The sequence below is a fragment of the Siphateles boraxobius genome, unplaced genomic scaffold, assembly GCF_051911475.1.
Source record: "Siphateles boraxobius isolate OS27281-9 unplaced genomic scaffold, OSU_SipBor_1 8, whole genome shotgun sequence".
Lineage (NCBI taxonomy): Eukaryota > Metazoa > Chordata > Actinopteri > Cypriniformes > Leuciscidae > Siphateles > Siphateles boraxobius.
In genome coordinates this window covers 19,050,252-19,194,430 of record NW_027509208.1, presented here as the reverse complement: position 1 = coordinate 19,194,430, position 144,179 = coordinate 19,050,252, and the positions used below count along the sequence as shown (strand labels likewise).

At 39.8% G+C, this 144,179-nt stretch overlaps 7 protein-coding genes across 12 annotated transcripts in view; 4 read left to right on the top strand and 3 right to left on the bottom strand.

Annotated features, from left to right (window-relative positions):
- Nucleotides 1–43,760: 43,760 nt before the first annotated feature.
- Nucleotides 43,761–65,753, bottom strand: c20h2orf81 (chromosome 20 C2orf81 homolog). Of its 3 annotated transcripts, XR_013199974.1 has the most exons (5): nt 65,492–65,753; nt 56,299–56,560; nt 48,977–49,179; nt 48,089–48,351; nt 43,761–45,079 (listed from the first exon to the last, which is right to left on the bottom strand). XR_013199974.1 is itself a non-coding variant. In XM_077220508.1 (4 exons), the coding sequence occupies exons 2-3, from the start codon at nt 56,545–56,547 to the stop codon at nt 48,988–48,990; spliced, it is 441 nt and encodes a 146-aa protein (XP_077076623.1). In that variant the 5' UTR covers nt 56,548–56,560; nt 65,492–65,753; the 3' UTR covers nt 43,761–48,351; nt 48,977–48,987. The 3 variants fall into 3 exon arrangements, 2 of the variants coding, with proteins under 2 accessions (XP_077076623.1, XP_077076622.1); XM_077220508.1 differs by having other exon boundaries at nt 43,761–48,351; XM_077220507.1 differs by lacking the exon at nt 65,492–65,753 and having other exon boundaries at nt 43,761–48,351; nt 56,299–56,645.
- Nucleotides 65,523–75,134, top strand: LOC143729292 (uncharacterized). Of its 2 annotated transcripts, none has more exons than XM_077220473.1 (11): nt 65,523–65,675; nt 66,482–66,653; nt 67,931–69,442; nt 69,521–69,660; nt 71,767–71,971; nt 72,075–72,179; nt 72,266–72,459; nt 72,541–72,682; nt 73,479–74,102; nt 74,206–74,283; nt 74,567–75,134. In XM_077220473.1, the coding sequence occupies exons 1-11, from the start codon at nt 65,661–65,663 to the stop codon at nt 74,569–74,571; spliced, it is 3,192 nt and encodes a 1,063-aa protein (XP_077076588.1). In that variant the 5' UTR covers nt 65,523–65,660; the 3' UTR covers nt 74,572–75,134. The 2 variants fall into 2 exon arrangements, 1 of the variants encoding a protein (XP_077076588.1); XR_013199973.1 differs by having other exon boundaries at nt 65,571–65,675; nt 73,479–74,114.
- Nucleotides 75,135–75,932: 798 nt separating this feature from the next.
- LOC143729313 (protein FAM177A1) lies at nt 75,933–78,840 on the top strand. Its single transcript, XM_077220506.1, has 5 exons — nt 75,933–76,124; nt 76,633–76,815; nt 77,081–77,147; nt 77,953–78,050; nt 78,137–78,840. Exons 1-5 carry the CDS (start codon nt 76,056–76,058, stop codon nt 78,338–78,340), a joined length of 621 nt encoding a protein of 206 aa, XP_077076621.1. The 5' UTR covers nt 75,933–76,055; the 3' UTR covers nt 78,341–78,840.
- A 16,177-nt stretch (nt 78,841–95,017) lies between these two features.
- On the top strand, nt 95,018–102,348 carry psma6b (proteasome 20S subunit alpha 6b). Its single transcript, XM_077220503.1, has 7 exons — nt 95,018–95,224; nt 95,846–95,940; nt 96,151–96,232; nt 96,314–96,469; nt 99,177–99,355; nt 101,890–101,984; nt 102,185–102,348. Exons 1-7 carry the CDS (start codon nt 95,149–95,151, stop codon nt 102,240–102,242), a joined length of 741 nt encoding a protein of 246 aa, XP_077076618.1. The 5' UTR covers nt 95,018–95,148; the 3' UTR covers nt 102,243–102,348.
- A 1,467-nt stretch (nt 102,349–103,815) lies between these two features.
- On the bottom strand, nt 103,816–106,221 carry nfkbiaa (nuclear factor of kappa light polypeptide gene enhancer in B-cells inhibitor, alpha a). Its single transcript, XM_077220497.1, has 6 exons — nt 105,930–106,221; nt 105,206–105,311; nt 104,905–105,112; nt 104,730–104,818; nt 104,357–104,614; nt 103,816–104,246 (listed from the first exon to the last, which is right to left on the bottom strand). Exons 1-6 carry the CDS (start codon nt 106,169–106,171, stop codon nt 104,214–104,216), a joined length of 936 nt encoding a protein of 311 aa, XP_077076612.1. The 5' UTR covers nt 106,172–106,221; the 3' UTR covers nt 103,816–104,213.
- Nucleotides 106,222–135,334: 29,113 nt separating this feature from the next.
- Nucleotides 135,335–136,431, bottom strand: LOC143729551 (uncharacterized). Of its 2 annotated transcripts, none has more exons than XM_077220857.1 (4): nt 136,298–136,431; nt 135,821–135,961; nt 135,641–135,719; nt 135,335–135,537 (listed from the first exon to the last, which is right to left on the bottom strand). In XM_077220857.1, the coding sequence occupies exons 1-4, from the start codon at nt 136,323–136,325 to the stop codon at nt 135,444–135,446; spliced, it is 342 nt and encodes a 113-aa protein (XP_077076972.1). In that variant the 5' UTR covers nt 136,326–136,431; the 3' UTR covers nt 135,335–135,443. The 2 variants fall into 2 exon arrangements, with proteins under 2 accessions (XP_077076972.1, XP_077076973.1); XM_077220858.1 differs by having other exon boundaries at nt 135,335–135,534.
- Nucleotides 136,432–138,646: 2,215 nt separating this feature from the next.
- The window catches only part of brms1lb (BRMS1 like transcriptional repressor b), a 6,834-nt gene continuing 1,301 nt past the window's right edge, over nt 138,647–144,179 (top strand). Inside the window, exons 1-11 of one of the 2 annotated variants that reach the window (XM_077220495.1) lie at nt 138,647–138,887; nt 138,983–139,073; nt 139,157–139,284; nt 140,560–140,639; nt 141,543–141,639; nt 141,726–141,824; nt 141,899–141,904; nt 141,951–141,988; nt 142,078–142,117; nt 142,274–142,400; nt 143,855–144,006. In XM_077220495.1, coding sequence (XP_077076610.1) covers nt 138,752–138,887; nt 138,983–139,073; nt 139,157–139,284; nt 140,560–140,639; nt 141,543–141,639; nt 141,726–141,824; nt 141,899–141,904; nt 141,951–141,988; nt 142,078–142,117; nt 142,274–142,400; nt 143,855–143,972 — 960 coding nt within the window. In that variant the 5' untranslated portion in view covers nt 138,647–138,751 and the 3' untranslated portion in view covers nt 143,973–144,006. The other variant, XM_077220494.1, reaches the window with a different exon arrangement.

The window sequence follows — 144,179 nt, the reverse complement described above, 5'->3', positions numbered from 1 at the left end:
TTCTTTCTCAGGGACGGGGCACCCTATGGCACCCTCGTCCCGATCTTTGGAACCTCCACGTGTGGCTCCTGGATGGGACGAGGCAGGTTTGAGTACCCTACCACCAGCGGTGGTGGCTACCATCACTTCCGCTAGAGCGTCGTCCACGAGACACGTCTATGCGTTGAAGTGGAACCTCTTCGTCAACTGGTGCTCTTCTCTCCGAGAAGACCCCCGGAGATGCTCGATCAGTGTTTTGCTTTCCTTCCTTCAACAGGGGCTGGAGCGAAGGCTGTCTCCCTCCACCCTGAAGGTCTATGTTGCCGCCATTGCCGCACATCATGACCTCATCGAAGGTAAGTCGGTGGGGAAGCACGACCTGATCATCAGGTTCCTGAGAGGAGCGAGGAGACTGAATCCTCCTCGTCCTCCTCTCGTTCCCTCTTGGGACCTCTCAGTGGTTCTAACTGCCCTGAAGAGTGCTCCCTTTGAGCCCCTGCAATCAGTTGAGCTTAAGTTCCTGTCTATGAAGACAGCGCTCCTGGTTGCACTGGCCTCCATCAAGAGGGTTGGGGACCTGCACGCATTCTCCGTTGACGAAGCGTGCCTGGAATTTGGGCCGGCTTACTCTCACGTGATCCTGAGACCCCGGCCTGGATATGTGCCCAAGGTTCCTACCACTCCCTTCCGGGACCAGGTGGTGAACCTGCAAGCGCTGCCCTCGGAGGAGGCAGACCCAGCCTTGGCACTGCTCTGTCCAGTACGCGCTCTTCGCGCCTATGTAGACAGAACGCAGTGTTTCAGGACCTCAGACCAGCTCTTTGTCTGTTATGGTGGGAAGCTGAAGGGAAAGGCTCTCTCCAAGCAAAGGTTGTCTCACTGGATAGTGGACACCATTGCCTTGGCTTACCAGCAGCAAGGTCGACCGTGCCCCCTTGGTGTGACTGCCCACTCCACCCGGAGTGTGGCGTCCTCTTGGGCTCTAGCGCATGGCGCCTCGCTAACAGACATCTGCAGAGCTGCAGGCTGGGCGACACCTAACACATTCGCCAGATTCTATAATCTCCGAGTGGAGCCTGTGTCCTCTCGTGTACTCGCTTCAACCAGCTAGTACCGGACCCGCTCAGGTGTCTTCGCTTGCTCGCCATTCCACTCCACGGACTGGTTACGTGCGATATTTTTCTCAGGTGAGCTTCTCCGAAAGCCCTGAGCTCCTCCAGCACTCCTGACGTCGGCGCCAGTGTCTATTGCCTGTGCGTCGGCTAGGTGCCTCCCGTGTGCATGGTCCCTCCTCTGAGCGACCCCCACATGTGTATTTCCACTGTAAGCCTCTCTGAGCGTGTGTCTTTCCCTTGGCAAGCCACCTTGCCACCCCTGGGGTTGAAATATTCCACCTGCGGCTGGACACCCCAGTGTTTCCCATATGCTTCCTTCGGGTCATATGTGTATTCTCTAAGTCCCCCCCCTCCGGGCTGGCATTAATTGCATACTTCCCCTAGCTTGGGATATGCTTCCCAGTGTACCTTGGTATTCCTGTGTTATATGGAGTCCTTTGTCCAGGCTGACAGGGATCTCGATTTACGCAGGGCACTGGAAGACAGCTGAGAAGGTGGCGTGATTAGACTGGTAACCCCATTCGTCGTCATCCGACGTAACTCGGAGTGACAACGAAAGGGAACGTCTACGGTTACGTATGTAACCCTCGTTCCCTGAGTAGGGAACGGAGACGTTACGTCTGCCTGCCACTTTCCGCTGTACCGCGGGGATCGCCTGAGCTCAGTCTTGGCTCCTCAGCGAAGAAACATATCTGCTTGCTGCCGGCTTCCTCCTTTTATACCCACGAGGTGGGGCGGAGTTACGCCATGCAAATTCCGCAGACCCATGGCATTTCTTTGCCATTGGCTCGTTTTGTAATACTCGAAGTTGATAGGCTTTCTAAGCGAAACCCCATTCGTCGTCATCCGACGTAACGTCTCCGTTCCCTACTCAGGGAACGAGGGTTACATACGTAACCGTAGACGTTTAATTTTAATAAATAAAGTATATAGAAAATTAAACTTAATATATAAAAAAAATTGATAGTCCTGCTGCACGGGTTTTCGTAATTATTCCATATAATATAACAAACAAATAATTATTGATAGGCCTACTTATTAACGGCTAAAGTAGTTTCAGGCAGGTTTGACCGCATTACAGTTCCATATCACTGCGCGTAGTTAACTGTAATAACGGAAAATAGGATCCAATTCATAACAAGAAAAAAAATGCAGCCCCATGCACTTGATCGGCAATTTTCGATGTTTAACTTCACAATCAAATGACACATGCAGTTTAATTTTAATAAATAAAGTATATAGAAAATTAAACTGAATATATATAATAAATTGATAGTCCTGCTGCACGGGTTTTCGTAATTATTCCAGATAATATAACAAACAAATAATTATTGATAGGCCTACTTATTAACGGCTAAAGTAGTTTCAGGCAGGTTTGACCGCATTACAGTTCCATATCACTGCGCGTAGTTAACTGTAATAACGGAAAATAGGATCCAATTCATAACAAGAAAAAAAATGCAGCCCCATGCACTTGATCGGCAATTTTCGATGTTTAACTTCACAATCAAATGACACATGCAGTTTAATTTTAATAAATAAAGTATATAGAAAATTAAACTGAATATATAAAATAAATTGATAGTCCTGCTGCACGGGTTTTCGTAATTATTCCAGATAATATAACAAACTAATAATTATTGATAGGCCTACTTATTAAAGGGCTTTGTGTGTTTAATTTATTAGGTTATCTACTGTCAATTACAGAAAACAAGAACAAATTAATTAAAACTAATTTAATTATTTAATTAATAAATAGCCTATAATAATTTGACGCGCATGCTTTTGTCTCATTATTGCAACCTCTCTCTCTCTCTCTCGCTCTCGCTCTCTCTCTCATAACTGCATTAATAACTGCATAAAGCCGGGACACACTTGCTAAGGCCAGTTATGAATGTAATTTAATACTTATGTTATGACTGATCACGCCTAAACGCGTGTTCAGCGCGTTCAGTCTGTGTTCACAGTCGGTGTTTAAGAACTGCTACAGTCGATGGAAACAGTCAGTCTTCGAATGTTTCAGCAAGTCGTAAGTGTGTCCCCATCATTGGTCTGCTATCAGTGGCTCAAACCTCTGTTACTAACTCTAATATGACGTTTTGGAATTGGCAACGGAGGCATGGGATTAGATGCGTAAGAAATTAGTCCTACATACAAGAGCGTTTTAATGGCAAAAGCTTGACAAACGTCTTGAAATGCATCATCTGAACAATGTTTTGAGGTGTGGTAACTGTAGTATAAGTGGAATAATTGACTTCAGGCCGTTGAATTACTAGAAAAATAATGCACACCCGAGGTGTAACGCCCACTCCGCTTCGCGTCGTGACCGCATTACCATCTTGGGTGTGCATTATTTTTCTAATAATTAAATGGCCTGTCGTCAATTATTCCTTACATATATATATATATATATATATATATATATATATATATATATATATATATATATATATATTAGTGGTGGGCTGTTATCGGCGTTAACGTGATGCGTTAACGTGAGACTCTTATCGGGCGATAAAAAAAATATCGCCGTTAATCTATTATCAAAGTTGGGTTGGGAGCTGAGCTGGGTCTATACTACGCAAGCTATGATGACTTTCACATTGGTATTTTAGCGCTGATGTAACTTATACCTAGCCGAATTGCACTGTAGGGGGCAGGGATGGGAATTGAAAACCGGTTCCACTCGAAAACCGGTTCTAAGTTTTACGAACCATCGATATTGTATGCCCTCGACGTTAACGATTCCTCTTATCCATGCCCTTGCTCCAAGTCCCAGCCATAATATACAGACCGCGAACTCAACTTTCCCTTTTGTCCTTTATCGGGCACCATAGCGTGACGTCTTATTCGCATCTGTGCGTCATTCGTGATGTCAAAGCGATTTGAGCAGAGGAGGTAAACATGGAGGGGAAAAGACGATCTAAAGCTTGGCTTTATTTTACTAAACGAGACAAATTATGCTGTTTCCTGTTTGCATAAACAGGGGTTCCCTTGCGAGGGAACTCCCACTGCGTAGTTGAAAACGACTCTTTGTTTGACGCTCCCTTAGCATTCATTCTCTGAAGTATGAATGAAACTATTCCAATCCTGATTGGTGTTGCGTCATGACATAGCTTGTGATGGCATAACCGGATGCATAAAAGCGACGCCAGCACACACACACACTAGCTTTTCGCTCTTCAGCAACCGCTCTATGTTACGACTGTCTGTCTTATTTGGTGTTGTTTGTCTGATTCCTCAATTATATTATGGCCAGCCAACAGTTCAGAATGTGTGTGCACCCCTGTCCTCGTTTCATTACGGATGGGGACACGCATGTTTTGTGTGTGAACTGTTTGGGAGCGCAGCACGCCCAGGCAGCTCTCGCGGGAGCTGCCTGCGTACACTGTGAAGCACTACCCATGAGGGTGCTGCGCTCCCGTCTGGCGTGCTTTGATGAGCTCGGTCAGGCTCGCGTTCCCCGCGGTTCTGGTCCCGCGTCTGTTGAGGCGGCGCGGCGACTCAGATCGTGGGGTTCGGAGCGGGATCTTGCAGACGAGAATGAGACTGCTGCGGCACTTTCTCATTCTTCATCTGAGGATCCCGAAGCCCCTGTGAGTGGTGCAGAAGCCCGCGCTGCGGCTTCTTCTGCCCACGACCAGGTCCCGGTGCTTGAGCTCCTGCTTCCGAGGAGGTAGAGGTGATCAGCATCGAGGATGACCGTGAGTCAAGCACGCCAGTTCACGGCCAAGCTTATGAGGAGCTGGTGGAGGTTGTGACTCATGCCGTGGCCGGACTTAACATCAGCTGGCCACAAGATGAGCAGGGAACGCAAGTCAGAAGCAAGTTAGACGAGCGTTTCCTGCGGCACAGGTCACAGCCTCAGCGCCGGGGTTTGCCGTTTGTTACGTTCCACGCGTGTGTGTTATGTTTTTATTATTCTGTGCACGTTGGTGTGTTTATCACGTGTTGGTCGTTATGCTCATTATCCTCTCTCTGTCTCTATCTCCCTATCTCTGCTTATAGGTTGCTGTGATTGGCCGAGTCGGACGTCATTCATCTTTAAGGCAGGGCTTGATGATTAATTGGAGGCCGTCCTAGCTGGTTAAAAGAATGTTGTGTTCATTGATGCACTCTCTCTCTGTAGCTTTTGGTAGCAAACTCTGTGCTCTTTGTAGTGATCTGTGCTCTTAGTAGCGGAATGAGTTTGTGTATGCTTTTGCCTGAATGAGTGTTGTGCTATGTGCTTTGTACTGGACATGTTTTCCTTTTGGATGGGTGAGATTCATTTGTGTTGTCTACCTTTTGTTTGCTTTTCTGGGGAAAGAACATAGGCAAGTATATCGCGATATACATTGTACCCGTAGCAGATAATTGTTAGACACACCAGGTAAGAAGTGAGCGCCACTCTTTGTATTTCTGTTTTATTAGATAGTTTAGTTAGGGTGCCGGATGCACCGAAGATTTCGGTTTATTTTCTACATTTTACTTTGGATAGGATTAGTTTAGATTAAGGAGTGTTTTGTTATCTTGCGTTCGTTCTTTTGGCGCCACTTTTGTTCTTTTCCTATTTATTTTCCCTTTATTTCCTATTTTGTTTGTTTAATCACCCTATCATTTATTGTATATAGCACACATTATTATTTGACTGGATTCAGTGGCTTCGGCTAATGGAAATAAATTCCAGTTTTTCTCTTCAAAATGAGTCTGACATGTGTTTTTTTCACCACGCACCACTTCCAGCAGTATACTCAATATATAAATGTTGCGGTACCAGCCCTAGACCTACAACGGTTCGTAACACCGTTTTTCCCTGATCTCCACAAAGAGATCTCAAGATCGTGGGATAAACCGCATTTGTCCCATGTCTCCTATCCATCTGTCGTTGGTTATAGCAATGTTGTGGGGGCACGGGATAGGGAAGATGCCTAGAGTAGAAGAGGCGTTAGCCGGATACCTCTCTCCTGAGGCAGCATCTTCCCTTAAAACCCCGGCGCTGCCTAGTAAGCCCTGCAGAGATACATCTGCTTTAATAGGCAGGGCTTACATGGTGGCAGGTCGGGCTGGTTCATGTCTGCACTCTATGGCCATCTTGCAGGCATACCAGGCCGACCTCCTGAAAGATTTGGATGAGGGGGAGGGGCCAACTCCTGAAGATATAGCGGAGTTGCGTAAGGCCACAGATTTGTCTCTCCGGGCCACTAAAGAGACGGCCCGCGCCATTGGCCGGTCAATGGCAGCTATGGATGCCACGGAGAGGCATCTGTGGCTGAATTTATCAGGTCTAAAAGAAAAGGATAAATCTGTTTTGCTGGATGCGCCGCATCGACTACAGCCTGCCGGTCTTCCACTTCAGGGGGTCGAGAAGGGTGCTCGAAAAACACCAGAGGCCAGTCTTGAGAGGCTGGTTCCCTTAGTAGATTTTGTAGAGGCATGGTATCATCTTCCCAACATATCTGCATGGGTCCTGCATATAATAAAGTCAGGGTACAGACTGCAGTTCGTGCAGTCTGTCCCCCCCCCCCCCCGCCCCCCCCCCCCCTAAAGACTACAGTGGTTCCAGAGCAGGCTCATGTGATGGAACAAGAAGTGCAATGTCTGCTGCTAAAGGAGGCCATAGAACGTGTTCCTCATTCAGACAGGGAGTCCGGATTTTACAGCCGGTACTTTATAGTTCCAAAGAAGGATGGGGGGTTGAGGCCAATTCTAGATCTCAGGGTTTTGAACCGGTCTCTGAGGAAGTTCAGGTTCAAATGCTCACTATTCCTGTCATCGTGAGTCAAATCAGACCCGAGGACTGGTTTGTCACGATAGATCTAAAAGACGCCTATTTTCAAGTATCCATCCTTCCATGTCTCGGGAGTTCCCCTCCAGGACATCTGTGAGGCAGCCGGTTGGGCTACCCCGCACACTTTCTTTAGGTTCTATAGTCTACACCTCCCTAGTACGCCTGGCGCACATGTGCTCTCCTCCTAGCTGAGTGCCTGAATCAGTTTTCACTCCAGGGCAGGCCTGTTTCGGTGCATGGCCTAGTGGGAATTCGTTCCCCAAAGAGTCGTTTTCAACGACGCAGTGCGAGTTCCCTCGAAAGGGAACGTCTCAGGTTATGACTCTAACCCTTGTTCCCTGAGAAGGGAACGAGACACTGCGTCGTCCTGCCACGCCCCTTAGGACCTGAGAGGGTCTTGCTTCATCGCTAGGCTAGTGTGTGTGTGTGCCGGCGTCGCTTTTATGCATCCGGTTATGCCGTCACATGTTACGTCATGACGCAACACCAATCAGGATTGGAATAGTTTCATTCATACTTCAGAGACGCACGCTAAGGGAGCGTCCCCCATATGGCGCTTTTCCATTACCAGTACCAGCTCGACTCGACTCGACTCGCCTTGGCTCGCCTCGACTCGGCTCGCTTTTCGTTCCGTTTTCCATTGCAGAAAGTATCGCCACAAATAGTACCCGGTCGTCATAGCGACGACTTTCGTTCCTCGTTGCCCCATCAAGCTCTCGCTGGATCCTCTCTTCGCAACCAAACAAAGGAATGTCTGCACCTCCTCGTTTCACCACGGCGTATTCTTCCGAGTTACCATAATAATAGTAGTAAGTTTAGTAACTATCTCTGGCTAAACTATTTAAAAAAGGCGGGGTTATTCTGGATACTCCATCTGGCGCGTGCAATGATGACGCAGTGAATAGTGACGATTCTCTCTGACCAATCAGCAGTCGGCATTGTTTTCACGTCACATTTTAGTATCGCCTTAGCTCGCTTAGAACCTCGCCGGAGGTGGTACGAAAAAAAGTACCCGAAAGCAGGTACAGGTACAACTTTTACACAGTGGAAAACCAAACAAAGGCGAGTCGAGTCGAGCCGAGCCGAGCTGGTACTGTGTAGTGGAAAAGCGCCAATAGAGTCGTTTTCAATGACGCAGTGTCTCGTTCCCTTCTCAGGGAACAAGGGTTATATTCATAACCCGAGACGTTTTCCTGCATTAAGTTCGGTAAGTAATGTAGATGAACTGCTGCGCTTGTGACAGGTCACATGTTTAACTGAAAGAACGAGAGAGAGAGAGAGAGAGAGAGAGAGAGAGAGAGAGAGAGAGAGAGAGAGAGAGAGCGTGCGCGCACTCTCTCACTTCGGAGCCAGGCGAAAGTGTACAAGACTTCACCATCTCCACATTAAGCATTGTCTTGCTCTCTCTCCCTAACACATATTAACCAAAATAAATCGACACGATGTTAAAAAGGTCAGAAGACCAAAGTTTCATGTGGAGCATTCAGAGATTTTGTTTTCCTGAATTACCGCTGGGTGTGAATTGTGCTAAAATAAGTTACCTTATTTTCTGTGAAAAGCGTTCCACACATTCAGCTGACAGTCTCAAGTACCACCTAAACGCAAAGCATCCCTTAGCTAATGCGGTAGATGCTGGGCAAAGCACTGATGTAATGTTAAACTACTATGTTTGAGTGCAACCGAGGAAAGCCCGTCAGCACAGCCTTATCAGTTAGATGTAAAGATGTATCCAATAGTAAACACAAGTACATCTGTTTGAACTTGAATTATTTTCATCACCAATTATCATAGTAGAACAGCTTTCTCAAGCAGTTTGTGATGCATTTTGGAAACAGGAGATGAGCCACTGGTCTAATGCGCCACCTGGCTTGAGAAACCCATTCTCAAAGACTTAGGCCTACTTTTAATCATAATTTGGATAGCACACATATTCTGAATGCCTTCGACAGAATTTAAAGGAGCTGTATATAAGAAATTTATTTCAATTAATCATAAAATGGCCCTGATATGTAACTAGACTTTAAGAAATCATGTTCATTTCAAATACTTATATCACTGACAACAGTAGTCTGGCCAGGATATTGTTATTTAAAAAGTGAAGTTGCAGCCCTCAACTGATGTTGATGTTGTCATGTTGTGTTTTGGTCTGATGCGCCACCCTCCACCTATCTACCAATCACGAAGTCGTAGTGTTGCGGCATCCGGGTTGCCAGCTCTGCTCTCGTTACCACAGCTGCAGCTACAAACATGTCGGAATCGGATAAAAAAAATGTCTAACGCTGCGAAACCAAAAAAAAAACTCTTTATGAATCCGAAATACTTTGTGACAAAGTCCGAAATAAAACAAGGATCTGACTGTATAGGAGATGCCTTTGAAAGATGGAGACGGCTGAAAACGGAGAAGAATTTGAAGACAGACGCCAACGTTGCTAATTTTCTCCTAGACAGGTAAGATTCATCTATGTTTTGCTAACTTATACTTGATGTAAATGGAAATTTCAAATATTCATGACAGTCGAACAAAGTTATGCATGTTCGTGCAAAGTAACGTTACGTTAGCTCATATGTAGGAGGTAGGTCATCGAATTGAAAATGTAAGGAATTGTTTGGGTAATAAAAACAGCGAGTCTCATTACTAACATTAGCTAATGCATTATCTAAGGCCCTATGAAATCCATTTTATTTTTTCTCAAATTCCGTTTTATTTTATTTTCAAATTTCCGTTTTTTTGGATTTATTTTTAGCCATTTCGGATTTTTCGGATTTGCTTGTTTTCTTTTCACTTCTAAGCAGTATTGACCATTGAATTCAGTTACACAAACTCACAATTCAGCTTTTTTATTTAAACTCTTAATATATTCAGCAAAGTACATTCAAAATTCTCCAAAATTCAGCCAATCCTTCAAAAAATCTCTGGCCAAAAATAACAGTAACATGAAGGTAACAGTTACAAGGTAGGATTGATGAATATTAAATTAAAGATTAAATGCAGACATGCTGCAGGGAGACTGAAACATTGAAACAATTATATGTGCCTGACAGAAATACAACACAATGACATTAAAACCACTTTTCCTAAAGTAAAAAATTCTTTATAACTACTTGCATACATCATTTATTCTTTCAAGCAGACATATTTATTTGTATGAATTAAATATAATTAATCCTTAAAGCTATTAACAAACAGTGAATGCTTTTCTCTTTTTCTTTTGTTGCTTGACACGGACCGCATTAGGTTTATTACCCACTGTCACTTTAAGACGTAGGATCATGTCCAATGGCATGCGGATCCAATTGCACTGATGCACATCCGATACACTCACAACTGTTTAAGACATAGCCGACATAGTTTACGTGAATACTCTCCAAAACGGACAATTAGACATAATGTTGTCTGTATTTGACTATTTAGACACGAAAGAGAGCTCAATTCAGTAGCCTACTCGCGCACTGTATAGGTGTCTATTGTGCATGGCTGCACGCTTTGGGTTGGGTGTGTGCGCACAGAAAACCGTACCGAATAGAGCACTTTTTTGCATCATCACTCTTATTCAGATCGCCTGCTCTACTCATTCCCCAGACGTTTACATTTTTTTAACGTTTTATGAGACCGCTGGTTAGATCAGCACGTTACAGTATACAAATTGACGCATCTACCACAAACGCAGGCACATTTTTTTCGAAATTTTTTTGGTTACTAGGCAACATGTTTAACAATTCCATTTGGCCACGGTTTAGGTAGAGACCTTTCTACGTTTGTTGTTTTAAACTGAAAAATGAGAAGGAAGTAAAAAAAAATAGTTTATTTAATGTGTCAACAAAATATTTGCAAATTCCACGTGTTTAAGAGAATTCCGTTTTCATGTGTAAATTCCGTGATTCCGTCCGCGTTTTCCGCATCACGGAAATCATAGGGCCCTAATTATCAGAGCCCGTTTCTCTTTTATTATGCTGAGACGCTGAGGAAAACAACATAGCACGCCCATTATTGTTTATCATGCAAGTTCTACAGCCAAAAATAATAGAATGACACGTAATCTTTCACATCACATATTTTAGCGTTATGGACGTGTACAGTACTGCAGGGTAAGATAAAAAATACAGCTGGTCGCTTTCACTTATTGTCACGGAACACACACTGGAGGCAGAAAATCCAAAAGCAGTAGTTTAATGTAAAAGGGCAATCCAAACTCTTAGTCATCCAGGCAGGGGTCAAAAGTCCAATAAGGCAATCCAAAACATAAAATACAAACGAGAACCAGTATGATACAAATAACGGAAGTGTGGGGACATAATACAAGGACTCCGTGACACATACTGAAACAGACAGGGTTATATACACAGGGAATCGACAATGATAATGGGGAATTGGCTGAGTGCAATGATCAGTGATAAGAAACAGCTGAGTGCAATGATGAGACAAAGGATCGTGGGAAATGTAGTTCATAAGTGAAGGACACCGTGGGAAAGGAGGACATCTAGTGGACATCAGGGGAACACAAACCCAACACTGTGACATAACCCCCCCTCTACGGAGCGGCTACCAGACGCTCCATGACAACAACAAGAAACACAGAAAACACAACACAATATAATACAAGAGGTTCAGGAGGGAGGTGGAACGGTGGAGGATCAGGGGGAGGGAAGGTGGGCCAGGTCCATGAAGGGAGACAGGAACAAGGAGTGAGGGTTTAACCGGGGACCGGGGCAAAACAAAAAATCTATCGGGCATCCAGGGGTAAACACAAAGTCTATCGGGATGCCAGGGCGAAACGCACAGTTCATCGGGAGGCCAGGGCGAGACGCAAAGTCCATCGGGCGGCCAGGGCGAGACGTAAAGTCCATCGGGCGGCCAGGGCGAAGAAGACCTCTCGGGCGGCCAGGGCGGCAAAGACCCCTCGGGCGGCCAGGGCGGCGAAGACCCCTCGGGCGGCCAGGGCGGCCCCTCGGGCGGCCAGGGCGGCGAAGACCCCTCGGGCGGCCAGGGCGGCGAAGACCCCTCGGGCGGCCAGGGCGGCGAAGACCCCTCGGGCGGCCAGGGCGGCGAAGACCCCTCGGGCGGCCAGGGCGGCGAAGACCCCTCGGGCGGCCAGGGCGGCGAAGACCCCTCGGGCGGCCAGGGCGGCGAAGACCCCTCGGGCGGCCAGGGCGGCGAAGACCCCTCGGGCGGCCAGGGCGGCCCCTCGGGCGGCCAGGGCGGCGAAGACCCCTCGGGCGGCCAGGGCGGCCCCTCGGGCGGCCAGGGCGGCGAAGACCCCTCGGGCGGCCAGGGCGGCGAAGACCCCTCGGGCGGCCAGGGCGGCGAAGACCCCTCGGGCGGCCAGGGCGGCGAAGACCCCTCGGGCGGCCAGGGCGGCGAAGACCCCTCGGGCGGCCAGGGCGGCGAAGACCCCTCGGGCGGCCAGGGCGGCGAAGACCCCTCGGGCGGCCAGGGCGGCGAAGACCCCTCGGGCGGCCAGGGCGGCGAAGACCCCTCGGGCGGCCAGGGCGGCGAAGACCCCTCGGGCGGCCAGGGCGGCGAAGACCCCTCGGGCGGCCAGGGCGGCGAAGACCCCTCGGGCGGCCAGGGCGGCGAAGACCCCTCGGGCGGCCAGGGCGGCGAAGACCCCTCGGGCGGCCAGGGCGGCGAAGACCCCTCGGGCGGCCAGGGCGGAGCAGACACCGGCTCAGGAACAGCAGACACCGGCTCAGGAACAGCAGACACCGGCTCAGGAACAGCAGACACCGGCTCAGGAACAGCAGACACCGGCTCAGGAACAGCAGACACCGGCTCAGGAACAGCAGACACCGGCTCAGGAACAGCAGACACCGGCTCAGGAACAGCAGACACCGGCTCAGGAACAGCAGACACCGGCTCAGGAACAGCAGACACCGGCTCAGGAACAGCAGACACCGGCTCAGGAACAGCAGACACCGGCTCAGGAACAGCAGACACCGGCTCAGGAACAGCAGACACCGGCTCAGGAACAGCAGACACCGGCTCAGGAACAGCAGACACCGGCTCAGGAACAGCAGACACCGGCTCAGGAACAGCAGACACCGGCTCAGGAACAGCAGACACCGGCTCAGGAACAGCAGACACCGGCTCAGGAACAGCAGACACCGGCTCAGGAACAGCAGACACCGGCTCAGGAACAGCAGACACCGGCTCAGGAACAGCAGACACCGGCTCAGGAACAGCAGACACCGGCTCAGGAACAGCAGACACCGGCTCAGGAACAGCAGACACCGGCTCAGGAACAGCAGACACCGGCTCAGGAACAGCAGACACCGGCTCAGGAACAGCCACAAGAACTGTAATAGTCACAAAAACAGACACAAACACTGGAACAGACACTGGCTCTGGAACAGACACTGGCTCTGGAACAGACACTGGCTCTGGAACAGACACTGGCTCTGGAACAGACACTGGCTCTGGAACAGACACTGGCTCTGGAACAGACACTGGCTCTGGAACAGACACTGGCTCTGGAACAGACACTGGCTCTGGAACAGACACTGGCTCTGGAACAGACACTGGCTCTGGAACAGACACTGGCTCTGGAACAGACACTGGCTCTGGAACAGACACTGGCTCTGGAACAGACACTGGCTCTGGAACAGACACTGGCTCTGGAACAGGCATTGGCTCAGCCTCCGGCTCTGGAACAGGCATTGGCTCAGCCTCCGGCTCTGGAACAGGCATTGGCTCAGCCTTCGGCTCTGGAACAGGCATTGGCTCAGTCTCCGGCTCTGGAACAGGCATAGGCTCTGGAACAGGCATTGGCTCTGCCTCCGGCTCTGGAACAGGCATAGGCTCTGGAACAAGCATTGGCTCTGCCTCCGGATCTGGAACGGGCAATGGCTCTGCCTCCAGCTCTGGAACAGCAGACACTAGCTCCGGCTCTGGAACAGCAGACATGGGCATGTCCAGGATCCGAACCAGACGCTCCAGATAGTCCAGATCCAAGAAGGCAGACGGCACTGGCTCTGCCTCCGGCGCTGGAACGGATACTGGCTCTGCCTCCGGCTCTGGAACAGGCATTGGCTCTGCCTCCGGCTCTGGAACCGGCAATGGCTCTGCCTCCGGCTCTGGAACCGGCAATGGCTCTGCCTCCGGCTCTGGAATGGGCACTGGCTCTGCCTCCGGCTCTGGAACGGCCATTGGCTCTGCCTCCGGCTCCGGCTCTGGAACAGCAGACACTGGTTCCGGCTCTGGAACAGCAGACACGGGCATGTCCAGGATCCGAGCCAGACGCTCCAGATAGTCCCGGCCCAGGAAGGCGGACGGAACGTGAACAGTCTCTCGCTGGGCAGACGTGACGTGAACAGTCTCTCGCTGGGCAGACGTGACGTGAACAGTCTCTCGCTGGGCAGACGTGACGTGAACAGTCTCTCGCTGGGCAGACGTGACGTGAACAGTCTCTCGCTGGGCAGACGTGACGTGAACAGTCTCTCGCTGGGCAGACGTGACGTGAACAGTCTCTCGCTGGGCAGACGTGACGTGAACAGTCTCTCGCTGGGCAGACGTGACGTGAACAGTCTCTCGCTGGGCAGACGTGACGTGAACAGTCTCTCGCTGGGCAGACGGAACGTGAACAGTCTCTCGCTGGGCAGACGGAACGTGAAGATTCTCTGACTGGGCAGACGGGACGTGAACAGTCTCTGACTGGGTAGACGGGACGTGAACAGTCTCTGACTGGGCAGACGGGACGTGAACAGGCTCTCGACCACCTCCTCCACTGCGACCTCCACGGGTTCCACGAAACTTAACTAATCGGGTCCCCTTAAAAAACTCCCTTCTCTCCCGCTCGGTGGCTGGGGAAGAGATATTGAGAAACATACCGCTGGATCTTGTGTGACGGAGTCCTTCTGTCACGGAACACACACTGGAGGCAGAAAATCCAAAAGCAGTAGTTTAATGTAAAAGGGCAATCCAAACTCTTAGTCATCCAGGCAGGGGTCAAAAGTCCAATAAGGCAATCCAAAACATAAAATACAAACGAGAACCAGTATGATACAAATAACGGAAGTGTGGGGACATAATACAAGGACTCCGTGACACATACTGAAACAGACAGGGTTATATACACAGGGAATCGACAATGATAATGGGGAATTGGCTGAGTGCAATGATCAGTGATAAGAAACAGCTGAGTGCAATGATGAGACAAAGGATCGTGGGAAATGTAGTTCATAAGTGAAGGACACCGTGGGAAAGGAGGACATCTAGTGGACATCAGGGGAACACAAACCCAACACTGTGACACTTATAGCGTCAGCTAAATGAATAGCTGTATCTTTGATATCGGTTACACACAGTGACAGAGGCTTGTGCTTGTACGTACGTTAATGACAGATACCTACCGTTACAAGTTAGACTAACAGCTACTGTTCTAACAATGTACTGTCACATTCGAGCGTACATCTTTATGATTATATTTGGCTAATCGCCATTAGTACATTTTTGCGATATACAACCCCAAATCAGAAAAAGTTGGGACATTTTGTAAAATGCAATAAAATCAAGAATCTGGGATTTGTTCATATCCATTTAACCTTTTATTAACTGACAAAAGTACAAAGAAACGTTTTTCAATGTTTTCACTGACCAACACAATTGTGTTTTGTAAATATGAACAACTTTTGATTTTGATGGCTGCAGCACACCCAAAAAAAGTTTGGACAGAGACCAAATAAAAGTGAAAAGATTATCCAAATTAGATTATCCAGCTCTTTTGAAACAGTCCACAATGAGCAGGTGAAATGGTAATAGTTGAGGGTATCATGTTTGGGTGTAAAATTGCATCTCAGTCTTTTTAAGCAAAGATGGGTCATGGCTCATCACTGTGTGCCAAATATCATGGGAGAATTGTCAAATTATTAAAAAGAGTCCATGAGTCCATGTTTCAGCTTGTTTTTGGGAGAAAATGGACATCGAGTTCTCAGTCCCAAAGACGAAAGGGACCAACCAGACTTTCACCAGCGACAGGTGCAAAAGCAAACATCTGTCCTGGTATTTAGGTGCATCATTGCAAACGGTATGGGTAACTTGCATTGTTGTGAAGGTACCATTGACATGGAGGCATGTATTTGGATTGTACAGAGACATAAACTGCCTGCAAGATGACATCTTTCCTGGGAAGCAAGACAATGCCAGGGCTCATTTTGCACATGCTAAAACTGAGTGGTTTCTAGACACTCTGCACCATAGAAGGGATGTGCCTGCCTGTTTTTCTGCAGTCCAGATCTGTCTCTTATGGAAAATGTATGACCCATCATGAAAAGGAGAATCAATGATGACCACACACTGTTGAGCGGCTGTCTTGTATCAGACAAGATTTGGCAAATATCCCACTAGCAAAACTCCAACAATTAGTATCCTCAACTCCCAAATGATTAAAAAGTGCAATTAAAAGGAAAGGTGATGTGACACAGTGGTAAACATGTCTCTGTCCCAACTTTTTTGGGGTGTGTTGCAGCCATCAAAATCAAAATGTGTTCATATTTACAAAATACAATTATGTTGGTCAGTGAAAACATTGGAACACATTTCTTTGTACTTTTGTCAGTTAATAAAAGGTTCAATAGAATGAACAAATCACAGATTCTTGATTTTATTGCATTTTACAAAATGTCCAAACTTTTTCTGATTTGGGGTTGTATAATTACTTTGCAAAACATCTCTCATTTGAAGCATAAACATAATTAACAGAAAAAGCTTCTTGTAGCAGCCTCCTGCTGTATCCTGCAGCCAATCTAGAAACCTCGAGTCAGGGAGGAGAGAGAGGGGATACACCGCTCTACAGTAATTTTAAAGTGATTGCAGTACCAGTTTAAAATGAGCCATTTTAATCTAGATTAATCTAGATTAATTCCAAGATTACAGTGAGATTAATCTAGATTAAAAAATTAATCTATGCCCACCACTAATATATATATATATATATATATATATATATATATATATATATATATATATATATATATATATATTATTATTATATATTTTTTTACCCTTATTTAACCAGGTTAATCGGTTGAGAACAAGTTCTCATTTGCAACCGTATATATACAGGTGAAACTCAAAAAATTAGAATATCGTGCAAAAGTTCATGTATTTCAGTAATTCAAATTAAAAGGTTAAACTAATATATTTCGTATATATAACTATATACATATGCATGATTATACTTTTCAGAGGGCTGACATTTCTGTATTTAAAATCCTTTTTTTTACTGATTTCATGTAATATTCTAATTTTCTGAGATTTTGAATTTTGAAAGGGTTTTCATAAGCCGTAAGCCATAATCATCAAAATTATAACTTTTTCACGATATTCTAATTTTTCGAGTTTCACCTGTATATAGAGGGACACAATTTATATATATATATATATATATATATATATATATATATATATATATATATATATATATATATATATATATATATATATATAAATTGTGTCCCTTTGTGTAAAGTTTTTTTGAAGGCCCTTTGTGGGAATCCAGCCGTTGTCTAATCTGATTGGACACTGGAAAATTGGGCTAGTTTTCATTCCATTTTGGCGGGATTTGAGTTGTCATTGGGCTTGAAATATTTCTGGGACCTGGCAACCCTGCACACACACACACACACACACACACACACACACACACACACACACACACACACACACACACACACACACACACACACACACAAGCAAAGAGTGCCCCTTCTAGACCTGGTTTGTCAGTGTGTCAGAGCTGTCTTCAGTACTGCAACCCATAAACCACCAGTGCTGTGTTATGCAGTATGCAAAATCGATATCACTATGCAGTAAGCTAGTGATAATGTTCATTGTTTGTGATACTGTTGTAGTCTACTACTGTTTGTAGTGATACTGTTCACTTTACATTGTACATATTATTGATTTTTTTTCTTCTAGTTTTTCTTGCCTACCTAGAGTGTATTATGGGGCATGAGCTTGCAATGTTATTAAATGTGTTCTATTTAGACATACTATCTGCTCTTGATATTTATTTGTGATGTAATGTTTTTTTCTTCTCTGTCTCTCTTTTTAAATATAATATATTATCACAAATAAATTGAATATTGCACTTAAAATGCTATGGTTTACCTAAATAAATTATCGCCTAAAATGACAATTCATATTGTGTCCGTCTGTCATTTGCACTAAAAACATCCCCGTCTCATGTTAAGGTCCCTAACTCCTCACATAATCATGACACATGGCACTTGCACATTATCTAACACTCATCCCAATAACATGGATTATCAATAAGACATTATTAGTGTCCATAAGGAAGTTCAATCCATTGTTTATGGTCTGACGAGCCGCGGGAAAACCGCTACTCTGAGTGACGCGGTGTGAGTTTTAAAATAGTAGTCTTTGACAATCAAGTGCCACCCCAAATAAAAGACTGGCCCAAGCTGGCCCCCCCAGAAATAATGTCCTGGCTACGCCCTGCCAGGTCACCACGACCATGCCTTGCTTATCCTGCGTATGTGATTTTTTTTATTTTTTTTATTCTTGTTTAAGCGACCAATTAAATGTGTATGTATCTCAAACAATATGTAATGCATTAAAAAAGTAAGACATGTAGTGCTGAACCAGCCAGAGGCAAGAAATCCAGGCCCCAGGCCCCAGGCCCCAGGCCCCAGGGCCCACACTCACCCAGAACTAATGCCAACTGCATAGGACAAGGACTGGGATGCCACGGCCAACCTGGGTCCAGAAACAGTATACATGCATATATACATACATGCAGAGCATACATGCATACATACGTGTGCAGCATACACGCATATACGCAAACATGCACACCACACATGCATACATACATACAGAGAGAGAGAGAGAGAGAGGGAGAGAGAGAGAGAGAGGGAGAGCGAGAGAGAGAGAGCGAGAGAGAGAGAGAGAGAGAGAGAGAGAGAGTTACCTTATCCTTTCCTCCCCTTACCCCCAACAATCAATCTTTTAAAAGTATTTAATTAGGTTTGATATTAGCTAGTGTTGTTACCTCTTCCTTATTACACCCAACCCCAAATAGCGTGAACATAGGTATCTGGGGTATTTTGTGTACAATGTGAGCAGGTTTCAGAAGTAAATCCCATTTTAAATAATTTTTGTCCCGTTAGGTGACATCTATGAAGTACTTTATATTGTAAAAGTTGTAGGTTGGCATTTTTTGTCATGAAGAAGATATTTTTGCAGATTTATGTCCAGAAAGCGGCATCGGGAGTAATGGATAGGTCTGATTCCCATTTAGCAGTTGGTAGGCTTAATGTGTTGTCTGATTTTAATATCATTCTGTATATTTTGGAGAGTAGTTTTTCTTTAAGAGGAAAAATTAATCAACTCTGAAATTGAGGGCAGAAGGTCAAGGTTATTGTCTGAGTGTCGATCCTTGATTGAATAGATTATATGATTTGTACGTATTCCAAAAAACAATTACTCCCAATGCCATATTTCTGGACCATGTGGGGAAATGGTGCTAATGGTGCGGTCTCAAATGTTATTATTATGAAAGATATGTTAAAGGTGTGTGATACCCTTTTCTGCCCATGTGCGTAAGTTGAGTGGCTTCTTGTTAACTATAAAATCTGGATTATTCCAGATGGGGGTGTGTTTAGATGGTGCAAGACGAGTATTTGTGATTTGATGGAATTTCCACCAGGCTGTCAGAGTCGTTGCTATAGTTGGCGTTTTGAAACAGTGGTGTTTTTTTTTTATTGCCTGACCATAGAATGGTAAATCTGAAATTGTAATGTCCTTACAAATAGTTTGTTCAACATCTAGCCAAGTGTTTATTAATGGGTTAGGGTGGGTCCATTTGTATAGATTTTGGAGTTGATTGGCCAGAAAGTAGTGGTAGAAATGTGGTGCTTCCAGTCCTCCTAGTGTTTTGGGTTTCTGTAGGGTAGTCAATTTAATTCTTGGGGTCTTATTTTTCCAGTAGAATTTGATAATGATTGAATCTAGCGATTTAAACCAGGTGAGGGTGGGTTGTGAAAGTATCATTGTAAATAAATAGTTTAATTTAGGAAGTATAGTCATCTTAATTATTGATATTCTGCCCGTAAGTTCATCCAGCGTTGAAGATCATTATCTATTGTTTTAAGTAATGGGGTAAAGTTGAGTCCAAACAGCTCTGACAACCTGGGGTAAATGTTAATTATTAACACCTAAATATGTGATGTAATTGGTGCACAGAGGTATAGGTAGTGTCCGGGATGTCACATCCAAGTTGTTTGAATGTAACGAAAGGATAGCAGATTTACGCCAGTTGATTGAGTATTCAAAGATATTTGAGAATGAATTCATGAGTTTGATTGTTTCTTGTAATGACGATGAGGGGTCATGCAAATATAGTAGTATATCATCAGCGTAAAGACTAATTTTATGGTGTATATTTGGTGTTTGAATGCCTTTAATGTGTCTGTTTTGACGAATAGCTCCTGCTAACAGTTCAATGAAAATGGTGAATAGTGAAGGGGAGAGTGGGCATCCTTGTCTAGTCACCCGATGCAGTGTGAAGCTAGGTGATGTAAGTCCATTTGTGATGACAGTGGCTGAAGGTGAAGAATACAGAATTTTGATCAAGTTAATTAATGACTCCCCAAAACCAAACCTCTCCAATGTCCAATGTGTTGACTCTATTAAAGGCTTTTTCTGCATCGAGAGTAGCTATGATGGTTTTGGCTTTTGAATTGCTGAGTAATACATTAAGTTAAAAGGTCTGCATCTATTAAGCGAGTCTACCTTTAATGAAACCGGTTTGATCTGGATGGATTATAGATGGTGTGACTTTTTCTATTCTATGGGCTAGTGCTTTGGCAATGATTTTAATGTCTACATTGATTAGGGATACCGGACGATAGCTTGACGGCAATGTTGGGTCTTTATTGGGTTTGAGAAGGAGTGAGATTGTGGCAGTGTTCATGTTATCTGGTAGTTTTGATTTCTGTTTTGATTAATTTATCATTCGGATGAAGAGTGGTGATAAAATGGACCAAAATTGTCTGTAGAACTCAGGGAAGCAGGGAATCCATCAGGACCTGTTGCTTTATTGTTTGGCATGAGTTTTAGGGCATTAAAAAATACTGTTCTGTTATGGGAGTTTCAAGAGTATTTATCTGAAGTTTACTGAGTTGAGGCAGATTAATACTGGTGAGAAATCAATTGATGTAAAATCAATGTTACTGTAAAATCTTTGAAAGATTTGGTTTATTTCTTCCGGTGAATTCCCTGCTGTGTACTGGTATTAACTGATTAACTAATCAATAACTGGTATTGTTGTTTTTTCCTTATTTTGTTTGATTTGCCAAATATTTATCAGATTTGTTACAGTGGTGGAAGTGTTCTTGTCTAAGTATTAGGAATTGGGTATGTTTATTGATTAATTCATTTAATTTAAATTTAAATGTTCTTAATTGATCCTGTGTTTCTTGTGTTGGGTTATTTATGTTAATGTCTTCTAGTTGTTTGATTTTTTTGTTCCAGATCTATTAAATAAATGGCTTTTGCACATAATGGCTCCATAACCAGTCATCATTTAAAACGTTTTACAACAAACTGTCAACTTTTACCTAGATTTCATACTGTAACGAAGTGCTCCGAGACACAGGTTGAGGATCCAAATGCTGTTTTAATGAAAGGGTAATCCACAATCGTAGTAAAAGAATGGCAACAGATCAGAGCACAGTAAATCAGTCCAATCAAACAAAGAAATCCAGAGGGTGCGACAGGAAAAGGAAAACCAGGAACATGGAAAACAGTGGAAACACTCAGAAATGCAGTGTTACACATACAAGACTTTGCAGGAAATTAATGAGTGTACATGGTTTAAATAGGCTGTGACTGACAAGGTAATGAGACACAGGTGGATGCAATCAGGGATGATGAGTCCGGGCAGTGAGTTATAGGAAATGTAGTTTCACGAGGGAATGACAATAGTCCGGGGTGGAGAGCCCTCTGGTGGTAATGACGGGCAATCTCACTGGTGATCGTGACACATGCAACCGTAAATACCTTAAATAAATTTAGACTGTCGTAAAACACATTCGATTGGACTCCATATACGTCAGTTCTCATTTTAGCGAATCACAAAATGAAAAATGCTGAGAGTTTTGGCTGGACCAGTGGAATTCCCAAAGTGTACAATGTTCGCTTTTGGCTAGTGAAGGCCAAATGAACATCTGGGAAATCATATATTTGTATTTTTTGGAAGAGCTCTGCCGAGGGAAATTTTGAGAGCACTTTAAAATGATCCTTTGAGTTAACTCTATGAAAGGTTAAAGCAATAGTGCATTCATTAATAAAAGTTAAGTCATCATCATCATCATCTTCCGCTTATCTGGGGCTGGGTCGCGGGGGCAGCAGTCTAAGCAGTCTAAGCCCAGACTTCCCTCTCCCCAGACACTTCCTCCAGCTCTTCCGGGGGGACAGAGGCGTTCCCAGGCCAGCCAGGAGACATAATCCCTCCAGCGTGTCCTAGGTCTTCTCCGGGGTCTCCTTCCGGTGGGACGAGGCCTAAGAAGGCATCCAGGAGGCATCCGGAACAGATGCCCGAGCCACCTCAGCTGGCCTCTCTCGATGTGGAGGAGCAGCGGCTCTGAGCTCCTTCCGATTGACTGAGCTCCTCACCCTATCTTTAAGGGATCGCCCAGCCACCCTGCGGAGAAAGCTAATTTCATCCACCTGTTTCCAGGACCTTGTCCTTTGACCCACAGCTCATGACAATAGGTGAGAGTAGGAACGTAGATTGACCGGTAAATCGAGAGCTTCGCCTTGCAGCTCAGCTCCTTCTTCACCTAACACATAACATTTTGAAGAATATCCTGGCCACTCTTTTCCATATTATATATGAGGACTGACATTGTCAAGTTCTAAAATGCTAAAAAGGTGAAGAAGAAAAAGTGCCCCTACCAATGATTAAACCAACCAATGTCTTTGATTTATCTTGTTTTTTATTTTATTTATTACTGCTGTATGGTAATATGGATCCATGCACTGCTCAAGACGTACACAAAGCATGTTAGACAACCAAGCTGCTTTGTTGAAGCTTTTGAAATTTGACATGGTCTGCATGGCTCATTGTAAGACACATTTTAATTATGCCATGTTATTAGTCTATTTGAAGAGGACTGTCAGCAGCAGGTGTGCAGAGTGAGGAGAACATGATCAAACAGATGACGGCAGTAGGTCTACATGCCCACGAGATCAGGCAGGCAGATTGTGAATTGTGATTGTACTCTGTTTAAAAGCTTTGGAATTGCTGTGAGCATGTGCACTTTTGAATCATGCCATTATTTCAGTTGGCAGCGCCTTCTCACTCTCACACCTCGGACACGTTAGGGGCAAAAAGACCCAGTCAGCTGTGCATGTTCAGCTAATGCATCTTTAAAATCAACTGAATCCATAACCGGTTAGGATCTTGTTGAACTGTAATGCGTTTCATTTAAGCTACTCATCCTCATGTCATTCCAAACCTGTATATTTTTATTTTTGTTTTATTTAACAATGTTTAAACTGTTTGTTTGTTTTTCCATATACAGTGATAATCAATTGGGTCTAAAACAACTTTGGACCCCAATGACTTTCATTGTATGAAAAAAAGGACTAGAAATGTTTTTTAAATATTTACAAAGGTTGGTTAAAGTTCCCCTGTAGTCAATAATTATATCCCTTAAAACTCATCTTTGATCACCAAAATGAAGTTTTTTTCCTGTGAAAAAAAATGATTCATGCCTTAAAATAGCTTGAATGTAACTCTAAAGGCTGATTTATACTTCCACGTCGAACCTACGTAGCTGTGGTGTAGCCTGACGCGCACCTCTCCAAAAATGTAACGTAATGTAAAAATGTCAATTCTATGCGAATCTCAAGCGCTGTGATTGGTCTGCTATAACCCCTCCCTCGGGTTTCACATGCTCCCTCTGCATGTGTAATTGCACATTGACGCGGACAATGGACGCAGAAGTTTTGTAATCTCCATGGACCAATGGTAGTACAAAGCTGTTTAGCAGTCGGAACGAACTTTTCCGAAAAGTTCGCTTTGGCAAGCTGTTTTGAACGCCCAACAAACTTCGTTTCAGGCTAGTTTCAGTTCAAAATGATTTAACATCAGTTTATTTTTCAATGTCGCTTGAAGTATATTGTGGCCTTAATTCAGCCTTAAACCCTTGCTTCATTTAGTATACGGGGATCCATGAATATGCAAATAAGGCCCGCCTCCACTCACTCATACAGCGTCGTCTACAAGTCGATGTATCAAAATGGTTATGCGTTTTATGTATCGTTCTCTACAACGTTGGACATATAACATAATTAATATGATTAGCCTTTGGCTATACTATGTTATAAAACAGCTAATAATGGTTGGTAATGTTACACAAACCATGTTCCCATTGCTATCTTAGAATCAGACAGCTGCTTTCAAAAAATCAGCATCAGTGACGAGAGAAACCCCGACGCACAACCTGTAACTTGACATAAATTCGCATCACATGATAACGCAGCGGTCGAGTTACTCATACTGCACTTATTCGCAATCACAAAAGTTTTTTATTTGCATTTGCTTTAAAACGTTGCCAGTTAAACATTTAATTCGTGTGCTGTTCTGATGTGTTTTTTTTTCTGTGCGCGTACACACTGAGCGTACGCACACTAAAAACCTGTCAAACAGCGCCCGATTACTGTACTTTATCTTAATTGCAACTGATTGTAAAAAAACTGTCAAATACACAAAGGGTTTACATAAACACAGTTGGTTATGTCTAAAGTGACAGTAATCAGTTGCTTCTGTCACTTTGTTAGAAGCGGGACAGCAGACTATAGTATACATGGATAGTTAAAGGGATAGTTCACCCAAACTTGATATTATTTACTGACTCTCCATGTATCAATTTCTTTCTTCTGCTGTACACAAAGTAGGATATTTTGAAGAATGTTGGTAACCAAACTGTTGCAGGTCCCCATTGACTGGAACTGGAACATGGGGGCCTGCAACTGTTTGGTGACCCACATTCGTCAAAATATCTTCTTTTGTGAAATTGATACATAGAGAGTAAATAATGACAGAATTGTCATGGGTGAACTACCCCTTTAATGTTAATTTATTATTGTATCTTGTTACAGGTCCATCTGATTCTGATCTGTTCATTTTATGTCTTAAGTATTTAATTTAATATTGTCCGTTTTGTAATTAAATTATGTTTTTTTTATATAAGAAGATACTGTTTATCTAAAATTATTTAGTTAATTGTTCTGCATATTTGCACGCATTTTTTTTTTTTTTTTTATTACCAAAAGCAGGTTTGCTGGTTTATTTAGTACACCACATTGAGTATACCACTTAGTACTGTAAGACTTTGAATATTAAAGTGCAAAATAAGACCTGGCCACTCTTGAGGATTTGCTACTGTTACAATTTGAAACAGTATAAGGTTAAAAACATGCCAGGCAGACATTGATGTTAGCAACACAGCTACAATTAATAAAATTAATAATGGGAGTGTTTTGCAGTCTGCGAATAATCAAGCATTGACAATAGTCAATCATAACAAGGCCCTGCTCCTTGTTAAAGCCCACCATGATCTCATGAAAGTGTGTATCTTTAGCACAAATTTTATTTCTCGTGCCATTTACGCCAAAAATAGTTTTAACGTGCACATGAGAGGTGTGGAGTGCATGCGTATTATACGCCATTAAGTGCATATGATATGCACGCGAAAATGGCGTATAATACGCATGCACTCCACACCTCTAATCCTACCCAAGGGGTTTACAGTGCGTATCAAATGTACGCAAAAAATAAAATTAGTGGTGTAGATAGCACTTTCATGAGAACATGTTGTATGTTCCCACCGGTCCTGAGATCTCTCTCGCACACAATAACTGAAGCACACACGCACACTGCAATGATGGCCTTTTTCGTCCTCCTCCACCTCAAAATCATGGTGGTGTTTGGTGAACTTCGCATATATCGCAGAGTTGGCATCAAGCATATTACACGTTTGTCCATCTGTGCAAGAACCCCCTTTAAGCATGCGCGATGTTTCAGATAGTATGGCAAGTGTAAACACATGAATCATATATATGAGTCAAAATTGAAAGAACGTATAAACGGACGGTCAAAAATCATCGGATATAGGCAACAAATCAGAATTGGGCATCAAGACCTGCAGTGTAAATATGGCCTCAGTATCCGAAGTACCGTAATAAAATGTCAATAGTAAAGTGTTGCAGAGCTAGACAAAGGACAGCTGGCTGTTAAGCAGTCTGATGTCTTGAAGATAAAAGCTGTTCTTCAGTCTGGTGGTCTGTGATCAGGTGGAACTTACGCGGGGGGATGGTGATGATGGTCTGCTTAAAACAAGTGGGGATCACAAATGCGGCAAATTATGTGTGATTAAGCACAGTGACTAACTACTAGTGTGATACATTCATATTATAGACTACCATTGAAACTTTTGTGATCGGTAAGATGTTTTTGAAACATTATGCTGTTTTTGAAACATCATTGCATTTAATAAATACAATAAAATTGTAATACTGTGAAATATTATTGCATTATATATTTAAATAACTTTTCTATTTAAATTTATTTTAAAATGCAATTGATTTATGTGATGGCAAAGCTGAATTGTATTATTATGTATTAATTATGTATTATTTTGTCCAGTGTTCAGTGTCACATGATCCTAAGGAAATCATTGTAATATGTTGATTTGCTGCTCAAGAAACATTTCTTATTATTATCAATGTTAAAGCAGTCGTGCTGCTTAATATTTTTGTGGAAACCTTGATACATTTTTTTCTTCATGATTCTTTGATGAATAGAAAGTTTAGAAACAATTTATTTCAAATAGAAATCTATTTGTAACATTATAAAAGTATATACTGTCCCTTTTGATCAATTTAATGCATCATTGCTGAATAGCTTTCTTTATTATTATTATTATTTTTAACTTTTAAACAGTAATGCACTGTATATGGGTATGGAACATGTAAAGTTTAGCTATGGTGGCTTGTTTATTCAGATAAGTGTGTAGTTCAAATGGCATATGTCAAAAAATATTGCCTATGTACGTCCCATGTGATAAATGGCTTTATTCAGATAGTGTGGGCTGTAATAAGTGAATTTGTGTGGTGGGTGTATCGTCTGACAGTCTTTCCCTGACTGGAGGAACTGTATTGTAGCACTTCTGATCTGTGTAGGAGGGACAACGAGAAAGAAAAAGACAGAGCATTTCAACTTCATTTTGATATAATACTTGTGTGTGGGCACTGTTAACTCTGTCAGTCAGAATGAAAATATTTCTCATCAAATCACCTGCTCCCACTCTCACCGCTTTAGAAACTTGTGCCTTAAAAGAGAGAATGGAGGAGAGAGAGGAGGAAACTGGTCTGTCAATAAGGACCAGTGGGATGCTTTATAGGGATCTTCAAGGTAAACTTATTTCACTGCATTTGCGTTCTGCTGCATCTGACACCTAAAATAATCAAATAGAGTCCTTTATGCTTCTTGCCTGTCAGAAAACAAAAAATGTCTGGGGTCTGTGGATGGGCAGATAAACCAAGGCTGCTTATTCTTCAGAGCTACTCAAGATAATTGGTATTCAATAGTATGATCATAATGTGAAGGAAATATAGTTAGTAAAGGATAAGTTCACAGATTTTCCGCCAGCTTTGAAAATCAGCGTCAGTATTATATGTCTGCCGGAAAACACATAATTTTGTGTATCTGGACTTTTGACATAACCAAGCTTTTTGTTGAAACTACAGATCAAACTTCCGCATTTTTGTATTCCTTCCAATGGACAGTCAGATCAACAGTGCAGGATTTGTTCAACAGGATTTGAACAGCGCCAAAATCAAAATGCATTATGGGAATTGAAGTGTTTGCCAAAAGGGAATAGCACAGGTCTTTTTCTCTGTTCTCTCTAGTAACTTAGCACCGATTTAGGTTGCATTGTATAATCAACCATATTCATTTTTAGGCTACATATACTAATATAAATGTTAAACATTCCAATATATAAACATAAGTTATTTTGAACAAAATATTTTTTTTATGAATGTCCTTCAAAAAAAAAAAAATCTTCAAAAGCCTTCATGCTAGTAACTGTCACAGCTAGTGTCGATTATTCTGTTTAGGAACTCTGATTTTGATTTTCCGGTTCCTATGTTCTTAATTCCTGTTTACTTGGTTGTCGTGGTTTCAAAGTATGCTCTTGATTGTTCCCCTGTTTCCTGGTTATGTTCCTCACCTTTGTTTAGCTTGATCATTATCCTATGCATTCACTGGCCTGGCATGATAATACAACATTTTTAATAGTTTTTGTGGATCTGTTTGAAAGGGAACGTTTTGACAACATTGTTGTCTGTGCGCGGAAAAACACAAAGGAAAACTGTTTCCGTTTTTAGCACAAATATAGACCCGAGTTTCTCATGTTCATGGTCGGTCATTGCCTGACAAATTTGTCACGTTAGTTTTTTTCACAATTTGGATCATCTTTTTGTTTATTTGAATAAATAGATGAGCAGACCTATATGTGAAGTGCCACAATTTTAGCAAATTAAATATGTGATTGCTTAAATGCGCTATTCAGAATCAATCCATTTAGAAGCACATACCACAGAACTGTGTAATAAGTCATCAACAAATTACATTAAATATTAAAGCTTAAATTGAACAACCATTGTTGGAGACTAATTATCCTTCAATGTAATGAAAATAAAAGCAAGAGAAGAGTAATGATTCTTTTCCTAGTAATTCTGCAAAAGAGCTAAAACAAGCCCAGAATAATTTCCATTGGACAATGGAAGAGGATTTTCTGATACCAGAAGGCTTCTATGCCATTTTGCATCACAAGGCTGCTGAAGGCAAACAAAACTGAAGTAGTTTCATGTGTAATGAATAAAAAAAGAGAGGAGATGAAAGCCAAGATCTTTTATCTATGGTGATATTGAGGTATAAAAGAGGAGCTTGAGACCTGGCCAACCCATCCTGGCTTTCACAGAGGTTTCTCAATCACACTTTCACATTTTAAGAAGAGGGATCTGAGCTGAACAGATAGTTCAAGATAAGACAGCTGTTTCTTTGGCTTTGAAAAGCCAGTGGATGTTTATGCATTTATTATTCACACTCATCATTTCATATCCATCCTCTCAGACATTTACATCTATCATAGATAAGGCACAAACTTTATGAAACCCATCATTTGACTTTTTAGTCAATTCACTTCATAATGCTCATCGTAAATGTTTCCTCTCATGTATGATTGGTAAATTTTTTGGTCTGGAAGAGTACCAGCATGAGACATAATTCAACCCAGTGACAGATGACAAAAGGGGGGAAATAGGAATCATTTCTAGGAACAGATAATCATGTTATGGATTGACTCTTCCAGGAAAGTCCCTTAAACCTGGCCGATTTTTTTTTTCAACTGGTAAAAGCAACTAACAAAGTTGCTTGAGAATCAGAAGGAGTGAGGCTTATGAATGCAGAATCTACTTATTAAAATATCTAAGCCTAGGAATAATCAAAGGAGAAACAATGAACAAAAAGTTTACATGAGATAGCAACAAGAACTCAAACATAAAAGCTGTACATGAATGAGAACAGAAAGCACACGAGAAAAATAGTCATAACAATTGCCATTCCAATAAGTTGTCAAATATGTTGGAAAATGTTCTTCATTTTTTAAATTACATATTAATTACATATTAATCTCATTAATCTCATTTTAACATTTCAACGTACAGAGGTTACGTTGCAGTTGTTTTAGCATATAATAGTTTGTAGAATTATTGTGTCACGTATATGTTCTGTTTCTGTTTCATTATCATGGACTTTTAAAAGAAAAGTTTCTAAAGGAATATTAAAGCTCCTAACTCTTCACTCTTAATACAGTGAAATCTGCTTCTCAGATTTTCCACCGAAGAAGCCCCCCTCTACAGCGAGAGGAGCTTGGCTGTGAATGCAACGTCTTGTTCCCTATTTAGAGAACATGGGTAACACAGGGAATCCCAGACATTCTCTTTCATAGGTTCACTCAATGCTGCGTAGCGATGACGCAATGGGAACGATATACCACACACGCCAAGCTAAGCGCTGCCAGATCTGGCCCAAGAGCTTTTTTCTCTCTCTTTTCTTCCTTTTTTTCTTTTTTAGGCCAGACCAAATTTAACCGGGACAAAAGTGACCAGTTAATGTGGAAAGAACCCAGGAACCAAGGGCCACATCCAAATCCAGGTTATAAAGCTTCATAAAAGTGTGCGGAGAGGACCAACCTGATGCCACACACATATCCTCCAAAGAAACTCCTCTAAAAAAAGCTGACTCCAAAGGTTCGAAAGGTGGTTCCAATAACTCCTCAAAAGAGCCGATAAATCCCAGGTGGGGACACTATAGTACGTGCAGGCCTCAAGTGTCTAACTCCATGCATAAACAAAGAGACCAGACGATCTCTACCTGAGGGGACCTCGTCTGACTCCCAACGGGCAGCAATAGCTGCGACGCAAACCCCTAAAGTAGTCTCAGCCACTCCGGCCACAAATTTATCCTGCAGGAATTCCAGGACTGAACCAACCTGGCAACTGACTGTATCCACTGCACAAGTCGGACACCAAGACTCAAAGACCTTCCACTTAGAAAAATGCAGCCGTCAAGTAGAAGGCCCACAAGTTATCAATGGTCTCCCAAACATTAGCGGGAAGACCAGAAGCCATTAGCGACCGCCCCTGATTGGCCACACCCACAGCCTCCATATCTCGGGGCGAGGAATGTCAAATCCTGCCCTGGAGCTGAGACAACAGATCTCCCCTTATTAGAATTTCCCACGGGGACCCCTCCACCAGGGAGCTCTTCTCCGAAAACCACATCTGGGAAGGTGAGCGGCCAGCGTGTTCTCAACTGCTGGAATGCTTGTATAGCCCTGCTCCACAGAACCAACCAGGTTGGTGAAGTCAGAGGCCTCTGCATTAGTCAGATGAGCAGTAAAAGGCTGCTTCCAGGGCCTTGAGATCCCGCAATGAAGATCAATGAAAATTGGCAGCTTCGTTCTAATGGGGTGCGAATTAGAATGGGCCACTCAGAAAGAGCTCCTCGAGCTTGGAGGACTGTCAATTGCGAGGCTCGTCAGGCCACTCAATGTTTAGCTTCTCAGTAGCAGGAGTTAGCACGTCCACAAGCTCAGTGTAGGCCACAGAAGGCTACGCTTCCTGGCCTCTAGATGGGAGAGCGTCGGCTGCGGGCCCAAAATCCTCTGAATCAGACGCTGCTGTGAATAAAACATTCTCCATTCAAAAGGAAACAGCCTTGTGTGCCTCCTGACTGGGGCATACATAATCATGGAGAAATACCACAGGAAAATCAATGCGGCGCGAACGCTCGGGCGAGAGAAGGAGAGAGAGAGAGAGAGGGAGAGAGAGAGAGAGAGAGAGAGAAACCGGCCTGCTCACTCTCCATAGCATCGAGCTCAACATCCGATCCCCAGGATTCGGATTCAGGAAGGGCCTCAGCCGCTTCATTGGCCACAGAGCGACGGGGGAGAACGTACAAATCCTTTTCAAAGCAAGCAAGCCTCACGCAGAAAGTTTTAAGCTTAAAATTCTCGCAAAACTTGCAGCTAGACGCGTCATTAATAGACATGTGTGCATGTGACAGGCCGAGGCATTTCACACACTTTCCGTATGGGTTGTAGCTTGCAATGACACTGAAGAGCACGGCGGCTGGCAACGACGCAGATCCATTACGCTTCACAGAAAGGATAACTATATCCACTATATGCAGTTGCTAAAGAACAAAAAGAGAATATCCAATCGAAAAACTCTTAACTCTTAGCACGGGCCAGATAAATCGCTTCGTCTAAAGAAGAAAATCTGAGGAGCAGATCACTGTATTAGGAGTGAATGACGTAGTGCCGCTGAGGAGGCGCCCGCGCCCTCAGCCAATGAATTTGTGTGATTCTATACGGGTTCAGACAATCAGCATTGCCCAAGGCCGTTTCCCATTGCGTCATCGCTAGGCAGCGTTGAGTGAAACTATGAAAGGGAACAGACATTCAGCAAAATGTAAAGTCTTGCCATGTTCTCAATAAATGTATAACAGAGTGTGATGTAAAGCTACTGAAAGATTAATGGCACTGCTGTTAATAACAACTGCATTGATAAGAACAAATCTGAAGATTATTCAAAGAAAAAATGGATGAGGCTGAGATGGTTGTGAATAAAATAGTCAGTCATTTATTATTAAAAAGCCGCTCTGCGGTGGCACAGAACCTCATAAAAAGCCAGTGAGTGTGATCCAAAAATACATCTTCACAAATCATCTATCTCTCACATCAAAATTTCATGGGTGAATTGCGCAATTCTATACATATAATAAATCTTAGCGTTTTCTCATTGTTATTCAGCAGTGCTTCCCTCAAGCATTTGACATTTATTATTGTGAGATGAAGGGAAGGGGTGAAGCCCCTGCAGATGACAGAGAACAGATGGTTTAGCACACAGGACTCTCTTGAGGACACCAGCACTTACTGACATATGTACATCCACACAGTCAACGTTAATCTCTGAGAGAAGATGTAGAGGATAAAAGAACACACTGCTCGCTGCATCTGTAGCCATACATAAAATTTAAAGAGATTTATATGCAGGGGTGTATGATCTGAAGAGTGTGGGGACACATTATAAACCTTATAAGCCGGCTTATGAATTTTAATTAGTTGATGTAAGGTATTGCAGGATTGCAGCTGAGCAAAACAAAGTTAAAATAGACCAAAATAAAATGTTTTTGTACACAAATGTGAACCAGAAATGAAAAATCTAAGTGGCTGTATGTCAATTTCTCGATAGCGAGGTTTACAGCAGATAAAGTGCTCTAAAAGTGTATGAACTTCAAAGTTCTGTCGAAAAACAGATAATGTTGCACCAATAGTATTTCTGTTACGTTTATGGACATTCCCAACATTCACACTTCAAAATACAGGTAAATAATAAAAATGAAAATATTAAAATACTGGTAAGATATTACCACACTACACTGGGCCCTATTTTTACAGACTTTTATAAGAACTTTTATTCTGTCATCTTTGCCCTAGCATTTCTTAATTAAAGGGGACCTTTTATGCAAAATTCACTTTTATAAGGTGTTTGAACACAGATGTGCGTCCACAGTGTGTGTAAACAACCAGCCTATAAATGGTAAAAATCCAACCAATACTTTTTTTTATAATCCCCATATATCATTATCAATCTCTCAGAACAAGCTATTTCCGTAAGAGTAGGGAAGCCCACCCACAACTGATGACGATCTGCCCTATTTGCATAGATCCCGTCCTGAGTGAGAAGCAGCAGTGCGTTGCAGTCCGTCGCCATTGCTATTTACTTTCTGTATCAGTTATTACAATGTATGCGCCTAAAAAACATTATAAATGTATGTTCCTGGCTGTACCAACGAACATACGAGTCTCCATATACTCCCGGCATCCGAGCCATTGAGGACACCATGGTTGAATTTAATGTTTGACGGAATATTTGCCGAAGAACGTCGGAACGTCTAGAATGCTGTACGGCTAATGTGACAAAACTTATCATCGTCTCTGACTTTTTCTCATTTTTAAACATTTTTATTTATTTCATTAAAGAGTAGAATAAAAATATAGGTATTATTATAGGCACAACCTCTCCCCTTTAGTGAAATACAATACACAACGCAATGCCACAGCATGTCATAAAAGGCAGATACTATGTATATTATAACCATATTTAAACGAAACGATATCTGCTCTATCTTCATGCAGCATATATTTTCTGGCTCTATGGGTATCCTAATTAACATGACGGTACAGGCAAGTCAATGAGATGAATCAATGTAACTCCACAACAACTACATAAATCTATCCACTAACCATTCAGAAACGTCCATGAACAGTCTAACAGTTGCAGCCTCTTCCTGAGTCTCTCCATTAGTGTCTGAATCCGGTTCAAACATGCAAGGCTGCACTTCGCTACTGGGTATTATTGACATTTTGCCTGAGAGAAATTCAGCTGTTATGTTGTTCCAGTAGTATCCGAAGCACATGTAATGGATCCACCCTCTTCTGAAAGAGGAGGTGGGGAGCAGCAGATCATTTGCATTTAAAGGGACAAACAAAAACGGTGCATTTTCGCTCACACCCAAATACGGGCAAATTTGGCAAGCTATAATAAATCTGGGGAGTATTATGAGCTGAAACTTCACAGACACATTTTGAGGACACCAGAGATTTGTATTACATCATGTGAAAATGGGCATAATAGGTCACCTTTAAGTCATTGCTGGAGAGTTCAATTCCAGTCTGGCAGCAATGTAATATTCTTTAAGATAATATTTGGTAACACTTTTTTTACAGTGTCTTTAGTTACTACATGTAATGTGTGTAACAAAGTAATTACTATAAATTACTAACCCTAAACCACACCTCAATCCTAACCCTAAACCTATAGACCTTGTGCGCCAGAAGAACAAGCGCGCACCCATCTTTAGAATATTGTCTTTGAACTTCCGTTTTTGCAGTCGCTCTGTATATTTCTATGACATCGCTGTCGAGGAGTAATTAGCTTTCGAAGTGGATTTTCTTAAAGTAAAGTTAACGAAGTTATCATGAGGGTTGTAATGTTTAAAGCAGATGTCTTAATAAATGTCAGTTGACCGGAAAGATTTTAAAACGATCTGTTCATTTATAAATATGCAAAATCGCTGTGAAAATACAGGCCGGAAGACAAAAGACAACGAGCGAAGCGCTGAAAAGGGGCGGGGCAACATAAGGTCTATAGTAAGTACATGTAATTAATAATGATTACTCAGCACGTAAATGTATAATTACACTGTAACATGGACACCTTAAAATAAAGGGAAACGCTTCATTTTACAGTACAGTACTTACAGTGTACTTACCTAGAAAGTACTGGGTAATATAAGGTAAGTACATGGGTTTAGGGTAGGTTTAGGGGTAGGTTCAGGGTTAGTACCTAGTTATTACCCAGTTATTACCCAGTTATTGTAATTACTATAATAAGTACATAGTATGTACATGGGAAACATGACTGTAAAATGAAGCGTTACCAAAAAAACTTTTATTTCACTTTATTTTATAGTTTGTGCACTTACTTACGTGTGTACTTACAGTGTACTTAACTACTGGGTAATATAAGGTAACTAAGTAGGTTAAGGCTGGGTTAGGGTTAGAACCTAGATAATACCTAGTTATTGTAATTACAAGGTATGTAAATAGGGAACAGGACTGATAACAGGAGGGAAAATAAAGTGCTCCCTTTTTCCATTTACATGTATATTTAGCAGATGTTTTTATCCAAACACATCTGGTTGAATTAGTATATGCTATTTCTGTTTACGATAGATATTATAATATGATATAATATAATATAATATGTCTAGCTTTAGGCAATGTAATTGTGTAATACTGTAGTCCATTTTTTGTTGGTATCCTTTTCAGATTCCATTTTGTTTTGTGGCTTTGAGTGAGTGTATTTACACCAGAAAACATTCAAAATCCATCAAGCACAGAGAATGAATGCTTTTAAAATACTTGTAAACATCACTTTACTGCAGTAAACATCACAGCGTGTCTCTAGCTGTCATAATTACACCAGAACCAATTGATTTGTGCTTCACCATTTGCTCTTTTTATTGTGTTTTATAAACATGTCTGAGTTAAAGTGTTTTAACAGAACCTCTTCTCTGTAATTGATTGGGTAGAACGTATTAAACTAATACCAGAGCTTTGTGGAGGATACAGAGGTAGAATGGAATTGAACTGAACAGAATTGTCCTTCATTTCAGCACAACAAATGATTTAATCCATTTTCTTTTCTGTCTGAAAGCTTCACAATGACAGCAGAGCAGCTTTTGGTGTGAAAGTGGATTAATGTCCACATTAAATAAATCTTGAGAGCTTAATGACATAGTTATGCAGATTGTGGAGCACTGAGACAGTCTGTAAGAGTGTTAAGTGGAATAATCTTGCCATGTGGCACCTTCAGAGGAAGCTGAGCTCCAGCCACTTCCTGTGTGAGGATTGTGGGCTAAATGACAGACAACACAAACAAAGAAGTTAACAACTAAAATCTCAGTCTGTTTCTCACGAAAAGCTATCATTTTGCTTCGGGACACTTGGAATATAGTTTTTAAAAAAATCAGATGAACCACTTTCCATGATGCTTTACAGTTGTTGTTTTTTTGTCATTTTTGGAGCTTGGCAGCCCCTAGTCCCCATCACAACACCACCTGTTGTGCTCCACAGAAGAAAGAAAATCAAACAGGTTCTAGAACAATGTGAGGCTGAACAGATGATGACAGAATTTTCATTTTTGGATGAACTATCCATTTGACAGGGTCACCAGGCAGCTGTAACCTGTTACCACCATTAACTTCCCACCTAATAAAAGAAATTCTTTAAAATTAAGATAATATATTAAGCCATTCTCAACTACAAATGCAGACCGACTAGGGGCTGCTGTCAGATTCACATGTTCTCAATTTCACTTCTCTCTCTCACTATCCCTCTCTTTTTTTTATGCGGCGAGATCTCGGATAAATCCACTTATGTGGAGATATGGCTTGACCGTGGAGCTACACTCCTGGTTAAATCATTAGGCTTCAATGTGTCAGTCATTCTCCATGAACTCTGTGGGCCCTGCAACCTGAGCTACTTCATACACAAATTCTTCAAGAGACACTTTAATACACCCCCACGATCAGGAAGACACATATACCACAGGGAGGGAGACGGAGACTTGTACATAAAACACAGTGGGAAACAGGCTGTAAAACCACCACTTTAATCTCAAGTCAATATTAGAAGCACAAGGCCTGCGGGTGATAATGTGTTATCGACCAAAAGTGATCTGCCCTTCAACCCAACCACAACTGGGTGTAAAAAGAGAGAAGAGTAAAAATCAATACACCCCCTCTTAAATTCCTTTATTATAAGAAACCGTTGAAGAAGGAAAGATACAGATGCCCCGAGGTATTTATAGCAGATTAGTGTTGCATTTAAATTTATATTTTTGAAGAAAAAATTTAATTCAATATACTTCACTTGTAAGTTTCTACACTGTAAAAAAATATATTGTTGGTTTAAATTAAAAAAGTTAGTTACCTGGTTGTCTGAAATATTTTTGTTAATACAAGGAGATTGGTTTAATCAACCGAAACTCAAAATATTGTGTTATCTGAACCACATGAATTATTAAGTTGATTTTACAAAAGAAAAAATGTTGTGATGATTTTTTTTATTTTTTTTTACAGTGTAGGGCTGCCCCCCCTAATAGTCAACTAAACTTCAGTCGACAAGAAGAGGCTTAATTGACCAAAATTGTATTAGTCGGTTAGTCGCAACAAAAAAAACAAAAAATCAAAAGGAACTGGTGAAGTCACGCAGTCCGTGATGCCTTGCGTTTTTCATACCATTGACGTCTGTCTTGCTTTTTTGACCTGTGTGAACCAGCCCTAACTCTTCAAATCACTTTTTCCAAGTAGAATTTACCCCAAACTAAGGAAACATTTAGTATAATGATTGTAATTTCACTAAAACTCTTCAGTTATTCAACTTAAACCCTTCATTTCATGGTTGATATAATGACATCCAAAAGGTAATAACATTTCTGATGGTTCAGTACATCTCTAATGGAACATTAGACACAAAGATTTGTGTTGTCCTCATCACATACTTGATGCTTGAAGTCACTTATTTTGAAACATACTTCTGTGGTGCATTACAATCCATCTTGTTTTCATTAAATGACTGATCTAAAAACCTGGTTTCAATGTAATGTTGCACATCGGAAAGGCTTTAAGAAAATTAAACCAGGTCATTTTCAAGGCCCATCTGTCAGTCTGGTCACTGGTAAAGAGCTAAGCATGGGAAAGGAATCATTTTGAGAGTCATTTCCCTTCTGGTGTCACATCACACCAAAGCAATCATATTTAAAGTGCTTTTAGAAGAACCTTTTTGGAAATCTCCCAAGGTATGTTCAATGTCAGAGAATAACTGACCCATCTCTGACTCATCTAGTTCCCATTAATCCATAATTCCAGAGGCCTGATCTGGAAAACCCAGACAGATGGAGAACTGAAGTTTATGAGGAGTGCATACTGTGTGTGGGAGGACAAACACTCGTCTTGTTTTAGCGAATGTTCAAGCAGAATGTCTTCATGGATCACCAATGACCCTTTGCTTTAGGCACATATGTTCTTTCTCTGTGATTCTACTGAACTATCAGCCTTGGAGACTTTAATACAATCACAGCACCATTATAATCTGCTGGTTCGCAGATGGTTGATTAAGAACCTAGTATGCGTCATTCTGCATTTTTTCCGAAAGGATGATTTTATCTGTGATCTTAATAACCAAGATTCCTTTCTTTTTCTCTCCCTTATTCTTCAGTTTCCTCCCAGACAGTGTCCTACTTCTTTCTGGAGGATGCTCAAAAATCTTTAAAGCTGGCTCTTTTTCTCCAATCTTTAAAAGAGAAGAGATGGCAATTATCTTTGCTCTGTTCAAAGATAAAAAAAAATGAAATGAACTATCTTCAGTGGTATTTCAAACAAAACTCAATTCTATTAAGCTGTTTTTAATCTCTCAAACAGCAAAAAGTCCTGCCTGAGGGTTAAAATCATGTCCAGCTGCCTTTTACTTCAATGTCAGAGAAGGAAGTCAGAGATGAAACAGTGTTAGCAGACAAAGAGAATAAAAAACCTTGCATTTAGATTGGGGCATTCTCTAGGTTTCATCGTTTAGTCCAGAGTGATCTCAGTATCTGTGCTAGGTAGGTTTTGTATGTTGTGTACATTTTCAATGTATTTACAGCATCTAAAACATTAAGGTGTTGCGGCCACATTTACTGAAATTCTGCAGTCATTTTATAGTGCTCTTCTCTCAGTGCTCAGTTGAGGTGTTTTTTTCAAAACGCATCCAATATCATCATATAAATTAACATGATTGCAGTGAATGACACAAACTTTGTTTCCTAGTGCCCAAAGTAAAGAAAAAGTGTAATAACTTTTGTAAACAATCAGTCTTTTCATGATAAAATCATCCAAACTGCATTTTTTATTTTAAATATATATTTAGTCTACATAATACAACTACAAAGAGTCTTATGTGTAAATTATATAACTTATGCTTGACATTTGCAATAAGTTGAGCATTTCTTATCTTTTGGATCCTCTGTGTTTAACTCATTTAGACATGTGTTGAAGTGTGTTCAAGTGGACAAGGGAAGTTTATTTGGAGCGAGTCTACTCATATGTACACTTCAGGCAGATCCATAGAGCACAATCCAACATGATTGTGACGTCAGAACAGCAAAATGCAGTGCTCACACAAAAGGGTCAAGGGTTTATGGCATTACATTTAAACCCATTGCAAATGTTCCCACTGTAGTGGGCACTCATGCAACGCAAGCAATGATGTACATCCGAGTGAACAAGACAGAGGGAAATTAGCTAGGTAAGAGCATAAAAAAGTGGACTTCAATGCAGCCTCAGCCTCAAGGCTTTCTCCAACCTCATGTTCCCACAATTCACTGTGCGAGTGTGAAACTCAATAGGAATGAATTAAAAATGCCCACTCTACTCTAATCGCTCTATGGCAGTGGAAACACACCATTAACAGGAATCCGTACGATCAGGAGTTTTGCATGAGGACGAAAAAGTTCACCACGCTGGTTTTGCTTGTGTTAAAGTTGCTCATGCAAATTCACTGCAGTGACCAACGGAATATAGCTTGATTTGCAAGTGACTTCTGTGTGAGCTTTGCTTCATGCATCTCTACACTATTGACAAAGGACCCCTTTTTGGGGGGGGGGGGGGGGGATTTCTCAATATTTTAATAATGCAAATGCACCTTTAGAAATGTACACATTTTATTAATCCAAATCCCCAAAAAATGGAAGAAAATTTTGTTGATTTTTTTCAGAGGATACCGCTACAGGTTAAATACTAAGCAGCACTTTTAATTATTAATAAATGATGGATAAAATTTGTTCTTTTTAGATGGCAAATTTATTTAGAGATGTGTCAATAATTTAAAAAGTGCAATATCAATAACAGCGTTGATATGCCTAGTGAAGAAGTAATTCAAACAACAAGATACAATGGTTCATTCCATTTGTCCTCGGATGTGGGAAATTCCTGCGCACCATTAGGAACGTTTAAATGGAAAGTCGCCTCAGGTAGGATTGAAGGGGCGAAAATGCAACAACCTCGACTTCAGAATCCAAAATGGCTGTTCAGCACATCAACCATATTATCAAGCATATCAACCACCTTATCACATTATATAGTAATACAAGTCTTTAAAGGGATTCAGACTTTATTTATTTAATGGGTTGATTCATTAAACCTCTTTCCTTAAGTGAAAAAAAAAACTTAACATTTATTTTGCAAGTCTCTTTTACATGGCAATAAAGTCATTCAGAGCTGCTTGCCAGTGGCATTATAAAAGGGACGCATTAGCCCTATATATTTTCATGATTATGGGCATTAAACCTGAAGAGTCAAAAATTACTTTCATTATCATGAAAGAAACCCTTCATGCTACCAGCATTACAATGTGAGGAAAATCACCTCTAAATTTCTCAGTGATACTAGTGCCTTGGATGCCAATGTTAACTTTTGATGAGCTACGATACAAAATTGTGTAGCCGTCCCCATGCAGACTGTGTGTTGATTGTGAAGGATGTTTGTTTTTATACTGGCTGCCATTTTGTCTTACTTTGATGTACTTTGAAATTGCACATCCTTCAAAAGGGTTGAAAGGGCATTTTTCTTATGAATATTTAAGTGTTGATTTGCATATTCTGTACTCTTCCTGAATATGCCAAGACATGCCCTGACCAAGAATGCTATGTTATTACATACAATTTATAATTATTAACCAGTATCACAAATGATATTATGATGATATTGTACCAAAAAATATATATATTTTATGTGATTGGTTACACAACAAACAGTCCTACAAATAAAATAATACAAGCATTTTTCCCATTGCTCACTCTTGCCAAGTTTAAATGGATGGTTTATCCGTTTAATCGTGCATATGTAACATTCAAAACAAACATCACGGCAGATTTATTTTCCAGTGTCGCAGTATAATAAAAGAGACAATTCTAATCCTTCAGCATTAAAGGCTGCGTATCTGACTGATTCTTCAAGATTAGCTGAGACGTTCTGTTCAGCCCATTATTTTAATATATTGCTGATGTATATTTTTGGTCCACCAAAGTGTGTCTAGTGCACACTTTGTATATCTGTCTTTACAACCACAAATTACCGTCCTGTAACATTTTATGATCCAATAAATATGGGTTATTGGGAGATGAAAGAAGCAGTGTTCCATAAAACAGCTTCACCGTAAGGATGTGCAGATGCTGTTGAAAACTGCAATAAAATGTATCCCAGCAGCCCAAAGCTATAGTGCAGCTCCGGACACATGAAACATTCTCCACCTGCTCATGATTAAGAGGGACTTTGGAGGGCACCATCTGCTCTCTTGATTTCTGACCAGAGCAAGAACAAAGGGAATGGAAAGATAACAACTGGAGAAGACCTTGAGGGAGCTGTGAAATCCAGTAAGTCTAGTCTGTCTCCCAGTCACTTTAGGGCATTTACACATCCCTGTGCTACCTTGAATCCTTGTCAAGCAGAATATACTGTCAAGCTAGTATTGAGTTTTTGAGCGAAACTGCAGTTTAATGCACTTCTCTCTGACATCTAGAACTTAAGACCGCAGTATCATCTCATCAATCTGACTCAAAGAAAAAGTGGAACTATTGCGCAGCTTTAAATGTCTTGGTGACCCTAAACTTTCCTTCTTATAAGTCTAACTACATGCTAAAACATGATTGCAACCCTAACAAGATGCTATACAACATGCTAGAAATGTCAAGTAACATGCTAACTACACCAAGCAACATGTTAAAACATGCTATCAATACCCGGCAACATGCTAACATGTACGGATTACTGTTAAGAACACTTGATTTGGTTGTTATGGAAGCTTGTTTCGCCAGAGAACAAAAAATAAAGAAAAGGTAATTGTGACTTGTATCTCACAATTCTGACTTTTATCTAAAGTCGCAATTGTAAATCATAAAGTAAGAATTATGCGATATAAACTCGCAATTGCAAGAAAAAAGTCAGAATTGCGGGGGGAAAAAGTCAGAATTGCGTGATATAAACTTGCAATTGCGTGAAATAAACTCAATTGTGAGAAAAATACAGAACTGTTGGATGTAAACTCGTAATTGCAAGAAAAAAAAAGTCCGAATTGTGAGATCCCTTTTTTACTTTTTATTCAGTGGCGGAAAACAAGCTTCAAGCATCAAGAAAGAAAGAAAGAAAGAAAGAAAGAAAGAAAGAAAGAAAGAAAGAAAGAAAGAAAGAAAGAAAGAAAGAAAGAAAGAAAGAATGGGACAGCATGAGAGTGAGTAAATGAGAGAAATTACATTTTATTGGGGATTTATCACTTCCATTTAGTCAAGAGCTCAAGGATGATGGATACAATTAGAACCTTTTCACTAATGCACTAATGCTGAAATAACAAGACGGTTCTATGCATGTGCACATACACAGCTGCGATAGCATGAGTAGCTTGATAGTGTGGCGTTTTGAAACAATTCCTCTGTACTGCTGTCTTGTACCAGCAGATTAATGTTGCTGCTGACAAGAATGTTAATGTGTTTTCTGTAAATATAATGTAGTTTTACACCTTAACATGTCTTACATTAGCCAGCATCACAACACAAACAAACATGAAAGGGCTATTCTTAAAAGGACTATAATGACATTTCAGTGCAAAGAATTGGTTATATTGTGCCATAACTGTATTTCTTGAGACAGTTAACTAAATTGGATGGCTAAAGGAACATTAAAAGGCAATTATAAATTAATATAATAACTATTCTTTGACAAGAGAATATAAAGGTGATTATTAAATACTTTCTTTTTTCTTATCTCAGCTCCAAAGACAACAATATTTTAAGTTAACCGTTGGTTGGGTGTGTTTCTATTTGATCGCTGTTCTGTTTCTTTGAGCATCCCAACCATTTTGGCTCAATGTTATTTTAATATTATTTATAGTTTTTATTAATATTTAATTAATACATTTAATTAGTAAATTTGCTTTTATTTTTATATTTTCTGTTTTGATTTTAGATTTAGTAATTTTGTTATGTACTTTTATCATTTTTATTAGTTTTTGTTTTTTAATAATTCTATTTAGATTTCATGTATATCTATTGCATTTTTAGTTTGAGTAATTTTAGTACTTCGACTTATTGTATTTCAGTTAACATTTCACATTTATTAAAGTTAACATTAACAATTTTTGTTCAAGTTTAAATTCTAATTTTTTGTTTTATTTTATTTTATAAATTGAAAAACAATAAACAAAAAAGTATTTTACTGACACAATGGCTTTGGCCCAAGCAATAGACTGAAGTTAGGGAATGTTTGTAAAAAAAAAAAAAAAGTCAGTCGGGCACGCACGCACATGCACACACACACACACACACACACACACACACACACACACACACACACACACACACACACACACACACACACACACACACACACACACACACACACACACACACACACACACACTTTGACAACCTTCACATAAAGGAAATGTTTTGCTACAGTCTGAGGTGAATGATGAAAGAAAACTCTAAACAATAAAGGTTCTTTATAGTGGAAAAATGTTCTTTACATTATTCAAATATTATTCAAATATAAAACTGCAGCAATAACAAAAATAATTGCTATATTCACTGCACAGATAAGAGCAAATATCCAAAGATTGTACAAAAAAGACAAAAGTCAAGATAAAAGGGGGAAAGCTTCAATAACTCAATATATTTTGATTTTCAACAAATACATTCTCTAAGAGTAACATACTATTTTATGTATGAATTTATATAATGTAAATCATATAAAAAAGTAAGAATTTTTTTTTTTTTTTTTTTAAAGTAAGCATGAAGGTCCACCCCCACCTATCAATGGGACGTAAGCCAGGGGTATTCCAGAAAGCAGGTTATGTGACTCGGAGTAAGCTGATAACATCAACTAAGTTTCAGGTAGCCACAGATATTGCAACTTATTCTCTGAACATGATATAAAGTAATAATGATTAAAGATTAAGATATAAGATATAAGACAAATGTAGGAGGCGATATGCACTAAGAATGTAAATTGCCATTAAACACCCTGGATTAGGTGCTCAGTTGAGAATTCCTTTGTGTAGTCACTGTTAACTCTGAGTTTCAAACTCCGGGGTTGACTGAACTAACTCCAGACTGTGGTTTTGGAACCTGCATACCTCGAGTAAGCAAGGTCTGGGTAAATCAACCGAGAGTTCAGGGTATATGTGACGGTTAAGTTAACCTTGCTTTCTGGAATAACCCTGATTGTACGAAAACATACGAACGAGATTGCACAAATTCATACAAAATTCCAAGATAACATATGTTCTGTGTAGAAACTCCAGCATGCCCCCTGTGTGTGTCCAAGAAAGGCTCTTTGAAAACATATTGAGCAGCTGCACCCGGGCCCTGGGCGATGTCCGTTATCACTAGAGACAGAACCTCAAGACCATAGCTGAGGCAATCAGCAAGAGGATCAGTGAGAGCAGAAGCGCCAACACTACAGCCAGGATGATCACATTTGTCAAGAAGGGAGAGCAGCCCAAGAGGAAAAACAACCCTGTTGGCTTGCTCTACACTGCATGATACTGGGTGATGACAGTTCACCACAGGCAGCTGGAAATTCCAGATCACGCTTAGACCCGGACATCATCCTCGTCTCGGAGTCTACAAAACACCTTAAGAGCTAACTGTGCCTTGGAAGAGGCTCAGGAGAGAAAGAGGGAGAAGTATGAGGGACTGCTGGAGGCCTGCTGTTGGAATGGGTGGAAAAACAGGTGCACATGCCAGTGGAGGAGGGTTGCCGAAGATTTGCTGGTCATTCCCTCAGCAAGGCTTATGGAATGCTGGGAGTAACTGGTGCAAGCCAGAGAAGAGCCATCAGCAACAGCATGGAGGCTGCAGAGCGGGCATCAAGCGATGGTCGAAGGGGGGGCATACAATGCCACTTGGACAAAGGCAGAGGCTGGATCAACCTCGGTCGGGTCGCCTGGAAGAGGGTGTCTGTTGAAAGACACGAAACACCCAATGACGCCGGGAAACAACATTGATGATGTGTCCAAGTTTGACCTTCAGAGGCTGTATGAATAACCGAATAAAAATATTTTGCTAATTCATTATTAAGTCATGACGTTATTTCTGAATTTTCTCTGAACGTTCAAAATGTCCAGTTTTTTATATGTCCACTTTTTTTCTCGGTTGTGCGAACGTTAAGGAAACTTTTCATTTTATCATTCTTCAGACATTTTGGGAAAGTTACTTTTGAATGTTCTCTGAAACAAGTAGCAGGAATTAAAAAAAAAATGTTATATGAACATCCAACTAAAGCATTTCAGGGAAAAAAAATCCAAGATATGAAAGATGTATAAATAATGATGATACAAAAAACATTAATGAAGATCGTTGAACGAACGTTACTGGAAGAGCGTTGGTTCATGACTTTGAGAGAATCTTGCAAGAGTGTTAGCTGAAGTTCTGAGATTGTCCCAAGTTAGCCGGGTAGCCACCAATTCACCAAAACATAAAAAAAGTAACGAATTGCAATGAGATTATGTTGTTTTCAACCAACAAATATGAAATATAGTTAGCAGCTGAAGTGTAAAGTATTTTTATTAGAAGGCTTATTCGTTTGTGTGTCAGATGCTTTTAACACTTTTCTAATATTTCACTTTTTTTCACTTTCTTTCAGACAGTGAGATACCTTGAAAATTTTACTGGAGCAAAGACTATTTTTCTTGTTGGATGTTGGGCTTTCTAAAAAGTTACATTAGACAGAAAGTAATTTTTTAATGGCTCAAAAAAAAATTTTAATCTTTTCATAAATTTTTTATATATATATGCTAATAAAATGGGCAAAAAATGGGCCTACAGTGCTTGTCAGAGCGGGAGAAGTGAAGGTCAGGTTGTCTAGACAGGGTGGTACAGCCGCACATGAATCTCGACAGAGTCAGCTGAGAGACATGATACTGTATTTATGGTATCAGTGACAAGACACAATAAGCATTGCGTTCGCCTCAACACGCACTACCAGCAGGACTCTTCGTATCCACCTGCACCTGTCATTCGCCTCAACAAGAGTTGATGATAAAGTTGAGCAGAGATGGACCATCACTTGGAAATCACCTCCCGAAAGTCTCCTCTGTAACATAAATGTGACCAAAAAGCGATAGTATCATAATGTGACCATAAGTGACGTGTAGCCAATATCACAATATCAAATCAAAATGAGATTGTTATCGTTTGGCATTTACACATCCAAAGCTGAGCTGTGATCTAAAAACGTTTTTGATGCCCTTTGAAGCTCCAGCTGAGAGACTAAAAAATGAAACGGATTAAAAACCGTTAGTAAACTCGGATGTCTGAGAGTGTGATGGGGTAAAACAAGGAAAAGTTTTTTTTTTTTTTTCATAAAAATTCCCTGCAGTGCAGTAGAAAAAAAAACGTTTCCGACCGATTTCGGTGCCGCTGAGGACTGAGAGTTGAAACGAGAGTTGAAACCAGCTATAAAATAGGTCATGAGAGAGTGTAATGATTGGAACAGTGCAGGTATGGCTGAACACAGAAAGGCCTTTAAATAGTCATCAGTATTCCACGCTTGTTCTTTAGACTGTTTGGAACTTCTCTTTTATTCTTCGGGAACAGAATAAAACAGCGGGAGGTCTCATTGACGTCTTTTTGCAAACTCACCGTAATAAGCCCTCTGGGCTCTAATTTTACTCTCACAGCAGGAATAAAGCATTTTACATTTGTACCTCATTCTTATTTTTGGCAGCCGAAGGACAAGGAAGACATCAGCCTGTGGACCAGAGTCTCAATGCTGAGATCACAGTCTATATCTTTTATGATTTTACCCTGAATTCATCTAGTATCGTATCATCCTTCCCCTTGCAGTGGAACCAGCATCTGTGAGTCTGCGACTCTCACAGATTTTGGTTTGTTTATTTTGGCTGAAACTTTTCTAGCATTTAATTTTAGGCCTGAGTGATAATATAGAATCAAGATGAATATTTTTATCATTTTATGCGTCTATCAGCTGCATAAAGAGGAGCTTCAGTAAGGCTATGGTTGTCTTTTCCTACACACCACTTTATTTAGTTCACAATTCACATGAATGTCTTTAATCGCTGTGAAGAAAAAGCGGGTTATGTTTTCCCAACCCAATGTTTCCATTTCCAAGAATGCTCAGTCCCCACAGGCCTTCACTTGCATGAATATTCATGAGCTTACGGCATAGCCTATTGATTTGCTTGTTTTGAACAATGTTATAACAAACTGGCTCCATCTAGAACCAGTCAGTCTGTGTCATTCAGTCATAAAAGATATATAAAAAGATCATGAGGTTGTTTTTCACGGCTAAACAAATGTACAGTTTTAAATTTAGAAGTTTCCAAGCTGTCCATTTAAAAACGCATGTCGTCGTATTGCCATGTGTGGACTGTTTATGGTTTTGCAGCGACATCTTGTGGTTAAAATGGTGAATAAATGTGGATAAAGCTGAGTAAAAGGTGAGCTTGGTGTGGTTAAGATTTCTTTACGACCTTGTTACTGCTAATGTGTCCAAAACTAAAAATTATCTTTTATATTATTGTTATATTATTGTATAAAAAACAACGTGAAGGGGGGAGACTGGGGGTAAGTGTAACATTATTCTTGATAACATCTAATGAAATAATAAATATATGTGGCAACAATGTTTACGCTGAAAAAAGAAACCTTAATAGCACTGATTTAATTTAACAAGTCAGAATGTTAAATCCAATGAGAAAACAAATTTCTTAAATGATTATTAATATTACTGTATAGTTTTCATCCTTAATTTTGTAACTGTGAATACACTACTATTAAAAAATATTATCAAAGTCTCTTGGTTGTTTGGTAACAAATCTTTGTGTTTATTTTTGTGTGTGTGTGTGTGTGTGTGTGTATATATATATATACACACACACTGTGTTAATCATATGATACTATGTTCAAGGGATAGTTCACCCCAAAGAATAAATTGTTCACCCTCACCTCAGGCCCAAACTGTGTTCGATGAGTCAGTTTTTTGATGCTGAGAGATCCAAATGTTTTTGTTTTTGTCCAGCTCTTAAGTAAATCGGGACTAAATATTGCAGGCAATGGAGGCAATTGTACCCTTAGAGGAGGAGAGATTTGCTTCTTCTGAGTTTCTTTGCTTATGTGTGTGGTTTTGATGAAGTCAGACCTTCTTGTGAATAATTTGGTATCATCACTCAGTTGGTCTTGAGCCATAGCAGGTTGAAGGTGGTGTAGTTCTGTTGAGACATTATGTACAGTCAATATCTAATACTAGAACCTTTTTAAGTTAGCTTTTTAATTACGCTCTCACTCCCATACAAATCAAAAGTTTGGAATCATGAAGATTTTTATTTTATTTTATGTATGGTCACAAAGGCTAGATTTATTTGATCAAAAATACAGTAAAAGAAATGTCAGCATCATTACTTCAGTCTTCAATGTCACATGAACATATTAAAATATAAATATATATAAAAAAATGTTATTTTAAATTGTAAAAATATTTCACCATATTACTGTTTTTACTGTATTTTAGATCAAATAACTGCAGCGTTGGAGAGCAAAAGAGACTTCTGTCAAAACATTAAAAAAATCTTAATGATTCCAAACTGTTGCATGGTAGTGTGTATGTATATATAAAATATTAAATGAATTATTGCATATTATTATACATAGCCTTAATGTCTAGGTTTACAAAGGGGAATTTGTAAGTAGGATCTTGTGTCCAATGCAACAGACATCTGTCTGTTCAATTAGTCCTTTCAATTCAGGCTGTTTTGGGTGGCATATATACCTAATAGATTATTTTCAATACCCCAACCCCCAAAAGCCCAAACTTTTCTTACCTGCAGTACTGCTTACCTAACACTGTGCTATTGCTGAGCAGAATGCAACACAGGCACACATCCCTCAGCCCAAGCATCAATAGCACAAGGCTGAGGTTCTGGGTCCTCTTGCCAAAAGGGTTCATGTTCTGGATCATCCCCCTCATCTCTCATCAGGAGAAGACATTCTATCGTCTCAACCAGGTTATTTTGTGCCCACCAAACCGAGAAGGGTATCAACTGGAGGGTAGGAAGTTTGTGTATAAGTTAAATCCATGCATCACACAACTTTTTCATTGCAAGTAAGCTACTCATATACAGTAAGCACACAGACTTTAATCATGTTAGCTGACATATTGAACTTTACGCAGATGAAAACGAGGATGTGAGGGATAGACTTTCAATCTTTAAAATGGCATGCACTGTATAAAGGTCCTAGATCACATGTCAGTTTCAAAACTCACAGCTTTCAAAGCTATTTTATGGAATTATGTTTATTGGAAGAAATATGTTCCCTTTCAGTCGATAACGTCAGACGTAGTCGACGGTCGACTGAATGGGGATCGCGCTAGAGAGCCTATCATCTTCGATTACTATTGAACGAGCCAATGGAATTTGGCGTGCGTGATTTGCATCACACACTCCGCCCCCGCGGCGCGGGTATAAATACGGAAGTGGATGCACGCACTAGTTGCCTTTCGCTTCGGAGCCATTCGTCTTTGATGTCTCTGAAGAGTGCTGTTGTATTCAACGAGCGAGTGTGTCGGTGTTCTTGCGGGAAGACCTCTCCAGTGTTGGTGTTCTACAGCGTGGTGCAGCGGTGATCGCGAGCTTCTCAGCTCCCAACTGCTGTTTTAACAGCATCAAATTTCTATTGTTTGTTTGTGTGTTGACGGTTGGTTAGAGGGCGAGAAGTGAGTGCTTCACTGTTGGTTGAAAGACTATTCAGTGTTTGCCGCGGTCATTCCCTGTGTGCTCCGGCACTGGTGACGGTCCCATTTCCTAAAAGAGCAACACGGGTGTGAGTGCATCTTTTTCAAGATGCCATTCCATCCGTGCGTTTCTGGGTGCGGTCTGGCGCTATCCCCCTCTGACGGTCACGAAAGTTGTGTCGCATGTTTGGGCTTACAGCATGCCGAGGCAGCTTTCGTGGATGAGTCATGTTCTCACTGCAGGAACATGGCCATCTCGGTGTTGAGATCTAGACTCGCCTTCGTCAAAAGCGTTGGTGCAGTCCCCACCTCTGGGCCCCGCCCTTGTTCTTCCTCTGGGTTACCTTCCCAGAGAAAGACTGGGGTGCCGTCCAAGCTGGGTGATCTGAGGATCACAGTGAGGGGTAATCCGCCCGGCCAGGCCCCGTGGGTCCCTCACTCCTCCTTCGCACCGCAACCGGTGGAGCTCCCCATTGATCCCGCTGGTCCCTCTGTAATGGACAGGCCAGCCGTGTCATATGGGGCCCCTCCAGGGGATACCATGTGTATCGCAGCATCGGAGTGGGAGCTGAACTCTGGAGATGACGACTCGGCTGCACTGCCTCCCTCCGGGAGACCAGTGTTACCCGAGCCAGATCCAGAAATGTCAGCTATGCTGAAAAAGGCCGCCGAGGCGGTAGGGCTCGTGTGGAACCCTCCACCGTGTCCCGAGCCGTCTCGGTTGGATGATTGGTATATCGGGGCGGCCCGTACTGGTTCTAAGTCCGCCGCCCCGGTTCCTTTCTTTCCTGAAGTGCATGAGGAGCTTACGAGGGCATGGATGGCACCTTTCTCTGCCAGAAACCGACTGAGTGGCTCCTCCCCCCTCACTACCCTTGATGGGGGAGCGGTGAAGGGTTACGAGGCTATGTTATGCAGATGCAGTTATGCCCAACGGCGGCCGCTTCCTGGAGAGGTGATCCTCGTCACCCCTCTAAATGCTGTAAGTTCTCGTCCGCTCTTACGGGCAAGGCTCACAAAGCTTGTGGGCAAGCCGCTTCCTCTCTGCATGCCATGGCGTTGCTCCAGGTCCACCAGGCCCAGGCACTCATGAACATGCACGAGGGTAGTCCGGACCGTGAGCTCATGGGTGAGCTCCGCACTGCAACTGACCTCGCCCTTCGGGCAACGAAGGTTGCATCTCGCGCGGTCGGTTCGGCGATGTCCACACTTGTCCACCGATGTCTGGCTCAACCTGGCCGATATGAGAGAAGCGGACAAGGTTCGGTTCCTGGATTCTCCCATTTCCCAGGTTGGGTTATTCGGCGACGCTGTGGAGAACTTTGCCCAACAGCTCAGAAACAGACGGAGGCCATCCGGCACATCCTGCCTCGGAGGGACGCTGCTGCCTTCACCCGCCCGCCGAGGTCAGATCCTCCGCCTGTTCGTCGCCGAGGGCATCCGCCCACAGCCGCCTCAGCTCCCGCCGGACCACCGCAGCAGCCTTCACCCAGGTTCCGGCGTGGAGCCGGCCGCGGAAGGGGCGCCCAGCCTGCTGCAGGCGCTGCCAAGCCAGGTGGTAGGCATCAGCGCAAAAGAAAACGCTGAACCTGGACGGGCTCTCAGGGATGGAGGAGTTGCTCGTGGAGTGGTCGCCGATCCACTCCCTCTGGCTGGTTGGAGGGCCGGCTGGAGTTTTTTGTTATGTGTGTGCCTGTTCCGCCGCTGGCCCCTATAAAAACGGGGTCAGCGGTACCCACATATTCAGAAAAAGAGCAAATTTTCTATTCCTGAGTCCCAAGTGACCAGTCTGGCGGGTGTGACCCTGTATTAGCCTTACATCCCCCAGCTTCCCTTGGTCGCCAGCAGGCAGCTTGGGGCGTCCGAGGACCCGGTCATCCGCCTTCTCACGTCCCCCTGCCGCTAGTGGAGACAGGTAAGTGTTGCACTGCACACTAACACCACTATCTCTACTTTGCTGCCCCACCTCAGGCTCGGCTACCCCACTCAAGTCAGTGATAATCATCACACAGGTGTTGAGCAGACGTGCTCCTGAAAATTCAGTGATATTCATCACACCGAGTGTGGAGCAGTGCTCCTGACTTTTGCGTGCTTATCTTATCCTGCTGGCGAAGGATTTGATATAGCCGCTCCTCCAGCCGGTACGAAGGCCAGTTGTAAACTCGTTCTTCGTGCTACTAGGTGGTGGGTCGTGACCATCTTGGCCCAAGATTGGTCTGCAGCTCCGACCTGAAAGACATGTGCTTCAGATCTCTACCTTCCGCACCGCAGGCCATCCTGTGTGTTGCGTGTAAGGGTGGAGTATCAGTACAGTGTCCTTCCCCTCGAGTGCTCCAGAGCCCGTTGGGTCTTCAGGTCAACTGGAAGAGAGTAATCTCGCCCACGGGCTGAGTATCTCTTTTTCAGTTTTGGAGATGGACTCGGTCTAATACGTCTCTCCAATGAGAATGTGTTCAGCTGGTGTTGAAGTGAGAAAGGGTCCCACTGAAAGAACTTTCAGAGGCTCCTGGGGTATATGGTAGTTGCAGGATACAATTTTAATGGAAAAAAATAAATATGGTGCTTCCCTGGGGCCCGTTTCAATAAGGAGGTTCAACCAACTCTGAGTTAAAACTTGAACTCTGAGTTGACTTACCCTGAGACTCAGGTTGCCCTTCCTGTTTTCGGTTTCAGAACAGCTGAAATGAGTAAGTTCAATCAACTCTAAGTTGACTGACTCGGAGTTAAGCGCGTGCACCACAACTATAAAAAGCCATTATCAATGGAGCACAGATATTATGAGTCACCATGGTAACAGCACCAGACAAAAAGAGGTCTGCATATTTCTCATCAGCAGTACGCAAACATTTTCTTTTTAAGCAACAGGGCAGCAGCGGCGATCGAGAGAGTTGGTTTGGGAGAAAATAGTTGCTCGAGTCAATGCGTAAGTTAACATTTTAATTAGGCTACTGTTATACAGTGTTGGGTGTAATTACCAAGTAATCTAAATACTGTAATTTAAATAAAGGGATTACTCTTAATTCTTCTGTAATATAAAGTAAAATATGATGTCATTGCATTAAATACTGCATAGACTATAGAACAATTCTGTATAAAACAACAATGGATTTAACATAACATTTTTTAAAGGTATATTTTTAATGTAACCTTCTCTCTCTACACACTTTGGTCAATTCAAGAATAATTGATGCAATTGTATATTGTTAATTTGAAAGCATTAAAAGTGCAGTTTATTGTCTCTTTTTGTATTGTTCAAGTGGTTGAGGTTGATATGGGATTTATAAAGTAATTAGTAATAAGTAGACCAATACTTTCTAGAGATAGTAATTATTACATTAATCTAATTACACTGTTGAAGATGTCATTTGTAGTTAGTAATTAATAACTATTTTAGAGTAACTTACCCAACTGTTATAATATCAGAGGTGAAACTGGAAGAACAGTATGTTATTCAACCTAATTTTAATTTTCATGTAGGTGCAATCCTTCAGGCATTAAAAGAAAATAGCAGCTGAAAAAATGAAATATAAAAACATAATTCAGTCAGGTATGGCTTGAGAATATCATGGATGTAGGCTACCTGACTTTACAAACATTTGACATATTAAATAACTAAATAGCATCCAGTGTCTTGCAGTGCAGCAGCATTTTTGACATAGGTCTAATTAACACAATTAAATGTTCATTCTCATTTGACTTCTACTCAGCCAACAAAAAGAAGGAAGAGGCTCGCAAAGATGGAGATGGAGATGAAGATGCAGAGGAGATGGAGATGCAGAGGAGATGGAGATGCAGAGGAGATGCAGAGGAGATGGAGATGCAGAGGAGATGGAGATGCAGAGGAGATGGAGATGGAGATGCAGAGGAGATGGAGATGCAGATGCAGATGAGTTGGAGATGCAGATGCAGAAGAGATGGAGATGGAGATGCAGAGGAGATGGAGATGCAGAGGAGATGGAGATGGAGATGCAGATGAGTTGGAGATGGAGATGCAGAGGAGATGGAGATGGAGATGCAGAGGAGATGGAGATGGAGATGGAGATGCAGAGGAGATAGAGATGCAGATGCAGAGGAGATGGAGATGCAGATGCAGAGGAGATGCAGAGGAGATGGAGATGGAGATGCAGAGGAGATGGAGATGCAGAGGAGATGGAGATGCAGATGCAGAGGAGATGGAGATGGAGATGCAGAGGAGATGGAGAAGGAGATGCAGAGGAGATGGAGATGCAGAGGAATGGAGATGGAGATGGAGATGGAGATGCAGAGGAGATGGAGATGGAGATGGAGATGCAGAGGAGATGGAGATGGAGATGGAGATGCAGAGGAGATGGAGATGGAGATGGAGAGTGAGATGCAGAGGAGATGGAGATGGAGATGGAGAGGAGATGCAGAGGAGATGGAGATGGAGATGCAGAGGAGATGGAGATGGAGATGCAGAGGAGATGGAGATGCAGAGGAGATGGAGATGGAGATGCAGAGGAGATGGAGATGGAGATGGAGATGGAGATGCAGAGGAGATGGAGATGGAGATGGAGATGCAGAGGAGATGGAGATGGAGATGCAGAGGAGATGGAGATGCAGAGGAGATGGAGATGGAGATGGAGATGCAGAGGGAGATGGAGATGGAGATGCAGAGGAGATGGAGATGCAGAGGAGATGGAGATGCAGATGCAGAAGAGATGGAGATGGAGATGCAGAGGAGATGGAGATGGAGATGGAGATGGAGAGGAGATGGAGATGCAGAGGAGATGGAGATGGAGATGCAGAGGAGATAGAGATGCAGAGGAGATGGAGATGGAGATGCAGAGGAGATGGAGATGCAGAGGAGATGCAGAGGAGATGGAGATGGAGATGCAGAGGAGATGGAGATGGAGATGCAGAGGAGATGGAGATGGAGATGCAGAGGAGATGGAGATGGCCCTGAGCCTGAATGCTGGAAAGCCAATGGCTGAGGGAATTCCTGGAGGGACTTCATCAGAGCCAGTCACTCCCGAAGATTCAAGTGCCTTCATAAAATGTAAGAGGTGTATGTGATTGTGATAACAATATGTGTTATTTTTTATATAGGGCGTTTTTGATATTTCCATATATTTTACTTTGGGTTGAGTTTTTTGTTGCTCCCAACAGATTCTGATGGTAATATCTGTCTTTTGGAGCCTCCTGTCCCAACAGAACCCCAGACAGTTGTAAGTAGCCTACTCAATACACCAGAAATTATGACAAATAGTATTATAAAATGTGCTCAACCAAATGCTCATCTTCACAGGACGATGGGGGATTAAGAAACAGTTTCTGCTGCCACAGAGAGGCCTACAGAGGAAATGTTAATATTATGTGTCTACACATCAAACAATCTACACATTCACATTTCTTCACATTATTTATCTGGAGTAGCCTATAGAAACTAAGTTTATATCTAAGTATAAACGGATATTCTTATCTCTACCCCGTCCCCAGAGTGTGGAAGAACAGTTGGAGGAAGGTCCATCAACTTCTGGTGCACAGATGAACACAGTTCAGCGATTTTCAGTGAATGACACAGTTTAATTCTGTAGAATTTGTTTAGAGCTACATGATGTAACTCTAATCTACTGTATTTTCAGTTGCCAGTTAAGAAGTTATATAGACTTCATCTTATTAAAAAAATTTGGGGGAAAAACAGCAATGAATAAATGTACCGAAAAAATGAATGAGGTGTTTAAACACCGCTTCCTCTTTAAAAAAGGGGAGGAGACCGAAATAAACTCTGGGTTTACGGAAGTAAACCTGCTCCCGACCAGGTTAGGTTCACAGAGTAAGTTACCATGGTAACTGACTCTGAGTATAAGTTACCTCTCTTTCAGAAACGGGCTTGACTTACCCTGCTTTCTCAGGTTTGACTTACCTCGCATTCTGAAACAGAAAACCCAGAGTTTCCCTCATTTCAGGGTTAACATACTCAGAGTTTTCACTTAACCTCCTTTCTGAAACAGGCCCGTGGTCTATTGCAGGGTTATTATAAAAACAATTTTTTTAAATAATATAATTTTAAAAAAACTAAATAAAAAAAAACTTTTACTGATTTAATTTTAGCTTGCCAAGAAAAAAAGTATTTTATTTGGTTTAACTTGATTTACTAAAATAACTAAAACTAAAATGAAAACTAGCCTATAGACATATTTAAAATAATAATAATAATAATAATAATAATAATAATAAAAAATAATAAAAACAATTTAAAATATGAATAAAAACGGCAATATATCTCATTGATACTAAAACAGAAAACTTGACTGAATGATCACATATTGCACACTATAACGTGTGTTTAACATGGCATAACATATCCTAAAACAGCCAAAACTACAGCATAGAAGTATATAAAATGAATGTAGCAGATCAGATCCTATAGACATATTAAAAATAATTCCATGAAATTTCAGCTCACCTGTCTTTTTAAATACACCTGAAAACATCGGTCCATCAGTCTGTCCATTATTTCCGCTATGATGTCCACCACCACCTCCTCCCCCTCCTCTTTGGTGAGCATGCTGGTCCAGGTGGACTCGGTTAGGAGGCCCGGCACAATGTCCACGGTCTCGACGGGCTGGACCGAGTGTGGTGGAGGAGCAGCATTAACTGAGCCAGAATCAGTGCGGCTTTTATCGCCCCGAGATTTGGCAGCAGAGCGACGCATGGTCTTCACTTCTCTGTTAAAAATAAAATAAAAATAACTGGGGGCAGAAGGAGAACAACAGGACTCCAAAAATGCAGTATTTTGTCACATGGAGTTGTCAAAATCAGGGACGTGCACAGGGGGGTTGCTCAGGTTGCCCGGGCAACTGCCCATATGCCCTTCTCGACTCAGGTTGCCCTTCCGAGAAAAAAATTATAAAATCGTACAATGGCTGCAGAATTTCACATAGGCCTAGACATTTTTTTTATTTATCTTTTTTAAATCGCAAAGCCTCATTCACTTCCATTCGTGCACCGAAAGTGAAAGTCAGTAAGGGAAGGGCAAACTGTTTACGTGGCTGCAGCGCTGCACGCGACCGGTGCGTAAGACCCCACAAATTACTTAAGGCCCCGCCTCCATCTCGTGTCATAGCGTGTCAATTAATGTGTACAACATCCATGACAAAATGAAGCGAAACTATCCTTCTGGTCACGAAAAGATGAAGAAGAAAAAACCAATGAGAGTGAATTGCGGGAATAACAATCAGGTAAACTTGTGTTCTCTCCTCTCTAAGTTTGATGTCAGCAAAGTTTGATGTTTTTCGGTCTTGCTAACCTAGCTGGGCAGGCAGTGCATCTCTTGCATCACTTTGTGCCTGACAAAAGTGAGAGTAAAATAAAAAAATTTATTACGTTTGTTTTTGATAAACGACAAAGTGCAACGGTGTGTGTTTACCTACTGCAGCTCGGAAAACATAACCGCGTCGCGTGTGTTATCGTGCGTTCATATGCGCCTGCACGAAATGAAACTCGCATTTTTCAAGCAGAAATATGTGGAGACCAGACATACTGTACAATACATGCACGTGAATGATGGCACTCCCAATCAAAGTCACATTTATAAAACAAGAAACTGATTATCTAGTCTCAGTGTAGTTAAAAACTCTAAACAACTGCACTAATTATGCAAGATAGAAAGCAATGTATTGACAATTTGACATTGATTGACTATTGATTTATAGGCTATATTGAATTTAAAATGTTGATTAGCTGGACATACTGGTCAATATGGATGCACATCCCTCAGTAAATAATAACCATAAATCAAGAATTGCTTCAACATGCATAATAATAAATAAATAAAAATCATACTGATGCCGAAAATACCCAGGCTGTAGAGAGAACCAAAGTTAATCCCAAAAGCCAAAGCTCAGGGTTATAATTTATTATTTTCTTCTTATTTATGTTTACGTTAATATTCACTTGTTATGTCAACATTCTATAGAAAATACTCTATTCAAAAAATATTGTTTGTTTGAACCTCATTCTGTTCTATATTGTTGTACTTATTCTTTGACTGTTTTGTTTCAAGGAGGGAGGATTGTATTGGGAGCACTGAAGTGTCAGGTGTGATTGTGTGGCAATGGCAAATGGTTTACATAGCTCACGGCGTCACAGGTCAGGTAGAGGGCCCCTTTTGCTTAGGGCCCCAGGGGGAGTTCAGGATCGGCCCTGGGTTTAGCAGTCGATTCTGTTCCCTACCGGAATTCCTGTTCCCTTTACGCAATCATACCTCAAATCATGCGTAGTTGCCCGTAGCCTACCATCAGAACTGAATACGAGCAAGAAGCACAACTGAATGTACAGGAAGCCCTTTTTTCAGGTCAGAGCAACTGCCCCTCATAATTCCTGTGCACGTCCCTGGTCAAAATGGTTGTCACGATCACCAACTGGAGTAAAGGAATCAAACAAGGTTGTCCCATTTCTCCTCTGCTCTTTATTGCTGCAGCGGAAATGCTTTCTATTCTTATAAAAAATTCTGATTTTGAAAAATTGACAGTGTTTGGCAAACAGTTAGTCACTAGCCAATTGGCTGATGACACGACTATATGAAAAACATTAACCAAATTCCAAAAATTCTCTAAACTATAGAGCTTTTCTCCAGGGCTTCCGGTTTAAATTTAAATCTGAAAAAATGTTAATTATTACCAATTCATAACTTCACTCTTTCGACTTTTTGCAATATTCCTGTTAAAGATACTGTTAAATACCTAGGTATACACATTACAAAGGATAATGTCTCACTTAATAATCTCAACATTTGGAATAATATAGATAAATGTAAATCTTTTTTGAATCTGTGGTCTCGAAGAGACATCTCTATTATTGGCCGAATTTTTCTTACAAAAATGGAATGCATTTCTAGACTTATTTACCCAGCTTACTCAATCTCATTTCCTAAGAATGCAATAAAAGCTATAAATCAAGCCAACTTCAATTTTATCTGGAAAAGAAAAACACACTACATTAGAAAAGGAATCTTGGTTAAGGAGTATGAAGAAGGAAGGCTAAAAGCAATCGACATTGAATGTATTAATGGTACTGTTAAAATGAATTGGCTAAGATCCTTTTTAAAAAATGAAAGTAGTTTTTGGTTTCATATCTCCAGTCAAATCTTTATGAAATTATGAGGTGTCAATCTTCTCCTTAGATGTGATTATGACCTTAAAAAACTCCCTGTTAAGTTATCAGTGTTTCATCAACAGGTTTTACTTTATTGGAAAATGATCTACAAGCATAATTTCAGTCCTCACAACATCCCTTTGTGGAACTGTAGGTATGTGGTATTTAGGAATAAGTCTTTATTTTACAAAAGTTGGTGGGAGAAAGGAATATGGTCTGTAATGCATATTTTAGATAATACTGGAGTCATTATGTCTTTTGACACTTTCTGTTAAAAATTCAATTTATTTGACAGAAAACAGTATGATAACATTATCAAAGCGATCCCACAATCTATAATTCAGGTGTCTTTCAACATATCTCAAAGTAATGTAACCCCCTGTCTTCCTAAGCTTTTGGTGAATGGAGTTCCCTTTCAAGGGAACTCGAGCTGCGTTGAGACGCAGTGGGAACGCTCTGCGTGATTGCGTCGTGAAGCACGTGTATAATCAGTCCAATGGAAGAGCGAGACGTCATAGGCGGATCCTCCGAGGAGGGTCATTGGAACTAAGTTATTTAAAGGGAGGCAAGATCTGAGGACTGTCATCTCTAATAAAGCTTCTGAGGGCTCCTCCGGGGCAGGGACGGTTTTGAGAAATCGTTTCTCTTCGGCGCCCTCTGGGGTGCGACTCTCTGAGGAGGGTCGCAGCGCTGCCAGTTCGGTTGTTCCCTGCCGGTTCGCCGTTCAGGGCACCGAGGTGTCAGCGTCCCCATACGATCCTCCGAGGAGGGTCGTAGAACGGTCAGTTCGGTTGTTCCCTGCCGGTTCGCCGCTTCAGGGCACCGTACTGACTGTTCAACCAAATCCAGAGGCCAGTCTTGAGAGACTGGTTCCCCTAGTAGAATTTCTGGCAGCGTGGAAACTACTGCCACATTGTTCTCGGTGGGTCCTGCACACTATAGAAAAGGGTTCAGAATTCGGTTCTTGTCCGCCCAGATTTCTAGGGGTCCTCCCCACTGTGGTGGACCCCGAGCAGGCTTTGGTTATGGAGCAGGAAGTACTGACACTTCTGCAAAAGGAGCTGTAGAAGGGGTTCCTCCTCCCGGCAGACAGTCAGGGTTTTACTGCCATTACTTCATTGTTCCGAAAGAGGATGAGGGGTTGCGTCCTACTCTAGACCTGCGTCAATTAAACAGCATATTATGCTTACGCTAAATATGATTGTGTCACAGATTCAGTCCGAGGACTGGTTTGTCACAATAGAGTTAAAGGACGCTTACTTATCTATCCATCCTCATCACAGGAGGTTCCTGAGGTTTGCTTTCAGGGGCGAAGCATACCAGTATCGGGTTCTTCCATTCGGCCTAGGTTATCACCCCACACCTTTTACAATATGCGTGGATGCAGCTCTGGCTCCTCTGAGATTCCAGGGCATTCGCGTATTAAATTATATCGACGATTGGTTGATTTTTAGCTCAGTCCGAGCTTTTGGCAGTTCAACATCGAGATGTCGTTCTGTCCCACATAAGGAGGTTGGGGTTGCGGCTCAACACCAAAAAGAGTGTACTCCTCCCAGCTTGAGGACCACTTTCTAGGTGTATTATGGGATTCGACAACAATGCAAGCACGTCTGTCTCCTGCACGTATTTCTGCGATTCTCACAGCCGTAAAGAATGTAAAACTAGGTCAGTCACTCACTGCAAACAGTCTCTGAGACTGTTGGGGCTCATGGTAGTTGCGTCTAACGTAGTTACTTTTGGCCTTCTGTACATGAGACCCCTGCAGTGGTGGCTGGGGACCAAGGGGTTTTCTCCGAGGGGAAATCCGTTTTTCGCATGATCAAGGTCACGCGGCTATGCCTTCGTGCCTCGGTCATGTGGAAGAAACCTTGGTTCCTCGCCCAGGGCCCAGTGCTGGGTGCTTCTTGTCGACGCGTCACGCTATCGACGGATGCTTCCCTCACAGGATGGGGGGCGGTCATGAGTGGCCGCTCGGTGAACGGTCTTTGGCTGGGGCTCATGGCAGTTGCGTCCAACGTAGTTACTTTTGGCCTTCTGTACATGAGACCCCGGCAGTGGTGGCTCGGGACCAAGGGGTTTTCTCCGAGGGGAAATCCGTTTTCGCATGATCAAGGTCACGCGGCTATGCCTTCGTGCCTCGGTCATGTGGAAGAACCTTGGTTCCTCGCCCAGGCCCAGTGTTGGGGGCTTCTTGTCGACGCATAATGCTATCGACGGATGTTTCCCTCACAAGTCGGGGGCAATCATGAGTGGTTGGTCGGCGAAGGGTCCGGACAACACACTGATGGTCTCGTATATCAGAGCAGATATCCTGTTGAGGCAGGGGCTGTGGCCCGGGGAATGGAGACTTCACCCCGAGGTGGTGGAGCTTCTTAGGGAGAACTTCGGTCAAACTACAAGTCGACCTTTCGCATCGCTTGTACAATGCATTGCCCTTGTGTTTCTCCCTCACGCATCCAGCTCCGCTTGGACTGGATGTAATGTAATAGGTGTGGTTGCCACTACACCTATACGCTTTTCCCGATATCTTTGCTCCTGGGAGCTCTGGAGTTGTGGATACTGTGGGCTCGGCCTCTGAGGGGGCCCAGCTCATAGATTCAGGTTTCTCGACCGAGGTCGTGGAGACCATACTCCAGTCTAGAGCTCCCTCCACGAGAAGACTAATATGCTGTTCTCTGCCTGGTGCAGAGAACGCCTTCTGAATCTCGTTTCTGCCCTTTTTGGTACAGTACTTGATTTCTGTAATGAATGTTTCTTTGCTGGGCTATCTCTGAGGAGAGATCCCTAATTTCGTCTTCTCCGTGGTACATGAGGCTGAGGCCTGCACGTACTTGGATTTGCACCTGGTTGGTGGTAGTATTTCTTCACCCCAGATCGGGTTGTATTTCTAGGTCCCTACTAAATGTGCGGTCATTTGTGCTCCAGGCCTTCTGTCCTCCACCTTTAATACCCCAGATCAGGAAAATCTTAAATCTGTTATGCCCTGTCCGGGCTTTGGATGCTTAGGTCCACAGAGCTGCTCAGTGGCGTTTATCAGAACAATTATTTGTCTGCTTCGGGTAACCTAAGATAGGTTGCCCTGCATCTAAACAGATAATGAGCAAGTGGGTAGTTGAGGCTATCTCACTTGCTTATGAAGCGGCCGGACAGCGTTCACCTGTGGCTGTTCAGGCCCATTCTACTAGGAGTATGGCTGCCTCTAGGCTTTAATTTCGGGTGTTTCCCTTCAGGATATTTGTAATGCGGCAGGCTGGTCCTCACCTCATACATTTGTCAGATTTTATGACCTACACCTCTCCACTCCCGGGGCTAGGTTGCTTGCTTCTAGTGTGCGCAAGGACTTCACACAGAACGGGCATTTGTCTTATGGCGTAGTGGGTATGGGGTTCCCACCGCGTCTCAACGCAGCTCGAGTTCCCTTGAAAGGGAACGTCTCAGGTTACGTATGTAACCCTGGTTCCCTGAGAGGGAACGAGACGCTGCATCTCCCGCCATACTTCCTGCATGCCCTGATCGACTTGCTTCAGGCTTTTTCAGAAGCTGTCGCGGTCTGTTTTCTGGTGTGCTTTATAGCTTCCTGGTCTATGACGTCACCGCCTATGACGTCTCGCTCTTCCATTGGACTGATTATACACGTGCTTCACGACGCAATCACGCAGAGCGTTCCCACCGCGTCTCAACGCAGCGTCTCGTTCCCTCTCAGGGAACCAGGGTTACATACGTAACCTGAGACGTTTCTCTAACTCACATTAATTTACCCAATATTACAATTCGCAAAGCCTTTGTGAAGGAATTATATCCTTATTCTTCAAATAAAAATTCAATCTCTCAATATTTTTCCAGTGCTGAAGTTAAGAACTTAAGAACAAAATATCTTAAATTTCCAGTTGCTCCAAAAGCAAAGGAAGTGCACTTTAAAATTCTGAATGGAGTCGATTGGAGTCAATCGATTTGGTCTTGATGCTAATAGTTGCTCCTTTTGTGTTGATCAGATTGAAACAACAGAACATCTGTTTTATGATTGTGAATTTGCTTATACCTTTTGGGAGGATTTGCATTACTGGTTATTTCCTAAATTTAAAGATTTACCTGTATTAACACAGGAAAATATCATTTTTGGTATTTTTATGAAAGATGAAACACTTGACTTGGCAGTAAACACATTTATTATTCTTGGGAAATTCTTTTTACACAAGAATAGATTCCTGAAAACACTACCAAACTTTTACGTTTTTCATAAAGAACTGTGTCATTACTTTTTATCGCTAAAATTGATGAAGAAAAAAAATGCCTTAATCTTAGCTACTTTGATAGAGGATGTGAATCTTTCTGAAAACCCCTAGTCTTTTATTTTATTTTTATTTTTTTTACCTTATTTGTATCTGTATTTTCTACTTCCTATGTGAAGGTGCCTGTCTGTTGTCTAAGAAGACATTTCATATGTTGTACCAGGCCAATTATGGTTGTTAATACTATTGTTCAATAGAAAAAAAAATTAAAAATTTAAAAAATTTAAAAAATCACCAGCTGGAGTGCCCTTAAGAGCCACCAGGGGGCTCTCCATCACAGACTATTGTCAGAGAATGTCTAATATGAGGAGAAGTTTCACTCTCTTCCGGGTTCTGAACTGGTTGCAGTTCCACTCTGGTTCCATATGAGGTCGCTCACAGGACGAGTGCAGAATGAATGGAGGTCTATCATGCCTGATTGCTTACTGCTGTTACTCATTACCTTGTTACGCACAGCCTATATAAACCCTGTTCACTCAGCCATTATTTGCAAAGTAATGTATGTGTCTATACTGCATTTCTAAATGTGCCATTGATTATCTGTTCCCTGGTTTTTGACCCCTGTGTTCCCGCCCTAGTATGTGTTGGGATCTATGGTTGGGATTGTTTGCCTGTGTTTTGACCTTTCCCTTATTTTTGAATTTGATTGTGGATTACAATTTTAATAAATACTGCATTTAGATTCTCAACCTTCGTGTATCTGAAGAGTACATGAAAATCGGTAAATTTCAGTAAAAATCTCAAAACTTTAAAAGTTTTGAGGCAAAATAAAATTATTAAAATGTTTTTTTTTCTATTAGTGAGGCTAGAGTGTCTGAATTCAGAATAGATTCCTAGTATACTACTCGTACTACAACTATAAATTACATTGGTCGACTAGTATGCTATATCACCAACTCCTGGTAAGCTGCTTTTACTTTAATATTCCAATTTTCCGATATTGAATACTTCCGTATTACATAGTATGCAAAAACAGTATCAGTACTGCAACTTTGGCAGTAAAGCAACACAACTGACGCTGGTATGTCACATGACAGTAACAACATGTGTAGATGTAGTATGTCCGGATTTAATTCATACTACTACCCATATTTGTATACTGTATGATAGAACTTTTTTTTAACAGTCGCAAAGTAAATTTAAAGGTAGTAGCCTACCTACTCAGACATGCAACCCCCACCACCATGAAAAATAATTTAGAATTTTACACTTTAGCTTATTTTTAAAAGGAGTATTTATTACAGAAATAATACTTTCGGAAATGTATACATAAGTGAACTAAATTTAATATTTTCAGACACTTCATTTAATGTTTTTTAGGGTGAATGAATTAGTAAAATTTAATATTTAATACATTTGTTTAAATTAAATGCAATTAGTTGAACTTGCTTTTTGACTTGATCTTGACTATTGTCTTTGAAATATGGTTAAAGTGTACTGCCACATGTAGGCTACTGAATAAAATATAGGCTACTTTAATTTATACAATGGTCTGTCTGAATACTTAATTCTAATTGGCTGGAAGGTGTGTGTTAAAACCATAGACTGTAAAAACACTGCTTTGGGTGGTTCTTTACCTCTGTGTCATGAACTAAAAATTTGTAATGCACATGATATACTGTATGACTAGATTGATCAGTGAATGCACACCTCCCTTATAATTTATTTAAACATTTAAATGTCATGTATTTAAATGTGTAATAATTACACATTTGTAATAATGAAGTTGCAAATTAGTACATTTAATATCAAATAAACACACTACAGTTAAAATTATAATTAAGTAATTTACATTTGCTTAAGTAGCCTATGTTAGTCAACATCAAAATAAGCATGACAAAAGATTATTAAAAACAATGATTTTGCATGTAACGTTAGGCCTGCTTAAATGAAAAACATAGTGCACTTTTTAAAAGTGTATTTTAGATAAGAAACAGTAATCAAAGTGTACTCTCTTTAAGTACACATTTTATTTCATTAATATTATATTATCTGCAAGTAAGTTACAGTTTTTTTTAAAATATATATTTTTTAAAGATTTTAAGTAGCCTACACAGCGAGTGCACATTCAATACAATTAAGCACACTTCTTTTTCACACGGGACACATCTAAAGTTATACAATTGAATTAATGACGAACATTTTTCAAACATTTTCACCATTAAGCACTCGACACATTAAAGAAGACATACTATGTAACATTTAAAACCTTACCTATCTCTTGTTGATCCTGGTTGCCAAGCAGCCGGGCCAGCGCCTCTGACGATGACGACACCGGAAACGACGAGATACTGCAGCCATATGTCACAGCAATTTCAGAACAGCAGTACTGGGCCAGCGGTCTCCGGGCAGAGTTTTACAACAGAGCTAATAGCACAGAATTATGGCGGGGTGCACGGTAAGTTAGTGTTTTTGTAAAGTTGTATTTGTTTTAACATTATCGCTTAACATTAGCACGTTTGGTGCACGCTCGGTTTGAGGCGGTCTGGATTCTGCAGTGCCATGTTTATGTGAACGCGACCCGTGCAAAACTACGGAAGTAAATTATTCTTCTAAGCTTCTTGACTCCGAATTGCGTTCGCATTCTGCTTGCCATGCAAATGCACGGACCTCTCTCTCTCTCTCTCTCTCTCTCTCTCTCTCTCTCTCTCTCTCTCTCTCTCTCTCTCTCTCTCTCTCTCTCTCTCTCTCTCTGTGTGTGTGTGTGTGTGTGTGTGTGTAATTCTGCAAATAACCACAGTAAATAAATAAAACAGTGAATTTGTAATCTTCTTTTTCTGAGTCTATACCTTTATCCGGTGTAAAAAACCTTTAAAATAGTTTACATACAATTGACATTATGTCATGATTTAGACTACTCACCCTCATATCATTCCAAACATATAAAACGTTCGTTTGTTTGTTCTTTGAAACAGTTGATATGTTTATGAATAACTGCCACAGTTAAATCTGTTCATCAAATAAAAAGATTGTTTCTCTTGATATTCAATTCACATGGATTACTTTTACAATGTCTTTTTTTGAAGTGTCAAAATATTTATTTTGAAAATTAATGAAAGTCTAATGGGTTTGGACTGTCTATTGCCAAGTAAATAGACAAAATTTTCATTTTTGGCTGAACAATCCATTTATTTCACAATTTATGCAGTGTCTGGTTAAATAAATATGCAGTCTTCTTAACTGTGTTTTTTCTTTCCTTTGCAGAGACATATTTCAATTCAGAAAGGTCAAACATTCCCTCAGTTGCAGAGATGCACAAAATGCTGCAACAATTTTCATTGTCCCTTTTGTATGACCAGTGTATTTAAGCCCAGCAGACTGGACAAACTCAAATTACATATGAAAATCCACTCTAAAAAAGCAGTTGTCCATGGAGGTATAAGTATATAGCGTATAGTGTACATATATTTTATATTGTTTGTATTTATGTGTTGCATTTGTATACACAGATTAGCCAAAACATTATGACTACCTGCCTAATATGCTGTTTGTCAGCCATGTGCTGCTAAAACAGTGCCAACCCATCAAGGCATGGACTCTACAAAATCACTGAAGGTGTCCTGTAGTATCTGGCACCAAGGCATTAGCAGCAGATCCTTCAAGTCATGTAGGTTGCATGGATCAATCTTGTTGGTCCAGCACATCCCACAGATGCTTGATTGGATTGTGATTCTGGGAATTTGGAGGCCAGGTCAGCACCTTGAACTCCTTGTTAAAGCTTAAACCATTCCTGAACAGTGTGTCAGGTGTATTATCCTGCTGAAACAGGCCACTTCCACCAGGGAACACCAGTGTCATGAAGTACTGTACCTGGTCTGCCACAATGTTTAGGTAGGTGGCACTTGTCAAATATACGTCCACATGAATGGCCGGACCCAGAGTTTCCCAGCAGAACTTTGCCCCGAGCATCACACTCCCTCCACCGTTTTTTCAAAATCCCACTGTACATCCTGGTGCGATAATTTCCCCAGTTGCACACGACCGTCCACGTGATATAAAAGAAAACGAGATCATACAAGGCGATATTCTTCCACTGCTCCAAGGTCCAGATCCAACGCTCGCATGCCCATTGTAGGCACTTTCAACGGTGGACAGGGGTCAACATAGGCACTCTGATAGGTCACAGCTCAATACACAGAAGAGTGTGAGTTACAGTTTGTTGTGACACATTCCACCTAAAACATCATTAAAATTGTGTGAGACTTGTGCTTCAGTAGACCTTCTGTTTGCTCGGACCAGAAGGGATAGCATTTGTTGCTGCCATTCATCGATGAGCCTTGGGCACCCAACACCCTGTTGCCGGTTTGTGGTTTGTCCCGCCTCGGACCACTGTTGGTAAATTCTTACCACTGCTGACCGGGATCAACACACAAGCCTTGCCGTTTCAGAGATACTCTGACCCATCACCTTGCTATAACATTTTGGCACTTGTCAAAGTCAACTGCATCCAACACATTGATCATTAGAACTTGATTGTTGCTTACCATCTAATCTATCCAGACCTTAGTATGTGGCCTTGTTAGGAGATGATCATATTCACCTCACCTGTGAGTGGTCATAATGTTTTGGCTTATCGGTGTATACATTTAGATGAAATATATTGTATCTCAATATTTTACTAATATACATATATCTTCTTCTTCTTTTTTTTAGACTTTCATTTTCACAGGTGTGGACTGGGCTGTAGACCATCCCTCCATTTCCACTGTATATACTGTTCAACAACAATTATAAGGAAGTCTGATTTTAAAAACCATTTACTAGTCTGTAAACATAAGCTACATTCAGAATCAGCCACAAAAACGGTGTCAAGCTCCAGTACAGCAGTGACCGCTCCATTAATCATAAACACACAGTCAATCATCAATACAACAGGGACCGTTCCTAAAATCATAAACACTCCGTCAATCATCAATACAACAGGGACTGTTCCTACAATCATAAATACACCGTCAATCATCAGTACAACAGGGACCGTTCCTGCATTCATGTACACACTGTCAACCACCAGTACAGACGTTACTGCTTTGGGGATCAAAGATGGACCCTCAACCACCAGTACAGACGTGACTACTTTAGGGATCAAAGATGGACCCTCAACCACCACTATAGACGTGACTGCTTTGGGGATCAAAGATGGATCATCACCCACCAGAACGGGCAAGATTCGTGTGCGGCCTGTTATTAAAAAAAGATGCCCAATGTGCAGTATCCTCATCAATAAAACCAATCTACAAAAACATATTGAACGGAAACACTCCGATCAGTCAGAATTGGACACTGGGGACACATTCCAGCTTACAAGCGAGTGTATAGACGAGACAAATGGGATATTTACAGTTCTTAAAATTGTAAAAGGCCACAGTGCCCCGCTTCACGTACAATACAAGACAATGGGAGAAAACCACAGAATTCTCTGCGAATCGAACGAGTGCCAGATTAACATAGATATCGCGCAGAGGAGTGGTATCCCATCGTACCAGTGCGTGCATATCAGTGCAGCGAACTTTTGCAAGTCTTCGGCTGAACCAGTCTCACTCAAGGAAGAAGTTTTAACGGCGATAGTGAGAGGAAAATTGTTCAGCGAGAAAAAGAAAAAAGAATGCCTTGTTCTCCAACAGCTCGCCAATAGTAGCCGCGTTCCACTTTCCGTTCACACCTCGATTGGCGCCTCTAAGACAAAAATGTTTATTTCGGTTTTTGAGCCCAGTGTGTCCTCCTATAGTCGTTTGGGCCGTGTCATGGTTGTTTATAACACCCATTTGAACACTTGGCACTGTCCCTGTACTAAAGTGCGACGCTCATGTCTGCACAAGTATGTTGCCAAATGGCATCTATTTCAAACGCACCGTGAGCTATTGAGTACTGATGGATCACCACACAACATACCACATTCAGAAGAGGAAGGCGTCACAGACGACATTCATGTGTATCCCCCAAAAGGTCTGGGACTGGAGTATATGGTGAATTACATTCTTCAGATCAAAAGGATTCCTGCTGTTCTTCCAGAAGATATGCGCATACCATCGGCACGCAAGGATTACCCACGAAACCTTTGTCCGAATGAAACTTTATGTCAGGGATGTCCAGGCGAAGTCCCTCTCAGTGATCCTATGCTAATTACACAGAATGCCAAAATACTGACCAATTGGTGCATTATTGAAGGTAGGATATATTGTCCTTAATGCTTGTGCTCTATTCAGCTACATTGTCCTGTAATGTAATATTTGTTTTAATTGCTAGATGTTGCCACCTACTGTAAGCAGTGCCCGCAGTGTGGGATGTTTTATCGTTACCAAGAGTGGAAAGACTGCCTCCATAACTTCAATGATCACATCATCCTTGACATACCTTTGTGTCTAACCTTCAGGAGCCTTCTACAGGTAATCTTCAGTCTGTCTATATCTAACTTTTCCGACCAATTCAAAGTCATGTGGATAATATATGAATGAAATAAAAGGCAACTTAAAGGGATAGTTCACCCAAATTCTGTCGTTAATTACTTACCCTCATGTCGTTCCACACCTGTATGAGTTTCGTTCATCTTCGGAACACGAAAGATCTTTTTGATGAAATCTGAGACATTTCTGTACTCTCCATAGACAGCTACGCAACTGACACTTTGAAAAAGTTCATAAAGAGATCATAAAACTAATCCATAGGAATTGAGCGGTTTAATCCAAATGTAGTCCTAAATGGTCCCTTTAAATGATGAACAGATTTAATTTAGTATCTACTATGAACTATCCCTTTAAGAGTACTTGAAGAGAGCGCACTTTTATGGCTGTACACTTTAAAAAAAAGTGCACTTTTATGGCTGTACACTTTGTGATGAATACTTTAAAGTATATTTTAAATCATTATGATTAAAGTGCACCTATTATGCTATTTTAAAGTTTCCTAATACGGTTTAGAGTCTCCTACCGAAAGGTTTACATGCATCAAAGGTAATAAACTGTTTAATTTTTTCATAATATACATTCGCACATCGCCACATTTTCAATGATTCTCAAACGACTCCTTTCCGCGAACTACTCTGCTCTGATTGGCCAGACGGCTCAGTCTGTTATGATTGGTCTTCCGCATACAGCGCGCGTGTCGAAAACAAAAACGCCCATTGCCATAACAACGTCAGCTCTGCATGTCCACTAATCTCCACAGACACTCCACTAATACTCTAATGAGAGTTAGTTGACATGTAGTTGCAAAGTTACTTATAGTCAACAGAATGTTCAAAAGGGACCATCAAAATAAAGTGTTACCAACAAATCTTGCTCTATGCTTAATCTTTCCTCAAAGTAGTGAGAATGACAGACAATCTGCATTAATAGACACAGTTTTAGGTAATAGTGACCCACAGCTGATTTGCAGAAGTATTTCAGTAAGACAGTGATAACTTGAGTTTGCCAGTTAGCAGGAGACCAACACAATATAAATCTCAAAACTAAGTATTTTGAACACCATCTTTCAAGAGCAAGTGGTTTGCGAATCCTACATTGAACTCCAAGATTTGAGAAGCAGTCTTCAGTAGAAAAAAGGGAACACAGCTAAAGTTTAGGATTATACTGCTGTGGTATCATGGTAAAGATGAATTTTAACCACTGATTCTTCACATGCTCATCCTTGGGCAATAAAAAAAAATGGTTTTACCTTCAAATTGTAGAGCACTTCTCGACATGCCAATGTTTCGTCTTGACGTCACAACAAATCGGTTTATGACTCGTTTGATAAACGATTAATTTCATTGACTCAGAGTCGACTCTTACTTTTGAAAGACAATAACTTTATATACGGTGCACTTTCTGATTTAAAATTTTTGCAGGATGGTCTCATTCTTTTAGAGCTATGTTACACACTACATGAAAGGTCATTTTCAAAAATCCGTAATAGGGGCACTTTAATCTTTTGTCATGCTTTAAAGAAGTACACTTATTTTGTTGTGTTGACTAACATTCTAGAGCAGTACCTGATTTAACTGTTGTTCGTTATTTGATATTACATATATAATTATACATAGAATATATTTTAAATTTGCTTCTTCATTACAACTCCATAAGTACAAATGTATTTAAATATATGACATACAAGTACTGTTCAGCAGTTCAATTTAACCATATTTCAAAGACAACATGTATGAATCAATTATTGCTAACAAATTGCATTAAATATAACTTTTAAGTATAATACAATTTCATTTAATGGTTATGTTGTTAAGTGTCTTAAAACATTACATACAGGTTACACATATGTATACACAAGTATATTCTTTTAAAGTATTATTTTCGTTTTAAGTACTATACAAAAGTATGCTAAAGTGCACTTCTTTTTCATACAAAGACATTTCTAAGAATGATTTTTAAAAGGTTTTTCTTTATCATGAACTCTGTTATCTATGCCACTTATCCATGAATGTGTTTAAGTATGCTATTTTTTTTACATTCAAATGTTGAAAGTGTTTGAAACTTTTATTTTTTTGTATTTTTTCTTAGGTTCATACTTCAGTGAGCAGAGCAGTTGAATATTTACAGCTCATGACTGGTGTGGATTTTCCACCTCCAGACACAATGCTGCATGCATATTTACAGTTTGAAGCCCTCACAGATCATGAATACAAGTATTCATGCCCGTCCTGTGGCGATCATCCCCCGGTGGTGATCTTGGGTGTACACAAACCGAGCACTTCTCACTTATCAGGTAGTCAAATTATAAATGTTCTTCATCCTCCAGTTTGTTACTTTGATACTTTCTTGAACATGTGGGTTTTTGTCATAGTGAAATACTCCTGTTATGTTTTCAGAAAATTACATTAAAGAACCACCAGAGAATTTTAAAGGGGAGGTCAATCTGGAAAAGTTCTGGGAGGCACTATCCAAAGAGATGATCTGTCGAGGACTTGTTGAAAGTACATACACATACATTATTACACTATATTGTGAACTATTGAAAAGAATGCATCTTATGATTTTTTTTTCCCCCCTATTGTTTTAGATGGTGGACACAATCCATTTGTAGTTCCAACAAATTATCACTTTTGGGCTCCTTGGATAGGCAAGAACACACGGCAGTCAGACACTGTGCTAAACACAGAGTTTGAGAAAGTTCGTACTTCAAAGTCTGCGTCAGAGGTTTTAGAAATGACAGTTACAGAGGATAGTCTCAGTGAAGAACTTTTCAAACAGAAGGTTTGCTTTATGAGTGGAACAACACTTTTAATGCTTTTTTAATTAATAAATTCATTATTGAAATAATATTCTTTTTGATAGGATGATGTGGTTAGAGGTTTATGCAACGAATGTGGTGTGGATTCCACCGGATCTCGCAGTGATATCCTTCTTAGATTGGCCGGTGAAATGAAATCCAGGCAAACATGTGAAAAAATCTATTCAAAAATCTGGAGTTGCTCTGGTGAGATTAGTGTTTACTCTACTGTTTTAACTGCATTCCTGTAAATGTATGTTATTGTGGAATTATTGCCAATATATGAAAATGACAAAAAACTGCTCCTCATATTTTTTGTACAAATTCAACAGGAATTGATATCATTGAGAGGATCCCTGCAGATCCTAGTTTTGTGTCAAAGTCAACAAGTTCCATAATTTTAACTAAAATAATTTAATATTTTAAAGACGAGGCAAAGTATACACTACTGTTTAAAGATCGTAAATGCAATAAAGACGGTAATATTGTGAAATAATATTGCAATTTCTAAGAACTGTTTTCTATTTGAATACATTTTAAAATGTAATTTATTCCTGTGATCAAAGCTGAATTTTCAGCATAATTGATCCAGTCTTCAGTGTCACATTATCATTTAGATATCAATCTAATATGATGAATTGATGCTCAAGAAACATTTCATATCATCATCAATGTTGAGAGCAGTTGCTGCTTAATATTTTTGTGGAAATCGCGATGCATTCCGGAATTCTTTGATTAATTGAAAGAAACATCTTTTTTTAACATCATAAAAGTCTATAGTCTATACTGTCACTTTTGATCAATGCAATACAAGTTTCTTACTTTCTTAACAAAGTAGTGTATTTTACAAGTTTTTAATTTTTATTAATAAAGGATATAGATTTAAATATTTAAAAGATTTTTCCTTTTCTTTTTTCTATTTGACTCTAACCCTCTTTTTCTTATTAAATGTTACTTTCTAAAGTCATATTTCTCTCTTCTTTTTTTCCTGTCCATTTTTTAGGAAGCTGGGCAGTCATCATGTGCCCCTGTGGAATTGTCTACAGTCTAAAGTGCAATCTCCAAGCTGCGAGCCCTCGAGACTTTGCCGATTTGCTGTTATCATGGAAACATATGCCGAATATCATGATTTATGACCTTGCGCAGAGTCTTGCTACGCACACCAATCTAAGGGCCCCGGAAAAGCTTCCCATCTCTCCATTTGAAGGACTCTTGTTGGAGCCGACTCAGGCACACATAGAACTTGCCAAACGTGGACAGCTGAGAGTGTCCCTGCCTTGGCTGGGTGAAAAAATGGAAATGACAGATCCACACGGACACCCGGCGACCGGATCGTCTGATCATTACGTGCTTCATGAAAGCAACTCAGAAGACGGCAAAGATGTCCTGAGGAAACTCACGCTCGTGCCTCAGCTGGCCGGCAAAGTGAATAGTGAAGTTGCAGAGCGACTATTTGCTAAAATGAAGAAAAATAACTACTTCATGTCTTTGTCATCAGCGCATCTGTTTCTAATGAGGAACATCGTTCACCACTATAATGAAAACAAGGCCAACAAAGCAAGCACCAGATTGAGAAAGAGTTCTGGATCCAACTTACTGACTGATGCGTATGGACAAGCTGTGTTGGGTAAATTTGGATGTAAATGATATTAAACAACATCAGAAATGTTGTGGAAAGACATTGATAAATACGTACATACTTGTAACTTTAGATTTGTTTGTTGTAATAGAAAATCCAGGAGGATCCAGAAGCACGGATAATGTGATTGAGGACTCAATCCTGCCATCTATGATGGACTTGAGCAGCGGTACGTGTTTTTATTGTCAAGTTATCGCAAAGGCCTTTTACAGGTTATATGGGATATTTGAATGATTATCCTAATGTGTGACATTAAACATCTGTCAGTAGAGTGTTTTTTGGATTGTCAGCAGTGGTACACAGACTATGGTTTTGATTTGAGTTCATTTTGTAAATGTCTTAATAGCACGTGTTACATTTGAATCATAGATGGCAGGATTGAGTCCTCAATCTAAAATAATCTAAAAAATAATCATATTCATGTGTTTGTATTGTTCTTTTCTGTCTTGAAGCTTGACTGGGCCTTCAGCACAGACAACCCATCGGAGTTGGAAACAATTGTAAAATCCTTTTTCTTGACCTTCTCAATAAGCAGATGAGTTTGAATGAAATGTTAACGACTGAGTTAGTTGTGGTTAAAACCAAATGACTGGGAAACCTTTATTAAGAATGTTTTTTTTGTTTGTTTTTTTTTTTGTCCTAAAATTTTTAATTTACCACTAGGCTAACAATTGCATTCAAAGACTGCGTTGTGATTTCTGGATAATGGATGTTATTTATGTGTTTGTTTGTTTTTTCATTATTATTATAATGTTGCCTTGTATTGTTGTCTGCGAATTGCTTTGATTACTTGATTTTTTTTTTTCATTAATCAATTATTATTTTAAATTCTAAACTATTTTTATAGTTCAGCAGGACTGTTAATATAATTGAAATATATTATTTGAGTATTTCAGTTGTGATGTTTATTTTATTTTAGTTTTACTTAAATCAGTATCAATGTGGATGCCATATCTGATTAGAATTCGTTATTGAATGTTTATTTTGTGTTATATATGATTAAACATTCATGACTACAAATGCTTACACTTTGTGTCTTTAAGTATGGTTTGCAACATCACCAACAAGAAAGGAATGATATTATCTCAGTTAAATATTTCACATATCAAATTTAATAAAGCATAGAGGATGATTTTTTTGTGTAATATTTTGGTTATACGTACGTTCTTGGGGTGATAACATTTTGATTTTATTTACACAAATGTAGATTAGTTTAAGTTTTGTGGCATTTAAAAATGATTAGAATGATTTATTTTAACCCTCAAAGAAGCTGAAAAAAACAATGCCTTAACTCTCTAAATTACTTGAAATGTATATTTGATAACCCCCTTAAATTTGATCTAATTTACTTTCATTTTCTTTTATATATTTTAACATTTATTATTTAAATATAATTCTTTATTTCGTTACACTTTATTTTAAAGTGTCTATGTTACACTGTAATTATACATTTAAGTTCTGAGTAATATTAAGTAACTTCATGTACTTACTATAGGGTTAGGATTATGTTTGTTATAGGGTTAGTTGCATGTAATTATGCATAAGTTATATTACTATTGTAACTACCTTTAACAATGACACTGTAAAATAAAGTGTTACCCTCTCTCTCTCTCTCTCTCTCTCTCTCTCTCTCTCTCTCTCTCTCTCTCTCTCTCTCTCTCTCTCTTTCAGTGTATGCTGCTTATAATTATTGTGTGGGTGTGTTTAACAAAGATAATGGTTGTTAATTAATAAAACAAACAAATGTAGGCTAAAATAAATTACGCTCCAAAACTGTAGGTGGCGCAGGTGTGATAATGCATCATTGTCTCCGCACGGGGACCAGCTGGCCTGGGACTGCTGTGACGTCAGGAGTGATGTAGTGATGGACCCGCCCGCTCAGGACAGGACAGGACAGGTTGATGTTACTGCACTGGAAAGAGGAGTTTCAACACAATAGCGATGGCAGAAATATCCCTTTACCTCTCCAGCGTTAGTATAACTGTGACACATGATATGGACAATGACAAGGTAAATTATTGACCAATTTAAATCATGCCTAACGTTACATGACTGCATGTGTCAGTTTTATTGTAGGCTACAGTACTGTCTGTTATCACTTATTTTTTAATTGAAGCATTCCCATTGCGCCTGGCATTAAATCACGGTCCCGGTCATTTATATCACTATAAAGCTATAAAAACAAGCATATTAACCCGTTTAGTGCTAATGCTTATTAACAAAACCTGTCCGATGATAGATGTATTTTCCACCAAAAAAAAGTGATATTGAATTAGCCTATAGATATTAACTGTCGTCTAATTTTTGTCATCAAGTTTTGAAGCAGAACCATATTTGTTTCTCTCTCTTTTTTAAGCAGACCCATGTACATTTAATTTGATACTAGAATAAATACAACAAACACAACTACTATTGTTCATTTCTTCCCTCATTTCAGTTTAAAACCCCATCATATTGTACATAATCAACTTATTCCTAATATTGATGATCTGTGATGTGTGTGTGTGACTGGGGACAGAGCTCTGCAAAAGAGAAAGAATACGAGTGTGTGGAGCTTGGTGATCTAGACAGAAAAGAGAAGACCCCGCGCCGCATTATTCATTTCTCCAGTGGGGAAACCATGGAAGAATACAGCACAGATGAGGAGGAGGAGGACAAAAGACCGAACGCAAAGAAAGAACTTCTGTCTTCCATAGACACAGTATGTGTGTGTTTGAACAAATCCTCTAAATGGCCCTTAAAGGGATAGTTCATCATTTACTCACCCTCATTTCCTTCCAAACTCGTATGACTTCTGTGAAATGCAAAAGAAAACATTCTTCAGAAAATCTTTTGCATCCACAGTAGAAAGTTGGTTTGAGACAACATGAGTACTACATTTTTGGGTGCACTATGCAGAAGTGAAAAATAAATGGTATGACAGTACATAAATATAACTGTATTTTTTTTCTTTCTTTTTTTTAAAGTCCAAGCTGACTTGGGGTCCATATGTCTGGTTTCAAATGTGGAGAGCAGCTACAACCACTATATCTGGTAAGCCTGTGTCTGAAACATGCTCATTGGTTGACCAATCAAAACACACTCTCCAGCCAACCAATCAGAGCGCATTACATTTTTCGGGAGGAGGGGCTTCATTGAGACAGGAACTAAATACTGTAGAACATTACTGACAGACTGGGAAGAGAGGAGCCTCAACAATGTAAAATATATGGGAAAATAATGTTTTTAAACATTCAAGCATGAAAGCTATTCTAGTAGAGCCCAAAAACAAAATCAAGACTTTGTAAAAGGGCATAATAGGGCCTTTTTAACATCACATCAGCTTCTACAAAATTAACAACAGCCTTAGCTTGGAAATAAAACCTACAAAAATCATATTCATATTCCATGTACAGGCATAATGATTTAAGTGTGCATAAGTAATCATGCCTGGGGATTAAAAAGGGTTTTCTAGCCTAATGTTTGTGTCTGTGGGAATAGCAATGAAATCTTTCTCGGGCCATTGTGGATGATGTTAAATGATTATGACATGGCGGTTTGGATGTTTTATTCAAATATGCAAAACACCGAAACACGTTCAAGCTCTAAATATATGATTATTTTTGTATGCTGCTATCTAGTTTACTTTTAGTAAAACTTTTCTTTAACTGTTCAAAATACTTCATCTCTACAGAGATGAACTAAGCTTTTAAAAATGTAGCATCTTGTAACGGCAGAAAATTGAGACACTGTATGAATGTTCAAGCGCTTGTTATCTCACACGTTTGTTATGGCACATTTAGTTAGTGTCAAAACATTTGTAAATATTCATATTCTATAACCATCTCCCATCTTACAGCTTGTGACTACCTGGGTGAGCGAATGGCATCTCTTTTTGGCATCACCTCAGCTAAATACCAGTATGCCATAGATGAATACAGCAGGTCAAAGAGGGAGGTACTGCAGTCATTTATATTCATTTAATGTAAAAGGCTAGTATCAGGATTGGCATATTGTAATGTATTTGCTGTTGTTTTTAACAGAAGGAGGAGAGAGCTGAAGATACACAGCTGTCTGAAGAGGAAGAGCACCTGTTTGAAGAGCAGCTAAATGATGAAGATGAGGACCCGAAGACCAACCAGCCCGAGACCAACAGTACTCAAGTACAGGTGACCAATGAGCTGGACTATCAGACTTCTTTAGTGCCCAACACAGTTCACATCCCTGCGCTTGTTACTAGCACTTAACCAACACAAGTATAGTCATATAAACACTAGTCTCTATTCTTTAAAGCACTTACCACAGGGACGTAAACAGGCTCTGTAATAGATTTCCATGTTAACTTGTGACTTTAACTGCCTTAATGCACTGATCCTGGGCCAGTGAAACAATATGATACTGATCATGGTGCTAATGAGGAGATGAGCCAATTCTTCATTCTCTGACCAAAAATGAATTTGTTCTGAAATGCCACTCCACTAACATGATTACACTGTACATTTATACATAGGTGTTTTTTAATTGACTCTGTACAGTATGTTTGTTTTATTATTATTAGTGTTAGGAAGCATTTGATGGACTTATCCTCCATCAATCCAGAGACACATACCCACACTGAATCTTCTGTACTTATTTAATATACTGTTAATGCTTGATTTTTGTGATGTCACTGTTTTTTAAAGAGAAAATTTAATTTTTTTACCATTATGTGTTTAACATGAATAAAATTCTACAGTATTATTTCATACAAGTGTTTAGTTCGGGGTTTGTACAGAGTTTGAAAAATACTTGATTTTAATCGTTACGTTTTTAAGGTGTTTGAATTTTGAATGTCGTCCTTAAAGACACACTGTGCCGGAATTCCATTTTTGTCAAACAGTGACCCCTAGAGTCTCTGTAGAGTACTTGTATTTAACGTTACTGTCATAAATACCACTCACGCAGAGCGTCTCTGCACTCACGGCCTCTGCACTTTATAATAATAAAGTAGCCTACCGCGTTTGATGGCTTATAACGTTTTTACATGATTGCAACTAAATTACAAGTAAATAGCCTATAGCCTAGGCCTACTGTATAATTTCATTTCATTTATGTTTTTTGAGTGTAGCCTAATGTAAAAATTACAAAATGCCAGATGACATCAATAAAGTTACATGTATGTCGCATTATTTCGTAACAATGTCCGTTATTATGCCGTTAGACATGATTATTGCAATTTATCATAATAGTTTGCAAATTGCGCTCATTTACACTATTTACAACGTGCAGGCTTATTTATGTCCTGATAATTATGTGAGATATTAACAACTGTTCTCATGATAATCGCAGGAATCAACTTTAACAGTGAAAGCCTGACCGAGTGGCACTCTTGTCCGGTTTCTCACGCAGTCAGATTCTCTTTTCCTTTTCCTAGTCTCTTCCGACCGCGTTTTCTTTGCTTTTTCGAGTATATCTTTTACTGTCTATGGTATCAAGTCTGAAATGCGCGCAAGTGTCTTCATGCTTCATATGTTGTTGTTGATGTGTGTGACGTCGTTGCCGTAAAGCATGTCGTGTTTCTCGCGAGATTTGTCGGGGGCGCTCCTCTCAAACTTGTCCCGTGTATTTTACAGTGTCCCAAGCTTTACTACCAGGATGATTCGCCCTACTACGAGTTTGTTTACCACCGAAATGACTTTGAAGCTGTTATATTAAGGTACAATTCCTGCATAGTGTGCCTTTAAAAACATCCAGTGTGATTAAAAGAAGAAAAAAGCTATTCACGAAAATGAACCTTTATTAAAGATCAAGTCGTGGATCCCTTGCGTGAGTCTCAAGTTTTGATGTCACGCTAGCGGGGGGAACAGGGTCCAAGATTTCTACTGAGGGGTTTCTACTGCCATAGTTATTTTAAAATCAATATGGAGTCACGTGTTAAGTTTTAATTTCATCGTGTAAAGACAAGTGTGTAGTACTGTACTCAGGGCAATGTGTTTAGTGCTAGACAAGGCTCTTTGCATTAAAGGTGCAGTAAGCAATTTCTGAGAAACTGTTGAAAGTGGATCACACCGACCAGCACAACACACTTGTAGCCAATCAGCAGTAGGGGGCGTGTCCACTCATGAGGGGGGAGGAGAGAGAGTGAGCAAGAGGGAGATTTGAAGAAAGACTGTAGAAAGAGAGATGGCTGTGAGACAAAATAGAAAAGGTCAGAGGAATATCACTGGACAGAGAAGGGTTATGATCAGGCAAGAGCTTTAGGACCTGCGTTAATATTAGAAAATCTTTCCAGTGCTGGAGAGACCTAAGCGGGAAGAGCTATTTTGTGTTTATCATGCATACATAGCATTTTTTGTGTATATGAAAGAACAGTTACGCTTATAGTTAGATGACTGGGTGTAATTTACGAGCAAGTTTTAGTCTCGCTAATGATTACATTTCATTATAAAAACATAATTGCAATGTCCAATAATAACCTGACAAGAGTTAGATAGCAAGCAATAGCAACACTGATGGTAAAGTGCGTTACTCTTAAAACACAGCATGAACCCTTTAAGTTGGATGGATCTGTATGTGTTGTGTGGGTAGATTATGCTCTACTGTCCTCCCCGCTGATAGATGCTGTTTTGTCTTAGGCAACAAAGGACTCAATGTCTGTGTGGTACTGACGGCTAGTTGAGCATGTCCTCAGTGTAACCCTGCTCATATGAGTAAGGCTCAGACAGAGACACATTCATTATGATATGTTCCAAATTAGCCTTATATACCCCATCAGGTTTATTTACAGTTTATTTATAAAACTAATTTTCAATTTGCAAGCAATATTTACCTGTCTTGTGTAAAAAACACATTGTATCCTTCACAAAAGAGGGGGGGGGGGGGGGTTCTCTTCTTTTCTTTTTTTTCTTTTTTTTGACTCAATCCTGTTAAGAGTAAAAATTATTAGACAGTTAAATGTTTTTTACCTGAAATTGAAAATCCTTTCAAGAAAGATTCAGGGCTCTTTTCACCTTCCAGGTTCATCAGGTTGAAGTTTGTTTTAATATAACTATTGCAACAACAACAACAAAAACAAAAAACACTTAGTTATGAGTCCTATTAAGCGCATAAGCTAAACAATTTTTGATTTTTTTTCTTACCTGAAATTGAAAATCATCCTCGTTCCTGGTCTTATGAGGTTTAAAATGACGCTGGCTATTTTATCACATGAGAATCAAAGTGGATTTGCATAATTCCTCACATCATTTGTACTTACTGTATCTTACATTTGTACCTGAATTTGAAAAAAGATGCAAGCCTAAAATAATGTTAATTATGAGTTCTACCGGTATTAACAACCTAGATATAGGTACTTTTTCTTACCTGAAAATGAAAATCAGCACAAGAAAGATTCAGGCCTCTTTCCTCCATTCAAATGTTGCAGTTTGTTGTTTCAATGAATAAGTAAAAAAAAAAAAAAAAAAAAGTTAATTTTGAGTTCTATTAACAACCTAGAAATATGTACTTTTTCTTACCTGAAAATGAAAATCATCTAATTGCCATTAAATATTAGTAGAAATCTAAATTACTCTGAATTACTTGAAAGAAACCCCTAACCAGTTTATTCACGGCTGAAACAGCTGAACCTGGGATATAGTTATATTTCTGTCTAAATGTGTTCCTCAAAAGAGCCAGTAGATGGCGATGTTAACCATTTTTGGTGTCAAAAAGAGACGATCATACATCACTTACAAATCATTATGTTTAAAGCTTAAAGCAGCATCATATGTGGTGTTATACAGTTAGGGCAATTCTGTTATGCAAAACAAAAACTACAAGACACTGGCTCTGACCATCATGCATGAATGGAGATAAATGCAGATTTAAACATCCACTGAATATCTAAGCAGCATGTTCTGTTTCTAATGTAAATCTCTGTTTCTCATACAAACAGATTATGGCTTCAGAAGATGACATATAGTGCAGAAGTTTCATGGGATACATACTTTTATGGTACTTTTTATACCATACATATACCATTTTGGAGCTAGGTCCACATTCACTTTCATTTAATGGAACCGATGTATTAATGGAACATGCTTCAACGAAGAACAAAAGTCATAAGGTTTTGGAATGGCATGACATTGAATAAACAATGGTTTATAATCAGCGGGAAACCCCAGATTACACAAATCGTTTAATGGTAGTGTTTAGCAACACTCGATGGCAGTGTTTATCTGGGCTAACAGCTATTGTGTAATAACTGTAATACTGCTTTCTACCACACTCATCCATCACTTAATATTTAAATAGAGCTCAGAGTTTCAGTTTGTCGTTTACTTCATTATACATACATGTATTGAATCCCCTGAATGCATCACACCACAGTAGTGACTTCCAAAAATAGGTCACACACCACATCTCTGGTCCTCTGTGATTGTACCCTTCACAAAATTTGTTTCTAAACTAGCAGGGGGATTCTGTGTTATTTGGTACATCCGTCTAGACTCTGCACACTTCAGAGATTGTTCATCTTTTCCGTCGTGGCTTTGCGTCAGACAGCTGCTGAAAAGTGGGTGAGTCTGGGCTTTTTTTTTTTTTTTTTTTACCAGGGAAAAAAATAGACATGAATGTAGCGCTGCAAAGACTCCCAGGCTGAAAATAGATCACTAGCTTCACTGCATGATTCGGAACAACTTACCTTAATTCAAATCGTTGTCCTGATCCCACAATGATATCGAACAACTGTTTGGATGTTGTCATGGTGCTGAATGCTGCCACTAGATATTTAAAGTCACTATGAAATCAAAATGGACCATTTTTATTTTTTAATAAATATTGCAATATTTATTAAAAATGATTTATCCGTGCACATCCTTGTTATTCTTTTTTTAATTAATGTGTCCTTCCCATAAACTTATTCAAAATCACTCTCTTCTCTGGTGATATGTTCACTAGTGTGAGGGCGGGAAAACCTGTCACTCATATCTGATCGACCAATAGCAAACCAAAACCATCCAATTAATTCCTGATGGACAAAATCAAGTCCCGCCCTACATTTTTTCTTGTAGCTGTTTTAATCAGATATAGGTAACTAGAACAGACTATCACAACTTCCGGTTCATGTCGACTTTCAGCAGTTGTGGCCTAATGGTTAGAGAGTCAGACCGTAACCCAAAAGTAGCAGGTTCGATTCCCAAGAGGAAAATGTAGGTAGGGCGGTGAATGAACAGTGCACTCTTCCACCCTCAATACCTTGAGCAATGCACCTATCCCCCAATCGCTACCCAAGCGCCGCAGCGAATGGCTGACCACTTCTCCTCCGGGTGTGTGTACCCAGAGTTTGCAGTGTGTGTTCACTACTCACTGCTCCTAATGTGTGTGTGTAACTGATGTATAGGCCAGTAAGAGCTGTGTGTGTAAACCTCACTTCCTGCAGTGTTTAGCATCCTTGTTAGCGTGCCCACCTCCCATTCCAGAGACCCCGGTTCTAATCCCACTCAGAGCGGGTCAAGTAGGACTGATTATATTTGGTGCCGTGACCCGGATGGGAGTGAGGTTTAGGGGGTTGAGTGTAACAGACGTAGGCAATTAAGAGCAGTGCGTGTAAACCTCACTCCTCAAGAGGCGCACTAGCGGCTGATTTATAAGCCGGAGTCCCCGGTTTGAGTCCCACTCAGAGCAGGTCGAGTAGGAACCGTTACATGTGCACAAGTATGGGTACTTGGCCTTCATGTCACAAAGTAGTATGACAAAAGCAAAGCTGCTCTTGTACTGAATATATGATTCTGCATGGATGTCATTCGGTTGAGTGATCAGAAAACAAAATGGTTTAGCTTTCAAAAACCCAGTGCTGTAATACCAGAGGGGACCCGCAGGGGAAGAGCCTCTAAAGTTAGTTGAACAAACTGCATAATGTACGGCTGGAGTCGGGAACATTCGGGGCGCTGCACAAATGGATCCGCGCTGGGACCTGGGTAGGGGTTCCTAAACATTTTTGTCAGCCGTGAGATTTTAAAGATATTAACAACAATGCATGATCATTGACACATGACATTAAAAGAAAACAAATAAAATATCAAATGTTTTTTTAGAATGTGTTTTATTTGAATTTCAAAATTTGAATTGCGATATGATATTTAAGTTTCATATGAAAATGTCCCATATTGCTACTGCTGGGACATCCAGACACACAAAGAACTCAAAGACTCTACTGCTAATGGAAATAGTTCATTTTAAAATAACACCAGGTAACTTTTCAACCTTCATAATATATTTCCAAGTCTCTTGTGATGGTACATCGACTTTCAATGGGTTGAATGACACGTCTGCCATAGCCTGACGGGGTCTGTAGCGTTTTTAATCGTACTTTTAAACTTCGGGTTTCGGGTAGTAACCGGCGAACAAAGAGAACTACAAAACTCGACTGCTTTACGGCATATACGTCACTTCCACCACCACCCCCACTCGCATTGAGCGTGACAGTCACTCATTTCGGTCTTTTGTCACGCTCTCCCGCCACACATTGTATTTCTCACGCTGAAAAACTATTTGTAATATATTTAATATGCCGCAGCACCCAAAACTCTGGCCGCGCCGCTCTCACTGTGGAACAGGCATGAATTCAAGCGTGTCTCCTCTGGTGTTGTTCGTCTGGTGTTGTTAGCCAATCAGAAAATAGCACTATTGTATCTGGGTAACATTTAATGCAACAACCAATGACACCCCGTAGTCTGGGGTGTTTTTTTGTCTGCCTGACTATGTTACGGAAGCTATCTTATCGTCCGTTTATCTTCATGAATCAGGTAATGATTATTTGTCTTGCCTCAAGCTATAATGCAAATCGATTTGTAAAATTTGCAGATTTATTTATGGTAGCTTGATATTATAATATTGACGATATATGGTTATTATCTACCACTCAAACATTGCATTGAAGTATCATATAGATTCAGTAAAACGGTAAACAATAGATTAGGCTACTATAATGACACTGGCTTGTAAATGTGATCATCGCAATCATTTGTCATTAGAAAAAAAATAAAACCCATGAAATTATATTCATATGACATGCTGAAATATATGCCACTGTACCTGGGATGAAGACATTTCACACGCGTCGCAAGCAGAACACCTGCATGTGACCTCCTCCTACAGTGTTCAGGGCTATCATGGTTGTCAACAAATGCACGATGACAGAGTTTACGACAGTAGTAGAGGACAATACTGTTTCCCAAATGTAGGGGGACCTCGAGAGCAAAGTTACCTGGTGTTACTTTAAGGGTGCTCACATTTGGGTTTACTGTTTACAAGTACCAACTAACACTACAAGTTACAATAAAAATATGTTTTAAATTCTTCACTTTCAACCATTCAAACCGCTTTTAACATGTCAAATCCTCAAGTTTTTATTTTGCTGGAATATTGCTGAATGCTGTAAAGTCCACAAAAATGTTGGAAATTATGTGAATGTAAATAAAGTGAACCTAGCGCACATTACATTGTGCACATAAAACTCACTGTATATGCAGAAATAGTTGTCTTTGGGGAAACCCTGACCCAGTTTGTTATCGTAGCAGCCTAGCGGGTATGCTAACGGTTCTCTGTAGTGTGTTAGATGTAGCATACTGTATTGTTTAACAGGTGATATTCTTCTGGGGATATATTAAAAGTTTATTTTTATTATCCGTTATCTTAGCAAATCATCAAAGGTACTATGAGATTTATTAGGCTAACATGCTAGCAGCAGGTTAAGGTTATGCTTGTCACATAATAAATTGACTGTGCGATAAAAGCATTGGCATATTCATTTTGGACTGACCTATATTTGGAGCCTGCAACAACCACAAAATAGAAAGCTATTTTTATAAGGGGCGTCACAGATAATTTTGATACAAGTATGATACATTTTTATGGCTCATTTCTGCAAAGAATGACTGTGTTGTTGAACTCTAAAAGAAATTCAATAATATCAGGGTTATAATATGATTGTCTTGTGAGGAACACATGATCCAAGATGACTAAGCATTATTCAATGATACAGAGGCTACCATCTGTACAAAGTAAATTGCTGGTTATGCAAAATTGTCTACAGATTCTTAAAGTAATGTTTATATGAACCCTAAACTTTGCCATCCAAATCGCGTATTTATGTACATTTACATGTATTACAAACAAAACTGGAATGTGCAGCCACCATAATTGAAGTTTTTCGACATATACAGAGAAAGCTGACATATATTTCAGATTATCTTCTTTTTTTTTTCTTTTTTTTTTTACAAATTATTTGTAAGTAGGCTATTTAGTCTCCTCCACTGACCAGTTCATAAAAAGTAAACAAACATACGGACATACGCAAGTCATAAAATGTGTACCATAACATCGTTTTTGCAAGATACTTTTGACTAATTGAGAAAATAGTCAGATTAAAGTATTTACATGCATTCTATTGAATGTTTTATTTCAAGTCTACAATCTGACCAAATTTCATTTAGATCATGCATGTTTACATTGAATGTTAACGTAGCTATTGCTAGTTCAGGTAACATCATTAAATGTTAACCAATTGAACTTCATTATAAAATGTTAAGTGCCGTTTCACCTAAAATGGGATTTACTTGGTTCCACATGAAACGTAAGGACATATAATGCAATGTGGGCAAATGATGACATTTTGTAAGCAACTGAAAATGAATCTGCTAAATTACAAACAGGAGAAACCACAAAAACTGGTTTTAAAAGAAAAGACGACTTCACTTGTCCAAAAATGCAGCTGGATTCCAAATGTAGCACGACTGGCCCGCACAGATACGCTGTGACGGGGATTTCCAACACCCATCCTCTTTCCTGTTGCTTTACCCAAAAACCCGGATCTCTTCTTTCAGCACACTAGAACCACAGAATTTTCCCAGTCGTTTTGGCTGCAAACTGCAATGTTGTTAGAATCTTAACAAGTAAAATTTGAACATTTCATCATTAGGCCTACTAGACTTTTCTGCATTGCTTGACTGTTTCAAATTTCTACATTGACAAAGATGCACAGCGATTTTTCCATTCAACTTTTAGGACAACATGCAGCATCTAGGCAATGTTTTCAAACTCTCCATCAATTCTATCTATCTATCTTTCTATCTATCTACAGTTTCGCATTAAAGAGTATCAAAACCAACAAACAAGCATGTGAGTGATAGGCTACTTGTTATATCGTGCTGTGAGAAGACGTACTGCAGATAAAACACTGTTACTCCCTCAACTGTGGAAAGTCCCCAACAGCCTGCTCCACGAGCGCAGAACGAAAACCTCTGCAAAGGCAAGAGGTCATATCTACCCTCACATTAAAGGGTGTAAACCACAAACCCTGAGGGAATAGGCATGCCAAAAAATGGAATAATTTGTCCCTTTGATAGTGAACACATATTGGGGAGATTTTTGGTATTTTTTCAGTTTGGCTAACCATAGTTAAATCTTGTGGTTTAGACATCATGTGCAAACCTGCATGCCAGCACACAACAGATAGTTTAACATATATAGCCATCATGAAGGCACTTTTGGTTATATAACGACCTGATTCATAATTGTAAGTCTTATTGCACAGGTATTCATATCGTTGCATGTGTAAATGGGTCATAATCTTCACCATACACTTCTAAATGGATTTTGATACAAAAATAAATAAATGAGGGTGTAATCCGTTTTTATCTTGGGTGTATGCTTGTTCTTCATGAGGAATTAATGCATAAACTCTGTATTTACTAAGTTGTGGTTAGGAATACAGGCTGGTGCGGTCACTCCAGACATAAATGAGCTCACTCATATGACTGTCAGTTGGGGAAATGTAGGGACATTTTGTCCAGTACTAAGCATAGTTCAAGCATTTCCTCTTTCTGTATAAGCCTTTGCTTTCAACAGGCCAGCACAGCATGCAAACATTATGAGAACAGGAAGAATTTGTATTGTGTTTGTTTGAACATCCTGACCAGCCCAAGACAGCTACATTTACTCAACCACTGGTGTGAGTTAGGGGGGTTTCAGGGCTAAGTGTTTCTATGGCCAATGGCAAACAGGGGACAGGTTCAAGTCATTATTTTTATAAATCTGTTAAGTTTTGCTACTTGTGCAGTAATTAAACACTATTGAATTAATTGCAGGTAATTGGATCAAGTCTTCTGTTTGAGACACGTCCTGATTTTGCAGCGTTAGTTTTGCAGCATATTTTGTTGATCCTGGAACAACATTCCTGTCAAAAAATGTAGTCCTAAACCTAACCCTACCCATAAGTTATCGTTAACCATAAAACCGAGTTAATATCAGAGGGAAATGATAGATTGTAAGCTTTCACAACCTAACAAAGAGAAGCATCTAACCCTGGTTATAAGCCTAAACTTGACATAAACTCTAAACTTGTCCCGCAAATCTGATTTGTTGATTGGAATGTTGTTTCAGGATCAACAAAGATGATGATCCAGGGACATGTTGTACTTCGTGAAATCAGGTGTTGCCTGTTTTAGGTAGACTAGTTTATAACAGGCACACCAGTAGTCTGATTATTTTAGAGTGAGGAATTACTGAGACTTGGCAAACTTACATTATTGACTTACAGATTAGCCTATTCGCTAAGAAAGGAGGTTGTAGTACAGCCATTTTCATTTATACCCCAACCCAAAACCCCAAATTCTCAATTCAATTAAACTGGCCTGTAATAAAATGTTCATCACTTCTCTGTTTTCAGACTTTCTTAATTTTGTTAAGAACACTTCCTAAAATGTCTCCATTTCAATGTTTCCGACCAACAATAATACACATGATGACCATGAGCTGCGAGGAGCTCCGATCATGTACGCATGTGCAATCTTCAGATCTGAGTTGAACTTTAGTTGTGTTGAAACAGTTGAACTTTTGTGTCTAGATTAGATTTCGATTAGAATATCACATAGTCTGTTGGTCACATGTGACCAACAGACTATGTGATATTCTAATCGAAACTTTGAGCGCCAAGTGAGAATTACCAAAATTTTTTGTTTAACTTTAAACACCATTTTTGTAAAAGGGCAGTTGTGAATAATTCCTATGTTTGAAATAATTATTTTATAAATATTAAATAGGCCCAATTATTTATGTTGAAACTCCCTATAAAATCTACTTAAAAAAAACATATTGGTGGTCATTTGTTCATATGTCAATTAATGCGGTTATTAATGCAGTTATTAGAGAGAGAGAGACAGAGAGAGAGAGAGAGAGAGAGAGAGACAGAAATTAAGTGTGTGAATTACATCAGTCATGTGCACCTTGCTAGTGAGAAAGTTGCTAAACTGTTTTAGGCTACTGATAAAGTAGTCAGAGCAGCGCTGCTGACAACACGTTTCTGTGTGAGTGTGTGTCTGTAGCTACTGTATGTGTGTGTGCACGCTTGAGTGGGAGAGACAACGAGGAAGAGATATCCCAGACAGAAACATGTCGCCCCGGATCCGGCTCACATCTTGTACACGGTGATTCCACACGGCCCGGCTGTGGGACGGATCTGGGCCAACACTATGTTGCTGACTGGGATGTGCTTTTCCATAGTAAATAATAATTGCAAAATGCATTATGAAACTTTTGTGGCAAAAAAGTCCTTTTTATCCTATTGTTTACTATATGTATTTGCTCGGTCAGTGTCGTAGTGGGTTTTGGTTCTTTTGCTGTTGTAGGCTGTAAAGACCTTTGAAATAACTGAAATCATTTGGCGAAGTGATATGGAACTGTAATACGGTCAAAACCTGCCTGGAACTACTTTAGCTGTGCGTTTCCCTGAAAATAATTGCCCACCTTAGAACCTTCATCAACCATTAGTATTTACCAGCCCCGTCGTATAAATATAAATATATATATATATATATATATATATATAGATATAAAGTCAATTCGAAACCAACTTGTTTAAATGCACTCTAACTTAACTGCATGTAAAGAAAGAAAAGAGAGAGAGAGAGAGAGAGAGAGAGAGAGAGAGAGAGAGAGAGAGAGAGAGAAGTGATTTAATTCAGAGAATTGACTGTTCTTTTTTTCATGGGATAGTTATTGAAAAGAATTAGCTATCATTAAAAAAAAGAAAGAAAGGAACTCCCCTTACATATATGCAACTGCTGACGCCAAAGAGCCCCTAGAGAGGCATGGTTCCTTTTACATAGTGTCACATGTAGAACATAAAGAGATGAGAGTCTTGTTTGATGTCCTGGGGGAAAATATACATACCCACATCAAAAGATTTGTGGTAAATGCTCTTGCTACATTGTGCACTGCATCAACTAAAAGCCCCGTTCCCATAACTCAAATAACCATTTTCACACAGAGCATGTTGTAAGCTTTGGCTTTTTTTATTTGAAGGCGTGCGTGTTTTGAAGTTGGCCCACTACAAAAAAAAAAAAAAAAAAAAAACTTGCTGTCAATGTGAAGGTGTTAGCAGATGTTGACACCATAAGAAAAGCGTTTGCCCGCTGAGGTTTGGTTTATGTTATATATACACCTCGGTTATAAAAAGCAAATACATGCACGAGGGAATTCCCCGAGTGTCTGATCAATTACAGATGTGTAAATCCCCACTCCATGTTCTCCGCACAATATCCTCGCACAGCGCTGGGAAGCAGCTGGCAGCTTTGCACTTTCACCAATGACAGTTAAACTCTTGATCAAATCAAAAGTCCTGTTTCTGCAATGTTATTGTTTTGGTGAAGCGCCTCAGCAGCCTTGCATGCTTTTCTGGGATACACATTATCACACACTTGTGACAGGGAAAGTTCAGGGGATTTTAGAGAAGAGGAACTGTAACTATTTAAGGGAAGCTGATGAAAATTTTAAAGAGTGAATGTAATTCGAGATTCAGTGTGTTCCTCACTACACATTCACAGACTTACTAAATACACCTAGCTGATAAGGACTTGTACGCCATATTTTTAACATATGTTTTATTCTGTTTTTTGCAGGATGAGCGGTAGATATTGCAGTGTTATATTGAGAAGTGTGGAGTGGTTCTTGACCTCACATTTATTTTTTGCTCAATCCATGTACAAAATAATGACTTCATGTTTACTGTGTGAGGGGAATTTTGAGATATCCATGATTCACTCGCAGTGGCTTCATACAAATCCTGTACATGTCAAAACGCATGTCCACTCAGTAATGTTTTTTTTTTCTGGACTCCACCAAAGCATGACATCATTTGTCCTATTTCATAGGTGAAATTCAATATCACGTAATAGAGCAAAGACAGTAACTGTATTGCGGAGGCCTGCATGGCAGAAACAAAGAGAATCAAAGAGGAGGTTCAGATTTCAAGCCTATATTGTAAAAAAAAAAAAACTTTGGTTTGGTCAGACAAACACTATTTTATAGGTTGATTAAACTACTGAATGTAAAGTTCTAAATCTAAAGTAAATTTTTGGGCAATTTAGTACTATAGCAACTTACAATCACGAGCAGGCAGTGAATGATGATGTAGTTCAATGATGGCTTAATGATGTAATCATTTAATTGAACACATTTGCAGATATCAATTTAAAATGTGTGTTAACTGTTCTAATGCAATCGTAATGTTTTTTTACATATCTGTTTCTTTAGATTTTTTATTCTATTTTGCTGTAAAATTAATGGTTATGATTTATGATTTCTTCGATCCCAGCACATACTGTACAGCAGTGGCCAAAATTGATGTCCGGCTTGGGAAAACTGACATCTTTACCCTTTATTCAGATATTATTGAAAATTTTGGCTGGGCTGTCATACAATGAAATTCTGAACACATACAAAAATGATGAAACCAATGAAAGTGAGTTCATTGGTTCTGTCTTTTCAAGACAGAATGAAATATTGATAACTGATTATATAGTCAATGAATGCTTTTTCCTGTGAGCTTTTTTTTCTATGCATTTTTTGTATAGTAAAAGAAAACCGTATTTTGCCTTTTTTTTTAACTAGTTTAGTGTTTTGCTGCTCCCTCATTTTTAAAGTATTTAAAAAATATGAAATATTTTCCTCATATTTTGATGGTTGAATCAGACGTGTAGTGTCATTAAAAACAAACATTCCATCCAGACATCTTTTGGCCATGTGCTGTGTACACCACTTCATTTGGTGTATAGAAGTAATTCTATATAACATTTTCAGTTTGATACAATTAAGTTATGCAATCTAAGAAAGTACATATTAGCCTATGTATTATCAATGTTGTTATTAGCCTAAAATACAAACTGATTCAATGTGGATCTACAAGAAAAACAAACATTAATTTTAAGTTCACAAAACATATTATTTTGTGTTTGAAGAAAGCAGGCAGACCACCTTTATTTTTAAAGGGATCATTCACCCAAAATGTATATTCTGACATCATTTTTCTCAAGTTGTTCCAAACCTGCATGGGTTTCTGGTCCCTATTGACTTCCATAGTCATTTTTTTTTTCATGGAAGTCAATGGGGACGTTTGTTTACACACACACACACACACACACACACACACACACACACACACACACACACACACACACACACGATTCATCCTTCATCCACCATTAGGAAGTTTTATGTAGCAAATGTACTAATCTATTTTGCATAGGTTGCAGTCAATATTGTTGCAAATAAAAAATGCTGCAACAGAAGTGACTTCATTCACTCTTTTCATTCCAGAGTGTTAAAATGGGAAGTGGTCACAGGGACTTTTCTTTTAGAAGATGTCAAGTTTGATTGTTAAAAATGTCACTGACCTTCAATGAATACATTTTCACACACAACGTATATATATTCATAGTTATTTTCCATTTATAGTTGCTTTATTTTGGCCAGGGACCGTTATGAGTGTTTTTACCAGCCTCCAGATTCACACATCACACAACTCTATCTGCGGTGGTACCTGTGAGAGAGCAGAAAACAGCTCTGACACACTCCCACAGTTTAACGCTCTGAAGATGAATTGGATCACGAAGGGATTTCAGTGTGGTGGGTGTTATAGAAATGGCCGTTTCTCACTACTTTTTGCACTTCAGGTACTTTTGTTATTTTAAATGATTTGTTTTCTTTACTCATTTTACCTCTCTGTGAGGTTTAACAATACCAAACTACAACTGGACTAAAATCAATAAATAAATATATGCAAAGACAGACAGTAAAATGTATTGTGCACATCTTTTTGCCTCATCTCCTTACCTTAAAGCATGTGATTTCTCTGCATGAACTAGGCTATATATGCTTCTAAGAATCAAATACCAAAGCCTAAAGGAAGTGAGTTGAGATAAGTTTGAACCATTTTCTCCGAAACAGAACATTCTAAGAGATTAGATAGAGAACATGCACAACCGTGTGGTCAGTAACATCTGAAACGACAAGTTAGAACAGCCAAACATGTAACTCAGAGATTTGGGGTCAAGAACATTTCACCCTATAAAATTCATACATTTTATACTTTGAAAGGGTGGGCTGAGAAACCTAGACATGCACTTTAAACATGCATTTAAGATATAAAAGTTTGTTTTCATTAACTTTGAGGTATATGTTATTTGATGACATTATCAAGAATACATTTTTTTCCTTTTAAAATGTTTGGCTTCTTCTGAGAAAGTGTATGTGGAAAAACAACCACAAATTATATATAGCAACCAATGTCTAAATTAAGTTAGTTAGAGTTAGGGTTTTAGAGGGGAAAAGTTTTATAGAGGGGTATTTTATGTTTTTGTAAAGCCTTTAGAGTGCTGGAAAAACGCATGTTGTGGTTATTATTAATAAGGTGAAATTGCAAAACACAGCTGGTCAGGTGAACAATTTAGCAAACTTTTAAATATATATACTAAGGATTAGTTCACCCCCAAAAAATGAAACCTCTGTCATCATTTACTCTCCTTAAAGTTGTTCTAAACATGTATGAATTTCTTCTGCTGAACACAAAAGAAGATATTTTGAAGAATATCAAATTAAGACCGTCAACTGTTTGGTTTGACATTCTTCAAAATATCTTCTTTTTTGACATTTTGGGTCAACTATCCCTTTAAGTAACTACATTTAAAAAAAAAAAAAAATTTAACCCTCAATTGTATGTTAATTGCAGTTATATGAAAATGTATTAGCCTATAGGTTAAATTTATAATAAATGCAGTTAAAAAAAAATTTAAATTTCTTTTCTGTCATTAATTAGGCTACTCCCCCTCATGTCGTACTAATCTGAACCAATACGACTTTCATTCACCTTCGGAACTGATCGCTTTCTGTCCTTCCATTGACAGCTATACCCCACTCACACTTTGGCGCTTCAAAAAGTTCAAAAAGAGATTGTAGCCTAAAACTAAATCATATAGTCCAACATTTCTGAAGAGACACGATCGCTTTATATGTTCGGTTGAGCTTGTTTGTTCGCTGATCAATGCTTATGTGAATAAAAACCTAAATTCAACCTTTTCTTCATAAAGGGATCGAGTCTCTCCAGAAAAGTTGGACTAAACGCTTAGGCTAATTCATATGGATTACTTTTACGATCTTTTTATAAACTTTTTGAAGCGTCAAAGTGTCCGTTGCGTAACGTTAGCTGTCAATTGAGAGATTGGAAGCTCACTGATTTCATCAAAAATATCTTAATTTGTGTTCCGAAAATGATTGAAAGTCGTACGGGTTTGTAACGACATGAGGGTGAGTAGCCTAGCTAATTAATAACATAATTTTAATTTTTGGGTGAACTATTCCTTTAAGAATGCTTGTTGATTTTTGAAAGGGAAGACCTACTATAAAACAATACAGGAGTCTAAAAGACTGGTATGACTGGAGTCGAATGTCAGTATACATTAATTGACGTTTTAAAAAAAAACTGTTTTATTAATTTTCTTTTTTCTTTTTTTTAAATTTGTATTTGGGTCAGTGTAAAGTGTAATATAAAGCAGAGAAAGCTAATACATTGTACAACATTTATTTGTGTTACTGTAAAATTATCAATAATAATAATAATAAAATGACTGTGCGCCTTTGCGTTCGATGCTGACCCGGAAAAACAATCTCTGCACACTGCTTCCGGGTCATTCGTTCTGCATGTTGCTATTCTGTGTAGCCTGCAACACTTTTGCAATTTACCTGAAATAAACTTCTTATAAACATGTCTCGGGGTTCTAGCGCGGGGTTTGACCGTCACATCACTATCTTTTCTCCGGAAGGAAGACTTTACCAAGTAGGTGAGTACGAAAGACTTTATTTGACTTAAAAAAACACCTAGTAAGTGCACAGTCATGTCGCTACAGTTCAGCTCATTCACTCACTCTTACAGCAGCGGCTTACTATGAAAGGCTATTATCATTATTATTATGTCTTATAAAACTTATTTTAACTGAATGTGTTTTTTTTTCTTTCTTTTTTAAATAAAATCCTATTATTTAGTCTTCTAGCTAGACCGTTACCACGAGCAGCACTTAAAAAGTAAATAAAATTAATAAATTTAAATCTCTAGGTCTTTTTTTGTTAATCATCTTCTATTAATCTTCTATCTATTAATACCTAAATTTGTATTGCATTTGTATTTTTCAACACGTTAAGGGCTTTTGTATAAAAAATAGGCTTATTGTGAAATACCCTCAACCTCAAAATACTGTAACGTTAAGTGAGTTACTACAGTTATTGTTTTAACTGTCAAAGCATGATGGAAAAATGTTATATTTCTTTCAAATTTAAGAAGCTATTTTTATTTGATATTATGCACCAAATTACTCGTTCAATGTGCTAGTAAATCGCATGCATCTCATATACAACTTTCTAAATAAAGTTTACTTATCTTCGTTAACTTAACTTCATTCTTACAGAATATGCATTCAAGGCCATAAACCAGGGGGGTCTGACATCAGTTGCTGTTCGGGGGAAAGACTGTGCTGTAGTCGTCACACAGAAAAAAGTCCCAGTAAGTCTGCTTTCATGTACCGTTTGTCCACCAAAATGGCTTGACGGGGGTGTTATAACCACCCCAGAAATAAACGCATTCAAACATTAATTTGAATTGCTTTTAATTCAGTTTGTTTTGACCAGGAATGCCTTTTCTGTGGTGAAAACGTGCAGGACGTTTGGTGGGAAAGGGGACTTTTAATTAATGTTGCTATTCTCTATTTTCCAGGACAAGCTGCTGGACTCTTCTACTGTTACTCATTTATTCAGAATCACAGAGAGCATTGGCTGCGTGATGTCAGGAATGACAGGTACAGATCTCATCCACATGGTACTTTTCACGATGTCTGCTGGAATTGATGCACTCCTCATCGCCTTGTGTTTGTGTTCAGCTGACAGCAGGTCTCAGGTGCAGCGAGCTCGCTATGAGGCGGCGAACTGGAAGTACAAGTATGGCTATGAGATTCCAGTAGACATGCTTTGTAAAAGGATTGCTGATATCTCTCAGGTTTATACACAAAATGCTGAGATGAGGCCGCTCGGCTGCTGTAAGTTAACACTTTTTCTTCAGTTATTTAAACTCACTTATAAAGTAGTTTAAAGTGCCCTTATTATGTTTTAAAGATTCCTCATGTTGTTTTGCAGGTCTCGTACTATAGGTTTAAATTCATCCAAGGACCAAAAAAACACTTTAATTTTCTCATAATATACATTGCAGCATCAACTATGGCGATAAATCAATGACAAAAAGAACCGAGTGCACAACTGATGCTGGCGCGCGCGGTAAATGACTTTCGCAAGAGGATAACAGATTAGAGATAACAATGTTTAATCAATCAATTACCTGGATTTAATAAATAAGAAGTAAATATAGCAGACAATATAATCAGGACTTCTCAGCTGCGCGCTTGCAATAGTCACAAGCTCACACAATACGTGACAGAGGCTGGCAGCAGAGAAATCAATTCAGTGAATTACACTGGGCAAATCAAAAGTAATAGTCTACTACCCACTGGATGAAGAAGGGTTGGCTCTCAACAGAACATATAATATTCATTTTATTTTATTTTTCATGTTCGCATTTATGAGGAAAAAACGGACATGACAAGCTCCGAAAGCGGCTCTAAAGTGCTTTAAAACTTTCACAGAGACCTCGAACAGAAAGCACAAAGCCTCTCATTAAAGTCAATTTCGTTTTGTATTAATTATATCTTAATTTTAATCAATGTTTCATCAACTAAATGCCTGGATTTAATAAATAAGAAGTAAATATAACAGACAATAGATAATCTCGAAATGGAGGCGCCGGCGAGTGAACTGCAACTTGTCTCATAAATGAACCGAAACTCAGCGTATAGACCTGAGAAATATATCTATTGAAATGTCTACTTTTAAACAGAACAAATCAAAACGAAAAACAAACTGCTCTCTGCTTATGTAATCCTTCTGAAATGTACATTTCTCTCTGGCGCCATCCGTTTAATTAATGCTAATAAAAAAAACACGCTCTGCTTTTGCCTGAAACACTTTTTTTAATCCGTGTTATGAATCAGGTTATATTTAATTCATACAGTGATTTTATTTTTACATTTGATTATTCAATTTCATTAGTAGTTCTTACTACATGTTTAATAAACCTATGCTACTGTACCTGAAAATCTGTTTATTTAATTTGTATATTTTTCTATTATATTTATCCTATTGTTTGTAATTTGCTTCTTTGTTCCTATTTTTAATATAAAAAATTAAATAAAATTGCCTGCCTTGCTTTAATACAGAAGTATGTGTGTTATGATTGTACTCGGCTTAAAGGAGTAGTTCACTTTTTAAAAAAACTTTTGCTGATAATTTACTCACCCCCATGTCATCCAAGATGTCCATGTCTTTCTTTCTTCAGTCGAAAAGAAATTAAGTTTTTTGATGAAAACATTCTAGGAATTTTCTCCATATAATGGACTTCATTGGGGAAACGGTCCAAGGTCCAAATGACCGTTTCAGTGCAGCTTCAGATGGCTTTAAACAACACTAGATGATGCATAAGGGTCTTATCTTGCGAAACGATCGGTCATTTCAAAAATAAATAAAAAAGTTTAAGTTTAATAAGCACAAATGCTCGCATTCAATGAACGAAATGACTCGGATAAAGATTTGTTCATTTTGATGAACGAGTTTGAACAGGAGAGTCACGAACTTGCATCACAGAACAGAGCAAGGCGAGCATTTGTGCTTATAAAACTTAAACTTTTTTATTTATTTTTTAAATGACCGATCGTTTCGCAAGATAAGACCCTTGTGCATCCAGGGCTCTCAAGTTTTGAAGACAGGCAAGAGTGACATCCACTTTGGGGATGTTGGATAAATTTTTGCCATTGGTTGCTGCGTTAAATCCTACAATAGTGCTATTTTCTGATTGGCTATTGTGTAGCTCGACGAAAAAACACGAGAGGAGTTCCACAGTGAGAGCGGTGCGGCCAGAGTTTCGGGCGCTGCGGCATATTAAATATATTACAAATAGTTTTTCAGCGTGAGAAATACAATGTGTGGCGGGAGAGCGTGACAAAAGACCGAAATGAGTGACACTTGAGAGCTCTGTGCATCGTCTGGTGTCGTTTAAAGCCATTTGAAGCTGCACTGAAACTGTCATTTGGACCTTGGACCGTTTGGTACCCAATGAAGTCCATTATATGGAGAAAAATCCTAGAATGTTTTCATCAAAAACCGTAATTTCTTTTCGACTGAAGAAAGAAAGACATGGACATCTTGGATGGCATGGGGGTGAGTAAATTATCAGCAAAAGTTTTTTAAAAAGTGAACAACTCCTTTAAAAGGCATTTCATATATAATATTGGGTTGACTAAACTGGGAAGAAAAATTAAATAAATTCCAAGGTTCACATTTAATTCAGAGGGATTTTTTTTCTTCTACATCTATTAAACTGTCTACCGCAGTCACATAAGAAAAGTAACATAAAACGGTAAACTATGACAAAAATGCACATATCGAATCGAAATTTGATTCCAAATCGAGAATCGTGACCTCAAGAATCGTTTCGAATCGAATTGTGAGGTACCAAAAGATTCCCACCCCTAACAAATACTGTAATATTCCATAAAAAACAAGAATGGTCCTTTTTGATTTCATGGTTACTTCAACACATGGTCCTTTTTGATTTCATGGTTACTTCAACACATGCACATGTTGGCTGTTTATGCTCATACAAGTTCCTTTAAGTTTTGTGTATTGTTTCTGTTCCAGGCATGATTGTGATTGGTCTGGATGAAGAGTTGGGGCCGCAGGTGTACAAGTGTGACCCAGCAGGTTATTACTGTGGGTTCAAGGCCACAGCAGCAGGAGTCAAGCAGACAGAGGCTACAAGCTTCCTGGAGAAAAAAGTCAAGAAGAAACTCGATTGGACCTTTGCGCAGACAGTTGAGGTACATCAGAACAGGCTACAATTCAAGAAGACATTTCTATACAGCTTTAGAAGCATTGATTCCAGCTGCAAACATTGCCCACACTAGCTTATCATTTAATTTTAGCAGTATGCTGCAGGTAAAAATGTTATTTTGTGCTTTAAACATCAGGTTTAAAGCACAATTCTTTTACAATTGTGAATTTTTTAGCAAAGTTGAACCTTATTTTTCAATGGGGAAGTAAGCTATTTTCTGTGAATGTGCCAAAACTTCCGATCCATTTGCCGCTAGCGGTGTGACGAGACAAAACACTCACGAGACAAGACGAGACACGAGATTGGGTTCACGAGAACCAGACGAGTCGAGATTTTTGCTAGGAATTTTTCTGTAAAGGATACAGAGGTGGTATGATGTGTTGTGTCAGATCATGGCCGAGACGTCAAGTTTCAGGAATTTCACTCGGCGCAGCCCGTTGTCAGCTGTCAATCACGCTGTCAATCAAAGTTAACCACGTCCTTATTTGTCATACATTTTATATCTAAATACTATCTAAACTAACGAGTTAGAAAAAAATTCACCCCCCTCACAGTTGTCAGGCACTCGAAACCTATCGAAAAATACAATAAAAGTCCATGGGACCAACCTGTAAAAACAAGAATTTATGCTGTGAAAACGGACATTTTAACATGGTGGTCTATGGACATTTGCTCCCTTTTGGGACCTGCCCCTAGCGGATTTTCGATGTATTGCGGTTTTTCACACTTCCGGGTAGGCTTCATTTTTCAGATTGGAATGTTGCCACTTGAATGTTACGCTCCGTCATGGGGATATCACGTGGCGAGAAATCTCGTCACATTTTAGTCTCGCGAAATCTCGTGTCACGAGATCTCGTCACACCCCTATTTCCCGCTATAGGGAAATAACGGGAAGAGTAACAAAATTCAGTAAATGATAAAATAATGTGCGCTAAAAAACTTTGTTTATACTTATTATGATACTAAATTAAAATAATATAACAAGTAAATATTGCACAAGTTTTGCAATATCAAGCACCATAACAGAGAGGTTATTTTTCAGCTAAAATAACTGGAAGTGGATGAGACCGGAAGCCTCGACACAATCAAGTTATGTACATAAGTTGATTTTTTTTTTTTTTGATCTATTAATGTCAGTGCATTAGATGATAAACCAAGTAGTATTGGGAAGCCAATGGGTCTAAAAGTTAACTTTTTCACTTTTTTTGTAATTACATTTTTCATCTGTTTCCACAGTGGTTTTTAGCAGATCTGTGTCTCTTGTCATTATAGCACAATTTCTTTGGAATGGAAATAACAGCTTCCTCTAAACTTGATTTGCTCAATAATGTAGTTAAAGATATTACCGAATGGTTTGGTTATATATGCTTGCTTCCTGATTTATTACACAATTTGTTTGTAAATAGGGGAATAATTGTAATTTTTTGTACTTATAAATTTATGAAAAAAACAATCTGCTCTATAAAAATGTAAATGCAATTAAAATTTATATTTAAATAAAGTGGGCTGTACTTTTATGTATTTTGTATACATCCTAAAGCCAAAGACTTTTTGCAATTATTTAATAAGTATCCTACACTACCAGTCAAAAGTTTGGGATCAGTAAGATTTTTAATGTTTTTAAAATAACTCTCTTCTTCTCACCAAGGCTGTATTTACTTGATTAAAAATACACAAAAAAACAGTAATATTGTCAAATATTATTACAATTACAATTTAAAATAGTGGGTTTCAATGTAAATATGGTAGTAAAGTGTAATTTATTCCTGTGATCAAAGCAGAGTTTTCAGCATCATTATTCCAGTCTTCATTGTCACATGATCCTTCAGAAATCATTCTAATATGATGTTTTGATGCTCAAGAAACATTTATGATTATTATCAATGTTGAAACCTGTTTTTACATTTATATTTCAGGATTCTTTGATGAATAGAAAGTTCAAAAGAACAGCATTAATCTGAAATAGAAATTGTTTCTAACATTAAACACTACCCTTCAAAGGTTTGGGGTCGGTACGAATTTTTATTTTATGTTTTGGGTGAAGAAATCAATACTTTTATTCATCAAGGATGAATGTTTTTGATCAAAAGTTACAGTAAAGACATGTATAATGTTACAAAAGATTACATTTCAAATAAATGCTGTTCTTTTGAACTATTCGTCAAAGAATCCTGAAAAAAAAATAGTACACGACTGTTTTCAACATTGATCATAATAATGAATGTTTTCTGAGCATCAAATCAGCATATTAGAATGATTTCTGAAGGATCATGTGACACTGAAGACTGGAGTAATGATGCTGAAAGTTCAGCTTTTCATCACAGGATTAAATTACATTTTTAAATATATTAAAATGGAAAACAGTTATTTTAAATTGTCATAATATTTCACAATATTACTGTTTTTGGTATTTTTAATCTGTAAATGAGCAGAAGAGACTTCTTTTAAAAACATAAAAAATCTTACTGAACCAAATCTTTTAAATGGTAGTGTATATAAATCAAACATTTCCATCCACAGACGGCGGTCACATGTTTATCAACTGTGCTGGCAATCGATTTCAAGCCTTCTGAGTTGGAGGTAGGCGTAGTCACAGCAGAGGATCCGAAATTCAGGTGGGTGCAAGAGGTACCGTGTTCTTTTACACTGATAGACTCTCTATTCTACAGGAAACCAATTCTAGAAAGGCAGTTGTTCACTTCAGTACTGATATTCGTCAAGTGATGCAACATGCCTCGTATATGTCTGATGCATATTCTGCTACTGAGTATATTTTTCGTGATTGTGGCACCTAAAAGAACTTGCTCTGTTTCAGGATTCTGTCAGAGTCAGAATTGGACACTCATTTGGTCTGTCTGTCTGAGAGGGACTGAGATCTCCAGGCTGCTGCTCACAGTGTTCGAGATGCGTAGGATCCCATTCAGATCTTTTGTTCTTATGTAAATTCCCTGTTCCATTAAATACATTTTGAGAAAAATATTTGTAAGATTCCAGCGCTCTTCCTTTTCTCTTTTTCTTCTGGTGTATCTGAACGAGTGAGTGTTTAGCTAGGGGAATCCCCGACATGCACATCTTTAATTTTCGCTGCATCCAGTGTTTTACCAGGCTGATTTGACAACAGGGAAATCATTTACAGGCGCGCTTCGTGGAATTATTTGTGAACTTTGAGCGTCTTAAGTGTACTATAAGTCGCTTGGGGCTGAATGAAGAAGATCACGCAAGGAAAGTCAAACACATGCTTTAGAGTTTATTCACACTCCTGATCATCTGACTCACTTCAACTTTGCAGTTTGACTGGAAGTTTAAACAAATCTGAGGGTTTTTTTGGTAATTTTCTGTAGAATTCCCACAGTAAATATGGTCCACAAATACATGCTTGGAAAAAAGGAAGATTAGAAAATCTGCAGTGTAGGGGTGTCAAAGTCAGTTCCTTAAGGGCAACAGCCCTGCAGAGTTTAGCTTCAACTCTAATTAAACACACCTGATCCAGCTAATCAAGTTCTTCAGGCTTATTTAAAAACTACAGGTATGTGTGTTGGAGCTGGTTGGAACTAAACTCTGCAGGGCTGTGGCCCTCCAGGAATTGAGTTTGTCACCCCTGCTGTAGGGTATCATGAAGCTTGTACAGCATTCATTAATCCTGGTTAATATTGAAATAGAAATGAACAATAGTTGATGTATTATTAACAAACAGGAATCAACAGTGAACAATAAATATATTTATAAATTAGCATAAACCTATGAATTGTTGTGCATTGTTAGTTCATGAAACTATATGTGTATAATAAATACACACTTTTCAAAACAGTTTAAAAAGTGTGTGTATATGAATAGGAATTTACCATGTGACGGTGTTGTGGATGATTGTCACATTGAAATATTTCCAAATGATTTCAAAAGCTCCTGTGATACTCATTATCAGGAGAACAAAGCAATGGAATTTCCCTTAAAATCTAAATCCCTGGCTTATCCGTCTCCAGAAACCTGATTAATGCCCTTATAAAAAGAGAGCTATGACTCTGAATTAGGTGGCAGTCTGAGTAATCCATAAATTACACTGTTCAATTGTTTTATGGATGATCTGTTCATATAGTCACGTAATGAAATCCTGGTGTGGAATACGTAATGATTCTGAGCCTCGCACCTTTAGCGGTCAGGTGTTCATTTCTCTTTCTTGTGGGGAACTTCACACCGTGCATTCAGTCGGTTAGACATGACTCCATTTCAGCAGACCCAAGGAATTTTATTCAAACAACAGTGACGCATCTAACGTGACTCATGTGTTCCAGAAAGGAAATGATAGCAGTTACAGTCCAACATCGAGGGCTTTTTTTTTCTGAATTACCACTATGTGCTGGAATGTGATGTTCTTTCACAAGTTTCGCAACTCAAGAACATTTCCAGGCCTTCTGGACATTCAATACAATAAAACACCCAAACTCATAATTAATTTCTTTCCTTTTTAATGTAAAAAATATTTTCACAGTGTAATACATAAATGAAACTTGTCAAAGTTTATAATCTGACTTATTTACAAATATAAAAATATCTCTCTCTCTCTATATATATATATATATATATATATATACACACAAAATGTACATGTTTTCCCAACTCTTTGGCTTCAAAAACATTAGTAAATATTGTGGTCCAGCTGTATCTGGGGTTCTTTCCACCACCCCGATCACATCCCAGAGGGCAGGGGGAGCAGCTCTTTTCCACGTTGTGGAGTCCCACCAAGGGATTGGCGTCCTGGGATAGTGCACACCCCGACACAGACCTTGAGACAGCACCTACAGCCTTAGCTGCTTTGCATTAGGGGAAATGTTGTCCTGATAGCCAGACTATCTCCCGCAGAACTGGATGTCGTCATACATCTATAAAAAAAAAGATGCATAAATAATTAAGAGTTTATCAAATGACTTTCATGCAATATCCCACATGAATAACAACAATAAGACGGAATGGCGTTTTGGAGAAAACTTACACAGTCATCATCAGACGAAAGCTCCTCTTCGCTCTCCTCCGACTCGCTCTCCGGCATCGCCCTGAGCTCTTGGGCCGTCCGGCTGTAAAGCTGCCTCTGGATCTCGCTGTTGTGTCGGCCGAAGGTCAGGTGGTACGGCGTGTATCCGCCATAGGTGAGACTGTTGACATCAGCTCCCAAAGCAATGAGCGTGTGCACCAGTTCCAGGTTCTGCATGTCCACGGCCAAATGAAGCGACGTCCGGCCGCTGCACTGCTCCTGAACGTGAGAAAAACCACGGTCAGTTCTCTTTACAAGCATTCAAGCGAGTCATTTGTGCAGCTGGAACGCATTATAAAAAGAAAAATTGGTGCAGAAATGGCAAGTAACGTACCTTTGCGTTTACATCCGCCCCAAGCTGGACCAGGCTTTCCACCATTGAGAGGTAATTGTGAACGGCTGCTATGTGGATACATGTATGTCCTGTGATAAAAAAAGGAGGATGATACTTTAAAAACTGTACTTCAAAAAGTCACAAGCTCAAATGGTCAGGGGGGTCTTTGACTTACCGCTGTAGTTTGGGAAGGTGAGAATGGAGCGCAGATGCTGAGTCTGAATCTGAGTGAGTACTGAGAAGCAAGCCAGCGACCCTCTTTTGCAGGCGATGTGGAGGGCCGTGTTTCCACTTTGATCAACCAGTCGTGGATCACAGCCGGCCTTTAGCAGTCGGTCTACCATGTGTGGCTGTTCTGTGATGACGGCGAGATGCAGTGCAGTCTGCGGATGGTAATTGGAAGTTAATTAGTTTTTCTTTTCTTTTTTTCTTGGTGAATTGTTTAAGTGAGTATTTCTTCAGGGAGGTTCAATTACCTGTCTTTGGTTGTTCTGTCTGTTCAGGAACGGGTCATTTTGGCACTGTTTGATTATCTGGATGGCATAATCTTCCGCCTCGTGAATGATGGCAAGGTGAAGATACCTGGAAAATAATGTGGGAGGGTTTTTTTTAGAAAATATTTTAAGAACACTCTGAGAGGATGTGGTTTAAAAAGACAGTAAAAGCAGGCGGTCGTTTCGCAAGAATGGAGTTTTTAAGGTTATTTCCAACCAGTGTGGCTCCACACATCTGATGCATTCTATGCGCTTGGCCGCGCGCCAGGGACTTTCCTGCCTGCGCACTTTGTTTTCTCAAGCTCCGCCCACTTTGGGCGCTGTTCCAAAAAGCGATATTTGTTTACTTCCGCACTTTAGCATATCTCGCGAGTTAAACTATTTGCATAAGTTTCAAAAAGTTATTTAGATTTTTTTTGTCGCCTGCTTACAATTATAACTGCAGAATCAAAATTGCCCAGTTGGTCCCAACAGGGAAAAAAAATATATGTATTTTTTTTAATACAAGCAAAGAGAATTTAATAAGAAATGCATTTTGTTTTTAATTGGACTTTCTTTTATTTAATTAAATAAATTTTTTACCCTCCAAATTGAAGTAAATGTTGGTGAATTGTCGTTGCATGTAGGCTAATGGGTTAATTTATGCACGCTCTTTTATCGCTAGAATAGCTCGGACTGCATTATTAATATTTTAAGTTAAACTTACGTGTCTCCGTCCTCTGTGACCTCTTCTGTCCAAGGTTCACACATCCCCTTTGGATTTGCACTTGCGTTTGGCAAAGACAAATTCTCCATTTCCTCCACAATTTTCCTATACTCGTCCTCCTTTAGCGAATCCAGGCCGCTATCGAAGCGATCCTCGCAGGGTTGCATTTTCCTGTTTTTCGTATCCATTTCGTCAAGATCACAATCCATATAGTTGATTCTGGGAGCTCTGTGTACATCCATCGCGACGCTCTCTCGCTCTCAGTCAGCAGTGAAGTGTGCCGAAAGGGCGGCGCGACTCGGTTTTATAGCCGCGCCTCCGCTTCTATGCTCATTGGGGGATTTCCATCCGCAACTTATCTTTGCTTTACTCTAAAAAGGGGAACTCGTGGCGGGCTTTTATTTAGAGAATTTCCCTCAAGATGACTCCGCGAAGTAAGAATGAAAATCTGTATTTTCCAATTACACATTCAAATGTACCTACCTGATTCGCAGTATAAGCCAAACGTACGGGTAAAATGAATGACAAAGAGAACATGAATGAAAGGCATGTGGAAGGGGGCTAATAATAATGCAGGAAATATATATATATATATATAGATGCAGCTGGAAATAGCACTTGATATCATATTCACATTATTTTTGTTTGTTTATTTTTTGTATAGGCTATATGTAGGCCTATAGTGACCCCAAAAATGATTATATAACAAATTATAAAACCATATATATATGGTTTCATAATTTGTTACATAAAATAAATACTTCACAGTACTTCAGAAAAACTTCATAAGCAAAGCTTATATGTATGTATGTATATATGTATATTATACATATATATATATATATATATATATATATATATATATATATATATATATATATATACATAATACACACACATGTGGGAACTTACAAGGGGAACTGGCTTTATAATATCCACTAAAAATCTCCTCAGCACAAATTCTTTATCTTAGAAACGTTGGAAATTTTTTTTTTCAGATGTAAGGTGTCTAGAATTTAGATCAACGCAGGCTTGGTTCCTCAAATGTATTTGCAAAAATTTGTATTTAAATTCCGCAAAAAACTTTTGACATTAGTTTTTGCTTGCAGAATGTAAAGTTCTTAATAGTGCAATGTGTTCCACTAAATGCTGAAACCTTTTCAGAATTAATAATGTTAAGTGGGTAAGAAGGGCTGAGTCAGTTTAAGGTAACTGAAGTGAAAATCCCACATGGAAGGCCCCTCAATGTTCCACATGATTCAAGTTTAAGGGGTCCACGATATTCCCCTGCACTTTTTTTTCTGGGGCTCCCCCCTAGCAACCATCTTATTTCATGTCTTTTTAGTATTTTCCATGACAACATTAATGTAGTGTCCCTAAAAGAACACTGTAAAAAAAAAAAAAAAAAAAAAATCAATAAGTTATGATAACGTGTGTTTTCCATAGATTTATCTCATCAAAATAAGCAATTTTCAACTTTTTTAAAAAATTTTATTTCAACTTTTATTACAAGATTCAACTCATATTTTTAAGTCCGTTTAATAGGCTTAATTTAAGTTGAAATGACTTAAACATCCAAGTTGATTGTACTTAAGGCAGCAACTTTTTATGGTGAAATACAATGTAATAAATCACCTACTAAGACTAATTTATCCTCAATTACATGATTAAAAACATGCATTTGTCTTCTGCATGAACTGCAGTATCTGTCTGGTTTCATATCCACCTCTTCAAACAGAGTAAGACAGGTGGACAGGCCCAAAAAAATGGAAACTCCAGGTAAATAAAGCTTAGTATGATCCTGTCTACAGCGCCTTTCTGCACCTGACGTTTGCACTACAAACTAATGAAGCTCTGTTTGCATAAAGGAGGAGCCATAACAATAGCAACCGTTTCTACCAACAGCGTTTATGTCACCATGATGGCGATACTGTGACATGCGTCAAGATAGATGTCAGGATCACACCTTGTCATGTCTCGCCTGCTTTGTCAAGAAACAATTATAACGCCTTATGATGCTTATCCACTAAAAATCACCTCGACACAAATTATTTATCTGAGAAAGGTAGGAATTTTTTTTTTTTTTTTTCAGATGTAATGAAATGTCTAGATGTCTAATGTTCAGATGTCTAGAATTCAGATCAACGCAGGCTTGGTTCCTCAAATGTAGTTGCAAAAATTTGTATTTAAATTCCGCAAAAAACTTTTGACATTAGTTTTTGCTTGCAGAATGTAAAGTTCTTAATAGTGAAGTTTGAGTTCAGGGAAAGGACATTCACAGAAAGTACTAGAACATTCCCCGAATTGTTGCGCATGCAGGTTTGAACTTGAATGCACATAATGTTCCAAGAGGAAAATTTGTCTACATTCCTTTTTATATCTGCCAGTAGCTTCTATACTGAATGTATGGTACTTGCTTCAACCTTGTATGCTTGTTGTATGCTTCGACCTTGTTGTATTTTCATGCTGCAGAGGATTTAGTTCCGTTCTGAATGGAGGGAGTTTTGGGAGGTCCGGGTTCTAATTTGTAACCCTGTGTGGGACGACAGTTTGACCCACTATATTCTTAGTCTGACAAGACTTTAAAGAGCAGAGGCGTGGGCTGCATGTAATCTGGGGTAGACCTGTTCTTAGCCTGAACAGTGAGTCATGATCTAGCTTCTGTTCATGGTGGTATTCGGGGTGTCTCCGAGACTCTCCAAATTACACAAGGCCACGAATAAACAATGAGCAAGACTCCTTCAAATGTTTAAGAATACGCAAACCCTTAAACCACTTGTTCCAGAACTTGATTTTCAAGATCCTCCCACATTTCAAGTTTGCCTTCCCTTAACAACCAACAATGTTGTGTTACTAATAGTAACAAATTATGTCACATTATTCATTTTGGAGGAATGTCGAAAGTTACTTTTATATTGCTCTTTCACAATGTCAGCTGACTTTTTTTTTTTTTTTTTTTTTTTTTTTTTTAGCATTTTTAGCAAGTTTTTAAAATATACAGTTCAGTGTGGGTTAAGAGGAGACCACCCCTATTTCTTCCCACAATGGAAAGGGAAACTTAATTTTTTTTGGTGAAAAAAGTATTTTAACATTTAAATTTGAGTGTCCTTGTTACACATCTTGCATGTACTTACTGTAAGACTAACAGTAAATTATGCATAATTACATGCAACTATTTTAGTCCTGTTCCCCATGTACATACTGTACTTAGTAATTGCAATAACTAGGTAATAATCTAGACCTTAACCCTAAACCTAACCATTAAGGTAGGGTAGGGTAATAAGGTAGGGTAATTTTCTGAGAGGTAGCAATAGCAAGTTAGCTTTGAAAGCATAAGTTCCCACCCTCCCTTCAGAGCGTCTTCAAAGCCACATGCACCTTCAAAACACGTAAACACACACAGCAGGGACCAAAGAAAAGCATCACGAAAGACGCCGTTAAACTACCTCATGTCTCAAAGCCAGTGGTGGACAGTAACGAAGTAAATGTAATTCTTTACTGTACTTAAAGGGTAACTAAACCCTAAACCGACTTTTTTTAGTTAATGATCTGTAAGAATGGGGCTTTGTTAGTGCTGTTCATTGATTCGAGTAACTTTTTTGACATTTGGGTATAAAGTGTTTTAATGCTACAATATATGGTGTAAAAACGTCTGAGTGCTGCCCTCTTCAGGTTGAACAGTGGCTACTACAGTTGAATTTTCCTATTGGATGTTTAGGGTGGCAGGTGACGTAAGCGTTGGCAGGTGGCGTAAGCAGGTTCCAGCTCACCATGCCCTTGGTACGAGCTACCACGCCCTTGGCAGTATAAAAACCATCTTGCTTCGTCAAAACCATCGTAGCGAGTGAGTCAGGAGTTGGAATTGCGAGTATTGAAAACGATCAGGATGAATTAACTGGACTTAACACTGGTCTTGTCATATTTCATAGCTTGGGTATCTCCCTACAACAACGTTTGTGTGCATCTAACGTCATTGCAAACGTGCATGGCGAATGACAGAAAACACTACGCGCCGTACGCGGGTCAATATATTGTGTTTTTTATTAATTTGGTGCTATTATGCATAGCTGAGTAAACAGCACAGGTTTACTGTGTGTGTGTGTGTGTGTGTGTGTGTGTGTGTGTGTGTGTGTGTGTGTGTGTGTGTGTGTGTGTGTGTGTGTGTGTGTGTTGTGTGTGTGTGTGTGTGTGTGTGTGTGTGTGTGTGTGTGTGTGTGTGTGTGTGTGTGTGTGTGTGTGTGTGTGTGTGTCATAAGGTGTCTTTCCGCTGCTTGCAAAAGGAGGTTGTGGATTTCCATTAATTTGTTGCCCTGATTGAACGCACTACGCGCGAATACACTGCAGGATCACTCGTGCTCGTATCCAAGGTAAATCATCAACACTATAATCCCTTACATGCGTTTTATTTAACTTAATACATCATAATCGGCTAAAACGCAAGCGCAGGATACTTTTATTCCTGAACAAGTGTGCACTCGGGTCCGTGTTGCTTTCACATACACGCGAACCGCAGCACGGTTCGGGAGCAACCGAACTCAGACCACCTCCTCCAGGTAGTCTCGGGTTCGGTACCCCAGTGCGCACCTAGGTTCACATGACAGCGTTCACATTAGCGATTTTTCATGCTAACGTGCCCCGTTTCGAACTAAACTGCCAGTGTGAAAGCCCCCTCAGAGTCTGACAGCAGATGTCAATTAATCCATCACTGCGGGCCTCAGGTGCACGTCTCAGGTACCCTTGGCTAACTAAACCTCTGGTCAGAGCCTGACTCCACCCACTGGCAATATTTGAAAAATGCTGGAAAAGTGGGCAGAGCCCAGCGGAGGGGGGGCGTGCACCTGAGACGCATCTCTCTGTAAGCTAGGGCGTGGTTAGCTGGTACCCTCTTACGTCAGAGGGTACCACAACTTCCAATAGGAAAATTCAACTGCAGTAGCCACTGTTCAACCTGAAGAGGGCAGCACTCAGACATTTTTACACCATATATTGTAGAATTAAAACACTTTAATCCCAAATGTCCAAAAATTTACTCAAATTAATAAACAGCATTTATGAAGCTCCATTCTCACAGATCATTAACTAAAAAAAGTTGTTTTAATGTTTAGTTACCCTTTTGCGTATCTGTAGCCTACTTTACTGAAGAATTTAAATTTGGGGAAACTTTTACTTTAACTCCACTACATTTTCAAAATCAGTCGTTCCTTTTATTTTATGAGTGGATAAAAACGTAACTGGTCAAACTGGTAACGAAGTCCTTTAGCGCAGCGCGATAGTTTTGGCTACTTTCTGAGATTTTTTTTTTTTTTTCTCGTGACTCGTGAGGCTGTCGTTTACATTATTAATTTGGAAACGCACATTAATATTCGACTAGTCTGAGTCGGGCTCGGAGTCAAAGTTTTTTGCGGAATTTAAATAGGCCTACACATTTTTGCAAATACATTTGAGGAACCAAGCCTCCGTTGATCTAAATTCTAGACACCTTACATCTAAAAAAAAAAAAAAAATCCAACAGCACAAACTGTTTGCATTACCCTAAAATTCTTTGTGAGTGGCTCTTTCCTTTACACTATTGGAGATACGGAGAACTTGTTAAAGTGCTGCATGTCATGCCCTTCGCAGCTGGTGCTCAAGGTTGTTGTTTTAGTTGTTGTTTTTTTGTGACATTTCCAAGCCACTTAAGACACAAGATTGTAATGCAGTTTTTTTTTTTTTGCCAACGCAGGTTGGCTATTATAATTTTTTATGAAGATTGTGCAATCGTGACCATGCCGATTATGACTTACCGTATGTCCCTCAGGCTTCACTGATTTCCATTACACGAGAGTAGGTGTTAAAACTTCATGCTGATTTGTACTCTGCTTTCGCCAAGATAATCACCAACTAAGACGTAGCTTCACAGTAACCTATGCTTCTCCATCCATTTACGCTTCTTTCCATCTGGTGACGTGAATCTCCTTCTGTCTGGTGTTAATAGCGCAGTGTATTGCGCGTCAGCACACACAACGGCTGCAACCACAGTGCGGTCCCCCCATAACAACCCTCTGGATTGAGAGGAGTAGGGAACATCTCTAGGGTCTTCAAGTGGGCACCTTCCGTCCTCAGTGTTTCGTCGACTAGCCCACGACACCTCAAGAGGGCTCTACAGTGACTCTGGCGTCCCAGAGTCACCCCCCTCCGTCCCCCACTCAACTCAGCCCAGCTTACTGACCTCTACTTCCCTCTTGCTGCTGAGACCTAACCACAATCTCACAATCTCTCCGCAACCCAACCATAAGCGCCAACCCGTTTGACTAAGGCTGTCGAGCCCCACTGGTGCGTTAATATGCAGTTTCAGTCGCAACGGTTCCGTATGGCATACCACCTACCGCAAAACACAATATCTGCCCAACCACCCGTCATTCACGCAATATACACAGGAACGTAATGACTATAAATACTATACAACCTATACAAATAAACCAACAGACTCTTCAAGTTTTCAAGAAATCTACGAAACCGTAGCATGGCGGCCTGTACACAGCCAGCTAGTATCTTTCCGTCTCAACCACAGCCAGTTGCTGCTCCTTTCTGCTGCTTCAGATAAGTTCTTTACTGTGCGACGCAACTCTTGGCCACTGAATCCGACGTCTCTGAGGAACCGAGTTACTAACGTGATTGGTGCCATAGACTGCACACACGGTCCCATCAAGGCCTCAATGAAGGGAATTTTGTGAATAGAAAGGGGGCTCACAATGTAATTGTGCAGCCAAGTTACTATTGCGATTCTTAATATTCCAGATTAGTAATATTATATATATATATATATTTTTTTTTAAAGGTAGTTCACTGACTATAATCTCTTTTAGATGGTGTGTGACTATGTTCCATATCACAATTGTGGAAGCAAGATGGCCATGATCTGTGCATGACTCAAGAATTTTCAGAGATTTCACATTTATGCACATTATTTGAACGTGGTAAGGAAAATTATGAATATCAAGCTCACTGTATTACATACACTTATGCTGATCCTAACATAACTGCATTTTTTCCATTAAACAGGTGATTACAACAGGATCCTGCTCTGAGACAGGTGTTTTATGACCCCATTCCCTGACCCAAACCCCAGACCAGTTACAATGCAGCTCTAGCCAGGACAAGGGCACACAACAAAATGAACTTTAGCCAACTAAAGGGAAGAGTTCAGTGTCTGAAAAGCCTGAGGGTTGCACCTGTCAGGGCCTGTGACATTGCATGTGCCAAATTACACAACATTGCCAACATCAGGAAAAACCTTTCATAATAGGTTTCATAAAAGACAAGACAAATATGCTTAGTTCCTTGAGTTTTATTTCAATTGTTCTTTTTAAAGAAAAGCCAGTGATCAAGTCATCTTTTGCCTGCAATAAGAGATAGTATGCAAGGTCAGCGATATCTGTGTGAAATAGTGTATTAGCACTTACGCTGAGGTTTCCTTTGAAGCAACTCTATCTCCAGTACCAGTTTTTTTCTGTAGTCAAGTTCTATTCCTCCCCCTAATTTTAGTTTTTTTTTTTCAAAATACTCTATTTTCTGTGGAAGACTCCTAGGGAACGAATATCACACGTGTCATTTGTGACATGTTTGTGTCACACATGCCTAATGCAACAAATAAAAAGGAAAGGCTGTCTACACTGTCCACCTCTGTGCCTCCTCTGTGCAGACTCTTCTGTAGGCCTTTCTTATGTGGACTCCTGCGACTCATATTGCAGTCAGAAATAATAGGCACACAAGTATAAATTAAGTAAAGTTATTTATGCAATTGCAGGTAGTCTACATCCTCCAAAAAGACAGTCACCTGAGAGGGTTTCTTCACTGTCCAGTAAAATGGAAACAAATGGGTATTACAAAGTGTTGCACTTTCTTCTCTTTTGATGTAAAGTTGTAAAAAGTCAACTTACTGCACATATTTCAGCCACCACTTTCTTAGGAACAGATACAAGTGTTGGTGTAAAACTGCACAAAAGAGAAAAAAACAATGTCATTACAACTACACAGGGAAAAATGTGATCAATAACTCATGGCAAAATATTTTAACATCAACATAAGTTTATCAGTTTTCACTTTCAGAAGTCATTACTCAAGATTTACTGTAACAGTTGAAATGACTACACCAGCCTATTTAATTTAATGCAGCGACAAATTCCTTTACAGTGTACTAAGGTAATTTAAATCTCCTATTTATAAGTCGTTTTGCATAATCATAAAATGATATGTTGCGGGGTTCGGCAGGGGCGACTCCATCGATGTATGGTGTACCCTGGAATAGCCTACAACAGTATAGGCCCGATAGCACATGTCTTATGATGTTTCAAAAAGAAAGAAAAAAAAAGAAAAAAGATGTTTGCAAATGTTACCTTCATGTTGCACTGCTCTGTTGAAGTGTCCCTTGAGATGTTTTTGAACTTTGGACAACTTTGTGGGTTTGAAATATTTGGGGGCACAAAATGGGCAGTGAAATTCACTGCAGCATTTATGACATATACAAAAAGTCCAAGGTTAAAGGCTAACGTTAGCTAACAAAATATTTTTGGGGGGAAGAGGGCGAAAAAACATACATTAACGGCTCAAATCTTGTTACAAACTATCTTTACAAATATTAAATGGACTATTCATATGTTGTATCGATGAGCTAAATTTGTTTTATTAAAAAAAAAATCAAACGAGTAGGCTACTACGATTAGTTAAATCAAATTGAAGATAGCGTACTCACCTTTTGGCTTAAAGCAGCAGTAGGGAGTTTTGAGAAAATGTTGACTTAGCCTGAAAATTTGAACAAGCACAACTTAGGGTCCAACCCCCTTGCTCTCTGCTGCGCTACAGCCCTCCCTCCACAGCTCCTCCTCCACAGCGGAGCCTGCCGTGAAGGCGCAGGCTAGTAAGCAGGACCACCGATGACGGCGGATTATAAACAGATATGGAACATTCACTAATAGGGACGAAACATCAACAATATGCTTTACATTGACTATGGTCTGCCCATACTTTGACTACAAACTTGGTCCTCAAATCATTATGTATTTTGCAATACATGTAGCAGCTAACTTTCTAACATTGCACTCTTTCTATAAGTAATAAATAGCTAGTAAGATTAAAGATTAACGTTAAAGGATTAGTTCACTTTTAAAAAAACTTTTGCCGATAATTTACTCACCCCCATGTCACCCAAGATGTCCATGTCTTTCTTCAGTCGAAAAGAAATTAAGGTTTTTGATAAAAACATTCCTGTTTTTTTCTCCATATAATGGACTTCAATAGGACAAAAACGTTTCAAGGACCAAATGACAGTTTCAGTGCAGCTTCAAAGGGCTTTAAACGATACCAGACGATGAATAAGGGTCTTATCTAGCGAAACGATCGGTCATTTCAAAAATAAATAAAAAACTTTAAGTTTTATAAGCACAAATGCTCGCCTTGCTCTGTTCTGTGATGCACGTTCGTGATCCTGTTCGAACTCGTTCATCAAAATGAACAAATCTTTTTTCGAGTCATTTCGTTCGTTGAATGAACGAAATGACTCGAAAAAAGATTCGTTCATTTGGATGAACGAGTTCGAACAGAAGAGTCACGAACGAAGGTACGCGCTCGCGCTGTGCAAGAGAGGGGTGATCAGCGCGTACACGAGCGTGATTGACACTGCTAAGACATTCCTCCTGGCTCTGATTGGTTGTTTCTGACCGGGAGCGGTGTATTTCTGCAAATGGCAATAGGACCATAGGGAGGAGCCAGAGGAGCTTGATTTTTTCACAGATTATCTGTCTTATATTCTACTGTCTGGACATAATGACAGTTTTAACAAATATTTGTTTACAAAAGCTACCTACTGGAGCTTTAAGTTCTTCACATGTTCTTCACATGTTTATCCGATACAATTTGATAGGAGGCGCTGTCTCGAAAAACGAGGGGTCTGAGAATGCGGGACTCTGGGTGCAGGGGGACTGTAGATGCAGGTCTCCGAGTCTGCAGCTTCATACTACTCCTCACTGCAGCCGCCTATTCTCGCCTAATATTTAAGGCGAGGCAAGGCGCATCTCAAACAAGCCTATTATCTTAGATGTCTCGTTTGATCTAGGATGTTTTTAGCAACGTACGAAGAACGGGCCCCAGAGCCTTTATGAGAGTTGCGAACCCGAAATCGCTCACTCGTTCACTCTTTCACTAATCCCTATATAGTGTAGGGTAGACTGAGTACAGTTGAGACACTTTTTTGCGTTTTGATTTTTCACACAAAAATAGATACTGAAAAGAAGTGAATTTCTACATGGCATGCCACATGACATTTCATTAGCTTGTAGACTAAGATATTATCAATCAATAATACCCATAAGTAGTTTATATTTTCCGCAATTAGCTCATAAAAATAAGGTGCTTTTTGTCTTAACCTTGTCTCAACTGTACCCATATGTGGTACAGTTGAGACAGTACCATGGTACAGTTGAGACACCCATTTTTAATGATGTAAAGGTAACTAAATGTTCATTGCAAATATAATAAATAAAGACAAATAAAGAAAAAAAAACAATTGGGCAACATGTTTATTTATTCATCCATTTAAATTCATTCATTTTATTTAAATTAGCACTGGTTAAAATATATAAAACAGGAACAATATATTTAATATAATTATTAATAATACACAGTTTAAATATCACAAATATCAAATTTTATTTTCATTTGTGTCCTATGCTGGCTAATTCAAGTTTCATGTTTACTTTATTTATATAGCACATTTAAAACAGTCGCAGACTGACCAAAGTGCTTCACAGTCATAGAACAAAACAAAAGAACATTAAATGAGCACAATCCACAATAAGGCATACAGTTTCTGGTCCAACAAGGTTTCCATATTAGGCAATACTACAATCCTAATATGCCAAAGAGAACAAATGAGTTTTTAAAAGAGACTTAAAAATGGTCAAACTCGGAGCCAGTCGAATTTCCACTGGTAAGTCGTTCCAGAGGCGCGGACCGATTACCGAAAAGGCACGGTCACCTCTGCGTTTAAGTCTCGAATGTGGAATTAAAATAAGATTCTGTTCTCCAGACCTTAAGCTTCTTGAGGGGATATACTGATGCAGCAGGTCAGATAGGTAGCCAGGTGACTGAAAGTGCAATGATTTAAAAACAAATAGAAGAATTTTAAAATGTATTCTAAATTGCACTGTCAACCAATGAAGGGCCTTTAAAAGTGGAGTGGCGTGATCCCTTTTCTTCTTTTCCAACAGAAATCTTGAGGCAGCATTTTGAACTAACTGGAGACGGGCAATTTGGGCCTTAGAAATGCCACAGTATAACAAATTGCAATAGTCAAGATGTGACGTAATAAATGCATGCACTGCCATCTCCAAAGTCTTATCAGTAAGGAAATGTTTAATTTTTGCAAGTAGACGGAGCTGGTGAAAACTGGACCCAACTACTGAAGAAATCTGTTTATCAAATTTTAAAGAGTCATCCAGGATAACACCCAGATTCCGTGCCTGCGAGGACCTAAAAGTCGATAGTGACCCCAAATCCATGTTAAGTGATTTCTTATTTTCAGAAGGGCCAAAAACAATTACTTCGGTTTTCTCCTTATTTAAGGATAAAAAATTTAGAGATAACCAGGATTTAACCTCATCTAGACAAGAGGAAAGAGCAGTCATGGCCAATCGATCATTTTTTCTGAAAGGCAAATAGATTTGGGTATCATCGGCGTAAAAATGATACGACACTCCATGTTTTCTAAAAATAGATCCCAGAGGCAGCATATATAATGAAAATAGAGAGGGGGCCAAAATCGAGCCTTGAGGAAGGCCACATGGGAGAGGAGCAGTAGAAGATAAAAATTATCCTGTCCTAACCACAAATTTCCTGTCAGATAAAAATGACGGGAACCATTTTAGAACTGTACCAGAAAGACCCACCCAAGATTTCAGTCTATCAATTAAAACCGAATTGTTAACAGTGTCAAAAGCAGATGATAGATCTAAAAGAACGAGGACCACAGAGCTACCTGTATCAGTTGCCAAATAAATGTCATTTAACACTCTCAGAAGGGCTGTTTCAGTGCTGTGGGCAGTTTTAAAACCAGATTGAAAATGTTCAAACAAAGTATTTGCAGCAAGGAAGGATTGTAGTTGAAAAAACACAATCTTTTCCAAAACCTTGGAGATAAAAGGCAAAACAGAGATAGGGCGATAATTTTTTAAAATAGACAGATCAAGTGAAGGCTTCTTTAAAAGAGGTATGACAGTTGCCACTTTCAGAAAAGCAGGAACCACCCCAGTTAGAAGACATTTATTTAAAAACGACATTAGACCTGGCCCAATTGAGTCAATAATTTGCTTTAAATATCTAGGGTGAATAACATCATATGAAGAAAAGGAAGGTTTCAGCTTGGCAATGATGTCACTGAGTGTCAGAAGGGAGACAGGTTCAAAGACATCCCACGATATAGACAACTGTGGATGGAGAGGCAGCTCAATAGAGGGAGTATGAGTTACCGGTCCTAAATTAACTGCTTTATCCTTAAAAAACCTCAAGAAGCTTTCAGAAAGAGCAGCAGAGGCACCAGACAGAGTATTGACTGGAGGGTTGACAACAGAATTAATAACAGAAAACAGGACTTTAGGTCTAGAGTGATTATATAAAATTCAATTTGAAAAATAGGTTGCCTTAGCCAATTTGGCAGCTCTCTGATAAGCCAGTAAACTATCTTTAAATAATTGTAAAGAAATGTGGAGATTATCCTTCTTCCATTTACGCTCAGCCTTTCTACAAGCTTGCCTTAGCACCCGAGTCTCAGCGGTAAGCCACAGTTCAGATTTCTCTTTGTGCTTAAGAGGCCTTAAAGGACAGTCTCATTCAGTACATCAAGCCATGCGCTATTTAACAAACTCAGGTGTTCATCCGCATCCAGATCCGCTAACGGAGACTCCAGGAGTAGATGAGAACAAGATTTAAAAAAGCACTGACTAAAACTTTCACTGAACTGAAGAGAGTAGACCCTAGAAATAGATGTCGTTTTAGTAGAGGCATGAGGAAGACTAGGAAGAGACATGGAAAATAAAATAGGCTTATGATCAGAGAGCATATAATCAGAAACTATAATATCAGAGATATCGACCCCGTAAGAAAGAACAAGGTCCAGAGTATGACCGTGGATATGAGTGGGCTCATTAACCCACTGTATCAAGTTAAAAGCATCAATTATATTAATAAATTCCCTTGCCAGAGGGTTTGACTTACAGCAGACATGAATGTTAAAATCACCCACCAATAAAAAACGATCAAATTTAGTCACGATTTTACCAATAAAATCAGTGAATTGCTGTAAAAAGTCCTTAACTGCGTGTGGAGGACGGTAGATCACCCCTAAGCAAACAGGACCGTTCCAGTCGAGGTGAAGAAGTTGGGCTTCGAAGCTGGAGTAGATGTCCACAGGGAGGATGCGACATCGCGCGCAGTGAGAGTTTTTCAGCACAGTCACAAGCCCACCCCCTCGTCTGGTTTGGCGAGGGGAGTTAAAAAATGTACAGTCAACCGGGACCAGTTCAGAAAAGGGGGTAAGATCACCATCCTTAATCCATGATTCAGTGATTAACATAAAATCCAAATTGTGCGAAGAGAAAAAGTCATTCAGCAGAAAAGTCTTGTTTACCACTGAACGAGCGTTAATTACAACCATATTGGGTGGAGAGACAGCTTCGGAAGAGAGTGACACTCTGCGCAGCGGCCGAAGCACACCAAGAGCCGCTCCAGCTCTTCGGAGAAGATGGCCGGTACGAGGAAAACCGGCACAAGGGACGGAGGACGGAACCAGGGGAAGGACTGGTCGAAGCCACCGATGAGCCTGATCTAGGAGACGCCGGACCACGGAGTCGCCATAAGACGGCTCGCAAAAGGAGCTTGGAATACAGCCCGCAATTAGACGGGCTTTCAGCTTGATCGTACGACCTCCTCGAGACCCGCGTTTCCTCCTGCGCTTCCTCCGTGTTTTGCTTATAGGCCAACAATGGAGGCACTCCGGGAAGTCTGTTGTAACACCTTCAAATGGTTTATTAAAAACACGCTCCACATCCAGTTTGTAAAATGTTGATCTAATATCTAGAAGAGATTGACGGTCATAAACCATAAGGGCTTCACAGTTTAAAAACCAAACAAACAGCAGCCAAACTAGCACAGAGAGGAGCAACCGACGGCATGCCGACACAGGCGCCATCTTGAGTGTGTCCTCGTTCCAATCAAATTATGACGTTAAACCTGTTATCATAACACTGAACAACTAAACAGTGTGTTTCTTAATAGAAATCTATCGGGGGTAGGCTACAGTTGAGCATGGCGAGGCAGACTCTTCCCGTGGAGCTGAGAGAGCTCGAGCGGGTGGGGGTTTTGTAGAATTTTTTGAAGGAGGAAGGCCGGGCTGAACTGGACGAGAGATGGCAGAGGGAATTGATGGTTCAGGAAATGAGTCAGGAGAGAAGGATGAAGGTGGCGGGAGTTATGGAAATTGGAATACAGCAGGTAGGACAAATAATCGTAAAAAGAGCGTAAGATCAGATGGGATAGTGACGGGAGAGGAAATGCAACAGAAAGGAAGAGAGAGGATTTCAACATAATAGTAAAACTAGCGCAAGAGGGGGCTTCATTCGGCGATTGGAATCCAATGCAGCTAACTAAATCCATAAGTAAAGAAATCGGGGAGGTAAGGAGTGCAAAAATATTGCGAGATGGATCATTAATAGTTATATGTAAGGATGGAGAACAACAAGGAAAAGCAATTAAAATTAATAAAATAAATGGCAAGAAAGTGCATTGTTCTCTGATGAATGACAGAAAATGGGTCAGAGGAGTAATTACAAGGATTCCGGTAAATGTAAGAGCAGAGGATATCAAAGGAAATGTAACAAATGCAAAAGTGAGTGAAGCCAGACGTCTTAAAGCAAACAGAAATGGGATTAGAAGTGATAGTCTTTCTGTACTAGTCACATTTGATGTGAAAAGACTCCCGGAAAAGATTCTTATTGGATATATGTGTTATGAAGTGAGGCCCTATGTTTACCCTCCTCTTAGATGCTTTAAATGTCAGAGGTTCGGACATGTAGCATCTGTGTGCAAGGGAAAGCAAACATGTGGTAGATGCGGTGGAAACCACGAGTATGGCAAATGTGCAGAGGGAACGAAGTTAAAGTGCTGTAATTGTGGAGGAGAGCATAGCTCAGCTTACCGTGGTTGCGAGGTTAGTAAAAGAGGGGAAGAGGTGCAGCGAGTCAGGACTGCTCAAGGAATAAGCTACGCAGAGGCAGCAAGGAAGGTTTCAGGAGATGCGCAGTTGATAAGGCAAAGTGACATTAGAAATCAAGATGTAGTGAAATGTAGAGGATGTAATAGGTTGAAGGAGGAAACTATGATTGTGAACAAGAATGACTTTGTATTCTTTATGGCAGATGTAGTCAACTGTTCAGCACAGACAAAAAGCCGGAATGAGAGGATAAAGATTATTGTTAAATCAGCTGAGAAGTACCTTGATGTGAGAGGGCTGCTCTGGGAAACAGTTAAAGACATTCTTAATGAAGATAATCAGCCATCTCAGACAGGTGGTGGATCGTCTTAATGGTGTTAATTCTACTCCAGTGGAATGCAAGAAGCTTAATTTCAAATGGCCAGGAGTTTAAAAAGTATATTGATAAATTGGAAGAGAAACCTGATGTTATTTGTATACAGGAGACATGGTTAAAGTTACAGTTGGATTTTTTTATAAAGGGATATAATGCTGTTAGGAGAGATAGAGAATCTGGTAGAGGGGGAGGTGTGATGACATTCATACAAAATGGAATGAGTTATAAGGTAATCCGTATAAGCACAGAGCATGAATCAATTACAGTTAAGGTATGGACTAATAGAGGTAATATTGACAAAATCAATTATTATAATCCGTTTGGGGAAATAAGTCTAGAATCATTAGAGGAGGTTGTAGGGGTATTAGATGGTAATGTGATATTGTGTGGGGATTTCAATTCACATAGTTCACTTTGGGGCAGCAGTAGGACAGATTCAAATGGTTTAGTGGTTGAGGAATTTATAGATAATCACTGTTTGGTATGTATTAATAACGGGGAAGGAACACGATATAATAGTATGCCAAACACAGAGGCAGCGCTAGATTTAACACTGGTGTCTAGTGAAATAGCAGGTTTAAGCACTTGGAATGTGATCAAATACACTACAATAGGAAGCGATCATAATCCTGTGGTAACGAAAATTGGCATGGAAGGTTATTATGAAAAGGGAAAGAAAATTCCTAGATGGAAATTGGGAGATGCTAATTGGGAAGTTTTCCAAAAGATTCTATAAACTTAAGGAGGAGAATCAGACAGATGTAAATATAATTAATATTAAAATAGTTAAGGAGATTATTCAGTCTGCTGAGGAAACTATTCCTAAGAATAATGGAATTAAACGGACTAAGAGTGTACCCTGGTGGAATGATAACTGTAGTAAAGCCATAAAGGCCAGGAATAACGCATTTAGAGAGCTCAAGAAAATTCATTCTCAGGATGCATTGATCCAGTATAAAAGGGCCCAGGCATTAGTGAGGAGGACAATAAAAATACAAAAAAGAACATTTTGGAGGAAATATTGTAACACTATTGGAAGGGAAGTACAGCTGTCAGATGTATGGGGCATGATTAAAAGAATGGGGGGGATTAGAAGACATTATGAAATACCAGTGTTGGATAATGGTAATAAATTGGCGGTCAATAATTTAGAAAAGGCAGAACTTCTTGCACAAAATTTGAACATTTCATAGTTCATGTAATCTCACAGGTGAGGCTAGGCAGTGTAGAGAGAGAATCATAATGGAGAATCCCAATATAACAGAGAAAAGGGGGATGACAGGAGATCCGTTGGATCTAAAACCTGGAAAAGATCAGCCAGACCTGCCTTTGCATTAACGTCACACTTATGCAAAATTATGGAAAGAATGGTCACAGAACGTTTAACGTATTATTTAGAGAGTAAAGCTCTTCTGTACCCATATCAAAGTGGGTTTCGTAGGGGTTGGAATACAATGGACTCACTATTGTGCTTAGAATCAGACATCAGGAAAGCACAGACCAACAAAGAAATATTGATAGCTGTGTTTTTTGATGTTGAAAAAGCATATGATATGCTCTGGAAGGAAGGATTACTTATTAAGTTGATGTCATTGGGTATTGGAGGTAGAACATATAATTGGGTTATGAACTTTTTGTTTGACAGGGAAATTCAAGTAAGAGTTGGCTCAGAATACTCCAGTGTATATAAGGTGGAAAAATGGCACTCCGCAAGGTATGTGTGTGTAGTCCACTGCTATTCAACATAATGATAAATGACCTCTTCTCTCAGCTTGAACAAAGCGTAGGGAAATCCTTGTACGCAGATGATGGGGCTCTGTGGGTAAGAGGTCGTAATGTTTTGCACGTCAGTAAGAAAATGCAAGCTGCAATAGTTGATGTGGAAAAATGGGCAAATAAATGGGGATTCAAATTGTCTGTAGAAAAAACAAAGGTGATTTGCTTTTCAAGGAGGCATAAAGTAATACCGATTTCCATGAAGTTGTATGAACAACCACTTGAGCTAGTTAAGACAGTTAGATTTCTTGGGGTTTGGTTTGATGAGAAGCTCACATGGAATACTCATTTAGACAAAGTCAAGAACAAATGTAAAAAGGTTATAAATATACTTCGCTGTCTGTCAGGACAAGAGTGGGGAGGAAGTAGAGTAGCCCTACAAAATATATACTGGGGATTAATGAGGTCGGTTTTTGACTATGGATGTATAGCGTACATGTCAGCAGCAGAATCAAATCTTAAGAAGTTGGATGTAATACAAGCTCAGGCTTTGAGAATTTGTAGTGGATCTTTTAAAACCTCTCCTGTATCAGCAATGCAGATCGAAATGGGAGAAATGCCGTTAGGAATCAGGCGAGTAAAATTAATGATGGCATAATGGGTGAATATCCAGGGCCAATGTGAGTCGCATCCTGCCAAGAGTCTTTTAATAGATTGTTGGGAACACAATAAGACAAATTTCATAAGTTTTGGGTGGATTGGAGATTCAAAAGCAGAAGTCATAGGATTAAGACATTTAGATTACAGCTCTACAGTGATACAGTCTTCTATTCCTCCCTGGTTATTCCCAACACCACGTGTAGACCTAGATATGTCACGTGTAGGAGAGAGGACCCAAAAGCAAAGGGCAGTTTGACAAAGTTTAATAGTTCAGGCAAAATAACACAGGTGGCACATAAGGCGAATAAATCCAACTGAAGAAAGTCTCATCCAAAGGAAAACGGAAAGTCTTTCAGTAATAGAACAGAAATGTACGGTCAGGACCGGCAACGGGAAATCCCCGGAGGATGAGACAGGCTGGGTCCGTAGAGAGCACGGGAACGCCAATCCTTGACCACTCACGTTAGCTGAAGAAGTAACAAAGCAGAGACGAGGTAATACGGTAGACAGATTGAGGCACGCACCAGACGGGACACGACACGACAGGGCTTGGTTCAGCAGGCACACAGGTACGTAACATATGGCAATAATCTGACAAAGAACAAAGGACAGGGAAGACTAGAAATAGAGAGTCTAATCAGAGAAAGTGGGAACCAGCTGGGGAGGAGAAGAGGGAGAGTGATGAGGTGATGAGAGACAGCTGAGAGCGGCAGAGATAATGAATGGGAATGTGTGTGTGTAAATGGATGTAATAAAGAGTGTGACCAGGAGAGAGTGGTAGAGTGTAAGAGGAGGATACCGGGATCATGACAGTACCCCCCCCTCAAGGAGCACCTCCTGGCGCAACGGAGGAGGAGGACTGGCGGGAACGGTAGAAGTCATCGATCAACGAGCGGTCCCTTCCCAATCAACCAGAAACTGATGACCCCGACCCCGGGGGCGCACGTCGAGAAGTTTGCGAACCCTGTAGATGGGAGCGCCTTCAACGCGGATAGGGGTAGTGACAGGACGGGGAGGAACACGAGTAACGGGTTTAATACATGACACGTGAAAAACCGGGTGAACGCGTCGAAGATTGGCAGACAATTTGAGTCTGACTGAGACAGGACTGAGTATCTTAAGGACGCGGAAAGGCCCGATGAATTTAGGGGCCAGTTTACGCGAAGAGGATTGGAGAGGAAGATTAAGGGTGGACAGCCAAACCCTCTGCCCAACGGAATAACGGGGGCTTTTGACACGACGTCTATTAGCGGCCCGCCGGGTGCGAGCACGAGACTTCAATAGAGCGGACCTGATCCCTCTCCAAGTACGCTTAGCACGTTGAATGAAGGCTTGTACGGACGGCATCTTAGAGTCTGTATCTTGTGACGAAAAAAGCGGAGGCTGGTAGCCGAGACAACACTGAAAAGGGGATAGACCAGTGGCAGAAGACGGAGCGGAATTAAGTGCGTACTCCGCCCAGGGGAGCTGCTCTGACCAGGAAGCCGGATTGCGGAAAGCGAGGCTACGGAGAATGCGACCGATTATCTGGTTAGCTCGTTCGGCTTGGCCATTGGTCTGTGGGTGAAAGCCGGAGGAGAGACTAGCCGACGCTCCAATTAGGCGACAAAACTCCCTCCAGAACAGGGAAGAGAACTGGGGACCCCTATCAGAAACGACGTCGGAGGGAAGACCATGTATCTTAAAGATCTTGTCGACGACAATCTGGGCGGTCTCCCTAGCAGACGGGAGTTTAGGTAAAGGAATAAAGCGGGCGGTCTTAGAAAAACGATCAACGACAGTAAGTATCACGGTGTTCCCCTCAGAGGAGGGGAGACCCGTGATAAAGTCCATGGCGACGCTAGACCATGGGCGAGACGGTAACCGAAGGGGACGCAGCAACCCGGCCGGGGGAGAATTACCAGACTTAGTCTGAGCGCAAACATCACACGAAACGACGAAACGGCGAATGTCGCGCTCACGAGAGGGCCACCAGAATCTTTGGCGGACCGCAGCGAGCGTGCCCCTAACGCCGGGATGGGCAAACAGTTTGGATGAATGGCCCCACTGAAAGACCGCGAGACGAGCAGAAGGAGGAACGTACAAAAGACCCTTAGGACAAAGACGAGGAGTAACGGCGTGGGCCAGAGAGCGCTTGACCAAACGTTCTATTCCCCAGACAGCTGCACCCACCACCACGCCCTGAGGAAGGATCTCCTCCTTATTGGGAACAACCTCTGGGGAAGCAAACTGTCGCGAAAGAGCATCAGGCTTGAGGTTCTTAGACCCGGGGCGGAAGGAGATGGAAAAATCGAAACGCGTAAAGAAAAGTGCCCAACGAGCCTGACGAGCGCAGAGCCTCTTCGCGGAACGAATGTACTCTAAATTTCTATGGTCCGTCCAGACAACGAACGGGACTGAGGCACCCTCAAGCCAGTGACGCCACTCTCCGAGAGCTAAACGGATGGCCAATAACTCGCGATTGCCAACATCATAATTTCGTTCGGCGGGCGAAAGACGATGCGAAAAGTAGGCAAAGGGATGAACCTTCTCATCAGAAGATGAGCGTTGGGAGAGCTCCAACGCCCACCTCTGATGCATCAACTTCAACAATGAACTGTCTAGAGATATCAGGAGTTCGTAAGATCGGGGCGGAGGAAAAAAGGGACTTGAGGCGATCAAAAGCTGTCTGAGCCCCCTCCGACCAGGAAAATCGGACCCTGGCGGACGTGAGGGCAGAGAGAGGGGCGGCGATCTGACTAAAGTTACGGATAAACCGACGATAAAAATTTGCAAAGCCTAAAAAACGTTGAAGAGCAACGCGCGACTCAGGCACTGGCCATTCCGTGACCGCACGGACCTTGGAGGAATCCATGCTAACGCCCTCAGCGGAAATTACCGAACCAAGAAATGAGATGGATTGCGCGTGGAAGGTACATTTCTCGGCCTTAACAAACAGTCGGTTCTCGAGGAGACGTTGGAGAACTTGTCGAACGTGTAGAGTGTGTACTTGGAGAGAGGGAGAGAAAATTAAAATATCGTCAAGGTAGACAAAAACGAAAATGTTCAACATGTCTCTGAGCACGTCGTTAATTAACGCCTGGAACACGGCGGGAGCATTGACCAGCCCGAAAGGAAGAACGCGATATTCAAAGTGTCCTAAGGGGGTGTTAAACGCCGTCTTCCACTCGTCCCCCTCCCTAATGCGGACAAGGTGGTAAGCATTACGAAGATCTAGTTTAGAAAAGATCTTGGCCCCCTGCAAGATTTCGAAGGCAGAAGACATGAGAGGCAAGGGATAACGGTTCTTGACCGTGATGTCATTCAAGCCTCGATAATCTATGCAGGGGCGTAATGAACCATCCTTCTTTTTAACGAAGAAAAAACTCGCACCGGCAGGGGAGGAGGAAGACACAATGGTACCAGCTTCGAGCGAGTCAGAAAGATACTTCTCTAGAGCTTCGCGTTCGGGGGCGGAGAGAGAGTAAAGTCTACCCCGGGCAGGGGTGGTGCCAGGAAGGAGGTCGATAGCGCAGTCATACGTCGATGGGGAGGAAGAGAAGTGGCCCTGGAACGACTGAAGACCGCTCGAAGATCATGGTACTCCCGCGGGACCCCGGACAAATCACCCGGCTCCTCCTGAAAGACAGAGACAGAAGAGACAGGAGGGACAGCAGACATCAAACACTTGACATGACACGACAAATTCCATGAAAGAATTGAACCTCTAGACCAGTTAATCTGAGGATTATGCTCGACTAACCAGGGATGTCCTAAAACAACAGGGTTAAAAGGAGAATGCAAAACTAAAAAAGAAATTGTCTCTTGATGATTGACAGAGATGGTGAGACTCACCGGAGCAGTGGCAAAGCGCACTCTAGAGAGGATACTACCATCAAGGGCGTGGACAGGGGTGGAGTCTTCACGTTCAATGAGGGCAATCCCCTGTTCTCGAGCCCAAGTCTCATCCACAAAATTTCCCTCGGCTCCCGAATCGATCAAAACCGGACAGGAGGTGGAAAACCCTGGCCAGCGGAGAAGAGCAGAGAAAGTAGTGCGTGCGCGTGACGGAGGGTCTAGGGTTGAAGCGCTCACCAGTAACCCTCTCTCTACTGGTGAGCTTTGGCTTTTACCGGGCAGGAGGCGACACGATGGGAGGCGGAAGCGCAGTACATGCAGAGACGAGCCGTTATACGGCGCTGGCGTTCGGCCGCGGAGATTCGTAAACCACCCAGCTGCATCGGCTCGGAGTCAGTGAAAGGCGGCGGTGTAGAAGAGCGAGCCGGGGTAGAGAAAAGTGCCCCCTCAAGGCTGCGGCGGCGCATGTCGAAGCGCCTCTCCACACGAATGGCCATATCAATAAGAGGATCCAGTCGAGTGGGTGATTCACGGGCGAGGATCTCATCCTTTATGTCAGCATTGAGCCCTTCGAGGAAACGGGCTACTAAGGCAGGCTCATTCCAGTCACATGAAGCAGATAAGGTACGAAATTCAATCGAAAAATCTGCTGCTGACCTTCTCCCTTGACGAAGCGTAGACAAAAGACGGGAAGCCTCCGCTCCGAATGCAGAACGGTCAAAAACCCGCAGCATCTCCTCCTTGAAGGAATAACGGCTGAGACAGTCAGCCTCCGAACTCCACACAGCTGTTCCCCACTGCCGCGCCCGGCCAGCCAGCAAGGAGATGACTATTATTATTATTATTATTATTAGACTTTATTGTCCACCTTGGTGGAAATTTGTCTTCGACTTCTCCAAACATATATGCATCAGTGACACAACAGTTAAAATGACAAAATACACACAGTTTAAAAGTATGACACTACCACCGTCAACATACAACAACAGAAAATGGAAAGCAGCGCAGCCGATTAGAAGTTATATAAAAAACAAAGACGCTTTCAGTTTAAATTAAGTTCCTGTATGGCATGGGGAATAAAGGATCTCTTATAAATGTTCCGGCTCGCCCTTGGGACCCTGAATCTACGGCCAGATGGGAGCAACTCAAACTCTGAGTTGAGTGGGTGTAGGGTGTCTGCTGATATCTGTCTGGCCTTCCTGAGTACCGCCCTATCATACACATCCCCAAGCTGCCTTTGTGACTTGCCAATCACCTTCCCTGCAATATTAACAAGGCGAAGGCGATGCGAGAGCGATCCTCAGCGTATGTGGAAGTCTGTAGAGAAAAGACAACCTCACACTGAGTTAAAAAGGATCTACATTCCTTGGGCTCACCGGAATAGCACGGCGGGTTGTTCACTCTCGGCTCAGGCGTGTCACGGCTTCTAGAGGTGGAGGATTCCACTCGGAGGTGATGAAGCTGTTGTGAGATATCGGTCATGCGAGTAGCAAGAGAATCCATGGCATGGTGAGCGGCGGCCAGTTCATCCTCATGACGGCCCAGCATGGCTCCCTGGATCTCAAGTGCAGATTGAAGAGGACTCTCCCTTGCTGGGTCCATTTCTGGTCTGATTATTCTGTCACGTGTAGGAGAGAGGACCCAAAAGCAAAGGGCAGTTTGACAAAGTTTAATAGTTCAGGCAAAATAACACAGGTGGCACATAAGGCAAATAAATCCAACTGAAGAAAGTCTCATCCAAAGGAAAACGGAAAGTCTTTCAGTAATAGAACAGAAATGTACGGTCAGGACCGGCAACGGGAAATCCCCGGAGGATGAGACAGGCTGGGTCCGTAGAGAGCACGGGAACGCCAATCCTTGACCACTCACGTTAGCTGAAGAAGTAACAAAGCAGAGACGAGGTAATACGGTAGACAGATTGAGGCACGCACCAGACGGGACACGACACGACAGGGCTTGGTTCAGCAGGCACACAGGTACGTAACATATGGCAATAATCTGACAAAGAACAAAGGACAGGGAAGACTAGAAATAGAGAGTCTAATCAGAGAAAGTGGGAACCAGCTGGGGAGGAGAAGAGGGAGAGTAATGAGGTGATGAGAGACAGCTGAGAGCGGCAGAGATAATGAATGGGAATGTGTGTGTGTAAATGGGGGTAATAAAGAGTGTGACCAGGAGAGGGTGGTAGAGTGTAAGAGGAGGATACCGGGATCATGACAAGATATACAACAGGAATTGAAGGATAAGTCAAAGAATCTTCCTGAAAGTAGAATTGTACAGAGTTATTTTGATTTGCATTTCGCGGATTCCATGGTTATATTCACAGATGATTCCAAAGATCCTGACACAGGGCGTGCAGGTGTAGCAGTTTACATCCCAGCAAGTGAGTCATATATTAAGAAAAGAATATCGGACCATGTGTCAGTATATACCACAGAATTGATTGCGATATTATTGGCCCTGCAGTGGATAGAAAAGAGGGAAACAAATAATACTGTTATTGCATCTGATAGTTTGTCTGCACTTATGAGTATTAAATCTGGTAAATCATTATTTAGATCTAATATTATCAATGACATATTCCTTATGTTACACAGGATGGAGCTAAAGGGTCTTTCCACAAGCTTTCTTTGGGTTCCTGCTCATGTCGGTGTGGAGGGGAATGAGCAGGTGGATATGCTGGCCAAAGGATCACTCAAAACTAAACATGTGGACTTAAAAACCCTGTTAAATTAAGATGAAGCCAAGTCAATTATCAGGAAGTATGCACAGTCCGTTTGGCAGGGGTATTGGGATAATAGTGATACTGGAAGGCATTTGTGTAATATACAGAGACAGGTTGGTGCTGGGAGGATGGTGGGCTGGAAAAGGAGGGAATCAAGTTTAATAACTCGTCTGAGAATAGGTCATACAGGTCTAAACCTTTCATTGTATAAAATAGGTAAGCACCCAACTGGGAAATGTACTTATTGTAATCAACCAAAAACAGTGGAACATGTTCTTCTTCAGTGTAGGAAATACAATATTAAAAGGGAGCACCTCTTTCAGTCACTACGACAGAGTCAGTATTTACTCACCCTCATGTTGTTCCAACCCCGTAAGACCTTCGTTCATCTTCGGAACACGAATTAAGATATTTTTGATGAAATCTGAGAGCTGGATCACTCCTCCATAGGCCCCAAAAAGTTATTAAAGATATCGTTAAAATAGACCAAGTGACTACAGTGGCTCAATCTTAAGTTTATTAAGCGACGAGAATACTTTTTGTGCGCAAAACCCCCCAAAAATAACGACTTTATTTCAACTATTCATTTCCTTCTCTGTGGGCCTCTAGTCAGTTAACGTAGTGTGATAGCGTAGTAATACGTCACACGTAGGCTCACTATTGGCCGACGCTGGTCATGTGTGTGATGCGTGTGACGTACAACAACAGAAGCGTACGCTATTACACTAGTGAACTGACTCGAGGCCCACACTGAGAAAAACAATAAGTAGAATTTACTCAATTTTTATAAGGCAATTTTTTGCACTGATATATTTCATTTTCACATTTATGGAAATTAAGTAAATCTACTTTACTAAGCTGAGTAAAATTAACAAAGTGAAAAAGTACATATAACTTGGCCTGTTAAATTATATTGAGTAATTTTTACTTACAAATCCGATGTAATTAATATAATTAAGTAAAACCATTTGCTATTTTAAATACATGTTACTTGTTTTATGCAGTGCTGGTAATTATTTTAAATTAAATGTTACTCTTATAATGTGACAAAATAATACAGTGACAATGTGCAGTTAAGAGTAATTTATTAAGAAATAAGTATCTACAGAAAAGGTCACTTTGGGCACACAATTCAGCGTGTTCGGTCTCTCTCTTTTCCCTCTCAACCGGTTTACAGCAACGAAGGCACAAAGGACTGAATGCATTTGAGAAATATCCTGAAATTAAGAAAAGAGAAAAAATAAACAATCGGTAAACAGCAAATACTTTTAAATTAAAAGTTAATTAATTTGCATTCACATTATTCATTTCACTCATGCCAATCATAAACATTAAAAACATCCTGCATGACCCTACTCTCGTAAGTTAGCCATTTCCTCACATTAATGCACACAGCATGCAGATAAATATATCATGAATTAGAAATTTGAGAGTAACGTTAACTTATGCCTATGTTACGAATTTTTCACTCGTCTTGATTTAAATCAACGAATTATTGTCATTTACAATGTGGTCACGATTTAGTAAAAGCAGGGATCATTTAATAGATAGTATGCACGATTTAGTAAATGAATGAGTTAATTAATTATATTGTGTACGATGAGGGAACGAAAACCTGCTGACTAGGTCTTGTTAATTCGTATAGCCACGATATTTGTGATCTATAAAGAAGATTGCACACAAAATAACAAATATTAAACGAAAAGATCATGATTTAAGTAACGTATTCATGTTTTTTTAGGCGTAATTTACTTGTGTAAAACGTGAAGTTTAAAACTGAGAAAAAATAGGGCTATGGCTAACACGTCGAAAGCTTACGAAGCTAACTTGAAAAACATTAAACTTTTCAAATGTATAGAATTAAGTGATGAAAACACAATGGTTGATCGTAGTTACATTTACTGAATAAATTGCATCTAAATATCCGTAATATACTGCAGTTTTTAACTGTTGCTTCATGCTTATCTGAGAGCAGATGGAGTGGAGATTGGAAATCCAAATCCCTCTGATCGCGGGTTTTCTTTTTTCCGCTCATGGCCATATTCCATTCTTCAATGACGGAAATTTTAATTGATTTTTTAAAGAATTTGCTTCAAGTACTTAATTAATGCGTCTAAATATGCCAGAGAGTCAGAAGTCAAATTTACTTGTCTGTTGGATGTATAATATTTACAAGTAAAAATATAAGTAAAAAGTATATAATTAGGATTTACTTAATATTCTAAAGTTTTCATTTTTACAAAATTATTCTTAGCAAAGATACATGATTTTTCCTGTTTTATTTACTCTGCCATAAAATCATTTACAGTGCACAGAGAAGGAAATGAATAGTTGAAATAAAGTCGTTATTTTTGTTGTTTTTTTGCGCACAAAAAGTATTATCGTCGCTTGATAAACTTAAGATTGAGCCACTGTAGTCACTTGGACTATTTTAACGATATCTTTAATAACTTTTCGGGACTGGCGAGTGTCAATCCCTTAAGAAGCCTATGGACTAGTATGGAGAAGGGATCCAGCTCTCAGATTTCATCAAAAATATCATAATTCGTGTTCCGAAGATGAACGAAGGTCTTACGGGGTTGGAACAACATGGGGGTGAGTAAATACTGACAGAATTTTCATATTTGGGTAAACTAACCCTTTGACTTAGTGATTGCTATCAGGATGTGAAGAGACTTTCAACCAGCATAACAAAAACATTTTCTGGAACCAATCGCTTACCCTTCCTTTAACCCATGTAGTTACCTTACACAATACTTTCTTAGGTAAGTACACTGTAAGTACACGTTAAGTGCACATACTGTGTAAAATAAAGTGCAACCCTAATCCTAACCCTATTACCTAGTACTAGTCGAGTACATGTAGTTAATTAATATTATTTATTATAAACACCTTAAAATAAAGTGTAACTACGGCTATTATTATTATTATTATTATTATTATATTATTATTATTATTATTATTATTATTATTATTATTATTATTATGCACACTGAGTTAACATTTTAATTTGAAAATGTAAATCAATTTAATTTAGTTTTCATTCAACTTTTATGTTGACTTTTCTTTGTTTAAAATGTTTCAAAATCCTAAAGCTTTCTGTTTATTGTTCAATTTATATTTTTGGACACTGCGTATTCTTTGTCTAGTCTATGCAGTTAACAGTTCAAGGCAATTCGTCATTCTTTCGTAATGGACTGTAGTTTCCTGTAAATAGTCTGATGATGCAAAATTGACTAAATTCATGACGTCACAAGTTCTGATCAACTCTCTGTTTTTTTTTGAGTATTCTCTGTACAGCGTTACATAACACAACAAACCCCAGTAGCCTTTTCCACACTTTACGCCTGCCATACGTCTACATTTGAGTCAGCAAGACCAGATCTTATGATTGACGTACCATACGATACAAAAGGCTTCACATATGTCAACTGTTATTATGATTATACAGTAAATGATGTATTGTGGAAAGATCATGAAGATGGTTTCCATTCACAGGGTCTCACTGCACCCTACACTCTGAGCAGGGAATTTCTCTAGAAGTCCCTTGACAACATTTGTTCAGTTCGAACACCATGCAACTGTCACGTATCCAGTCAGCTCTGTCACCTCTACCGCACTACACTTCCCAGAATCCGAAATGTTTCCCTCCTGCACACTATCAGCCATCACCTAATTACATCAGCACCTGCACCTCATCATCAGCACTCCCTATAAAGAGACACTTCTCCTGCACTCCCTTGTCTGGTCTTGTCATTCCCTCAAAGAACACTTACCCAGCCTTCGATACCTACCAGAAAGATGTGTCTTCATTCATCTGTCATTGGCATCGATCTCCATTTCAGAACCTGTAACAGATAAGACCGTTATTCTTCCAGATATCCATCCTGAACGTTATTCATCAGTTCACTTGCTTCCATTGTTGTGATCACATACTTCTGCAAATAAACCTGTGTATTACTCTACCTGTGTGAATCCTTCTGTTTGACGACAGCAACATAAAAAATGGATGTATACTATAGTAATTCTAAAAATTTACATAACACCATATAAATACAATAAAATAAATTGTGTGTGCATTTAATGTTATAGCCTGTTTGGGTAATGAAATTGGTTTTAGTGCATGTGTAATAAAGTAAACTGTAATATATATGAATTATACTACAAATGCTCTAATTTTTGCAAGGTTATACTTACAATGTCATAATATACATTAAGTCCCCCTTTAGTCAATAATTTTATCCCTTAAAACTCCTCTTTGATTACAGAAATTACATATTTAAACGTTTTTTTTCCATGAAAAGAATGTGTCATACCTTAAAGTAGCTTGAATGCAACTCTACACCCTTGCCTCATTTAATACTCTTATATATGTATAATATGTTCTTTGAATATGCATCTCGAGATCCACTCGTTGTCGACCACAAGTTGTCTTGATTGGTTACAAGGTAGTTTGTGACGTCAGAAACACCAACGATTTCAAACCGTGTTTTTGAGACTGTCTTTGGTTCACTGCAGTTTTAAGGAGAAAATACTGGTGTAGCAATGTTGATTTGTGAATTTGCACATGGTTTATTTTACAGCATATTAAAAGCACCCCATAGACTTTTATTCATTTTTGTTTCAGTTTTTGTTTTAGTTATCTCAAGTTAAGTTAAACTAAATTAAAATTAGAAATGTTGCCTTGGCAAATTCTATTTAATTTGATTTCAGTTAACATTTTTTTTCTAAAATGTTATTATAGATATTTTAACTATATTTTATGACACCTATGCAGGTGCCTAACGAAAATAGTATTGTAAACGCGCGTTATCACTCAGTTGCTGCTAAAACATCTGCAGTCGGCAAGGTAAAACGTGTTCAACTTCAACTTTTAATATATTCATGTACAGATATATCCAGTGGAATTCCATACACTGCAATACATCTCAGGCTCTTTGTCCGCCCTCTTCAGAAATCTTTTTAGTGACCACAGTGAGGAGACCCTCTGTTTCTTTGGGGTTTGCAGCAACTGAAGATGCTGATGCCGCTGCTGCGAGCACTCTCCTCTGAGCTGCTGAAGATGCATTGGCATGATATTAACATCAGTTCACTAGCCAAGTTCAACACACAAAAGTACATTATACACATTATAGGATGCTTGATTCATTTGTGCTCACATCGACTCGCTCTCACTCTCTAATGAGAAATCCAATTTGGGCACAGGTTGATCCTTAGGCTGAAGAGAGCAGCATCCACCTGAGGAAAACAACAATATATAAACAACCATGCATATGCTGCATGATGTATGAAGGGACTGAAGGACAGTAACTGAATGCTGTACAGTTCTTAGGTCTTACCTGAGATTAAATACACATAAGAACTTGAGTTATTCATCATAAACATGACAGGTGAGCATGAAGCCCTCGAACCAGTCTGATGGCTGGACAGGTGATATTTGCTTGAGTTTATTACAGTGTAAAGCGGGACGCCCGTGACAACTGGGAACAACCAGAATTGCCAATAAATCTTTAACATTAAGTTGGATCAGTGCTTCTCAACCATGGAGACATTTTTATATATATATATATATATATATATATATATATATATATATATATATATATATATATATATATATATATATAAACATGCAGTGTTTTCAGCAAATGACAGCAGAAATACCAGAAGAAATACCAGAAGACAGCCTTTGAATAATTGTGTTGGATATTGTTGGCTCTTTACATGTATTCAAATCAAGTAACTTATTATAAAATGAAACATACAATTGTGCATTATAAACTTCAGGCTTCTATCTTTAATTTCATTTTTCTTACCTGAAGATGAAGCACTTTGGGAAGACATTTTTTCCCAAAAAAAGTATAGTTGGATAGATGTTGAAGTCTTCAAACTAACAATCTTTTGAGATTGAATAAATCTTTTTTTTTTTTTTTAAATGATGCAAAAAATGCATCTAATTCGATAGCTTTTAAAAGATGCACTTTCAGGATTAATTATAGGCTACTAATCTAACAAATACAACTTGATTGCTCAACATGTTTCAGGGGTTGTGGAGGACAAATAATTGTACCATCTTCTTGAACTTTTAGATAAAAAATAAATATTGAATTATGTTGGGCTTCTGAGACAAAAAAACAACAACTCATACTTAAGCTATAATGAAAACAATTCATAGAAAAGGAAGAGGGATCCATATGCTATACATTCAGAATGAGTGAGTGATTTTGGATTTCATTGGATCTTTAAAATGGCCGTTTATGATGTCTACTATGCAGTGCACTATTAATGGTGACTGAAATACCCTCAGACTCGTTTGTTTCAATGTAAGAAATGTCAATGAATAAATATGAATATAATATGTTTACAGACAGCGCCCTCTGTTGGTTGAGAGTCAAGTTTCTTCCAAACAAACGTTTCCTCCTCCAGGGTGTGCTGAAAACCACCATGAAGTCAAAATTGATAATACATCGTAATGCACATTTATTATAAATGATTTATCCGTGCACATCATTATTATTGGTGTTTTTATTCATATGCCCTCATAATCAACTTCCCGGCCTTCCGCCTGCAACCACATCTCTTCTCTGATGATGTGTTGACTGGCGTGAGGGCGGGACAACCTGTCACTCATGTGAGATCAACCAATGGACTACTCGCGTAGGTTTAATAACAGCCGCTGATTTCTTAGATCGGCTTGGGTTGGATTAAAACTTCATGTTCCGATGATTTTCGAAAATTCTGTGCACAGTAGCCTAATCATCAGAATGTCCCTTATCCTGTCTATGCAAATGTTCAAATTTTTAAATCTTCTTGTGGACACTCATTTTAGTTGGCGTTTAACTAGCCTAAATGGCAACAGTAAATTGAAAATTTAAACTACATAACCGGAAATAAGTAAGATTCAAAACGGAAGTGTGTCACGAAGCTCAGATCAGTAGTCCATAGCAAACCATAACCAATCCAATCAATTCCTTGAATCAAGGGGGCCACTAAGGGGGTGAAAGTTAGGACGACTCTAAGGGCCCATGCACTTTTGGGGTCCCCAGAGATCTATTTTGTTAATGGAATGGATGAGGTAGGGGACACAACCTCATATTCTTTCACAGGGCCCAAAATTGCATGGTGGCGCCATACACACATGGGTCCCAATAGGAAAGAAAACATTATTGCAACTTCATTTCATGCCGACTTTAAGCCACATTCACATCAGGCTGCTTGCTGCGCTATTGTTTTAAACATGTTTAAATCTATAAATCATTGTCACCCGACGGAAAATGGAAATCTGCCACGCAAATCTCTATTAAATTATATATTTGCTTGTTGTAAGTCTTCAAAATTAAACTTTGTTTTATCTTTTTCAACATTGAATCTAATACTACACATATTTAACTATTCAAAATGTGTATTGGTCAATCTCAGGTAACTTTATTTATTTTTTTACAAGGTTTAAGCAGAAGATGGGAACATGTTTTCTCAATCCTGTTACCGAAAGCCATGTGCCATTTAAAAAGCATGTTTAAAAGCATGTCAACTAATTCCTTTGTTTTCCCCATAAGCAAGTGTTTATTTTAAAGAAATTGTTGGTTATATGTTCCAAAAATTGATATTTGTGAGAATAAAATAATTTGGTAATAGGACTGTCAGGACTGGGTGACTGGACTGAGTGAAAACCCAGGGACATGACTAAAATGTGTATTTTATCTACAATAATAGATCAAATGTTTTTTTGTTTTTTTGTTTGTTTTAAAGCAGATTGGATATAAAGTCACACAACAATGCAAAATAATTCAGATTTCTGAAGGATTTTAATCATTATATTTCATTGTAAAGTTTAGAGATGGAGAGTGGGGACATGCAGAAAATGCAATTTTTTTCTGTTCTGTGTAGTTTTTATTAAAGTTTTTAATTATACATTTAAATTTGTAGTTAGCTTAATGTGCAGGACATTTTGCTTAATGTTAAAATGTATTTTAGAGTTAATTTTCATGCAATTTTATACATATAATGTCGTGGGGACAGAAATGTCACCCTTTCGGTGGAATGGCTCATAAAATGAAAATATAATTGAGTACTACAGATCCCATCATCCACCTGGTCATGCGTAAACAAAATATGTCCAATGAATTCGCAGCGTCTGTGAGATCACATGTCTAGCAGCTTGCTGATAGGTCGTCCACGAATCCATGTTTGAAACGTGGATTTTCTTCGCTGGCCGGTGGTGTTGTCTTCGTCTTAGTGGGTTGTTTACTGTATTAAATATTTAATATAGGATGCCAGTGCACCCGCGTGATAGAAAAGAGAATAACCACGAAGAAATGGACGTGGACTATCCAGAACAAGAGGCCAGCACCTCTGACGAAGAGGAGTCCGTGAGCTCGTCCGTTTCTGAGGATGGAGACACTTCAGGTAACGTTACCGTTACAGACCGACTTCATGAGAAACACCAGAATCATTTCGTGCGCGAGAAAGAGACGATAAAGAGAATTGTTGATTTCTTGCAGACATGGATGATGAAGACTGTGAAAGAAGGCGAATGGAGTGTTTAGATGAGATGACAACTCTCGAGAAGCAGTTCACAGACCTGAAGGATCAGTAAGTGATGAGCAGCACATCATATGAGCCTAAAATATGTTCAGGGGGAAGACTCCAGCCGGTGTGTTCTGAACTCTCTGTAGGTTGTATAAGGAGAGGCTCGGTCAGATGGATCTTAAATTGCAAGAAGTGATGGCTGGCAATGCTGCAGAATACCTCGAACCCCTGGCCACCCTGCAGGAGAACATGCAGATACGAACCAAAGTCGCTGGTCAGTTAATGCTAGGATTATATATACACACATGATACAGCTGATGTAACTTAGTTTACAGGGATTACAATGATCACGCTAATGTTTGAGAAATTATACTGTAAAGCAAAGGTCTTTAACCTATGTCAGGCCAGGAGTACTGCATTTAAAGCCTGGCCTATAATTACCATATTCATTTTAAAGTCATTTAAAAAATAAAGGATTATGTATTTTCCATCTACTTCTTCATCGTTCAAAATCAAATGTAAAGTTTGGGGTAGATAGGATTTTTATTTTTTTATTTTTAAAGAAGTCTTTTGCTCACCAGGGCAGCATTTATTTGATTGTAAAAACGGTAATATTGTGAAATATTATTATTACAATTTAAAATAACAGTTTTCTATTTGAATATATTGTAAAATTTAATTTTGTTCTAATGTCAAAACTGAATTTTCAGCATCATTTCTCCAGTCTTCATTGTCACATGATCCTTTAGAAATTAATCTAATATGATGATTTGATGCTCAAGAAACATTTCAGATTATTATCAATGTTGAAAGCAGTTGGGTATCATAAGAAATTTTTGTGGAAACGGTGATAACTTTTTTCTGGATTCTCTGATGAATGGAATGTAAAAAGAACAGCATTGTTACGTTATAAATATCTTTATAAATGTCTTTATGATCCAATAAATGCGTCCTTGCTGAATAAAAGTATATTATTTTTATTTTTTTTAAATCTTCCTGTTCCTAAACCTTTGAACGGTACTGTATATTTAATTTTTTATTTACAAATTCAAAAATAAAATATAGCTGCAAGCAGCGATGATGGGCCCCAACCTCGGAGCAACCGCCACCCCGGTGGCTTTAGGATGTCAACTTGTGCACGGACCTGATAGCCGACGGTTCTGACGTGTGTGTTTAAAAAGTTTTTTTTAAAAATTGAGCATGGTAAGGTGGCCCCAAAAGTGCCAGAGAAGTCACACAAAAAAAAAATCTTTAGGAAAATAATAGGGCCTCCATCCCTTTGGGGCTTGGTCCCTAATAAATAAATGTCTACAAATTAGATATTGTAACAAAATTTATAGGAGACCTCTGCTATAAAGGAAACCCCTGATGTTAATAGCCTACAATACAGAGCTTTGTTTCAGGTCCAAAATACAGTAGTGCATTTAAGCAAACATATATTATGAATTTGATTACATCCTCTTCCTATAATTGTCAGTTTGTGGTTTGATTTACTGATGCTTATATTATTAAGGCCTTAGTCACCTTTTGCTCATATATATTTTTGCAGGTATCTATCGTGAGCTCTGCTTGGAATCTGTCAGAAACAAATATGACTGTGAGATGCAAGCAGCCAGCCAGCACTGGGAGGTAACATGCAGGCATTGGAATGGGCTTAAATTCACAGGGTTCTGCACAAAATTTGTGGTGCCCCCAACACTTCCTGGTAATACGATGGTTTATACGATGGTCCACTTTTAACCACTTCTGTCCTGATTTCTTCAAGGGGAGGGTCTAAGGGAGGGTAAATGTATGGGTCTTTTCAGATCTTTCAATCCAATGGACAAAGTAAGCTCATTAAATTTACATATGAACACGACCGGAGATAACAGAAAAACATACGGAGAAGCGCAGCTTTCGAGAATAGCCACAAAACTACGTCGAACACTGTGAGTGTGTGTTCGAAATCAGGAATGGTGAGAGAACATTGTGCTTGGTACGTTTTCCGTCTGGCTTGCGCGCTTCCCATAATGTTTATGCATTAGGTCAGTAGGCGGTCTTTTGTGGCTGTTCAAACGCATTCGACCATATGAGTGTCTACACTAAGCACTCCAAATCAAAACATTTTAGAGCCCGCTTACACCTGTATTTAGCGTCGTCCACTTGTGATCTGATTTATGAAAACGCACAATACAAAGCGCACAATACGAAGTTTAAACGGGTCCAAAGAGTAGGCCACTACAACATTCCCAGTTATCTTCCCTTTGAAGACAGCCCTGCTACTAATATACTCACAGCCTAAAGGCCCCAATATCCTTCAAGCGAAATCAAAGAACAAACTAGTGTGATGTCATTCAAGCAAAATCAGGCAAAAATTAAGTTCGTTTTCTGTTTGATTCTGGAGTTCCGGAAAGATTCGCTCTCAGCAACGTGGAAGAGCAACGCTTACCTCAAAGCAAAGAATTTAAAAGAACTTCGCCGTAAGTAAATTGGGGCCTTTATGTTCAGTTTGTAACTGAGGTAATTTACTACGTTTACAATGTTTTTCCTCAGAGTGAGAAGCTCCTGCTTTTTGACACGGTTCAGAGCGAACTGGAAGAGAAGATCAGACGATTGGAGGAGGACAGACACAGTATTGATATAACTTCAGGTAAAGTACAGATTGCAACTCGTAGTGTAATCTGTGAATTTAAATGTGACGTTTTACCTTTTCACTGCTTTGTGTTCTCTCTCCAGAACTGTGGAATGATGGTCTGCAGTCTAAGAAGAATAAGAAGAAGGATCCCCTCAGTCCTGGAAAGAAGAAAAAACATGTCGCGGTGTCAGATATCCTTTGTAAAGTAGTCTTTTGTGCGTCTTATTATAGTATTTGTTTATGGCAGCAGCCTTATTCTGTAATGCAAAAGAAGACATTAGTTTCCTGATCCGTCCCACGACCATACATTGTTTACATGTTGCAAGACCTGGATATACTTGAAGACTGGACTGCAATAAGAAAGGTTTTATTTTTCGCCTTAATCATTTTAATTTTTTGCAAGTGAGCTATTGGAAGATCTCTAGCATTGATCAACTACATTGTTTTCTGTAGGCTATGGCTTCAATGGGTCCTCATAGGGTAAAAGTAGATGGTAAGAAGGATTTTGAGCATGTTTTTGCATGTAAAGCATCGCACAGAAAGTTCCCTCTCTCTAAATCGGCGTGTATCAACTGTAAAGACTCTTTTAAGTGTTTTGTGGAAAAGCATTTCAAGTCTCTGAGGTGAATTAACTGTATGTGTTTATCAGCCCCTCTGAAACCAGAAAGACATCATCATGTTGCCCGATCAGAAGATGGACGTCTGTTCTATGACAACAAATGGTACAGCCGGGGTCAGACCATATGCATCAACAGGAAGGACGAGTATCCTATCAGGTGTGTGTGTGTGTTTACTCATGTGAGTGATTTCATATTTTTTTGTTTTTCAAGGACACCTTAAAATTTATCACAAGTGACAGTAAAGACTTTCAAAATGTTAAAAATTCCATTAAAAATAAATAAATAACTTTCCATTCACAAAAGAACTCTGGGGGAAAATGTATTATGGTTTCTAAAAAAGTTTTAAGCAGCACAAATCATCATATTAGAAAGATTTCTGAAGGGTCATGACACTTTGAATGTGAAGCTGAAAATTCAGCTTTGCATCACTGGAATAAATTACATTTTAAAATATTTTAAAATAGAAAACGGCTATTTGAAATTGTAATATTTCACAATATTACTGTATTTTACATAAAAAGGCCTTTGTGATCTTATATAATTTAAAAAAATCTTATGTATAATATTATTATATTAATTATATACTATAATTAATTATATTTTATACTATTATTATATTAGCCTAATACTTTTTATTGCCTCTTTAATTACATTTTCCTAATTTTAAGATTGTTAAATTTGTTAAAATTCTAAATTAGCAAGAATGTCTATTTTAGGATTTCTACTATGCACATTTTTAAAAAAAAATATATATATATTTTCAATTAATTTATCATTTGGCCACACTTTACAGTGGTATGTTGCCAAGTAATTACACAAATAATTATAGAGTAAATCTAATTAATTACATGGGTTAGGATTTACTATTACTATAGATTTAAAGGTTGTATCAGTGATTTCAGGCCCAAAAATAAATGTCTAATCTTTCCTAAAATAAAGTGTTCCAACCAATCACTGACAGGGGCGGGTGTTGTGAGGTTTTGCGCTCGTGCACGGCTGGACGCGAAATCAGAGCAACACCCGCCCCTGTCAGTGATTGGTTGGAACACTGTTTATTTTGGTTTTGAGTGGTGGTTGTACCCATTTGTTTTTGTGTGCAGATCTCAGAGCCTAGGCTGCCTACAGAGACGCGGTTTTTGGACGGCATGATTATGGGGCGGGCAACTAGCGGATCGTTAGGAAAGATTAGACTTTTTTTTTTGGGGCCAGAAATCACTGATACAACCTTTAAGAATAGGTTTGGTTTAGGGGTTTGTTATAATTATGCATAATTAATAGTAAATACTATAGAAGGACACAAAAAATGTTTTTACCTTTTTTGAGCTACTTGTAATTACACAGTTCTTGATATTCATATAGTAACTTGTAATATGTGTAACAAAAACACTATAAAGCATTACAAATAATCACTAGATCATGTCAAGTGTTAGAAAATTAACACATTAATCAAGTTAATCAGAAGAAGTGAATATTTGTGCACAGGGAAGCACAATGACAGCTTGAAGATCAAATAGGTCAATCATTTTAAGATCTGCACCATCACACTAACTCGCTTTACTTAAGTCTTTCATGTCTAATGCTTGACCCCCCCCCCCCCCCTCCTCCTCCAGTGCCACAATAATCAATGTTAACCAAGACGAGGTTTGGTACAAACGTCTGGATGGCAGCAAATCAAAGCTTTACATCTCTCAGCTCCAGAAAGGCAAATACACCATGAAACACTCATAAGTAGTGTTCTTATCTTCCCCCTGCTCCCCGTTTCCAGTGTGGAAACCAAACCTTCGCTGGTTCAACTCTGTTCTCCGTTTGTCACCATGACTGCTCGTTCATGCTGGAGGGACTCGGGTCCACATGTTTGCACATCCTAAGTTAGAGCTGCTAAACAAACACCTGGTTGCCAAGGAAACTGTGTGTGTGTGTGTGTGTGTGTGTGTG

Coding starts and splice junctions, on each gene's coding strand:
- LOC143729292 (XM_077220473.1), top strand. Junction 66,654..67,930: donor AAAAGCAGTTGTCCATGGAG/GTATAAGTATAT, acceptor TCTTTTTTTTAG/ACTTTCATTTTCACAGGTGT. Junction 72,683..73,478: donor AAAAATCTGGAGTTGCTCTG/GTGAGATTAGTG, acceptor TCCATTTTTTAG/GAAGCTGGGCAGTCATCATG.
- LOC143729313 (XM_077220506.1), top strand. CDS start 76,056: ATGGCAGAAATATCCCTTTACCTCTCCAGCGTTAGTATAACTGTGACA. Junction 76,125..76,632: donor ATGATATGGACAATGACAAG/GTAAATTATTGA, acceptor GACTGGGGACAG/AGCTCTGCAAAAGAGAAAGA. Junction 78,051..78,136: donor ACAGCAGGTCAAAGAGGGAG/GTACTGCAGTCA, acceptor TGTTTTTAACAG/AAGGAGGAGAGAGCTGAAGA.
- c20h2orf81 (XM_077220508.1), bottom strand. CDS start 56,547: ATGCGTCGCTCTGCTGCCAAATCTCGGGGCGATAAAAGCCGCACTGAT. Junction 49,180..56,298: donor AGGTGTATTTAAAAAGACAG/GTGAGCTGAAAT, acceptor CCTACCCTCCAG/TTGATACCCTTCTCGGTTTG.
- nfkbiaa (XM_077220497.1), bottom strand. CDS start 106,171: ATGGATGTACACAGAGCTCCCAGAATCAACTATATGGATTGTGATCTT. Junction 105,113..105,205: donor GACAGAACAACCAAAGACAG/GTAATTGAACCT, acceptor TACCATCCGCAG/ACTGCACTGCATCTCGCCGT. Junction 104,247..104,356: donor TTTCGTCTGATGATGACTGT/GTAAGTTTTCTC, acceptor TTTTTTTTATAG/ATGTATGACGACATCCAGTT.
- LOC143729551 (XM_077220857.1), bottom strand. CDS start 136,325: ATGTCTTCCCAAAGTGCTTCATCTTCAG. Junction 135,720..135,820: donor TTATGTGTATTTAATCTCAG/GTAAGACCTAAG, acceptor TGTTTTCCTCAG/GTGGATGCTGCTCTCTTCAG. Junction 135,538..135,640: donor GAGAGTGAGAGCGAGTCGAT/GTGAGCACAAAT, acceptor ATGCATCTTCAG/CAGCTCAGAGGAGAGTGCTC.
- psma6b (XM_077220503.1), top strand. CDS start 95,149: ATGTCTCGGGGTTCTAGCGCGGGGTTTGACCGTCACATCACTATCTTT. Junction 95,941..96,150: donor TCACACAGAAAAAAGTCCCA/GTAAGTCTGCTT, acceptor TCTATTTTCCAG/GACAAGCTGCTGGACTCTTC. Junction 96,233..96,313: donor CGTGATGTCAGGAATGACAG/GTACAGATCTCA, acceptor GTTTGTGTTCAG/CTGACAGCAGGTCTCAGGTG.